At 49.6% G+C, this 143097-nt stretch overlaps 5 long non-coding RNA genes across 6 annotated transcripts in view; 1 reads left to right on the top strand and 4 right to left on the bottom strand.

Moving 5' to 3' along the window:
* Positions 1-66549: 66549 nt before the first annotated feature.
* LOC121027192 (uncharacterized) lies at positions 66550-78287 on the bottom strand. Of its 2 annotated transcripts, XR_005788596.1 has the most exons (5): positions 78142-78287; positions 77367-77829; positions 74617-74752; positions 68210-68310; positions 66550-66857 (listed from the first exon to the last, which is right to left on the bottom strand). It is a non-coding gene; the product is annotated as an uncharacterized LOC121027192 (long non-coding RNA). The 2 variants fall into 2 exon arrangements; XR_005788595.1 differs by having other exon boundaries at positions 77367-78285.
* A 22133-nt stretch (positions 78288-100420) lies between these two features.
* Positions 100421-122288, top strand: LOC121027191 (uncharacterized). Its single transcript, XR_005788594.1, has 3 exons — positions 100421-101117; positions 106507-106508; positions 122177-122288. It is a non-coding gene; the product is annotated as an uncharacterized LOC121027191 (long non-coding RNA).
* On the bottom strand, positions 111316-112478 carry LOC121027190 (uncharacterized). Its single transcript, XR_005788593.1, has 2 exons — positions 111818-112478; positions 111316-111719 (listed from the first exon to the last, which is right to left on the bottom strand). It is a non-coding gene; the product is annotated as an uncharacterized LOC121027190 (long non-coding RNA).
* On the bottom strand, positions 116635-118435 carry LOC121027189 (uncharacterized). Its single transcript, XR_005788592.1, has 3 exons — positions 118086-118435; positions 117470-117646; positions 116635-116980 (listed from the first exon to the last, which is right to left on the bottom strand). It is a non-coding gene; the product is annotated as an uncharacterized LOC121027189 (long non-coding RNA).
* A 16137-nt stretch (positions 122289-138425) lies between the features above and the next one.
* Positions 138426-143097, bottom strand: part of LOC121027188 (uncharacterized) — a 7015-nt gene continuing 2343 nt past the window's right edge. The window contains exons 2-3 of the long non-coding RNA XR_005788590.1: positions 138987-139089; positions 138426-138685 (exon numbers count right to left, since the gene is read on the bottom strand). This is a non-coding gene — a long non-coding RNA (uncharacterized LOC121027188). The remainder of the gene's footprint in view (positions 138686-138986; positions 139090-143097) is intronic.

Here is a 143097-nt window from a genome sequence, read left to right as displayed (position 1 = left end):
GCTTCCCAAGACACACAGCCCCAGTCTGGTCTCCATCACCCCGCAAACCAACATTTCACAAATACTGAGTCACGGCTTCCCCTCCTCTTAGGCTGCACAGGAATCGCAACACACTCCAAATCACGGGATTGGCAGACCCTACCCTCTTCTGGGGCCCCTGCTGGGAATGCACGAGGCTGGGACTGCCAGGAACCGAGAGGGTAGGTAAGGCGTCTGCTCCCATGGAGTGACCCGACCTTCGCGAGCCGGAGGGATCCACGCCGCTGCCAAGGATCACATCAGAAAGATAATATTTGAAGAGTGAAAGGTTCTCTGAAGTATGCAAAACCCTTCAAGTGAGTAAGCGCCTGAAGCTCTGGAGGCATGACTCACGCCGGAAGGGCCAGAACGTGAGCTGCAGAGAGCGGGTAAAATAGGTCACAGGATGGCAGAGCGTCAGAGATGGAAGGGATCGGGGAGCTTATCTATCGCTTTGGCAATGACCAAAGTGTGCTTCCAAGTGGAAGACTGACTCTTCTGAGACCACATACTAAGGCGAAGCGCTAGGACCTGAACCCAGGTTTTCTCGTTCATTCGTTTATGCATGCGTGCATGCATGCGTTCATTCATTCAGTATTTTTTTGAGCACGTACTATGGGCTGCGTGGGGAAGGTTAAGTACTGAGAATATAGCCGTGAAAACAAGCAGTTTTCTGTCTTCCCAAAGCTGACTTTCTAGAGGGAAGGAGAGACAATTCAGCATTCAACTGTGGGCAATGATGAGCAGGGCTGTGATGAGGAGGGAGGCACAGGGAGCTCTGGAGGCATAGAGGAGGGTGGTCTCATCCTGTCTGCAGGGTCAAGAAAGGCCTCCCGGGGCGCCTGGGTGGCTCATTCGGTTAAGCATCCCACTCTTGATTTCGACTCAGGTCATCATCTCACAGTTCGTGAGATCGAGCCCGGCATCAGGCTCCTCGCGGACAATGCGGGGCCTGCTTGGAATTCTCTCTCTCCCCCTGAAGACCAAAGATGCATTCATTAAGTGAAAGGGGATTAGCTGGAAGGAAGGGGAACATTCTAGGCAGGGGGAGATCTCTACATACCAGACACAGTACTAGACCCTTGTTTTAAAGCAGCGCATGTGATACAGGTGCTCCCACACTCAACAACAGCCTGGAGTGCTAGGCGGGCACAAAAAGGGACCATCTACCGGCAAGAGGAGGTGACATCTGATCTCGATCTTTTAAAAAAAAATTTTGAGGGGGGGCGCCTGGGTGGCTCAGTCGGTTGAGCATCCGACTTCGGCTCAGGTCATGATCTCGTGGTTCATGAGTTCGAGCCCCGCGTCGGGCTCTGGGCTGACGGCTCAGAGCCTGGAGCCTGCTTCGGATTCTGTGTCTCCCTCTCTCTGTGCCCGTCCCCGCTCATGCTCTGTCTCTCTCTCCCTCAAGAATAAATAAAACATTTAAAAAAATTAAACAAAAAATTTTTAATGGTTATTTCTTTTTGAAGGAGAGAGAGAAAGAGAGAGCCAGAGCACGAGCAGGGAAGGGGCAGGAGCAGAGAGAGAGACCTAGAATCTGAAGCAGGCTCCAGGCTCTGGGCCGTCATCGTAGATAGAGCCTGACGCGGGGCTCAAGCTCACGAACCGTGCGATCATGACCTGAGCCGAAGCCGGACGCTCAACCAACTGAGCCACCCAGGCGCCCCACCTGGTCTGGATCGTAAAGGAGGAACAGGACTTCAAGTCCAAGGCTATGGAGACTGTGTGGGGAAAGGCATAGAAGAAGAGCCTGCGACCGTTAGTTCCTGCATTGGAAATGACCGTTCCGGACAAGGTCAGTTAATGTTTGTCAAACGCTAGACCCCAGGACTAATTTGAATCAGTGGGGTTCAGAGAAGCACAGGGGGCTTTCCTGGTTTCCAGCGGCTGTCAGTGACAGAGCAGGTGCAGAGGCCAAGTGGCCGGTGGCCGCGAGTTCCCGGCGGCCCCCCAAACCTGAGGACCCTAAGTGGGTGACGAAATAGTCTGAAGGAGCCCAGTCTCTCAGCTCATTAATTTTACTCTGGTAACAGCACAAACAGAGCAGGCAAACTTGATGCCCGATAGAAGAGCAAGAATTCCTAACGTCCCATCCCGGTGCACAGATTAAACAGACACACGAAAGAAAGCAGTGCTAAAAATAACAGCCTCCATGGCGAAAATCATCAGGGTGGAGCCTTGGTCAAAGGGATCAGAGACACCTCGCTCCTCGTTTATCACGTCTCCGCTGACCGCAAGGACTGAAATGAGAGGGCTCAACTGATCCCCACCTTCCCCTTTGGGGTTGGGGACTGTGAGCCTGGGCAGCCCCTAAACCCCCCGCCTCCAGAAGGAGTTTCCAGAAGCAGGTCAGAGTGTCATCTTGCTGGCACATTCCTACGTGTCAACTTCAATGTCAGAACCTGTACGGGCTGCGCCCGGTCCCCGCCAGTAGTGGGATGCTGAAAATCTCGAACTTGAAAAGCTTCTCTGGATTTGTTGGCATGCTGAGATCGCAGTGTGTTTTTGAAGTTGAATGCAGTACTTATCACGCAGTACTTATCACACTGAAGGATTTAGTTTTAGTTTAGTTTAGTTCAGTTTTTTTTTTTTTTTTTAACTCAAGTTAGTTAACGAACAGTGTAGCCTTGGCTTCAGGAGTAGAACCCAGTGATTCAGCTCTTACCTATGACACCCAGGGCTCATCCCAACAAGTGCCCTTCTTAATGCCTGTCACCCATTTGCCCATCCACCCACCCACCTCCCTTCCAGCAACCCTCAGTTTGTTCTCTGTACTTAAGGGTCTGTTATGGTTTGCCTCCCTCTCTGTTTTTATTTTTACTTCCCTTCTTCCCTTAGGTCCATCTGCTGTGTTTCTCAAATTCCACATATGAGGGAAATCATAGGATATTCGTCTTTCTCTGACTGACTTATTTTGTGTAGCATAATGCCTTCCAGCTCCATCCGCGTTGTTGCAAATGGCAAGATTTCAGCCTTTTTCATCACTGAGTAGTATTCCATTGCATATATTATAAAAATTTTTTTTTCAACGTTTATTTATTTTTGGGACAGAGAGAGACAGAGCATGAACGGGGGAGGGGCAGAGAGAGAGGGAGACACAGAATCGGAAACAGGCTCCAGGCTCCGAGCCATCAGCCCAGAGCCTGACACGGGGCTCGAACTCACAGACCACGAGATCGTGACCTGGCTGAAGTCGGACGCTTAACCGACTGCGCCATCCAGGCGCCCCATTGCATACATTATATACACCACATCTTCTTGGTCTATTCATCAGTCGATGGGCATTCAGGATCTTTCCATAATTTGGCTACTGTTGATAGCGCTGCTGTAAACATTGGGGTGCAGGCACCCCTTCCAATCAGCATTCCTATATCCCTTGGATAGATACCTAGGAGTGCAATTGCTGGGCCGTAAGGCAGTTCTGTTCTTAATTTCTTGAGGAACCTCCATGCTCTTTTCCAGTTTGCGTTCCCACCAACAGTGCAAAAGTGTTTCCCTGTCTTCACATCCTCGCTGTTGTTTCCTGAGTTGTTCATTTTAGCCATTTTGCCAGCTGTGAGGTGATATCTCACCGCGGTTTTGATTTGTATTTCCCTGATGATGAGTGGTGTTGAGCATCTTTTCATGTGTCTGTTGGTCATCTGGATGTCTTCTTTGGAAAAGGGTCTATTCGTGTCTTCACTGGATTATTTGTTTTTTCGGTGTTGACTTTGGCCAGTTCTTCATAGATTTTGGATACTACCCCTTTAACTGACAGGTCGTTTGCAAGTATCTTCTCCCATCCCGTCAGTGCCTTTTAGTTTTGTTGATTGTTTCCTTGACTGTGCAAAAGCTTTTTATCTTGATGAAGTCCCAATGGTTCATTTTTGCTTTTGTTTCCCTTGCCTCTGGAGACATGTCTAGTAAGAAGTTGCTGTGGCCAACGTCAAAGGGGTTGTTGCCTGTTTTCTCGTCTAGGATTTTGATGGTTTCCTGTCTTGCATTTAGGTCTTTCATCCATTTTGAGTTTATTTTTGTGTATGGTGTAAGAAAGTGGCCCAGGTTCATTCTCCTGCACATCGCTGTCCAGTTTTCCCAGCACCGTTTGCTGAAGAGACTGTCTTTTTTCCATCGGATACTCTTTCCTGCTTTGTCAAAGATTAGTTGGCCGTTTATTTGTGGGTCCGTTTCTGGGTCCTCTATTTCTGGGTTCCACTGATTGATGTGCCTTTTCTTGTGCCAGTACCATACTGTCTTGATGATTACAGCTTTGTAATACACTTTGAAGTCCAGAATTGCGATGCCTCCAGCTTTGATTTCCTTTGTCAACGTTACTTTGGTCATTTGGGGTCTTTTCCGGTTCCGTACAAATTTTAAAATTGCTTTAGTTTTAAATAAAAATGTGTATTTAATAACTACTATGACTTGTTGAACACTGAATTCAGTTGGTGTAGACACAGCATTGCCAATGTTTGTAACGACCCTGCAAGTTTTACACATAGGCCTAGAGAGGCGTAGTAAGGGGTCCAAAAGCCTGTGGTCCTTCCAGCAGGCAGTGCCAGCCAAGGGAACGGGCAGACGGACTGCAGCCTGAGACATGAGGGGTTGTCTGGGCAGTTGGCATAAGAGGTACTGAATGGAGAGCAGTAAGGGATGTACCCGGAGAGATGGGGACCTACTCTCAGGCTACATGCCCTGCAGCAGATGTTACAGGGACCACAAAGGAGCTCACAGACTCCAAGGAGAGAGGCAAGGAGCCAAGGAAGCCAGCCTCGAGGTTGAGGCTAAGGGGGGCCTTCGGGGAAGAACAAGCAAGCCCTTCTTTCCGAGCCCGGCAGATCCCACGGCACCGATGACTGGCGGAAGTAGCATCGCCTGATCAGACTGTGTCATAACCCTGTCTTCTCGTCCCACGGGTCATCGCTCTTTTACCCTCTCGGGGGAGAGGTCCCAAACTTAAACAGCCTGATACCAGGAAAGCGGGTTTGTGGTCCTGCAGCTCTGACCACAGCCTCCAGGTCAGTGGGGACTTGCGTCCGCTCCCTGGTTCTGCAGTCACCACTTCGGCGTACTCAGCCTCTGGGTTTACATTTCTGCGTCGGTAGCTGAGTAGACAGAACCTCTCAGTCTGGGAAGTCGGGGGAAGGGCAGAGCGGCTTGTCCCCGGGGCCGGCAGCCAGTGCTCGCTAACCCGTGGAAAGTGACCATTAAAACTGTAGAACTCAGGGGCGCCTGGGTGGCTCAGTCAGTTAAGCGTCTAGCTTTGGCTCAGGTCATGATCTCGCAGTTTGTGAGTTCAAGCCCTGCGTCGGGCTCTGTGCTGGCAGCTCAGAGCCTGGAGCCTGTTTCAGATTCTGTGTCTCCCTCTCTCTCTGCCCCTCCCCTGCTCATGCTATCTCTCTGTCTCTCAAAAATAAATAAACGTTAAAAAAACAAAAAACTGTAGAACTCAGAGTCTGCCCAGAGCCCTGTGTGAGAATCACAGTTTGCTCCTGAAGAAGATTAATCCATTCACTTGCATATTCCGTCCCCTATGGTTCTTCAAGCCCCCTGTTGACCTGGGGACAAGGCAAGTGACAAGGCAAGCATTGGTCACAGTCCCTGTCCTCACGTTTTTCTCAGCTCCCTCCTTCCCTTCGAGCAGAGGTTAGCGGCTTCCCGCCTCCTGCCCCACGAACCCCCCGCTTCCCCTGGCTCACCTCAACTGAGAACTTCCCATGTACGAGGTGCAGCGATCTATGCTGAGAGCCTTCCGCCGTTTATCCTAATTCTCCTTCACTACAACCGTGAGGTAGATGTTATTGTTAGCCCATTTTACAGATAAGAAAACGGAGGCACACCTTTTCATTCGTTGGGTAAATACAAACAGGAAACGGGTTCAAAGCACAGAAGAGTCTTCTGAGGAAACAAGAAAAGGGAATGAATGAACATTTATCGAATGTCTACTACATGTCAAGAACCGGATGTTTCCCAAATGTTACCTCATGCAATCCTTCCAACAAAGCTGGGAAGTGGGTTTTGATTTCTCAGTTTTTCCAAATGTGCCAGAGATTCCGCGACGAATAAGCCTCCTCCCCATGGTATTGACAAGTCTAGTTGTGGAGAAAAACAATCAATCCATCAGGCAATTCATTAATTAGACCTGAGCAAGCCCAGAGAAGAAGTATGCAGGAGATGGGGACAGAGAGTGGCAGTGGGGTAGTCAGGGAAGCCTTCTCTGAGGCGGCGACCCTCGATGAGCTCAGACCTGAATGCAGCGAGACAGCAAGTCATCTAGTGTCTAGGTGGAGAGCTGTCCTCACCAGGACACTTGTCATTACATTTCCATCTCCCACACAACAGGACCTTCGTAATCCAGCCCCGCTCAGGGATCTATTCTACAGCAGGATTGGCTCTCAGATTATTCTCAACCCCAGGCTCGCTGCCTCAGGCTGCTTAAAACAGATTGTCTAAAGGCTTCTGGAACCTTCTAGACTATCAGAAGTGCACGTCACGGTCACTGCAGGGGTGTGTGTGTGTGTGTGTGTGTGTGTGTGTGTGTGTGTGTAGGCTGCAGTATTTCATGGCGGGAGCTCCAAAGATCTTTGGTGCCTGCCTTATTAGGGTCTCTGACAGCCAACTGGCTACCCAACCACTGCAGAACCCCCTCCAGGACCCTGGAAACCATCTCCCCCAGCCACCCCACTAAGGTCCTCGAACAGGGTGAGAAACATTCTACAAGGCGTCTGATGGACAGCCTGCAGCGGGTTGGATGCTCCTTGAGGTTAGGGTCCACGTCTTACTTATTTCTGCATCCCGCTGTGCCCAGTTCCAAGCCTGGCATCCAGTAGGTATCTAATAAGCGTCTGTTGAATGGAATTGAAAACGCACCCTGACACAAACCAAACTTAGCCTCTCTAGAAACCCGTCCTTTTTAGTCTGTTGAGGACCATATAACAAAAGTCTTCTTCCACACACCAACTCTTTGGGGAAAAAGAACAGGGATGGGGTGGAAATTAAATATTTATTGAGCACTTATTAAGTGTCAGGCCTAAATGGTTTCCAAATGTGGCTTCATCTAATCCTCCTGACAACTCTGTGAAGTAGCTGTTGTTTTTCCTTTTCACGGATGCAGAAATAAATGTCAAAAGCCCCTAGTCACATTTATGAGCTGTGTGCCTTTGGGGATGCTTCTAGTCTCTCCAGCCCTGCAATCTTTTCCATTCATCACTCTGCCTCATAGGGATTTGAAGAGAGCAACTGTGCCCCTCTGAGTCTTTTCTTTCTCATCCCCAGGCTATACCTCGCCCGTTACTGTCAGTGTCTCTCCTGGTCAAGAGCACAGGCTCTGGAACTGGAACAACCCGGATGTGTCCCCAGCTGTGACACCTGGTGCGCAAGTGACTTACCCTCACTGAGTGTTGCTTTTCTATCCGTGTGACACAGGAATGCTCGCAGCACCACCCCTCGGAGTTGTTGTAGATGAAATAAAATAGTAAAGGCAAACACGTGTCTCATAGTACACAGTAGGTCCTCAAAAGATGCTCTTGTGATGGTTTTGAGCTCCCCCCTCCACCTTTCACCGGAACTCATGCCAGTGTGCTAATGTCCCGACTCACATTCTGTGACATTCAGAGCGGGACATTATCTTTGTTTTCCAGGGAACACCGTCATCTGCCCCGCCAGCCCGGATCCTGCCTCTCGGGGTTAAGTAAGGACCTGGAGCGTGTGAACATGACCAAGGCCATGCCATTTCCAGGAACCCAGGCAGGCTGTGCCGATAAGTAACTTAGGAGCTGATGATAAATAAACTGTTTACTCTGAGTGAAGGAAGAAAGGCAATCATCAGAGCTAAGCAGTGGGATTTTGATTACATTAACTGTTTCAGAGCAACTGTCAGGAAAACCTTCTTCATCCCCGGGGAGGGGGGGGGGGGAGTTGGGGGGGGCGGTTAGTGGCTACAGCACCCAGGAACAGATCACTGTCCCTGGCGTACTTTCTTAAAGTCCCAGAGGCACATGTTTTTCACATAAAATGTTTCTAAAACCGGAATTCATCTGCTAATCAATGCGCAATAATAATTCATTAAAATGGTGTCTAAGGTTCCTTCCTCTGAAGAGCTATAGTTACGTCAGTGGTGAACATCAGGACAGAGGGGGCCAGGGGTGCCTGGGTGGCTCGGTCGGCGAAGCGTCCGGCTTCGACTCAGGTCATGATTTCGCGGTTCGTGAGTTCAAGCCGCACGTCGGGCTCTGTGCTGACGGCTCAGAGCCTGGAGCCTGCTTCATATTCTATGTCTCCTCCTCTCTCTGCCCCTCCCCTGCTCATGCTCTGTCTCTCTCTGTCTCCCAATAACAAATAAACGTTAAAAAAAAAAAAAAGTATAGAGGAGGCCACCATGGAAGGAGCACCTATCGTGTGCTAGACCCAAACCTAGATGCTAGATACGTCCATTTTCATTTCTTTCATTTCTATTCTTTTAGCATTTTTTTTCACTCTATAAAAAATAATCACCATTGAAGAAAACTTTAAAAATACAAGCAGCTCAGGTATCCCCAAGTTCCCCAGCCTAAAGGGTAGTCTAAAGAGCCCCTTCAGGACCTACCGGGCCATAACACAACAGAAACTTCAATTTGCATAATTATAGGAGCAAAAGCAAAGTCCGCTCACGTCACTAGGAGGTGCTTCCGAGGATCCCAGGTTAGCTTATGTTCTCTGGGTAGCCGCTCTCCCTACCCACGTCTGCTCCCAGCTTCTCTGCCCTTCATTTCTGTCCATCCCAACTTCCCCAAGGTGCCATCACATCTTCCCACGTATAGACACCTAGACATCGACTTTTCCTGAATTCTCCAAAGCACGGGTGACACTAGACCCCAGTGCTTAGCCAACAGTCTCAAGTCCTAAGCGCATTGCAAGGGTGCTACAACACAGGAAAGTAAATGAACGAACAGATACCAGCTAACGCCAACCCCAAAGACCAACAGTCCCTGTGCAAGGGACCGCCAAAGCAGTCCGAGCTCACCTCATAACAGAGAACTCCCTGTCGGCTCCCCTCCCCCAGATTTCAGGACCCAGGCCTCACCCCCCAGGCTCTGCCGACCAAGCCCAAAACTTGCTATTAGGTTAATTAAGGTAACACTAGCTGCTGTAAGAGCAAAATCTGGAAACTTGGGAGGCCTAAACGAATAGTGGAGTCCACTCTTCTAAGCTCCAGTCAGTGGGAGGGCAGAGCCCCCGGAACTCCGCTCCTCGTGGTCATTCAAGGATCCAGACTCACAAAGGAACTGCCATTCTCTACACGTGGCTGCCATTTTGCCCTGGTTCCAACATCCAGCCCACCAACAGGGGAAGAGAGGGAATCATAGAAGGTTTTTGTGGGCCAAGCCTACAAGCGGCAAGTGAAATTTCCACCCACGGCCCATTGGCTAGAACATATGGCTGTATACCTCATGGCAAGTAAGGCTGAGAAATGGGCTCGCTAGCGTGTGCCCACCAGTGAAAGGAAGCAGAATTTGTTACATAAGTAGTCACGCCCTGCCACAGGCACCAACATGATTTACTCTGTGCCCAAGGAGATAACATCTCCCAGTCGGTCATGCAGAACAATTTAGCACCTACTGCCTTTGCTTCAGCCTCTCCCTGCACACTAGCTCCAGGCTAGGCCTCCCCATAACCCATGAACATAACCCATGAACAATGCTGTTCAAATGTCTTTCCTAAACAATAAAGAGATCTCCCTCAAAAACCTCCATTCGAGCGTCAACCCTAAAATTCGTATGTTTTGCCCCCTTACATAGAAAAAAATACTTAAAGAAACCACTCTTAATGCTGTAATCAATTTTCATATGTTTCTCTCTTCTATATTTCCATATGTTCAGCCCTTGTACAGCCTTGAAGGTCCTCTTTAAATGATCTACCTTCCTTGAGCTGGAGACTCAGAGACGTTAAGTAGCTTGACTGAGGTCACACAGCTAGGGAACGGGAGAGTCAGACTCCTAACCACGATCTAACCCCAGAGCCAAGGCCTTTGCCAATGCATGATCCTGCCCCTTAATAGACCTTAGAGTTGTCCCAGGCCTTTTATTCACCCCTGTCTGCTGGATGGTAATTATCTCTGTCTAAAGAATACAGTGACCCGCCCGTGCCATACCTTATCTTCCTTATTAGAGTGTCAGCTCCCGGGAAGCAGGAGCTATGTTCGATTCCTCTTGAGAACTGCAAGGCCTGGCCCAGAATAGCTGTTTCATTCTCTCCCACCCAAAGAGGCCAACATTTCTTGGACAGTCATATTGGAAGCTACCTACAAGGCTTCCGGTCCAATTCACAGCCCCCATTCCTATTTCGCACGGTGACCAAAGCACAGACCTTGGGGCCTAACAGATTCAAATTCAGTTTTGCCTCCACGGCCATGTGACTGTGGACAAGTCACGGACCTTCTCTTTTTGCGAAGCCCAAGTGAACGAAGGCACCACACATTCGATAAACAGTATTGTTTACACTATGAGCGATAATATGAATAAACATGAAAACAATAACCATTATTGTTCTTATTGGCTGTCCAGCTCTCCCACATTATTTACCATAGACAGAAGCAAACAGACCCTTTAAGGCCTGGCAACAAAAGAGAGGTGGGATTTTGAGTGGCTTCTTGTGACCCTCAGAGAGCAGAGTGGAGTAAGTACTCTTTGGGGGACTTCTTGACCCTTCTAAAATCCCATTAAACCTAAACACACATCTGTTAGCACACACCAAGCACGCAGTGTCTGTTTTCACCCAGCACTGAGGAGTGCAAGGAGGAATATTATACCCCGTAACTCATATGGAACTATTTATTGCCAATCACTTTGTGCTTTTCCTTAAGCTTTTCCATAGTCTTTGGTTTCAAAGGCCATTTCGGAATGACTGAATTTCCTTGCAAAGTAAGTCAGAGCCACCCCTGGCACCCCCCCCCCCCGCCGCCCCCAAAAAAGAGACTGTTTTAGGAAAATCTCCTTGGGGCATAGAGGCCTTAAGTTTCCTAACTTGCTTTCTCCCGCTCTCCTTTTTCCTTTCACATAACAATTGGCCAGGAAAACAAGATTCATTAAAGAGATGGGGGGAGAAATAGGACAGAGTTGAAAGGAGTCTGTGGCTGACTGCTTAGCAGGGAACTCACAGAGGTGTTTCACTAGAAGATCAGAGGAACGGAGAGATCGGATGCTTCCACTTTCTCATCTGGAGGTGGGAAGACCGAGGCCCCGGAGAGGAAAATCACTGTACCCAAAGTGACACGGCCAGGCAGCCAAAGAACTGAGACTTGAACACGGGTCTCCTAAATCCCAGCCAAATCAGGCCAACTCCTCTAGAAAGCAGAGCCTGAGGCAAGGATCGCTGCCTTGATGCTTTACTTGGGAAGTGCAAGCCCAGGCCGTGAGAGTGAAGAGAAGAGGACGGGAGGCAAGGAAAGGTGCGAGGCGAGGGGATACAGAGGGGCACACCCTGGTGCTCGCGCCTGTTGCAGAGACAGGCTGGCTTACTCGGCACTCAGGGCTTCTTCAGAACCGCAAGCTGAAACTGCCTCTCCAGGGGGATTTAGAAGCCGCATCCTTTCTGACCAATCCGATGGTGAGTTGGTGGATAAAGAACCCGGTTTCTTCACCCCTAGTTGGGATAACTGTAGGTATATATACCGACTCCCAAGTTGGGTGACCGGTGCGTCTGGATTTGCCGGAGACAAACACCTTGATCGGCCAATTGGGCCAGTTGATCCCCTACCCCAGAGGATCCCAGTGTGACTGAGCATTAGGTGTTCACCAGAACTTTGTACTGGCTTCCTTTCCTTTCCTGTCTCACTTCCGTTTGGGTGTTGCCTACACTCACCCCACGTTACACTACTTGCCTTTCAGCCTTTGTCTCCGGGCCTGCTTCTGGGGAAACCAAGCTCTTGGCACATCGTGTGCTCTTGATACATGTGGTGAGCAATCATATTAAAATGACATAACAAAGCCTTCTCCCTCTTCCTTCCAGTTGAACTTGAGCGAAGTTGTCATTAACCGCTCAGCCTGCTCTCCAGACACCCCGTAAGTCAGCGGTCCGAACGGTTTTGCCCACGCCGGGCAGCAGAATGGTGACCGAGATGGTCAGGCAGAACCTGCCCGGTCCAGATGTATACGTATCAACGTCTGCACAGCTGCTCAAACTAGAGACTTTTGTGACCCAAAAGAATGGGTCAAAAATGACTATGCTATACAGAACAGAATGCTATGCATGAGTTACCATCGGGTTGATTTAAGTCGTATTTGTATTTAGCAATGAGGAATTCCCTGAAGCGTGATCAGCAATGTACCCACCTGCAACCTAAACATGGGGGGAGGGGGGTGTTTTCAGAATGCTGGTTCCAGGGTCCCATCACAGACTCCCCTTACCAAGTGCTTCCTGCCAGGTGAGGCCCCAGCTTCTGCAAGAAATTCTTAGGCACATGTAACTTTGAGAGCCGTTGCCCTGAACAATCAACAAAGGCTTGGCTTCTCCTTGAGGAGCAAGTGAGAGTTCCCCGGACACTCTCGGTTTCACCCAGGTGGGTTTCTCCCCTCTGCTGCCCAATTTCTAAAGACCCCGTTCAGAGAGCCCCTTCCTGCTCTTGTCCTACTGGTCTGGGCCGACACGGCCACTTTCCAGGGGGGCCTGTGTTTTCAGTCTCTGCTTCAGAACTTGCTCCAGGTTCACGGTGAGTACAAGGCTTCATCCACCGCGGTGCCCGCAATCCACGCCTACTGCTAGTGATGGGTGAACCCAGCCGGCACTCAACCAGTCTTCCCTGATCTGGGCCTCTGGGTCTACCTGGCCTCAGGTGCACAGAGGGTCTGTGCCTGGGCTGCCATCATCAAAGAACGTTTTATCCTGCCCTTTGGTGGCAAAAGAATTTCATCTCTGGGACCCAAGACGGAAACGGGTTTTCCCCGTTGGGGTAGAACCCGGTCTGGGGTACTTTGTTACGGCAGCAGGTAGCAAACTAACACGGCGAGAAAGAAATACATCTGTCTCGGTTGCTCCCATATCCCGGCACCTGAATCGTTCCTGCCCCAGAGTAGGTAGGGGATAAATAACTGTTTTATGAACACTCTGAAAATACGAACTACAGTACTCAAAGCTCCCCCAAAACGGACCCGCTCTTTCATCCCTCTGAGGCTTTACGGACGCTCTTTTTCAGCCTAAAACACCCCTTCCCCATCTAGCCCAAGAAATCCTGTTTGTCCTTCAAAACTCAGCTCTGACTCCTATTGCCCGAGTATGTCCTTGAGCCTGCTGGGCAGAGTTGACCGTCAGCCTCTTCTCCGTGCTATCCTGAACTTTATACCCATGCTTCTACATTACTGTAACTGTCAGGCTAGGAGGTCGACCTCGGAAACCACATTCGGCTCTGATCCCTGCCATCTGGCACTGGGCCTGGTGCAGAAGGGCTGATCAATCTTTCAAACACCATCCTCTTTGAATCTTCATGATCTAGCCGCGAAGCAGACGGCGTGACTTATGCCTCGTGCGGGACAGATCCATAAACACACGTATCTGGCTCAAACCACCATTGAAATAACTTTCTAGGCCCAAGGTGCTGCTTCCACCAAGGCTGCCACGCCAGCAAAGAGAAACTTGGAGACCCTTCGGACCCCTGTAAATGCTCCTCTCGACCGGAAACAGAAACGGCCCATCCCCAAACACCGCGCCAGCCCCGGTGTCTGTACCTACTTCCTTGTTCCTTCTCACCCCAAACCAGGTTGACTGTGTGGACCCAGCCGATCAGTATGTTCTACTTGTCTCTTCCTTGTTCTTTATTCTTTCCCCTATAAAAGCTTCCTGGCTTCTGGCCCGCTTTGCCATTCTCCAAATGGAGCTGATCGGCTTCATGAAGTGTTAAATAACGTTTGGGGCGCCCGGGAGGCTCAGTCGGTTAAGCGTCCGACTTCGGCTCAGGTCATGATCTCACGGTTCGTGGGTTTGAGCCCCGCATAGGGCTCTGTGCTGACAGCTCCGAGCCTGGAGCCTGCTTCGAATTCTGTGTCACCCTCTCTCTCTGCCCCTCCCTTGCTCATGGTCTGTCTCTCAAAAATAAATAAATGCAAAAAAAATTTTTTTTAATAAAGAAATAAATAAATAACGTTTGCATCACCTACGTTATCATCTTTAATCATTTTTTAACACTAGCTACTCAATAAATATTTACTGGATTGAAATTAATTTACCAAACTGTCACCACCATAAGCACATTATTTTGCGGGGCTTAGAATGTTCACCTCTGTCTGTCCTCTCCCTCCCAATAAACCACCCCCCTTTTGGGGCGCCTGGGTGGCGCAGTCGGTTAAGCGGCCGACTTCAGCCAGGTCACGATCTCGCGGTCCGGGAGTTCGAGCCCCGCGTCGGGCTCTGGGCTGATGGCTCAGAGCCTGGAGCCTGTTTCCGATTCTGTGTCTCTCTCTCTGCCCCTCCCCCGTTCATGCTCTGTCTCTCTCTGTCCCCAAAATAAATAAACGTTGAAAAAAAAATTTTTTTTTAAACAAAAAAAAACCACCCCCCTTTTAAAAGGCAAAACTTAAATCCTAATTCTTCTGCGGTGCCCTACCTGGCTATTCCAGAACTTACGGAGCTCCTAGAGTGACTCACCCTAAGAAACAAGAACTCAGCCCAGACAGGAGGCTGGGCATACGTTTTCCATCCTGGCACATTTTTTGAACATTCAGGTCTCTCCCGACCATGGACTGACTCCACCTGGGGAGGACCAGTCCCCCACCAGGGCTGGATACAAAGCCAGCCGGGGTATTCACAGGCTGCATTTTGCCTTAAGGAAGAAAATCTGCATGTAAAGAAAACACTGACAGGAACCATCTGCCGTCCCCCAAAGCTTGAAAGAAGCTGCCTGTGGACTCCCTAATCCTTCCTCTCTCCCCTCCCCAGGAATGAATTTCATTTGGAGGGAAAATTAGGGGGGCTGTGAGGGAGAGGTAGGCCAGACACATCTGGACAGCTTTTCTTTGTAAATTCACAAGACTGCAGGGAATCACTTTCTCCCCTTGACAAAGGAAATGGCCCATGGTCAGGAATTGATGACTAGTAAATCTCACGCAGGAGAAGAGGTTATTGTGCCTCAGAGGTCTTTGGGGCTTAGAAGAAAATAATAGTAAAGAGCAAATAATTTAAACGGGGCAGCTGTTTATGGGACCAGAAACACCAGCACCAGCACAGTCAGCAGAGAATGAAGTTCTAGAGGCTTGGCATTCAACACAACGCTGGGTCCCAATGGCGCATCCCCCCCCCCCCATCCATTCATTCAGTTACTTAGCAACAATGTCTTTAGATGTGCTTGAGAGTCTTTGCCAGGCAGGGTGCCCTGTGCTAGGGAAATAGTCGTGGGCTTAGATTCGTACCCATCTCGAACGACCTCACGGTCACGTAAACAATCACATACTGGCCAACAGTCACAAGCGATCATCTAGAAACAAGGACGGGTTGGGTGTTATGTATTATAAGTGAGGTATTTGAAAAAACTATTCACTTGACTAGGACCTTGACTTTGGGGGAGGGGGCGGTATGAGACAAAGCTTTGGAGAACGGGGCACAAAGCTGGATCCTGAATATTATCCATCCTGCCTAAGGGGCGCCTGGATGGCTCAGCAGGTTAACCTTCAGACTTAGGCTCCAGTCGTGATCTCCTGGTTCACGAGTTCAAGCCCCACATCCAGCTCTGTGCGGACAGCTCGGAGCCTGGAGCCGGCTTCGGATTTCTGTGTCTGCCTCTCTTCTTTCTCTCTCTCTCAAAAATAAATAAACATTAAAAAAAAAAAATTAAAGGTCTTCTGCCTGAAAGAAAAAGACCTCTAAAAGAGCGTGCAAAAGCAGAGCAGTGTGAAAGTCAGTGGTGCACTTGGGGAAAGGAAGCAGTTGTGTGACCTAAGCTCAGGAAATGTGGGACGTATCGGGGGAGAAGCCTGCAGAGATAGGCCATGCCTCAGTATCGTACATCGACACTGTGCAACCCTTTCCATGAAAGTTTTCCAAATGATAGGCCAGCGTATAGATGGGCTCACGGGGAAGCCGAGGGAAGAACTAAAGTCCAAAGCAGCCTCCTCCAAACACAAAATCATTTGAAATTTCATCTTTTCTGCTTTAAGAAAAAAAAAAAACCACGCGGGCTTTGCATTCTCCTTCATTCTATAATTTTGGCTCTCCTATTTTTTAAAATAATACTCTTTTCCCCAACTCTTTAAGCGGAATGAATACCCAGCAGATGGCCTTATGTCTTCCAGCATATGACCACGTGTGGCCTGGGAGCATATAAACCCCAGTCTGGGGGCGCCTGGGTGGTTCAGTCGGTTAAGCGTCAGACTTCGGCTCAGGTCATGATGTCGCGGTTTGTGGGTTCGAGCCCCGCGTCGGGCTCTGTGCTGACAGCTCAGAGCCCGGAGCCTGCTTTGGATTCTGTGTCTCCCTCTCTGTCTGCCCCTCCCCTGCTCACTCTCTATCTCTGTCTCTCAAAAATAAATAAAAATGTTAAAAACAAAAATTTTTTTAAACCCCAGTCTGAGGAGCGGAACTTGTGGGAAGTGGAGACCCGAAGAAGACAAAGGAACAAAAAGAGGAAGGCTTCACTCCCACCCCCACCCTACTCAGTCCCAGAGAGCCCCCTTCCCCACGGAGCCAGAAAAGGGAGGTAAGGAACACAGTTCCTCTTACACGAGTGGGTACGGATCCAGAGCTCACACAATGAGGTCTCCCGTCGTCCACAATGCGATACACATTTCCCCGGCCTTCTGCCAGGACCACAACGTGCCAGGGGTCTTCTCCAATGAGGTGACCCCACGCTTCACATTCCAGCACATCTCAGGCCTTCATTGTCTGACAGCGTTTTGTAAACCTTGCTGCCGGAACATAGTAATATGACGAGACCAGGGCAATGGTTTCCTACTCCTCACTGTCCTCGCCGTGAGCCAGAACCCTTCTCCTCAATGGTTAGAATCAAACACGCAAGCCAAACTGTTTTCCTTTGTTTGCCTCAGGGTTCCAGAAATCCAAGGTGGCCAGGGAGTCCCCCATAATTTCCAGTTCGGCAGGAGAATGACTGTCTTCCCTGGTGAGATCGTTGTTCCCTCGGGCGCTTGCTGGGGTTCAGCAACCACAGAGCCACAAGTGAAGGGGCAGTATTTTGAGCATCTATGGTTTGGGTCCAGTCATAAGAGGCCCCACCCCGCCTCTGCCTCTTCGTTCCTAAATCTAGAGTCGCCGGCTCAGAATACGTACCACATCCTGGAAGATAACCCCCCAAATCTGCAATCTGTTACCTCTCACCTGTTGCCATATCCAAATCTTCAGTATGGCATGTCCCTGCCCTTTAAGGTCCCCTGGAGAATGGAGGGCATGACAGAAAACCAGCGACTGTCCTAATAATTTGTCCACTGCTTGCTTGCTTTCACTGTACCTTGGGGTTCGGTGGGGGGCAGGGGGGAGGCAGACGATAGCAGTGACAGGAACCTCGGAACGGAACAGTCCACGAGCCGTGTGCGGTGTGCCCAGGACCTCTTGTGCTTACCCCACACCCTCTCCTCCAGTCCACCTGTGACTGTGGCAATGCACCCGCAGGTGTGTGCAGCCCGACAGCCGATTGCCTCAGCTGCACCATCTATCTTGGGCTTTTCCTTTTGCCCCGAGGATTCTCGGTATAGGAGACGCCCACAGGGGCCCACGCAGTTGTCAGTCACAGGCGCACCCCTGAAATAAGAGGGGATCAGCACTCCATGGGGCAACCCATGGAGACAATAGGCAGTGCCTTCCTCTTCCCTCCGTTGGGTGGACCATTCGGAAGTCCTCGGAGGGCCCCCGTGGGAGAGCCCCAGCCCCCCACAGTAGTGATCAACTCGACAAGGCAACCTAATATTGGCTTTCTCTCCTTCCCTGTTTTCCTCCTCCCAGATCCCCACCCATTTCCCCCTGGGATCACACCCCAAGATCAGCAACCTGCCCACAGGCTCTTGTCTCTGCACCCATTTGTGGGGTAACCTAATCCGATAGGGTTGCTGTAAGAAGCCGTCCTGGAAAGCAGACTTTCCAGATGGGATTCTGGAACCAAATGCACTCACGGGTCAAATGGTGATAAGGAACCCATTGCTGGTGGCAAAGGGGGGAAGTGGTAGCTCCCAGCAGTACTAAGACTGAGGTGTATTGGGAGGAAGTGAAGCATTGAGTGGTAGGAGGGCAGCAATGATTAGAGGAATTATAGATTTGGCTAGCTGTGGTTACCAGGTTTGGAAGTCAGATGAAAAGAAGATGAGAGCTCGGTTAACCAACTGTCTAGTCAAGATGTGCTGTGCAAGGCAGGAAGCCTCCATGGCAGTTGGAATGGCCCTTTGAAACTTGGACACAAACTTGGTCTATAGTAAATGAGGAAGAGGTATTAAAACTGCTTGAGTGGAGTACTGAGGAGGGGTCAGAAGGCTCAAGAAGGTAAGAGTGTTGGGATGGTGTTCTCACGTGACCAGACCATGCAGCATCTAAAATTACCGCAGATGCATCAAGCCCTGTGGTATCTGTACATCAGAAGGGTTGAGTGAAGAGCCACTCTGACTGCTTTTAATCTGGGTCTCCCCTAAAGCCGCCATTTTTTCAGGACACCCGACAAATGGGGGAGAGCCATACACCCAAATGTAGTATCAACCGATTGAAATTTTTAAGAGACTCACTTAACATCATGCCTCCTTCGTAGTGGAAGGGAAAACAACACAGTCCGTCGTGGCTTCGGAGGAGATATCAGATATGCTCCAGATCAGGGGTCAGTACACTGAGGCGTGTAGGCCAAGTCAAGTCCATAGCCTATGTTTATAAGTAAAATTTGGGGGATGCCTGGGTGGCTCAGTCGGTTGAGTGTCTGACTTCAGCTCGGGTCACAGTCTCACAGTTCGTGGGTTCGAGCCCTGCATTGGGCTCTGTGCTGACGGCTCAGAGCCTGGAGCCTGCCTCAGATCCTGTGTCTCCCTCTCTCTCTCTCTGCCCCTCCCCCACTCACGCTCTGTCTCTCTCTCCTTCAAAAGTAAATATTAAAAGAAATTTTTTTAAATAATAACATTTTGTTGGAGCACAGCCACACTCACCAGTTTGTGTGCAGTCTACAGCTGTTTTCTCACCTCACCCACAGGTTTGAGTAGCTGCAAGAGAGACCACAGACCCAGAGCATGGTCTAAAATTGTTTCCTACCTCACCCTTAACAGAGAAAGTTTGCTAACTCCAGATCACTGGGACTACACAGGAACTCCATTTCACAGGATGTATAACTTACCTTCTGCACACAGGCATCTTGCCATACATCTAGGGAATCTTCTATGCCTAGGTCCAATTTACTGTATGGGCGGGGGGGAATTTTCCTCAGCCTTCTGCAGAGGGCTCTTCCTCAGTAGAGAAGTAGAGCTTCTCTACTTCTTAGACAAAAGTAAAAACCAATAAATTTGTGAAGAAATGACAAGACAAGGGGGTTTAGTTTAAGAGTAGTAAATGGTATGGGGCGCCTGGGTGGCGCAGTCGGTTAAGCGGCCGACTTCAGCCAGGTCACGAGCTCACGGTCCGGGAGTTCGAGCCCCGCGTCGGGCTCTGGGCTGATGGCTCAGAGCCTGGAGCCTGTTTCCGATTCTGTGTCTCCCTCTCTCTCTCTGCCTCTCGCCCGTTCATGCTCTGTCTCTCTCTGTCCCAAAAATAAATAAACGTTGGAAAAAAAAAAATTTAAAAAAAAAAAAAAGAGTAGTAAATGGTGGAGAGGTAACTAGGAAGATCAAGATTAGTTCAATAAGGGTTAATTGTACAAATTTCTTAGCTCCCAATTCCCCGTCCCTGGTAATAGGAATGTCTTCCTTCTTCCTGGTACAGGGAGAATACCTTTCACATGGGAGTTGTATGATCTGTTTCAGAGAAGAAGGGTGATGGGGAAAATCAGAGTGACCCCCCCTCTTTCTGCTGTTTTCCCAAACTCCTTCAGCTCAAGAGAGTCGATATGTCAAGGTGCCGTATTTTGGGGTAGTATGTCTTGAACGCCATCACGGCATGGTGTCATGAAGCTACTGAACAAGCATGATATCCTCTAAGATGGTGAGGCCATTAAGATCCTGTAGAACAGGGGCAGCTGGGTGGCTCCATTGGTTGAGCGTCCGACTTGAGCTCAGGTCATGATCTCACAGCTCGTGTGTTCGAGCCCCGCGTGGGGCTCTGGGCTGACACCTCGGAGCCTGGAGCCTGCTTTGGATTCTGGGTCTCCCTCTTTCTCTGCCCCTAACCCACTCACATGCTATCTCTGTCTCTCTCAAAAATAAATCAACGTTAAAAAATTAAAAAAAGAAAAAGATCCTGTAGAGTAGACTATAGCACAGATCTACAGTTACAAATCCCTGAATTAGGATAGTAATTATAATACTGCTCTCCCTACTAGATGAGAGCAAATTGCCTCTAATGTTCACTGTGACTCCAGATGGAAGAAAATTCATTTGCCCTCTCAGTAGCTATATAGCCAAAGTCAGGGGCCATATTGCTTATTTCCAAAAGGAGACACATCTGAAACCGCGGCCACAGTTGGTGTCTCCACCTAATCGAATTTAAAATAAACCGTGATCACTTCGAGGATACTTTGACTCTGGCAAGTGAAAAAATTAAGTGGGGAGGCGCCAGGAAGCCCCTGCCTGTACTTTTTCAAGTCTTTGATGGTTGTGATAGGGTCTCTAGCTGTCCTCGAAAATGTAGTATTGCTTTTGATTTTTTCTTGTTTTTGTGTGACTGGTGAATATTAATAGCTTCTGTGCCGTGTGTGATTTCCATCAGTTACCAAAGATACCCATCCCAGCGAGGCATCCAGACTGGGAGAATAATAACAAGGAGATTTTGTGCCCCGTTGTCCTTCTGTGGAGGGTACTCAGGGGAGATCTCTACTATCTGACCTACAGAAGACCTCCCCCTACCCTATTTTAAATGGTGAGTGAGACACAGTGCAGTTCTGAATCTCTAGCTCTAGCTTGAGCCAGTATCAAATAGAATTCCAAAAGGTTTGCCGCTTCTCTCTCCTTTGGGATACGATTGCTAGGTTTAAGTGGCAGCAGATTCCTTTGGGATAGACTAAGATATTCACAAGGATGCTTAGGTGTGAATGGAGCAAGGTCCATTTTGAAGGGCTCCAGGCTTTGCCTCCACCCCAGGAATTCAGGGACCGCGGACTGAGCCAGGGGTAGGATTGGAGAGGAATGGTGGGCAATGTCATGGCTCAAGGTAGTCCCTGCTTCACCCTTGATCAAGTCACAGTCTGTCTGGGAGACAGAAATGATACATGGAGATGTTTAGGTCTAACTGCATCACGATACATCATGATATGAATGCAGGGTACTGTGGCAATGGGGAGTAGGGGACCCGGCCTAGATCAGTCAAGAAAGCTTCCAAGGAAATGACATTGAAACTAAAAATCTGAAGGATAAGTGGCCACACACTCAGGGTGGGAAAAGCATGACATTCTGGTCCCAATTTTGTTCCGATTTCATTTTAAAAGTCAGATGTTTATACATATAATTAGAGTAGCCCTCTACTCAGTTCGGGGCACATCATTTATATTCCAGGAACTGACCAGCGCACAATACGATCGCTCATATGCAATATGTACATTTACATACACAGAAAAATGTCTGGAGGGTATTTAATAAAGGGCTAATGATGGGTATCTCTGCAAAGACGAGTTGTAAGTGAGCTTTTTTCCCCTTATGAATAGTTCTCTATATGATTATTTTACACACACACACACACACACACACACACACACACAAGCAGTTATTATTTTTGCAATAAGGAATAAAAAGTGACTCGTTGGTTTGCTTGGAGAGAGGCCACGCATCAATTTTTCAGTCATTTGACCTCTTGACTCTCACCTCCAGCAAGGCCTCGCTGTTCAACAGTCTCTGCATCACACCTGTCATCATGGCCTTCCAGAACTGAAACTTAAAGCCCTAGGAGCAGAGGGCGGTGTCAGACTTGCCCAGGGCTACAGCATTTAGGACCCAGTCCTGAGCCAAGGGAGCAGCTCTGACATCAGGCAGACTCTCAGTGCTCTTTCTGGTACATCTGGTACCGGCTGTGGCCCGGGCAGCATGCATCCTGGGGCCAAGTATCCCTGGGGGTGCGGAGGGGTGGGGGGCTGCATCTCCAGCCTTCACCCTGAAGGCCAACACAGGCTGCCGTTAGTCAAACCTACACTGGCCTCAAATAGAACAAATGGTTGAGCCAATGGCCTCCCCACCTTTGCACTGAGGACCATCAAAACATCTTGAACTCTTTCCCTAATATTTTGGGTTTGTCAAAACTCTCAGTCATGCTTGGCTGATTAATTCTAAATGCATGAGGCTTAAAAAGAAGCGGGGGGGGGGAGGCGGGAAGCAAATGGGATCCTTATGTTTTTGATTCATTCACACCTAATTCAGCCAGATGCGCGGGAAGGGCAGGGGGAGGGGTACAAGATGGCCCTGCATTTGATCGCGGAGCATCCCGTCGAGACAAGAGGTGACGGGGACTGGGTGCCAACAGGGAGCCAGAAAACCAGGATTCTTGTCCAATCTTTACTAAGTGCCTTCTCCTGCCAGGCCCTGTGCTGGGCACTGGAGGTGCAAATACGAGCCAGACAGGTTCTTGCCCTCAAAGGATTCAAAGTACAATGGCAGAGATAAATCTATAAGCAAATCACTCCCCTAAAGAGTGTCAGCAATGGACTGGCCGTGCCGGGGCATCAAGATGGAAAAAGTCGGGGGCGCCTGGGTGGCTCAGCCATTTGAGTGACTCACTGTTGATTTCAGCTCAGGTCATGATCTCACGGTGAGTTTGAGCCCCAAATGGGGCTCTGAGCTGACAGCGCAGAGCCTGCTTGGGATTCTCTCTCTCCTTCTCTCTCTGCCTCTCTCCTACTCACTCTCGCTCTCACTCTGTCTCACACACACACACACACACACACACACAAATAAATAGACATTTTTTTAAAAAAAGAGGGAGGGAGTCAATTCTGCCCAGAGTATAAAGAAAGCCTTCAAGGCTCCATAGATAATAAGAATGCTAATGCTCCCCATTTACTGAGCCTTGTGAGTTAGTTTCGGGGGGGGGGGCTGCCTTAACGAATTGCCCCAAACCGAGTAGCTTCAAACAGAAACTTATTCTCCCACAGTTCGGGGTGTCAGCAGGGTTCTGTCTGCAGGCTCCCAGAGAGAATCTGTTCCATGCCTCTCTCCTTGCTTATGGCAGCTCCCAGGAATCTGTGGCATTCCTGGCCTTGGAGCTGTATCCCTCCCAATCTCTGCCTCTGTCTTCACACGGCCTCCTTCTCTGTCTCGGTGTGTCTCTTCTTCTCGTAAAGGTACCCGTCATTGGATTTAGGACACGCCCTAAATGTCAAGGTCCTATTCCCAAATACATACACGTAAGTTCACAGTTAGGGAGGTTAGGACTTGAACGTAAGTTTTGGAGGACACAATTAACAAAGCACGTCCCCGTTTCAGCCCCTTCCATACATGATATGATGTAATTCTCACAATAGCCCTCAGAGGTAGGTACTGTCGTCATTCGCCCTATTTTAGAGGCCAGAAAAGGTATACAGTTCACCAAAGGCCACGGAGCCAGTAAGGCGGAAAGCTTGCTTTGACCACAGAGCAGTCCAACTCCAAAGCCCTGTTCTCAGCCAGCAGCTTAACTCTCCTGAGCTGAGTCTTGAATGGTGGGTAGCTGGTTAGCAGGCACATGACAAAGTACCAGGGAGAGAGTCATTTCAAGAAGTTGCTGCAGGGACAAAGGCGTGGAGGAAAGAGTCCTCGTCTTAGGTCACTCGCTGATTCACTGTGTGATTTAGTGCCAGTCGATCTCCCTCCCCGAACGAGACGTTCTGCCTGCCTCCTGTTCCTTGCACGCCACTGCCGGAGGCCCATTATGCACCTGTAAAGACAAGGCTGCAGCCCAGGTTCTAGAACCTATCCTGCCCCTCGCCCTGGGGACACCCCACACTAAAGCAGCCTGCCTCCTAGTCCCCTGCCAGCTGTGAGCCCCTGCACGGCAGGCCCTCTTCCTTATAGTACTGATAAGTAAAATGTCATGACAGGTTTCTATCCACCAGGGCCGTGCTAAGTGCTCTACATGCATTGTCTTATTTAATACAACAATCTTAGGAGAATCTACGGCTGAGCCCAGTCCACAATTAGAGTACATGAGGCTTGGAAAATTTGCCATGTGCCCATGGCCGTACAGCTATTAAGTGATGGAATTGAAATCCAAGCTCATGATATGTGACCCCCATAATGTACACTCCTGATTACTAAACAGCATCACCTTATGCACTGGTCTTATTCTTCTGTCCCTTCCGCATTCAGCACAAAACCTGGCATGTAGCCCGTGTGCCGTGGCCAGACCTTCTTGCCCCGGGACCCATTTGTTTCCACTTCACCAATTGCCCATCACCACGCTCTGCGGAGACCATTCTTCCTTGTGGGCCTGGGCTGCACGCATCCTGCGTTTGAACTCCCTCTGAAAGCTTGCAACACCCACGCGTGGTCTGCTCTCCAGTTCCAGGACGCTACGTCTCAGGCCACTCATCTACACACCCAGTAATAGTGCCCCAATAAAAGACGTAGCCTCGGGGCGCCTGGGTGGCTCCTTCGGTTAAGCGTCCGACTTCAGCTCAGGTCACGATCTCACCGTCTATGGGTTCGAGCCCCACATCGAGCTAGCTCTGTGCTGACGGCTCAGAGCCTGGATCCTGCTTCAGATTCTGTGTCTCCCTCTCTCTCTGCCCTTCTCCCCCTTGTGCTCTGTCTCTCTCTCTCAAAAATAAACAAGAATGTTAAAAAAATCTTTACAATAATTTTTTTTTTAATGTTTTATTTAATTTTGAGAGGGAGAGAGAGAGCGCGCGCGAGCAGGGGAGGGACAGAGAGAGGGGGAGACGCAGAATCGGAAGCAGGCTCCAGGCTCTGAGCTGTCGGGACAGAGCCCGACACGGAGCTCGAAGTCACAAATGGGGAGATCATGACCTGAGCCGAAGTCGGATGCTTAACCGACAGAGCCCCCCCGGGCGCCCCCCACCAACAAAGAATTTTTTTCAGATTCTTCACTTGGGAAAAATAGGTGCTGAATCAGGTGGGCTTCCAGTTTGCATTTTGATCACAGTCATGGTTTATCCACGCCAAAGTGAGTCCCTTCTCCTGCCATTTGGATGGGTTTTATAGATCCCTTTTAACCGGAAGATTTTCCTTGTCCCAAGGTTACACGGTGCAGGGACAGGTAGCATTATGGCATGCTGTCTCTCTTGCGTGTTTAATGTGCAACGAAGCCTGAAGAAGTAAATCGGAGCAGCGAACTTGGAGTCGGGCCCATCTGGGTTCCAACAAAGGAACCGTCGCTCAGCAGCAGGACCTCAGCCAAGTCATCTCCGTGGTTTTTAATGTTTACGTGTATGAAACGAAGACACAAACACCCTGTGAAGGGTGCCTGACGGACAGCAGATACCTAACCCCGGGGCCTCAGAGGCGACAGTAAAAAAAGAGGAAGACCCCCACACACCTGTTAGAATGGCCCGGATCCTGACCCTGACAGCGCCAAAGGCTGATGAAAAGAAATAAGCCATCAAGCCACAAAACGATGTGGAGGAAACTGAGATGCCTATTGCCAAGAGAAAGAAGCCAGTCCGAAAAGGCCATAGGCTCCGTGATCCCAATTATAAGGCAATCTGGAAAAGGCTAACGTATAGAGACGGGAAGCAGCTCGGTGATTGCCAAGGGCTTGGGGAAGGATGGGCTGGGGGAGCACGGGGGATTGGCAAGTCAGTGAAGATACTCTGTAGGATATTATAATGGTGCTTACATGACGTCTCGTCAAAACGTACAAAAATCACCGAGCTGTACAACACAAAGTGTGGGCTCCGACATCGCCCGTGGACTTGAGTTAATATGAACGGACCGTTGTTGGTTCATCAGTTGTAACAAACGTACCACGCCAGTGCCAGATGGCAATAACACGGGAAAGTGTGTGGGGGTCGGGGGGGGGGGGGCGTGGTGGTCCAGGGGAACTGTCTCCGTCTTCCTGCCCAAGCTTTCTGTAAACCCGCAACGGCCATAACCAAACCTGTAATTAATGGAGCAAGTGGGAAAGGAACATCGTCGCGCCTACACACTTGCCCGCAGCCAGCCCGGGAGCATCCCGAGAAGGCTGAAGAAGACGTCTGCTGAGAAATGGAGGGACCGAAAATCCCTCAGGAAAAGAATGGGTGGTTGGCTGCTCCCCGCCACACCCTCCGGCGGATCCTCCGATGTGTCCTGTTTTCAGAGAGGTGAACATATCGCTGTCTGTTTCTCATCTCCGGCACTGGCCCCGTGCTGGAGGCCAGGCACGCAGATATACACAAGCCGCGGTCTGGATCCCCTTGCCTGCTCGCGTCACCGAGAGGGCCTCAGACACACAGCAACCTCGGGCTTCCAAACGCGGGGCCGGATGCAGGGTGGGGGTCATGAAGAAACCCACAGCCTGAGCTCCAAATCCAGAGGGAGCCCTCCTCCCGGCACGCAGCGCAGGGGAGAGGATTTGCAAGGGAAGGGGGACTTGGGGTTTGGGACAAGTGCCAGATGCGAACGGGGACGATGTCTCTGCGGCCTGGGTGTTGCTGACGGTGCCTCTCGGAGAGCCAAGGCCGCCGAAGCTCTGCTCCCGGTGGCCCCCAACGATTCTCGGAGCCGGGACAATGGGCCGCAGGCCCACAGAGCCTCCCACCCCGCTGGTGCCCTTCTCCCTGCCCTGGCCTCCCTGCCCCCTCTTTCCCTAGTCTACCCTCCTGAGAACACGTTTTACCGCTTCTCACTCGGAGGAGGCAGGGGCAGCACCGAGGGGAGATGTGGCGCTTGGCTCTCGTTCTAATTGGATCGCATGCCACCCCGCCTAGAGAGGAGCCCGGTCACCCCCAGTACGCAGCCCTGCATGCTCCTGCGGTGCCCTGGCCACATTGTCCATGCCTACACCGACCCAGGGACTTCCCCTCCCTGCCCACTGGGCTCTCTCGTGCTTGGCTGATGCATCGACTGACTGTGGGAAGAATTAGCAAATGCCACCTGCCCCCACAGCAGTCAGTGTCCCCTGCCCGCTGTTTCAGACACTGTGCTTGTGACTCCACGGAGGCCAAACCCAGGTGCTGGCTCACCGGCCTCCTTCCTTCCACCCCCACCCCCAAGAGCACCCTAGGTTCTTGCCACACCAACCAACTTGGCCCTGCCCCTAGACGGGGCACACCCTCGCATCCCTCTGGGCCTTTGCTTCTGTGCCTTCTCCTTCTGGGAAGGCCTTGCTTCACCTTCCGGCCCCTACTTATCTTCTAAGACTCGGCTTAAATGGCATCTCTTCTACAAATCCCTCCACTTCTGCCCCGTCCCCATGCTCCCAAAGGGACTCACCCTCAATTCGAGGTTTCTGAAGACCTTCCCTCTCCTGTAAAGCATTTTGCCTCCCATCTGTTTTCGTGCCTGTCTCCCCCCAAATAGACTCCTCGCTGCATTTCTCCTTCCCCGGCCTAGAGCAGAGTAACTGGCGCATAGTGGGTGCACAGCGCCTGTTTCTGGCATGAATGCGTGGGCAGGAAGGGGTTAAGTGTGATTTTCGTCCCCTGGCACGGAGCAGATGGGAACCATTTGGGAATGCACCTCCGCCTCCCCAGCTCCAGCCCCTCCTGCCTGGGCTCCACCTCCCCGTGTGTCGTGTCCTGTCGTGTTGTGCGGGAGGCTGAACCCCTCCACGTGGGCAACATCGCCCACCTGCAAGCAGGTGTGGTGGCTTCTTTCCTAGAAACCAAAGCCTGTTCTATGAACAGTTCTGCGTGTTCCCCACAGCTGATCCGATCTCCAGCGCTGACCACCCTGAGGCTAATGCCTCCAGTTAGCTTGTGAATTCCTGGAGGTGGCCCTCCCTCCGACAGAGACCGAAAATGGAGGGTTCGTGCAGCAGCAGCCAGCATCGGGGAGCCATCAGCCGGGCCGGGACACGGAGACAAATCAGGCCGAAGCTCTACCCTCCAAAGAGTTCGAGTGTGGTTGGCAGACCAGTGAGTGGCTATGCATAATACAGTGTGGCTCAAGGTGAAAAATAATGCCCACGGCAGGGAGCAGAGAAGGGTGGGTGCACGTGTGAGGACAAACGAAAGGACGTCAAACCCAGCTTGGAGTGCTCCGGGAAGGCTTCCCGGCAGAGGCAATGCCTAATTAGGCTGAGTTTTCAGCATGTACAACCACAGGACCTTAGACAATTTCAGATCCAGACTCCCAGGGTGTCTGGAGCCTCCCCAGGGCAGTGTCAGGAACGGGGATGGGATCTTGTCATCTATAGCCACCCAGAACCTTCCATTGCCCTATACAGGAGAGGCCCATGGCCGGAAGCCCTTCAACCATTGCTTGGGCTTCTGCTGTCCCTGCTGGCGCGGCTGAGGCCCCACAGCTCAGAGCCTCAGGATTCTAAGATGCCTCATTCTTTGTCACACTTCCCACTTTTGTAGCCTTTTCCAAAGGCTAGACCACAGGGGCCTTAGAATACCACGTGTCTTAGAATCAAACTAAGTGCGGGATGAGGGGTCAATCCAATGGGTTTCAATTCATTCCGATACTGGGCAAGTCACTTAATCTGTTTTCTGATCTATTCAAAAAAGGTAATACTACCGTCTTCGGGGTTGTTGAGGGGATGAAGTGAAATCAAGGATGGAAACTCATCTTCCAAGCCTCTTTTGCTCCCTTGAGCACACCATGCTCCTTTCTGCCTTCGGCAGATCTTCTCTTCGCTGGAAGGTCCTACCCCAACTTGCCCGGGGTAACTCGTACTCATGTTTCAGGCCTTCCCCTGAAGTCACCCCCCCCCCCAGAAGAGCTTCCCCTAAGCTTCCCCTAATGCCTCAGACCCAAAGGGCTCGCGGAATCTGGACTTTCTTCTATGTCGTACTCAATGAACCGGAACATCGTACAGGTCACATCTTTGCCAGCCAACTGTAAGGAGAGAAATCTTATGTCTCTTGTGCAATGCCCTATCCCCAACTAACCCTCAATGTCCCGCACACAGCCGGTGCTCAGTAAGCATCTATTGAATGGACGCACGGTAAGCAAATAAATGGGAAATCAACATTGGACGGCTATTATTAATACTTTATTCTCAGTCCCCCGTTTACCAGCGAGGTGACTCTGTTGCCTCATCTGCAAAATGGGAAGAAACGAATACCCCAAAGGACCCTGCAAAACAGCTATTGACCTAATGTCGCTATCACGCTTATCTCAGAGTAGTGTTACAAACAAGACAACAGGCCCAAAATGAAGTCACTTATGCTCAGCCCCCTGTCACCAAACCTAGGCTTAGTTACAGATTTGGCTCCCCCAGAAATGGAATCTGAAGCCAGTCGATCAGGAACCACCTGCTCAGCACTAGCTGGGTGACCCTCCTGATAGACCCCAGCCGGCCCCTAAGGGAAATCACCCTGCTAACAACCAGTCCACGTGTGGCCTGTTACAACATCCCCGTTCCGTTCCTTTCCGCCTACAAAAGGCTTTCATTTTGCCCAGCTCCTCGGAGCTCCTTTCCATCTGCTAGATTGGATGCTGCCTGATTCAAATCGATTTTTGCTGAAATAAACTCTTAAAATGTTTAATATGCCTAAGCTTATCTTTTAACGGGAGCAAATCAACAAGTGACAGCGACCGTTCTTCAAGGCAGAGAAGAGCAAAGGCGCCTGTTTCAGAGCCCAAAGGAGATCCCTTCCCCAGAACCCAAACAAGATCCCTTCCCCACGTTCCCAAAGGCCAGGAAAGCATTATGTGATCCTCACGCTGCCTGTATCACCCAGTGCCCTCCAGGTGATGCTTGCAGGGGCAAAACACGCCCAAGGCTGTGCCGGGCCTGTTGCCTTGACAACCGAGGCTGCCCCTGTTCGGTTCGGGCTGCTGCAGATCGGCTCACTCCCGCTTCCGACCAGGACAGAAAGGGGATCGCCGCCAGTCGCCTTGTGCGGACTCATCATTTCGAAGCCTCACTCTTCACATGTGTTTTCAATCTCGCACCAAACATGGCTTTCTGGTTTCCATTACCTTTGTTTCGTTTCAGAAAAGAAATGTTTTACGGCCTGGGGAAGGGAGAGCGATGCCTGCGAGCCAGCGAGAGTGAGGGATGAGAAAGCCGAGAAATCGGCGATGGCAGGCTTGCCTCAGACTCCTTCAAGTCAATCCCCGACTCCCCACGCACCTCTCGAGAACCTACCCCATGCATGCAGATAGGCAGGATGAGAAGATGACCCACACGTGGTCCCCGCAGGCGAGTAATTGCAATCGAACGAAGCAGATAAACTGACAGCGTTATAATACAAGACAGATTTTTCTTCTGGAAGGGCAGAGGAGAACGTAGGGCGGGAACCGAGGAAGAGAATAAAGGAAACGCAGGAAGAAAGAACGGAGGGGGGGAGGCTAAGGGAGGCAGGAAGGAAGGCAGGCGTAGTGGGAATAAGGGAAGGAAGGAGGCTCGTTGATGACTTCCTATGTGCCAGGCACTGTGCTAAGTACCTCCCATCTCGCATTTTATTTAATCCTCGAACAGCCCTTGAAGGAAAGCCCATTTTACAGGTGAGAAAGCAGAGACATAGGTGACGCCCAAGGTCTCAGGGCAGGTGCCAGCTTGGCTGTGCTGTACAAACAGGACCCTCCTTCCTGCACGCACGAGGGGTGCAGAGCCCGGTTAGTCCTCTCGCTCCTTGAAAGCCGTGCACGACCACAGGAGGTTAAAACCAATGGACCTTAGGTATATTTAATCCGACGCCCTCGAGGAGAAACTGAGATCCAGAAGCAGGTAGAGACCTAGCTGGGGTCTTGTGGAGGGTTCATGAGAGACCTGGGCTCCAGTCCTTCCCACCGGAGCCCATAAGAAGGTCAGCTGGCCAATTGCCGTGGCATGTAATTGTTTCCAGACCATGGAAGCCGGCGGTCCACCCTCCTAGCTCTGTCCCATTCTGGCGGAGGCATTCCCAGGTCGGCTGAGCAGAAAGGTTTGTTTTGGCAGAAAGCTGGGTGCTGTCTAGCTCGATAATCACCCGTGTTAACACACCATTATGTGTGTCGTTAACAGACTTGGCAACTGGGACTTCGCTTTTCTTTTTCTTCACATTCTCTTTTTATTTTCAAAAAATAGAAAAATAAAATGCAACCCCCATGTGTGAATCAGAAAGCCCAGCCACACAGGTGCATGCTGACTCTGCCGGGAAAAAGAGGCTTTTACCGAAAGCACGTCGTTTCTGCCCGGGAAGTATCTCCCAACCTTGTTCTTGAAAGGAGCCCTGTCTGTCACGCAGGTGGGGTTCGCTGCTCGTGACCGGGGCCCACATCCAGCCTCTTTCTCCCGTGGCTCCCCAGCACCCCTCCCCCATACCAGCCTAGTTCATGGAATGCAGAAGGTAAGGGCTATGGGGTCGAGCAGACTTAGATTAAAGACTGGCTTCATCACTCTGTGGCTTGTGACACCTTAATGAGGAGATTCAACCTCTCTGAACCTCGGTTTCCTCATCTGGAAAAAATCATCCTCTGCTCCATTTATGCCACACTCTGCAGCTCATGTATTTAAAGAGAAGAAAGAAAAAGATTTTAAAAATAATATCGTACTCCGATTATTTAGCGGACCTGGTTCTGAATACTCAGACTATAAAGATAAATCAGACACGGGCCTTGCCTTCCAAAAGCTTACGGCCTCGCAGGGGAGTCAGGTATAAAGAAATTTCATGCGATCCTTACCCCACAAAGAGACAGTAAGCAGTTCTGTCCAATTCCAGTGCTCACACACCATTGCAAGCCCCATGTTCTCTTGCCCTGGCCACTGAGCTGCCTCCTAGCTGGTCTCCCAGGTCCCTCTCTGCCCCTCCTGCAGCGTATTCTCGACAAAGCAGCCAGCATGAGTCTTTCAAAACATCAGCCACCTGGCGGCTTTCTGAGGTGCCTGGGTGGCTGAGTCAGTTAGGTGTCCGACCTCGGCTCAGGTCATGATCTCGCAGTGTTTGAGTTCGAGCCCCGCATCGGGCTCTGTGCTGACAGCTCAAAGCCTGGAGCCTGCTTTGGATTCCGTGTCCCTTTCTCTCTTCGGCCCACCCCTGCTTGTGCTCTGTCTCTGTGTCTTTCAAAAATGAATAAAGGTTAAAAAAAAAAAAAAAAACACAGCAAAAACCCCGGTGGCTTTCCTACCCTTGGCTGGGGTGGGAAGGATCTAAAGCTCTTGCACTGGCCTAGAAGGTCCTCTGGCCTGGGACCTCACCTGCCTCGCTCCCTCCTTCTTGCTTGCTCTGCTCCAGCCACCCCAGTCTGCCTGCCATTCTTCGAGCACCCCTAGAAAACTCCCACTCCCCATTCTTCCTTCTCTCTACTAGAACAGTGTTTCACTAGGTATCTGCATAGCCCTTCCTCACTTCATTCAGGCCTCTGCTCAAACATCGTCACCTCATCAGAGAGACATTCCATCCAAACCGGCAGCCCCATTGCTTGCTTGGTTCTTCCTTTGCTTTATGTTTCCTTCTTCTTTTTTTTAAAGGTTTATTTATATTTGAGAGAGAGTGTGTGAGCAGCAGAAGGGCAAAGAGAGAGATGGAGAAAGAATCTGCAGCAGGCTCCAGGCTCCGAGCCGTCCGCACAGAGCCTGGCACGGGGCTCGAACTCACGAACCGTGAGATCGTGACCGGAGCTGAAGTCGGACACTCAAGTGACTGAGCCACCCAGACGCCCCTATTGTTTTCTCCATAGACTTTTCCCTTCCTAAATTATATTATCTATTTGTTTTCCTTCCTCACTAGAATACAAACTCCCAAAGGGCAGAGATTTTGGAACAGGGCCCTGCCCATACTAGGTGCTCAATGATTGCCTTTATTGGATAGATAAATGGAAGCACAAATTAACGCAAACGAAGTGCCAGGTTCTAAGCTGAGCAATGGTGAGACCAAACGGACAGCGTCCTACTCTCGTAGTCTGTGTGGGTAGGCGGAAAAAAGGGAGCTCGGTAGGAGCCCTGAGGAGGCAGCTGACCCAGCTACAGAAGGGCAGAACCGGTGAATCGTTTCAGAAGGAAATTATTTCTGAACCCAGTCTTAATAAATGAGAGTAGCCAGGTAAAGATGGGGAAGTTGGGAGTGAGGGGGGCATCCCAGAGGGACCAGCGTGAGAAAAGGAACAGAGAAAAAGAATCATCTTGGTATGTGTTTTGAGACCCACAGACATCCCGGTTTTACAGGACACTCGTGTACGTGCGTGTGGGGGGTGGGGGGCAGGTGCAGAATAATAAGAGACAAAGCTCTTATCTTCAGGGACGTGGGAAGAAACAGCTTGTGAAAGGACTTCTGTGGCGATTGAGGACGTGGGGTCTCGCATGCTAGGGAAAGCCATTAGAGAAGTGATCAGACCATGACCAGGTTTGTGCTTTAGAAAGATCCTCCTGAGCCAACAGGCAGAGACAGGATTTGAGGGAGGTCAGGGTGAAAAGCATGGAGACGAGTTAGCTGCAAATACAATAAGAACAATAAAAATTAGAACAGGAAAAAAACTGTTTTGCTTCCTATGACGGCAACTACCTTTTTAAAAAAAATTTTTTTTAATCTTTATTTATTTTGAGAGAGAGAGACACAGAGTGTGAACAGGGGAGGAGCTGCGGAGAGGGAGACACAGGATCCGAAGCAGGCTCCAGGCCCTGAGCTGTCAGCACAGAGCCCGAAGTGGGGCTCGAACCCACGAACCATGAGATCGTGACCTGAGCCGAGGTAGGACGCTTAACTGACTGAGCCACCCAGGCGCCCCTGCAACCACGTTTTGTTTTTTTTTTTAAGTTTATTTATTTACTTTGAGAGAGAGAGAGAATGCACTAGGGAGGGAGAGAGAGAGAGAATCCCAAGCATGCTCTGCATGGTCAGCACGGAGCCCAATGTGGGGCCTGAAGCCACGAACCATGAGATCATGACCTAAGCCGAAATCAGGAGTCAGACACTTAACGGACTGAGCCCCCCTAGCTCCCCATAATCGATTACCTTTTAAAGAGAACAGATTCCATTAAATGGAAGAGGAACCCTTTTATCCTCTAAGAATTTCTATGACTTTGAGGACAAGAGCTATAGAGACCCGAATTCTCTGCATGATTCTCTGGATCTTCCTAGAGAATCTCAATGGGGGAAAAAAAAATAAGAATAAAGGCAAGAGGAACCGGCAAGACCCTGTGATGCCAGCTGCTGAGCAGGTCGCTACTGAATTTTCGATAAGAAAACCCCAGTAGCAAAGAAGCTACTATGACTTTACATTGCTTGCTAATGAACGGGACTCCCGCTCCAGGAGACGTTGGACTCACTGGGATGAATGTGCCCTCCCACCGTCAAAACAACATCAACATAAAACTGGACAAAATACAGAAGGGCACCAGTGTTCTGGCATTGACTGGACAACAGACAACATAAAACTGAGATCCCCGTTAGAAGGGGAGTTCACAAGGTAAGCCCCACTGTTGCCCTGGCTGGGAATAATCCACCACCTCCCCCACCCCCCCCACCCCCGTCACCTCCCTGCCGAGCGGAGAGAGAGCTGAGCAGAGCAGGGTAGCTCTGAGGAGCTAGGAAAGTAGAAATCAGAGTTTAGGGAAGCTCGGGCAACTGCACTTGTGAGGTGGGGCACCAGAAAGGGGTGAACTGCACAGACGGGGTCCACAGAATCTTGCGCAGGGGTGCCCTGGGCGGTCCTTGGCTGTGAGCGAGGCCATCCAGGGTGCAGCTACGCCAGGCTAGAGAACAGAACAGGGAAACTTGACAGCACTTTCGTCTGGGATTTCCAGCCTCCGGAACTGGAAGAAAAGTATTTTCTTTGTTCGAGCCACTTAGCCTGTGATATTTTGTTACGGCAGCCTGAGCAGATGAATGTATAAAGAATAAATAGGAGAAAGGCGGTGTAGCTACATTGATACAAAGTCGTTTGCTGTTTGTGCTGTTTGACCCCAGTGAGTGACAGCCAAGTCTTCTGTGAAATCTACACTCATGTAGCCTGGTGCAAGCAGGCTCCTTTATGGACATCAAGAAAGGTCTTGAATCCGGGGCACCTGGGTGGCTCAGTCGGTTAAGCGTCTGGCTTCAGCTCAGGTTGCGATCTCACGGTTCATGGGGTCCAGCCCCGCGTCCAGCTCTGTGCTGACAGCTCAGGGCTTGGAGCCTGCTTCGGGTTCTGTGTCTCCCTCTCTCTCTGCTCCTCCCCCCGCTCATGCTCTGTCTCTCCCTCAAATATAAATAAACATTTTTAAAAAGTGTTTTTTTGGTTTTTTTTTTTTTGAAGAAAGGTCTTGAATCTGGTGCCTGGGTCTAGACACTGGAGGGTAGAGGGAGCATATGCTAACATAGAAACCTAAGACGGAGATGGTCGTGAAAACCTCCGCCCCCTTGAAAATCTGCAAAACCATAAGGACAGTAGATGTCCACAGGCCATGAAATAATGGTTTGAGATCCTATCTTGGGAGATTTGAGACTCCAGATGTTATCTGGGTTTCATCATTTGTAAAAGCTTCGTAATCATATGGATGATGATGGTGACGATGACAAGGATGATGATGATAGAAATTAAAAAGCCCTGGTTTCTTATTTCCAAGTCCAGGACCCTTTCCCCTGAGACACAGCACTTTCTGCTTTCCACAAGCCATAACGGACCTTAAAATTAAATGATGCAGGAGTTCAGGACCCTAGAGGGGTGGGCACGGGCTTCTCAGAGGAGGGAACTTTTACCCTGGATCTCCAAGAAAGGGTACACTTAGGGAATCTGGAGATGTGCCGTGCCAGGTAAGGCACGGCTCTGGAGAGCTGTCACAGACAGTAACGAACAGTGTCTCGTGTGGCCCGAGGGACAGAGCTATCCCAACGAATGAGCACCGCTGAGGATGGGAAGACCATTTGGCCCGGGAGCACTTGCCAGCTCAATTTTCACCATTTTTATCCTGATGTAGAAAAGAAAAAACAACTGCTTAATCAGGGATTATAACCCCCTACCTCCCAGAGTGCCTGGGAAGATTGCGTGACGTCACAGAGCGATTCTTCTATAAAATATATGACGCGGTCTTACCACTGGTCTGCTCGAAACCCTGGCACTGGCGCCCGGGGCAGAACCCAGGGCAGGGTTTCACCCCCAGAGCTTCCCGGGAGAGGAACAGGACCGCTTCTTGAAAGAGGTCACAAGAAGAAGGTTTTTGTGAAATCAAAATCTGGCTACTGTGTTAAAAAGGAAAAATAGGGGCGCCTGGGTGGCACAGTCGGTTAAGCATCCGACTTCAGCCAGGTCACGATCTCGCGGTCCGTGAGTTCGAGCCCCGCGTCGGGCTCTGGGCTCATGGCTCAGAGCCTGGAGCCTGTTTCCAATTCTGTGTCTCCCTCTCTCTCTGCCCCTCCCCCGTTCATGCTCTGTCTCTCTCTGTCCCAAAAATAAACAAACGTTGAAAAAAATAAAAATAAAAGTAAAAAAAAATAAAAAGGAAAAATAAAGGGGGGGGTGCTTCTGGGTGGCTTTCTCGATTGAGTGTCTGACTTCGGCTCAGGTCATGATCTCATGGTTCGTGAGTTGGAGCCCCACTTCTGCTCTCGGCGTAGAGGCTGCTTCGGATCCTCTGTCTCCCCCTCTCTGCCCCTCCCCTGCTCACATGCATGCTCTCTCTCTCTCTCTCTCTCTCAACTCTAAACATTAAAAAATTAAAAAAAACAAAAACACTTCGCTGACACACTCCCATCTCAGAGGGAAAGCACACCTTGAATTGACCAAGCAGGTGTCATATTACCAAGCCTCGCCCCAGTCCCAGCTGGCTTTCCTACCTCGGCTCCCTGCTGCTTGTGCACAGGGGCTCCTGGCTGGGCCCCCGAACCCCTCAGGCACACTCCTGCTTCAGGACCTTTGTATTTGCTCTTCCCCCCAGATGGGGATGCCTGCTTCCCCACCTCCTTCCCCTCTGGCCTTAATGTCCCCCTCTTGGGAGGTCTCACCTGACCTCTACTGAGAATCCGCACACAGGCCTGTCCCCTTCCAGGCTTCCTTTTTCCCAAGGGATGCAACATCTGATGCACCACCTGTATTATTCATTGATTGATCTTGTGTTATTTCCTGGATCCACTGCTAGAAGGTGAGTACAGGGCATCAGATTTTGTCCACGCCGTTCACTGCCGTATGCTGGTGCCTGGATCAGTCCTAGCACATAGCTGGTGCTTGGCATGTATTTATAGAAGAAAGGGGGTGGGGGGGGGGGGGGGGGGAGAGAAAGAGAGGAAGCGGGGACAGGGGGAGGAAGGAAGAAAGAAGGAAGAGAGAAAAGAGGGCTGGGGAGGGAGGGAGACATAAAGCATTCTCCACAGCTCCCAGCACGAAGTAAACCTTCAATAAATGGTGAAATGTATTACTAGAAGTGAGAAATAAAGCCTAGAAAGAAAAAAAAAAAAATGACTTGCTAAGGGCCTCAGAAAGTTGTGTTTTTTTAATGTTTATTTATTTTTGAGAGAGCACAAGCAGGGGAGGGGCAGAAAGAGGGGGACAGATGATCTGAAGCGGGCTCTGTGCTGACGGCAGGGACCTGAGCCGAAGTCGGATGCTCAACCTACTGAGCTACCCAGGTGCCCCAAAGGCTTCAGAAAGTTTCTGATGAGACCACGGCTAGGCCCTAACTTGTAACATTAATTAATGTGAATTAATTTTAATATTAACTATCAATTTTAAAAATTGTTTTTCCTATTATGTGTCTGGCACTTTTCATATTAACTCTGCATGTTAGTCATGGGACGTGAGGGTGTTGTTTTCATTTTAACCCTGAGAACGTTGATTGGTCAGAGAGGTCAAGTGACCACGCAAGGTCGCACAGCAGGTAAAGGATTGAATCAGGATCCTGACCCAGACCTGTGCTTTCAAGCCCCGTGGTCTTTTCCCAATGAAGCAGGAGAGGGGTGTGGCAAAAGGTGCCAACAGCTTGGAATGAAATCCATCCCACAACAGGTCCCAATTCAAACCTCCCTCATTCAGCCTCAGGCAGGTTTTCATCTCTGCCTTGACCTTCACAGAAAGCCTGCTGACACGTTGGCGTCTGCCTTTGAAAGTCAGCTGCCTGTTTTTCAGACTCATAAATTGCCTGCAAAAAGTGTTTCATTATTCCATCCAAGCGACATCAAATATCTGGGCCGTATTTCATGAACGTTCCCCCTTCAGGCCCAGGCCGCAGGGCAGGTAGCATTTCTGTCTCCAGGAAACCCCCGAAATCCACCTTCTGGATTATTCCATCGGAGACAAATTAGAAGCGAAAGCGGCGGCCTGCACGCTTTCATGTTCACGGGGCAGTCGGGGGGGGCGGGGGTGGTGTGGGTTGCCAGGCACCAAAGAATTCTTTATTCTTTTGTCACCGGGGAAATTGAGGGCAGGAAGCAAGCATAGCACCTCCCACCCACACATCAGTCACGGGCACTGAGTGGGAGGGGGCCCCAAAGGTGTCGTGCCAGAGGCACAAAGCCACTGAAGGCCTGGGACTCCCACCCCCAGGGCCGGGCCCTACTCACAAGTATAAATATGACAGAGATACGTGTGTCTTGTTGTGATCTGAAAGTCAGGGGGCCTCAGTGTGGCCATCACGTGGTGCCTCTTTAAACACATCACGACCCTTCTCGACCTATTGACGAGGGGCTCCGTGAATCTTTGCTCCTTCCATCATTCTGTGATTTCTGTATTGCTCAACACAGCCAGGTCAGTTAAACTAGTAACATATCTGCTATGTAAAGGAAAGATGAAGAAATGTAACAACCAATTGACAAGCTTGAAAAGTCAAAAGCTTGTCAAGTCTCTTTGATTTTTCAATATGACACTGGGTCTTTCTTTTTTTTTTTTTTTTTTTTAATGTTTATTTTTGAGACAGTGAGACAGAGCACGGTGGAGGAGGGGCAGAGAGAGAGAGGGAGACACAGAATCCGGAGCAGGTTCCAGGCTCTGAGCTGTCGGCACGGAGCCTGACGTGGGGCTCGAACCCACGAACCACGGGATCATGCTCTGAACCGAAGTCGGACACTCAACAGATTGAGCCACCCAGGCGCCCCTACACGGGTCTTTCTTGATGCCTACAGTGAGTTAAGCACATACCAGTCTCCCCAAGGGCTTATGTTCCCTTCCCCGAGGAGGCACTGAAGCCAACAGAGCCCAGAGGTGACGGAGAAAAGATGTGCGTGCTGCTCTCACAAAGCTGGCAACAGTACGGAGGCCCTTCTCTCTGCCAGGCACACGCGTGTTATTTCATTAACGCCCCAGGACACCCCTGATAGATGGGGTTGTTACTCCTACTCTCAAGTAAGGGAACCGGGGCTCAGAGCGAAGAAATGAATTGCTCGAGGTCATCAGCTCTGAAATCAGGACACTGGGATTCACATTCAGTCCCGTGTGGCTCTGGTCACACTTTTGCGAGGCCTCCTGGAATCCTGGGTCCAAATAGGGACCAAATGAGTGCCATTACTTCCAGCTGAGGGGCTCTGAGCAAGCTTCCTGGAGGAGGAATTGGGCCCGAAGCCAGTCAAGGTTGGCCATTCCGTCCCTCCCCTCCACTCCCCACCCCCCATACGTACAGTAAGTACACTCGCTCACTCGCTCGCACTAACGCACTTCTGCACGGACCCAGGGTGGCCTCAGTCACTGACCAGGCTGAGAGAATGTGTGTGCACACTCAAAAGAGAGCTGTTGATTTAGCGCTGGCGCCCCTCCAGCCGTGGAAGTGGGGGGTCCCAACACAGTTATTATTTCTTTTTCCACCAGCAGAAAACATCTGTCCTGTGAAAATTATATTCGCTAGGAGACCACAGCATACCTGCCAGGAGCCCCACACCCTCCCTTTCAAGACTTCCTGTCAGCAGAGGCTGCAGCTTGTGTTCTGAGGGATTGCCCGTGCCCCCCCCCCCGAAGGCCCTGGGCACCCTGAGCTGACCGGAAGGTCCTCTGATGGGCGTCCCTAGGAACCCCCAAAATGGAGCTCAGGACTGTCACGAACAGAACTTTGGTCCGCCTGAACTTGCCTCCGCGTCTCGCTTCGCTGACGCTTATAAGTCGGCTAAACAGAATTCATTTAACAGAATTCAAAACACGGTGAGAGGGAAGCGGACAAAATTTTCAAAGATCCTAATATGTCCCAGCGCTGGGCAACTTTCTCTCTCTCTCCACCTCCCTCCCCCCACCCCCACCAGCAGACCATGACCCTCTTCATACCTTTCTACCACCTTTGGTGGGTGGGGGAATAGGGGAGATCAGAGTGGCAGGATATTGTCCGGGAAATAGCTTGGGTTGGGGGATAATGGACCCAAGGTCACATGGGTAAGCAGGTAAGCCTGACGTGGGATGCAGGTCTTGACGTGGAACCTCATGATCTTACCTAGTACTTTCCCCAGGCAAGTAGCCCCAGCCAATTGTGATATCAAGGAGGCTTATGGGTCTGGTGGGGAGATAAGTGGCAACCAGATTGGAAAAGGTCTTGAAAGCCCAGATAAGGAGTTTGAGCTCAATTTGGAAGGTACTGGGGAGCCAGTGAAGGTTCTTGAGAGAGAGGGATTGTTTATCAGGTTTGCGTTTAGGAATTCCAGATATGATCCACTATAAAGGATACACACGTGGGATCTATGGCACATAAAATCATTTCCGACTCTGGGGACCTCCCGGACGCTAGCTTACAGAGAGGACCCCAGGGACCAACCCCATCAGTAGACACCGTCAACCACCTTTGTGAGGATGGTAAAAAGGCAGTATCTAGCCCACAGGTGTCACCAGTGGAGGCTGAAAGGATGAATGAGGGAACTGCCATGTGCCCCTGTCTCAGAAGCAAGGTCCCCTTGTCACCCTGGAACAGATTTCTCCAACACAAGGGGAAAAAGGCACCAGGACCCTAGAATGAGCTTGCTGGGTGACCAGGAGTCACTTGTTCATCCCCAACCCCTCCCGGGACCTGCTTCACCCCCCCTGGTGGGCCAGGCAGTCTGCGCATGAGTCGAATTCGCTCAGCTACTCAGTTGTGAGCGAGCCGGTGCCGAGCCCTGCTCCACGCCAGGCTGTGTTAACGACAGCGCCTGTGCACCCGCCTCGCTGTTGCTTTCACGGGCCGTTTTCTCATGGCTGGACCGTGCCCAGTATGGCTTCAAGGCCGCAGTGCAGCAGGCCAGGCCTCTGCGGTTGGCCTCGGGGCTTGAGTCCCAGCTCCCCCACTCACCAGCCACGCAGCTGTAGGCGAGTTCCTTCACGGGGCTTGCCTGTCTACACAGCCCTATGAGAAGGGCTCCTTGCAGGGTGGCTGTGAGCAACCGAATTAGTCCCTCGAGCGCTTCGCAGCCACGGGCCTCGCAGCCACGGGGGGAGGGAAGGAGCGAAGATCAAGGATGGTCTCACAGGACAGCTGGCATTCCATCCAGCCAGGCGCAGAGGCTGTGGAAAGGAACCCACGGAGAGCGGTGGGACAACAGAGGGAGTCGAGGGACGGGCGGGTGGAGCGATCCCAGGCTGTGGGCAGCTCCACAGACAGAACCACGGATTTAGACTTCAGGGCAGCGAGGGCCCGGGGAAGGGTAGGGTCAGCCGTAAGAGCAGGCGCTGGCCTGATCGGACACAAAAAACACCTTTTTTTGTCGTTGTTAAGTTTATTTGTTTATTTTGAGAGAGAGGAGGACAGAGGATCCGAAGCGGGCTCTGTGCTGACTGCGGAAAGCCCGTGCCAGGCTGGAACTCACGAACCATGAGATGGTGACCTGAGCCAAAGTCGGACGCTTAGCTGACTGAGCCACCCAGGTGGCCCTGGCCTGATCAGACCTAGCGGGGACTCTCGCAGCGGGCAGAGAAGGCCCTGGAGGCTTCATCGCAGCCACAGAGACCAGCTCCCTTTAGCTGTGACGTTCCAGGATCGGGGGATTCCTCCGATGCCCTCCATGTGGCTGCAGCTGGGTGGTGGGCACACGTCAGGGATGGGTCCACTCCCTTGGAGCGGCGGGACGAGGAGCGTGGCGCTGTTCCCTCCTCCCCGCTCCCAAGGGGCCATCACAGAGCTGACGCCACGCCTGGCCAGTGGCGGGGAAGGGGGGAGGCCACCCTCTAAATGCAAGGGGACCTGCACACCCGCGGGGACAGCGCCATCCTCTCAGCTGCCATCAGTCACCCCGGTGGCCCTCGTCTGAGCTTCAAGACCTTTGTCACACTTGGAGAGGCCCTGTCACGAGGCAGGCTGAGGGAGGTGGAAGAGGATGAGGGAGTGGGGACATCGCAGGCTGGGGACTGGAGGACCAAAGGGGCCGGAGGTGCCGTCCCTGCTGGGGAAGGCCCGCCAGCGGAGCCAGGCAGAAGGGGGCGCGTGTCTGGTGACACTGTCCTCCCGGCCGGGTGCCTTGTACACGTCCTCCCGAGAGTCACCCGGACGATGCCGCAACGGGGCTTTTGTGACCATCCTGTTACCAAGAAGAAAACAGAGTGAGAACGTTAAATGATTTGCCTAAGCTCACAGAGCCGCTCAAAGGCAGATGGGGACTCAGACCGAAATTCATCGCCCCTGAAACCTATTCATTCATTCACTCTTTCACCCAACGCTAATATACGGAGGGCGTACTATGCATCAGGCACTGTATCAGACACCAGAGATGGGCGTCACCCCATTTTCTACCCTCTCGTGGGAGAGGCCAACCACATCAAGTTCATAAATATGTCAGATAATTCCAGATGCTGATAAATTCCGAAGCAAATAAAACCGGGAGATGCTCTAGAGCAGGGGTCACTGAAATGCAGCCCAGAGCGCACATCTCACCCGCCGTCCGTCTTTGCCGGAACCACAAGCCGAGAGCGTTTTGACTTTTTTTACGGAGTTGTGAAGAAAACAAAGGAAAATACGCAACAGAGACGGTGTGTGTCTCGCAAAGCCTGAAACATTTACTATCCAGCTTCCTGCAAATTCGGCGACCCCCGGTCCCAAAAGACCCTGGAGAAGCATCCTTGGCGGTGGTCAGGCAAGGCGTCTCTGTGGTGGTGCCTTTGAACTGAGAACCGCCAGGTGAAGAGACCCAGGCAGAGGGGAGTAGCAAGTGAATGCAAAGGCCCTGGGGTAGAAACCAGCTCAGCAGATTCAAGAAACAGAAAGCCAACGTCTCTGGAGTACGGGAAATGAAAGAGAGAATGGCACCGGGTAACCGAGCAGGGCAAACAGGGGACCGACCGTTAGGGCTTTGGGGGCCAACTGTAGAAATGTCCTTGCCACTAGACCCTGTCTATGGTGTCACAAAAGCAGATGAGAATCCAGCAAGTGTCAGGGCAGGTGAGGTCCAATCCGGTGTTCCAAGTACCGAATAACCAGGTACCCTGGTTACCCAGACTTCACCACTTCACCACTGTGCACCAGAAATTGGGCCCATGGCCACCTGACTTACGCTGGCCGCCACCCACCTTTGTCCTCCCCATCTGGTCGGGCTAAGTGCAGGAAGTGGGCAGGGCTGACCCAGAGAGAGGAGAGCATTAGCGACTCCTGGAAGCAGCTCGCCAGGCGGATGCTGGAAGAACTACAGGCCGCGAGCGCACAGGCTTAGTGACTGCGGCGTGTGTGGCACAGCCATCCGTGCAAGCACACTCCTGGGGGCTTAACCACACTCACAGAGCAAGATGGAGGGTATCACCCCTGCGGATCGGCTGTAACACTTTGCACTTTGGCGACCGCTTAGTTTAAAATGGCTGTGCGCCTAAGCACGTCCCCAGGCAACGTGTGTTCTGTAGTTTGACTTTTTTAATTTTTTTTTTTAACGTTCATTTATTTTTGAGACAGAGAGAGACAGAGCACGAATGGGGGAGGGGCAGAGAGAGAGGGAGACACAGAATCGGCAGCAGGCTCCAGGCTCCGAGCCGTCAGCCCAGAGCCTGACGCGGAGCTCGAACTCACGGACCGCGAGATCGTGACCTGGCTGAAGTCGGACGCTTAACCGACTGAGCCACCCAGGCGCAGTAAAAACAACTTTTACTGTTCTTTTTTTTTTTTTCTTATGAGAGCAACACGTGTTCCTTTCAGGAAGATCAGAAAATACTGAGATAGCAAAAAAAGATGAAGATAAAAATTATTCATCCCTCTAACCCAGAGACAGCCATTGTTCTACAGCCTTGATGTCTATTTTTCTAGGCTTTTCCTTGTGCACATAGGATTTATTAAACAAATGTAACCCAGATAGCCTCCAGGCCTCACCAGGTGGGCTCAGCTGAGGTATGATCAACCACTGACCTGATGCTCCTACCTGCCTGGCCCCCGGTCCCTGGCCCCTGTTTCAAGGTCCCTCCCTGCAACATCACCAGACATCTTTGGAGGTGTCCCACGCATGCACCCAAGTCATTTCAAGCCTCTGCCCATGCCTCTGTCCCTGCTCAACTCCCCGGGACCCTGTCGCTGCCCTGTGGCTCCTCTCGGGCCACTGCCCCTTGCTGTCCTGTCATCAGCCTCCTAGCTAACAGGCCACCCATGGCCTCAGAGCTCCTCTGGCTTGGACCACCCTAACTCCCTTGGGACGATTCTGCTTCGTCACTCCCGAGGCAACCACTCCTCTTCCCTGGGCCACATGGACGCCTCCTTGTAGGAGAAATGCCTTCCCCGTCTCTGCTCTTTCAGTGGGATTCCTCCAGGGTTTAAACGCACAGTCCTTTCCACCCCTGCAGTGATGGAATCTTCCAGTGGCTGGATCAGGCACAAGTAAGAGACCTATCCTATATCTGGAACCATTACTCTGCTCCTAATCTGAGAACGACCGTAAGGTCCTTTCCCCCATGAAAGGGTACCTCCCAGGGGCTCTGTCACCTCCTCTGTGACCTTTCACTCCCAGCCCCGCCCCTGCCTTCCTTCTCCAGATGGGCCCCGTATGCATCACATTACCTGAAGGAGAGAAAGGAATGGAGACACCCACGTTCATGCACCTGTCACCAGAGTCCCTCAACACTGTGTCACAAGTTAAAGGGGACATAACATGCATATAATCTGATCCATTTTTTTTTCATTTGCCAATATCTGGTGGGCATCTTTATCAATAAGTGTGTTTCTACATCACGATGAATGGTTGCATAGCCTTCCACTATATACGTTTCGCTTACTTTATGTAAACAAACCCCTATTGTAGACATCTAGGTTGTGGCCAACATTTTCCACTACGAATAAAATCAAGAAATCTTACTCTTAAGTGAACAACATGCATGAGCAGAAATTCCTTACCAACCCTACAACTTGAGAGGGGTTTTCCATAGCCATCTATGGAAATCAGTCGGGATGAAGCATTTACGTAACGTGATGTGTGTCACAGTGAGCTCTGCACTGTGCTGTCTTGAAGGGAGGTGGCAAGATCAAGTTACCGCCGTCGGTGTCCTGAGAGAGCTCATGGTCTATTGAGAGACGGGCATGGACAGAAATGACCGGATGTGGGCAGAGCACGTGCTCGTGACGATGACATGGCCAAAGGGAGTGCGCCTGGGGAGCCTCACAGCGGGGCCATGCCCCCTGGGCTTCAAGAAGGAGGTGGTGTTTCAGGAGGGCCTGAAGGATGGCCAAGCTTTTATTCGGGAGGGAGGAGAAAGACAGACAAGCGAGCTAGGAGAATGGTCAGAGCCAAAGTGGGGGAGTGGGGGAGGTGCAGAGCTTGGGGGGAACACGGAGGAGCTTGAATGTGTAGAACAGAGAACAGTGAAAGAGAGAGAGGAGTGGAAGTATGTCTAGAAAAATATCCCGGGACCAGGTCATGAAAGAACACAAGGCCCCTGATGATATCAAGGTCAGGAGAGGCAGAATGGAAGATTAAAGAGGAAAACCCCATGTTGAGGGTACAGCCCTTTAAATAATTATTCCTGAAAGTTATTTTTTTCCTACTATCTCATTATCCTTATGCCAAATATTATCATCACGCAAGCACAGAAAACTACACCAAATGTATTTTTATAATCCTAAAGCTGACAATGTTCATTTTGATGTAGACTGAGTACTCAAAAAAATTCTATACTTTCAATCTACTCAATATTTCCAGTAGTCATATCTCCTTATAGACAGAAAAGTCATGAATATTCCATGTCTATGTTTAGGCTAGGAGTGCCATTCCAGGTACCCTGACCTTCCATTGTTACCCTCACACCTCAGGGCCTTTGCACCTGCTAGTCCCAATTCGTGAAATCGTTTTTCCTCTTCCACTTCACCTACCTAACCCCCACATGTCTTTCAGATTTCATCTCAGACGTCACTTTCTGTAACCCTCCAAACCTGGGTAGATTTCCCTCTCCTACGGTCTTGGGGTAGTTAGTTCTTTTTTAGCATGTATCATAATTATATATTTTTCATCTTGATAAGCCCAAGGTGAAAAAAGAAATGTGTTTCTCAGAACCACTGTCAGGAAATATTTCGTAACAATCATCTCTTGTATCCGTATTTGCTGTTTCAGAGCTTACCTACTTCTAGAAAGTAATTAAAGGAAATTTTCATAGAAGACAATAGACCTAAGACATTAAAACCCAAGGGGACCCATACTTGACTGGTAAAGCACTTTGAGTCCACAATCTCGTCACCTTTTCTCAAAAGCCGTGTGAGGAATTTCTATGGGGTGGGAATGATCACCCCCAACTAGATGAGGAAACAAAGGCACAGAGAGGTGAATGAATTCAACCAATCCGCAAAACCAAGAAGGGGGCTTTCCATGGGCAAGAAGACTAGACATTTGCTGTTCTCGGCTGCCTCTGGTTTGTGTGAGAAAGAAAGGGCAAGCCTCTTGGTTTTCGGAAGAAAGAAGCCCTTCACTCCCGCCCTGGGCCAGCGGCACCAAGCAACGAGTGAGCCCCCCCTTCCAGCCCGCTGGCCCTTCATCATCCCCCACCCGACCTCCTGCCCGGCCAGATCCTCGGGATGCCGAATCGCTCTGGTTTACAGCCCAATAACCAGAATCTGAGACTTGGAGTGATGGCGTCGGGATGAGCAGTGGTTTCAAGCTGGCTGGACAGTCTACGTGGCCTCCTCATTTTAGCCCGGTGCCCTGGGTTTTAGGTGCAGCCCTGGGAGATGACCAGGGGCAGGTGGACCTCAGAACCTACCAGCTGTGGGTCTTCACACCGGGCCTCCACCCCTCCGGCCTCGGTTTCCCTCTTGTCAAATAGAACCCAGAGATGCGTGGCCTCCCTGGGACTTTGCGCAACAGAATCAGGATTCAGAGTTAGGCCCTCGGAAAACATCCACTTCCCTCGTGCCCCTTTCTGGTTTTGCCAACAGCTTCAACAGAGGCTGAAATATCTATTGCTCTCCTGCCCCCTTGCTTGGGCCAGGGCCTCGGGCCGATTTCTCAGCCGGGAAGTCCCGGAGCGCTGAACCAGGTGGACGAGTAACCACCTTCCTCTCCGGTTGAACTCTGTCTTCTACAGGTGTCGGGCGGGGGGTGCGGGGCGGCTCAGTCTCCTCTTCCCAATCCTGAATCAGGCCATTACACCCGGCACGTGCTCTGAGCTAACAAAGCAAGCCCGGCCAATCGTGGCTATAAATCCAGGGTGTTTATAAAGTCTTTGTGCACCTCTAAACCCGAATAACCCCAAGTCCCACGGGACCGGAGCAAACAAGCCGCCATTGTTATTTACCCATCATAACCGCATTCTTCAGAGGAATGGGGAGCCAAAGCACAGACGTCACTCAGTAAATCACCCAGCAGCAACGGGGGGGGGGGGGGGGGGGGGGGGTGCTGGCTGGGGAAAAAAAGTGAGCAAATAAGGGGATGAAGGAGAGAGCAGAGCTTGAAACAAAGCAGTCGGCCTCAACAGAGCCAGATCCCAGAAGACCCTTTCCCCGCCCCGTGCCATTGGCAAATGTGATTCTTTGGGGTTGATTCACGTGCAAGTTTTATGGGGAGGGGGCCGGGCTTCATTAACTCCAGGTCCAGTAGGTAATAAGAGCGTGCTATCTGTTCAGACCCCTATGATGAATTATTCTTTTGGTAAAGACAGAGAAAAACGGGGCTGGCATCCAGCTGACAGATGAGCCAAAACGACATAGACAGGAGCAGGCTGGAATTCAAACAGCTCACCCCCAGACCCCTTCCAGCCAAAGGCAGGAAGCCGACTCACTGAGAGACTGTCTCCTCTGAGTGGGCACAGGAGGCTGAGTCCGGCCGGCCCAGCCCAGGCTTGGCTCAGGGTCCAGGGGGTTAAAATTCCAGGGGGCTCTTGCTGGAAGGGATGGATGTCAGAGAAGAGGGCCACATGGAGAGGACATCTGGTGACAAGACCAACTCCTTCACTTTACAAAAAGAGGAAAGGAGGCCAAGAATGGAGAAGAGTGTTGGCCAGTCTTGGCCGTTCATCTGGTTGGTATAACTCATGCTGAAAGTTCCATGCAGCCCTTTGAATTTCAGTGCAGGACCCTTTATTCTGAACTATTGGCTCATGAGAATAGAATTTAAGAGTCGTAAGAGCCTTACCTAATCCTGTGATGGAGAGTGTGCACCTGTACCACACCAATCTGCCTCCCACGCGTAGAACTGCTGTTAATGCTTAGTTGCGGGGCTTATGCAGACCAAATGGTTTTCCCAAACCCCTTCTGCTGAGAGATACTCCTCGGTTTTCTTTTAAAAGAAAGAATGCACGCCCCCCGCCCCTACCCCCATCCGACGAGATCTAGGTAGAGCTGATAATCACATTGCTTCACTTCCTAGCCACAAGACTGAAGGCATGTGACCCAGAGCTAGCCAATGAAAATACCCTCTCTCTTAGCCATGCTGATTGGTCTAGATATGGACAAATTATCCAAACCTGGCCAATCAGAAACCACCCCAGGACTTGTCCACCAGAGAGAAATGGAAACAAAGCTCTTTATTGTTGAGCTTAGACATAGTCTCATACTTCTCAACATGACGCTTCATGTGGCTGACGGGTCTATGTGGTGAAACCAATTGGCCTTTCCCAGATTCTACTCTGATGCTTTCCTTTGGCAAATGAGGAGACAGAAGGCCCCAGGAGAAAAAGCAATTGTTCAAGGTCATGCCCAGCTAGTACTAGAACGTGGTTCATGCCCCAGCTGCCGTTCGATTTTCCTTGGTCGATGTGTTTTCTGGTAAAATAATATTAAAAATGTGGCCTGTGGCCAAAAGTTGAATGACAGCTCATGAAAAGTTCTGCATCTGTGCTCAGGACTTAGACTCTCCCTATCCCCCAGTCTCTCAGCTATTCCCCTATACAGGCTTGAAGCTGCCCAGGACTTCAAGGTGAGATTTCATGGGCCCTCTCAGAATACAGTTTTGAAAGAGACTCTGGAGAAAGCTCCCACTGTTGGCATTAAAGGAATAAAGACAGGTCCCTTCTATTTCTTCTTCCTCCATCAACAAGACCAGTCCCGTGGAAGATCCTTTCTTAATACACACTCATTCATCTGGTTCCCTGACACTTCATGGTCTCAGAGCTGAATCTTAGATTCCAGAGGGGCTCTGGCCAGAAGAAAAATTTCCCCTCCTGTATTTTTAAAATATTTATTTATTTATTGAGAGAGAGAGAGAGAGAGAGAGAGAGAGAATGAGCCGAGGGCGGAGGGTGGTCCAGAGAGAGAGGGAGAGAGAGAATCTCAAGCAGGCCCTGCAATGTCAGCATAGAGCCTGATGCAGGGCTCAATCTCACCAAACAGAAGATCAAGACCTGAGCAGAAATCAAGAGTCGGACCCTCAACCGACTGAGCCACTCAGGTGCCCCTCTCCTCCTTTAATTCAAGCACTATACTTCTTTTAATGTAACCTAAGATATCATTAGTTTTGGGGGCAACCACATGATTGACTGCAAAGAATCAAAAAGCAAGGGGGGGAAAGAGCAATTGAAAGAAGAATTTTAAGCCTGAAAAGGAGAATATTCAGGGAAAGCACACCATTTTCATGTTTTGAAAGGACTGTCATGACTCAGTAAAATTAGATTTCTGTAAGAATCCAAAGGAATAACAGGAGTGAATGAGAACCACCTACAAGAGGATAGATTTATAGATCCAGGAACTGAGGTGCAGAGAGAGTAAGTGGTTCGTTCTGTATCCACACAGGCACATTATTGACCAAACAAGAATGTCAACTAAGACCTCCTGCAAAGTCCAACAGCCTGAGACAACCGAGTGAGACAAATTCTGGTTCAAATCCAGCTTTTGCCACTTCCTTCCTTAGGCAGGAAGCCCCTTAACTTCTCTGAACCTTTTCGTGTCTAAATAAAAGTTCACACAGTTGAGGTTCCAAGATTCAAATGACGCGACGGGGCTAATGCATCCGCCGTGGGGCTCAGCTCATATCAGCGCCCAACAAATCGTACTTTTCTGACCTTTACCCTTTTCACCACATCACCTCCCTTCTTCGTTCCCTGCAATTCGAACAGCACAGGGTCTCTTTTCAACCCGTGTTGAAAAGATGCTCTTGTTTCATCAAAGGGCTGAAGATGAAACGAGATGCTCTTGTTTCATCAAGGGGCTGGTCCATTCCCTGGTCCCACACAAGAACCCAGTTACAACCATGTCAGCGGGAGGGTAGGTTCTGGGAAAGGATCTGGTAGAACTGGGACCATGAAAGATGCTCTGCTACACCCTGCACCTTGCTGGCTCCCTCCCTGAGCACCTCATCCTTCACCTGCCCCCCACAAAAGCAACTATCCGCTCCCTCCTCTTGCCAGAGCCGATGCTCCCTTTCACCTCCGCCAGGCCAAACTGAGTTCCAGAATCCACTTTGCTGGGCCCAGCTTCCAAAGCTCTGCCTGTGCTGCTGTCTCAGCCTGGAACTGTTTCTCTTTGTCTCCCTCATTCTTCGAAATGTGGATGGTGACACATCGTCTTCTCCAGAAAGCCCTCCCTCGTGCCTCTGGGTTTGTTCGCGTTAGGTTTGTTTGTTTAAAAGAAATTTTGGCGCCTCGGTGGCTCAATCGGTTGAGCATCTGACTCTTGATTTCGGCTCAGGTCGCAATCCCAGGGTTGTGGGATCAAGCCCTGCATCAGGCTCTGCGATCAGCACGGAGCCTGCTGAAGGTTCTCTCTCTCCCTCTGCCCCTGCTTACGTGCACATGCTCTTGCTCTCTCGCTCTCTCTCTCTCTCTCTCTCAAATAAAAAAAATAGAAAATAAAAAATAAAACAAAATAAAATACATTGAATTGCCAGGCGTGAAGGACTCAGTAAAACCTGCCTTTCATCATCATTATGGCATGGTTATCACTGGCTGGAGTGTAGTCTACATTTGGGGCATAGCTAGAGGAAGCTAGCTGGAACTGGAAAGGTAACTGAAGGAGTGAGCACAGTATGGCTTGCTCAATATTTTTTTAAGGACACTAACAGAGAAGGAAGACCGAGCATCCCAGTAGGTCTCACACGGTAGCATCCATTGCCTTGGTGAAGGTGCCAATCGGCGGGGAAAGATCTAGGCTAATCAAACCCATGGGACTGATGTAGAAACCCCAACACCCTTGAACTTCTTGACGATGAAAATGGAACTACTAGGCAGCCAAAAAGCCCTGTTTTCTCCCTCTGGCCCACCTCCAAATGATGCTTGATGAGCAGAGGGTCAGAACCACAGGGCATAGCAGCTGTATGATTTAAATGTCTCCTGTCATCAGTCTTCCCTCTAAAGAAATAGTCCCCTCAAAGACCAAACAGGCCATGCCCTTGAGCGGCTTGTTTCCTATTGTCTTAGTCTGCTCCAACTGCCATTAAAAAATACCACAGACTTCAACAACAAGCCTGTGTGGCTTCAACAACAGGAATTTATTTCTCACAGTTCTGGAAGCTAGGAAGTCCAAGATCAAGTTGCTGGCTGATTTGATTCCTCTCTTCCTGGCTTACAGATGGCTGGTCTTCTTGTGGTCTCACATGGCAGAGAGAGAGAGAGAGAGAGAGCAAGCTCTCTCGTGTCTCTTCTTGCAAGGCCACTAATGCCATCAGGGGACCCTATCCTCATGACCTCATCTAAACCTGATCACCTCCCAAAGACCCCCGCGTCCTAATACCATCACACTGGGGGTTAGGGCTTCAGCCTATGAACCTGGGGGTAACACTCCAATCTATTAGCACCTACTATTCACCAAGAAGCCATCTAGTTCTATGTTCTTGGGAGACTGGCCCAAAAGAGAGAGTGGATGGTCCTGTGGGAGGGCCAACAGGTGCTCACAGCAGTTCGGAGTGGAATCTCAGAAGCTGTATAGCCTGCATCTGGTTCCAGCTCCCGAACTCATCCATTCTGTGACCCTAAGCGGTCTGTGTACCCTTTCTGACCCTCAATTCAATTTCCTTACCCATAAAATGGCAGTAGTGATACCTGCTTCCTAGGGCTGTTTCAAATAGTAGATGAGATATTGTTTGAAAGGCACTGAACACTCTGCCAGCAGGGAACATGAGCTCAGGAAACAGGGACTGTCGCCTCACCGCGTCCACACCTGGCACTTGGTTTTGTAGATTTGGATGCCTCTCCTCCGAGTTTGAGCGTGTCCTGCCTCCGTGCCCAATTTTTATTTATATCCTTTGACTTGCCGACGTTCTTGCTGCTGCTTTAACTATGTCAGTGGTCATCTAGTCTTCGAGTTGCTCTACTTTCCAAAGGTGGGGCTTTTGCATGTTTGAGTCCACAGCGTTTTGATTCACAGTCAAACGCTCAGAAGTCAACCCTCCCTTTTTCATTTCCCGAGTCTCTGTGGGCACCTCTTTAGCAAAGTTTTTGGGGTTGCCCTGCAATTCTCAGGGGAGGAAATTCTACTGTTTCTATATCGAATGCCAGGGAAACTATTTCCTGATGGCTTGGACATCGCTGGAGCGAGCTGCGAGTTCAGTTTGGAGGTTGTAAGCTGCCACCCTCAGGGAGGCCAGGCTGCTCTTACAGGCTGACCAGTTCGTTTCCCTTGGGCACACGTCACGGTGGTGGTGGTGGTGGCAGTGGTGGCATAATAGTAGTGGCAATAGCCGCAGCAACGTAAGACCCCTCATGTCATTTCTACATGGTCTGTAGAAGAGTCCATGAGCTCTTTGATCTGGTAGAACACTCACAGTAGGTTCTCCTGACCAGCACGTCGTATTTGCAGGTGAAGACCCAGACAAGCCAAAATCGGGAAATAACTCTGACGAGCGATGACACGAGGGATGCGGATGTCCGACACTCAGCCTTCCACGTGACTGATGAAAAACAGGGCCAGAGAGGTGAATACCCAGTTGGAAAGCCACAAAGCCAATTAGGGCCAATCTGGAGAGCCTGTTGCCCTGGTCCTGATGTACAGCCACAGAAATACATTAACAGCATTGCGGAAGTTGCTTGCCACATTGCTCAAATTTGTGTCACCTTGCCAGTCACCTGTGGGCTATCATGAAATAGTATTTTTTTTTTAATCTGCAAAATGTCTTTCAATAGCACAGTTAGCGAGCCATAGCCATGCATCACTCACAATCCGTTTATTTATTTCTGTTTTCTCTGGCATAACGCCGTCTCCTTCAAAATTTTAAATGGCACTGTTTTGCACAATAACATCTAAGATTTCACATCTGCCAAAAATGCTTTAATTGTTATACTTTTTCAGGCTGAGAAACAGAACAAATTAACGAAATATGGTTTGGGTGTTAAAGGTGCTAACTTGTCAAATATAAGCCCTTAACATAGATGTTATTTTTGTCACCCGGCTTTGGTATTTCTTCGCTTCGAATACCCCACAACGCTCAGACCATGAAAGGGGTCTACATCTGTCCTTTGCTTCTGAAGCTCTTTGTTTCATAGAGGCAAGCGTGTTCACAGCCCAGCTCTTGCCTCCCACGTGGCTTTGTGATTTGAACACTGTCTTCGTTCAGGCTCCTAGAGCGAAATGCCATAGTCTGAGTGGTTTGAACAACCAACGTTTATTTCTCACTGCTCTGGAGGCTAAGTCCAAGATAAAGGCGTCTAGTTCTAGTGAAGGTCCCCTTCCTGGCTTGCAGGTGGCTGCTCCTCGCTGTGTCTTCACATGGCAGAGAGCAGGAGAGAGCTCTGGTGTCTCATCCTATAAGGACGCTATTCTCATCACGGGTCCCTACCCCTGTGACCTCATCTACATCTAAATACTTCCCAAAAGGCCCCTCGTCCAATACATTGGGGGTTAGGGCTTCAGTATGTGAATTGGGGTGAAGGCACACACCTCAGGCCATAACAACTGCTCCGTTCCACTTCCCTCATTTACAAATCAGGATCTTGTTTCTAATGTTTATTTACTTATTTTTGAGGGGTGGGGAGGGGCAGAGAGAGAGGAGACAGAGAATCCCCAGAAGGCTCCATGCCATCAGCACAGAGCCTGACTCACAGCTCGAACTCAAGAACTGTGAGATCGTGACCTGAGCCAAAATTGAAAGTCGGGCCCTTCACCAACTGAGCCATCCAGGCACCCCTACAAAGCAGGACCTTTAAGAGTCCTTATCTCCACACGGTGGTTGGCAGGATGATGGTTCTGTAGGGTCAAGAGATGGGGTAATGAGAACTCCATAAATATGGGTTTGTTGGTGTGGAAATGGTGGCAGCAAAAGTGGGGAGGGGGTTGAAATAGTCTGTGGCACTATTCTTCAAGTTGTAGAAGACGATAAAAATAATAGCTATCAGTGTTATACTCAGATACCCACCTCCCTTTCCTCTATAGTTAGATGCCAACGCTAAACAATATTAGCTCTTTCAGTCGTAAATGAAAATAATACAAAGAGAAACATTCGTAAAAATTCAAATGTCCAATCTCAATTAAGCATTTTTCCCCAGAGCATTGTGCTCCTGACGCCCTCCCTCCTGTGCCCCTCCCACTGCCAATTTGCCTTCCCAGGATGGTGCGTGATTGGGAGTAATCATTACCAAATGGCTGGAGAAATCGAGCCACGAGTGGACAGTGGGAACAGTGGGAAGTGAGCCTGCCTACTCTGTTTAGAAGACTGTTCCCAAGCAATGGGAGGTCAGACAGTCTGGTACACAGGTGTACATTCTTGCCTAGCGCTGTGGTTCTGTTTCTGAGGTCAAAGCGAGTTGTTTCTCAATCTCATCCCTTCAACGCTGTGGTCAGAGAAAAATCTCTCCCAGAGACCTGTAAAATTATTCATGGAAGTCATCCTTTCCAGACTGTTGCAACACTATATCTTATTGCGTATTTGGGAGTATTTCCATGGGAAGGGGGGGTGGTTAAATCAGGCAGTGCTGGAAAGCCACCATCATAACCCCCAAACCCCTAATTCTTAACCATTAAAAATATTGCTGAGCCTTTCCTTGGTTTTAAACCAGCTGGTGATACGGGTGTGGCATGTTTCTGGTCAGCTCGATGTCAAAACTCTTTCAGGAAGTCTTGTTTTATATTTTTCCACCAACATTCTTTCAAGCCCAATACATGAGGTGGGATTGGTGAGGATTTTTCCAGTCATGGGATTTCTCCAGAGCCCATCCAATCATCCAGCAAACCCTGCTGAAAACCTGCCATGTTCCAGGTCTTGGGCTGGCCCTGAGATTCAAAGATAATCAAGCACAACCATCCACATTTCTCCTCAAGTAGCTTGTTTATGGCATCCGTCTTATTCTGTCTCCAGTGATGAACACCTGGCCAGCAGCATCTATGTGACGATTCATCATTCCCTTCTTTTGTGCACAAAAGCCCATCCCTAGATGGTCCCCAGGGACAGAACTACTGGGATGCAGGCCAATATTCAGATGCATTAAGGACATTTAGAAGGGTCACCAGACCCTTTGGAACCAAACTCACTTTAACTCCATTCAACTACAGAAGGCTTTCTTAGACCCTGTTCAGGTTTAATATTGCTTTCCTGAGGTTTGTCCGTCCTCCGGTGCCTCTTATCTTTGGTTCTTCTAAGCCACCTGCTTCAGCTGACCCAGTTTCACTACCCCAGGGCCGGGGAGTCATTTCCTGTTTCGCATATTGAGTTTTCACTGAGACAATCCAGAGCAGCTGTTTCCTCAAGCCACAGAAGGTGGAACGAAAGGAAGAGCCCTGGCGTGGAATGAAGAGACGGGTTCTCGTCCACCCAGTCTCTGACCTGCTGAGTGGTGACGGGGGAGGTTCTTAGGTCTGGGCGCACGGTTGTGGTCTCCTTCTGAAGCTCACTCCTCCCCACCACCCCAGCCTACCCCTTTCCAAGGTCTCGGCCAAGCCTTCCAAAGGCTGAAATGCCGCTGTATGACCACGTGAGCCATTATTGAACACCCGTAGTGCCTTGAGGTCCTTGAGCAAACACCCAGTTTACACTCTCTTGCTCAAACAGCATTTCCCTTTCCTAAACACTACGACCCAGCGACTCCCCTGGGGTGCTGGAAAGACAAAGATTAGATATGGCTATGGCACAAAATCAAAGGATCTCGGGGAGTTCAGAGGGGACCCTAACTCATCCCGAGGGAACAAGGGCATCCTCTTAAGAGAGAGCACTGCCTTAGCGGGCTCTGGAAGGAAGATCAGCCAGAAAGAAAGTGGGAGGAAGAATGTTCCAGGCAGAGGAAACCATGAGCAATTGCACCGAGCTGTGAAGTGGCATGATGTAACTGGGAACCTACCAGAAGTGTGAAGTAACTGGAGGAAAACTAAGGCTGGGATGGGCAGATGCGGATGGAAATGGGGGAAGGGGACAAGTCCCCAAAGCCCTTGCCAGCCAAGACTGGGAGCACTCCTCAACTAACAGCCTTTCAGTGGCTTCCTCTGCCCTTAAATGATCATCCAATTTCCAGTGAATAGTGCTCACTGCACTGATTCTCCCAAGGACCAACCCATTGCATTTGTTTATTAGGGTTTTTTTAAGAAGTTCTTTAGAGCAATGCAACTTTTTCTAACTACGCGTGGAAAAGCGTTATTTTCTGGACTTTTAAACCAAAGGGAAATGAAATACAAACTTATTATGTAAGTATTACAGGTGCAGTTGAGGCCACCCTCCCTCATCTCATTCCCTTCCCTGCATCCCAGAGGAAACCGCTGTCCTGAAGCTTGCGGGTAACATTCCCTTTCGTACTCTTACACTCCTATCACACAGGTGCTAGTAAGACAGGAATCCTGGTCTAGTAGGTTTTAACATTTTCGTGAATTACATTGGTTCTTCTACAACCTGCTCCTTACACTCAACATGGTTTTTGAGATTTATCCTCATTTGATGTGTGTAACTCAACTTCATTTTAAGGCAGTGTGTATTCCATTGTATGAATACAGAAACACAACACGACTTGTTTTATCCATCCTCCTGAGGATGGACATTTAGGTCATTCCCAATGACTTGTCATTACCGATAAGGCTGCCACAACCATTGTTGCATGTGTCTATCTATGTACATGTCTGGGAATATCTCCGGGAAATGTACTACAAGTAGATTCTCTTCTCATAGGGCGTACACATCTTCAACTTTATTAGCTATATTGCTGACTTTTTTTTTTTTCCAAAGTGATTTTACCAATTTAAACTCTTATCACGTAAGAATGACCGGGACTCTGTATTCTCGCTGATGCTTGGGGTTTTTTTTTTTAATTTTTTAAAATGTTTATTCGTTTTTGAGAGACAGAGTGCAAGTGGGAAGGGGCAGAGAGAGAAGGAGACATAGAATCCGAAGCAGGCTCCAGGTTCTGAGCTGTCAGCACAGAGCCTGACTCGGGGCTCAAACCCACGAACCGTGAGATCATGACCTGAGCTGAAGTCAAATACTTAACCAACTGAGCCACCCAGGTGCCCCTTTAATGCTTGACTTTTAAATTTTTACCAATTTTATCTGAGTGGGCATGCAAGAGTATCTTATTATAGTTTTAATTTGCATTTGTTTGATTACTAATGAGGCTAAGCATCTTTTCATTTTTATTGGCTATGTTATAAACTGAATGTTTAACTTCCTTTGCCCATTTTTCTTTGGGGTCAGCTGTCTCTTAGTAATTTATAGGACTTCTGTATATCTCATGGATAGAAACCCTTTTGCTTTACACACATTAAAAGGAAAAAAAGTATCAAGAAATTCTTTCCAAGACTGGAAATGGGCAAAAGAGATTACTGGGTATTGTTACATTTGAATCTGAGCATCGTCTAGTGGTCCAAGAACTACCAGATTCTATACACCTTTGATTGTTTTTTATTGATTCAGCTACTTTACAACTCTTATCAGGGAGATAAAACTTAACTTCTAAAAAACTAAAAGTAATGTAAATGTTCCCTGGTCCATGGCAATGCAAATAATCCCTGGTCCTAGTGATCAAAACAGATTTTGTCTGAAAGAGACTATACATTTCTGGAAGTCAAATTCTCATATAATCTCTCATTAGTTCCATCATTAATTAGTAAGCGAAAACAACATCTTTCACACATATTCCCGTTATATTTGTAGGCAAGTCATGATTTCACCATGCTCAATATTATATTTTAACAAGAGAGATATTTTCAAAGAATAAAACACTAATCGAGGAAAGCTGACATTTCCAGGCAGAACCTGTGGTTGGCCGGACAGTACATCTGAGTCAGAAAATTGAAGGCCTAAGGCCGTCCTGGAGTGAGTGGCTGATGCTGAGGCCCAAAGCTGAGTCTGAACGAAAATAGCTGAAAGGAGCCCTGAGGGGTCAACAAGAGGCTGCGTGGCTGGTTTGTGGGCCAGAGCCGCCATCTTCCTGTTTCTGTGATTTGGCCAATCATTCAACCTTCAGCCTCCTATCAGCAAAACTGGACTAGGAACATTTACCTCAAGACCTACGGTAAGAATTAACTGAAATCATGCATGTGAGCCACTTAACGTATGACACAAGACGATGACAACGATAACAGTGACAGTAGTAGCCAACATTTATTGAATGCTTATTTTTAGACTAGGCGAAAAACCACCAGGGAGAAACCTGAGGCAGAGAGACTCCAAAGCCCAGGCTCACAACCAGGGAACTCGCTCGTACCTATCGTTATTGTTCTGGTGGAGCAAGCAGTTGGCGAGGCATCGAGATACAAGTTCAAGCGCAGACTGCCTTCAGCAGCTGTGGGACTGCTCCCAGCCATAGCCATCCATTTTCCCACTGCTCTGATGCGTGTGCTACCTCTATTATGTCCTACACTATATTGTTGGTGCTGGAAAAATGAGGAAGTTTGGGGGTTCCATTTCTGAACTTTGAAGATACGGAGGGAATATCTACTCATTTAATACCTTACTAGTTTCCTAGGGACCACCATAACAAAGCACCACTAACTGGGTGACTTGAAACAACAGATATGTATTGTGTCACAGTTCTGCAGGTTAGAAGTCCACAATCAGACATCCACAGCCCCATTCGCCCTCTGAAACCTGTAGAATCCTTTTGTGCCTCTTCCCAGCTTCTGGTGGTGGCCATCCCTCCATGGCCTTCTTTGGCTTATAAACATAAGGCTCTCCAATCTCTGCCTCTGTTGTCATATGGCATTCTCTTCACCTGGTCTTCTTATAACAACATCAGCCACATTATATTAAGGGCCAACCCTGCTCTACGGTGGCCTCATCTTAACTAATTACGTCTGCAATGACCCTCTTTATAAATAAGGCCACATTACGAGATACTTGGAGTTATGACTTCAACACATCCTCAAGAAAGGGCACAACTCAGCCCATTATAATGCCCCAGGTGAGAACTCTAAGGAAGGTAGGCATGTGGGGCCCAAGGCCAATCTGGCCTGATCTTCCACAGCTTTGGCCTTCCAGCTCCAGAGAAAACAGAAGTCCAAATCCCAAGAGAGGACAGCCACACTTCCCAGGGCAGAGTTTTCTTTAATGTAGCCTTATGAATTAAGTCCAGCTACAGTGGGACGTACTTTAATAATATGGAAGGGAAAGAGGCCATCCCATGCTTTCATCCTGAAAGATGAGGTAAGCAAAGCGTCAAGAGGGTTATGCTAGATTAGTACTCACTTTTCAGAAAATACAGCCCAATTCTAGAAGCCATGATAGGCCATTATTCATCTCTAAAAAAAAGTTCTCTACGATACAGAAAGGGAAGAGAGCCAGCATTTTTATTTAACGCCTCCTCTGTGCCAAGCCATATGTGGAATAATTTACAAACATCATCTCTTTCAACTCTCATGGCAATTCTGTGATTATTAACCCCATTTGACAGATAAGGAAGCAGGCGAAGAGAAGTTAACTGATTTTTTTCTTAAGTTCCACGGCTTAAAAATGTGGTAGTACCAGGATTTAAACCCAGATTTGTCTGACAGTCTAGTTTGGAATCTTTCCACTATGTTAGATTGTCTCTTTATTGTTTTATATCAGATCTGTGAAAACTTGAAGCATTATGTCTACAAGAGTAATCAATATGTATTTATATCCTTTCTTCCTCCAGAGACAGTTCCTAGAACGAGGGAGTGAATGAATGAACCTGGATGACTACACAGCAACTCTGAGTCTCCTGTCCTCACGTGAACTCTCCCCACTCTGAGGTCAAGACCTTGTTCTTCTCTCTCAAGTGGAACTTATTCCCTCCCACCCCCTCCAACCATCACCCCCTGGCTTATCCCTCAGAAAGAGGATGAGGTCTAGCCATCATTGAATCCCTACCCCTACCCTTCTGCACTGGCCTGATACACAGCAGTGTTCAGTATGTCTGCAGAGGGAACGGGTCAGAACAAACTCCTGTAAGGCACATAGCTCAGTATTGGTTAGAGCAGTAGGCTTAACCTGGCAGCATTCCTAGGAAGTTTAGAGAGAAACCAGGGCTCCAGGCCCAGCATTGTCACTAATTTGTTGTGCGGATTTGGGCTGTTCTTGGCCCTGTCACTCCACACATCTAAGGAGGGGCTTTAACGAATGATCTCGGTGTCTCCAAAGGTCAGTAGGGGTCCAGATGCTATTGGAGCCTGCACTGTCCAGGGATGGACAATCCTCTCCCAGATTCTAGTTTTCCTGAACCAGGAAGATTAGCATTTGGGTGCCTTGCCAACTTCCTTGTGTGAGTTTCCAAGAGAGAACTTCTCAAGGACAGCAGGAATGAAGATTCCTTCCACCTCGCCAAGAGCACTCTTAAGGCCAGAGAGGATACCCAAACCTGAGTGAGATTCCTTGAGACAGTTCCTCCCAATAAGGAACTATAATGATGATAGTTCATGCTTACCATGCACAAGTGACTTGTCCTGCTTTGTGTAGGCCCTTCACGGCCATTACCGCATTTGATCCTCATGTGAGGCAGATCTGCATTGTGATTCTTATTCCCCATTTGACCAATCAAAAAACCAGAGCGCCAAAGAGGTTGAGGCACATCCCCAGGGTCATCTAGTTATCTCCCCATACCCCAAACTCTGGTTTTTATTTTTTATTTATTTTTTTTAATGTTTATTTATTTTGAGACAGAGCGCGCAGGGGAGGAGCAGAGAGAGAGACACACACTCAGAATCCGAAGCAGGCTCCAGGCTCTGAGCCATCAGCACAGAGCCCAATGCAGAGCTCGAACTCACAAACCGTGAGATCATGGCCCGAACAGAAGTCGGACGCTCAACTGACTGAGCCACGCAGGCGCCCCTGGTTTTTATTTTTGTTTTTACCTTTTTTAAAAACAGGAAATATGTTCGCATGGTACCACATTCAACAGGTACAAAGATATGTACAGAATGGGTACGTTTGTCTTGCTCCTGGTCTTTCTGCATCTCGTTCCCTGTTATCATTTGTTTCAGATCTTCCAAGAGGTTTTTTCCTCTAACAGAGACAAATAGGTGATGCTTGCCCACCTGTAGCACACTGTAGATGGTGTTCTGTACCTTTCATTTTCCACTGACCGATACGGCTGGGCAATCCTTCGGCAGGTCAGTATATAAACATATATATACTGACGGCAGGTCAGTATATAAACATCTGCCCTGTTCTTTGCAACGGCTGGACGATTGTCTATCCGTTTTGAAAGTACCGTACTTTATTTTGAAGGGAATATGTGGACCCCAACCTCTTAAGCCCCGAGCTATACAGGGACGAGCTGGGAAGCTGAAATGTCAGACCCTCACACCCAGGGCCACTGAGCATGTCAGATCAACCGACCCCTTGCAACATTTCTACACACAGACTTTCAGTCTGATTGAAGACTAATTGAAACAACGTGTGAAAGCAACGTGTGCTTGCAAACGGCAGGTGCCTGCCTATCATGCCAACGTTGGCAGGTGTCTGACTAAATGGGCCAAGATGGTTAGAATACTAGAGAGTAGCAGACGTCCAGGGAAGGAAGCCGCCCCGTTCCCCAAGGGCCGGAGAGAGATGGAAAGAGCAGACAGATGTGTGTTCCAAACCCAGCCCTGCCACTCACTGTTGGCACCAGGGAGGGCTAGACAGGTATGAATATGACACCTCCACTCTCTGAGTTTGGGCTGGGCGAACAGTCACCAGGCTGGTGACTACATTTCCCAGGCTCCTTTGCAGCCAGCTGTGCCTCACCAATAAAGCGGAGCTGGCTGCAAGGGAGCCTGGGAAATGTAGTCGCTTCTCTCTACTTCCTTTCTCTCCACCTTCCCGTGGACCGGAGCGCAGATGTGGTGGTGGCGGTGAAAGATCTTCAAATGAAGGAACAAAGTGACACCCCAACAGCGAGACTGGAAGGCACTCTGGCTCCCCTGGCCCACCTCTGGAGCACACTGCTGTGTGAGAGGCCAGTCCACTTTGATCCTGCTTCGGCGACCGCATTCTGAGGTCTCCCTTGGGGCACCTTAACTTTTAGTAACTAGCACACAGCGTGACCTCTGAACAAATCACCTGGTATCCTGGATCAGTTTCTGCATCTCCGTATCCCTCATAACACCTAGCATGGTACTTGCCACATGATACAAGCTCAATAAATGGCTCTCTGGGCCTGTTTCCCCATCTGTAAAATGGGTACACTAATCATTCCTTTGTGAACCCCATTTGACACAGAGGACCATACCGTTTGTACACCCGGTACCTAGCTGCCAGCCGCCCGAGGTATCAGGGTACTTTGCACCGAGAATGAGCAGAGGTTTCACCTTCCTCTGTCCGGGTGAGTTTGGGCAAGTCCCCTGTTTTGGACGCCGTGTGGGAGCTCCCCTGCATTAGAGGCAAAGGACACCTCTGTCTCTACAGGCCAAGGAGGGCGAGGCCATGGAGGAGGCAGCCTAGCGAAGGCGTCTGACCGCACAACGCCTGCTGACTTAGGCGTGAATGAATCAGAGGCACGTGGGTCCCCTCACCTCTTCTGCACGCGTGGATTTTAAAACTAAATGTGTGCCAGGGAAAAGGGGAGCAGTTAAAGTGAGTTCTCAAGATCACCCTTCATTTGTCCCACGCAAGTGAAAGAGTTAAAAGGCCAGTCTTTTAAGCTTTTGTCAATCACAGAGCCCTGTGTTAATTAGATACCTAATATGCGTCAGCCCCAGTACTCAGCACACTGTGTATGCTCTCTCCACCGATGCAACAGCCCAGCCCGATGCTCACCACCTTGCAGATGTGAAGACCAGAGAACAAAGTGCCTTGCCCAAGATGACACAGCTAACAAGTTGCTGAGCGGTATGTGAATACAGATCTGCCTGAGGCCAAAAGCCACGTTCTTCGAGGCCACAATTCTAACACTGAATACCTATTATGCTCTCAACGAAGGCTAAGTTCCTTGGAGAACAGCAAGACGAATCAGGTACAAGACTTTCTGTTCCCCGGGTGATTTGAAGAACGTTTTCTTCATGGAAAGTAAAAGGATGGGGTAGGTGTCAGACCTAGGATCAGAGAGCATGGGGTGCTCTGCCCCCTAACTACCCCATATCCTTCCGCACATTTCTGTGCCTCTCTGGGCTTCATTCTCCTCACCTATAAAATAGGAACGGCACCAACGTCCCAGAATCACTCAGAAGATTAAAAGAAGGAGAGGGGCGCCTGGGTGCCTCGGTCGGTTGAGCGTCTGACTCTTGATTTCAGCTCAGGTCATGATGCCAGGGTCGTGGGATCGAGCCCTGCATCAGGCTCTGTGCTGAACATGAAGCCTGCTTAAGATTCTCTCTTTCCCCTTCTGACCCTCTCCCCCACTCATGCTCCCTCTCGCTCTCTCTCTCTCTCACTCTCTCTCTCTCTCAAATAAAAAATAAAGATAAGAAGGAGATAACAGGTGTAAAGATGCTACGAAAACTCTCCAGTACAGGACAAAAGTCAACATTGTTTTCGGATACTCTGGAAGCCTTGTTTGTGTTGTTCAAATGCTCCACTAACATCCATGGGGACAGTGAGCCAAGCACATTTGCTCCCCTGGGACAAAGGGAGCGCAAATGGTGTCTCCCGACGATGTTCCCCGCACGTGAAATCCCAGAAGCTCACACGCCCGAGTGCTGGGCCATCTGACCTTCCAACGCCAGATGGCAGATGTCAACGGCTTCGTGGCGCTCTGTAGGCACACTTCTGGCAACAACAATTTCCGTGTGGATGGCATTTCAGAGTTGACAGAGTACTTTCACACTCGCAAATTCTTTGGAGCGCCTTGGAACCCAGCAACGCAGGGAAGATAATTTGCATATGAGGCAACTGGGGTCCCAGGGTACCAGGAGGTACCACAACTTGCCCAAGGACTTCCATATTAATAGGGAGAATCCATACTATATACGCCATGTCTCAGGCCTGTACCTGGGTCTAAAGTTCTTTCCGTTTCCTGGCTATTCAGCACCTGCTACAGAGGAAACTATGTTTGTTTGAGGCCCAGGTTACAAAACACGGCACATGAAACCTACTCAGTCATTCAGTAAATGCTCACTGAGGATCTTCCCCTGCCCAGTCCCGTGCTGGGCCCTGCAGAGACCAGTGGGCCAGATGCAAGGCCTGCTCTCCAGGGACTCAGTCTGCTGGATCACAGGACCATGGAGTGAGGCTCTGCTGTGCCTCTGCAATCTCTAATTCTTACAACAACACTGCAAAGTGTACATTTGCCCCAAATTTAATAATGGGCAATGGAGGCTCAGAGACACTGACTGATTGGTTCAAAGTCGCTCAGCCCATAAGTGGCAGGTGTAGGATTAGATTTACGAAGTCTTTTGGATGCCCAATCTCAGGCTCTTCCTCAAGAACACACAGGACACCTTGACATGTCTTCAACACATAATGTCCGGAGAGGGGCCAAGATGGCGGAACAGCATGGAAGTCTTCTGCTTCTCTCATCCCCAAAATGCAGCTAAATCAACGCCAAACCATCTTACCCACCTAGAAAATCGATCCGAGGATTACCACAACAATCTGCACAACTTGAACCACAGAACTCGGCAGGTACGCTGTGCAGAGGGGTGAACTAGGGGAGAGAGAAGCCGCGGGGGGCAGGGAGCTGTTTTTGCTGGACAAGACAGAGGGGAAGAGTACAGGAAAAGCATTCCCCCCGAAAGCAGCTGGAGAGAAAGAGAGTGGAAACACCCATAAAGGGCTGAACAATAAAGGGAGAAAGGGGAAAGAAGGAAAGAGAGAGTTAGGACTCTATAAACAGGGGAGGGCAGAGTCTGAAACTCCACAGCTCGGTACCAAGCTGGACCCAATGTCCGGAATAGAACTAGAAGTGCCACGGCACCCACTGGGCTTAGTTACATGACATCAAGTGACGATTCAACTACTTTATTTCTTCTTTTGCCCTCTAGGCTGGTGATTTCACGCGATCATAGAGCGTCAGAGACAAAAAGGGCATCTAGTTAAGCCTCCTCACTGTACAGATGGGCTAGCTGAGGACGAGAAAGCACATCTTGCCCAACGTCACAGAGCAACTTAACATCAGAGCTGGAAAGCAGCATACGTACGTCTGCATTAAAGCCCCAGTTATTTTCACTCCTTCGTGTTGTGGCTGCCCAGCCTAAGGCCTGGCATTTCCTTTCACATTCTTTTTTTATCTGGAGAATACCGCCTGCTTCAGGCAGAAACCAACTGCAGTTCGTCTTGGTGTGTACCTGGAGTGCAGAGTGATGCCCCTCCATGAGTGTGTGATCACTGAACGACAGACGAAATGACCGTAATTATCCCCATTATGCAGATGAAGAAACTCAAGGTTCAAAGAGATTGGGGTACCTGTCCAAGATGACACGGCCAAGCCATGATTCACACCTGGTCTTTCTGGCTCTGGAGGCCCTACATGGCCGCTGGCCGGAGGGCGTACGAAAGGCACCAGCCCCCCCAGCAACCTGAAGAGCAGGCACAGCATAGGGACCCTGACCTGCGCCCTCTTCGTGTTGAGCCTCGAGTGTGGGGGTCCTGCAGAAGGACCAGGTGCTGTGACAAGCGTGCAGGGTGGAAAAAGATCCGTCCCAGCGAGGCCCCCCTTGCAGAGGGGCCTCGGGCTCACGTGGCCAAACCAGTCCCACATGTTTGGAAGTGAAGAGCCTTGCTGGAGGCCAGGAGAAAGATCCGTTCTGGGGGTTCTGCCAGCCCTGGAGATGAGGCTGCCAGAGGGAGGTCAGGACAGGGGAAGGACAGATGTGTCCAAGCCCCTGCCAGAGGCCACGCTGGCCCCAGTGAATCCATTCTCTAACCAGAGCCGTAACTCTATTCCAAGCTCAGGCGTTCCGGTTCCCAGATTAGACCATGGAAAAGTGGTTCCATGTGGACTCTTTAGCTCGGCTGCTTCCTCAGGCCCCGCCCCTGCCCCCCACCTCCAGCCCAGAATCGCAGGGAGGCCATTTCGTGTCAACACGAGGATGTTGCTCTCTATTTTCTTCTCTCTTGAACCCACAAAAATAACTCTGCCAGACCCAAGTATCCGTGTGAGCTCCCAAGAAGCCGGACTGAAACGTGTTTGCACGTCGGGACCAAAGCAATCCCACATGTGGCTGCTGAAACGGAGTGCCCTCTACGTGGCAGGTGGCTGCCTTCTTGAATCTCACGGACGACCACGGAAGGAGGAAGGGACCACATCTGCACCCCGTCCTCTGCTCTTCAAATGGCCCTTCCGTTTCATTTGTCGTCTTAGTTTTGCAGATGGAAAAACCTAAGGCTCGGAGAGATGGGAACGGTTCAATCATTCGATCACTCCCCACTCTGCAAATGCGTATCATTTCCACCAATGTGCTCGGTGCGGATTTTGGTAGGGAAAACCCTTTCTTTTCTGCTTTATGAAAGGATTCACTAGTGGATTCCCTGGGGTGTTCCATGCAAAGTTTCCCAAAGCGTATAAGGTAAAAGACTAATTCTGTGAGGGCTTAATAGGCATTTGGGGAAGTCTATGCACAAATTAACCTGGAAATCACTGATTAAACAACACTTCCTTAGGAGATCACTGATTAAAGAAACTCAACAATGCAGGATTTTCTTAAGTATGGGCGTTTTCAAAGTCTGTAATTGGCTAAAGTATATTTGAGTCTCCCAGCAGAGTATAAAGCATGCAGTCTTTTCCCAAAGTTATGAGCGAGAGTTCTAAGAAAAACTGTCTTGGAAACACTTCCCCAGTATATTTGGTTGACTCATATGAAATTGCCAACCCACAGCTGTTTTTTTATCTACAAAACGGCATTCCCATATGGTTGAACCTGACGTGCACAACAGGGTTTTTCTCAAGTGTTTTGTGACTCCTTTATCTGATTTCATAATGTGATGGGGTTCATAGGCCCCGCACCCCTTAAAGGTTGTTTGTAAGTGACCCTCCCTTAAAGGGTACTTGACGTGTTGCCTTTTGTGTGCTCACTGTTAGAGCTGGAAATTGTCCTGGGGAGGGGTGGCCCAGATGGCTACTCTCTGCCCAAACCTGTGCCTGTCCTTCCGTACTGTGGAGTCAACTGAAGCAGCCACGTAAGTAGAGACTGTCTTGCCAGAGCTCGAGCACCCAGGTGGGTGTGGGGGCCGGGGGCCGCTATGGAGAATGAGCACAAGGATACGCGTGACCGCCAAGCGGTGGGAAGAGTCAGGTGTCTTCTCCATCCTCTCCTTGCCCATCTTCTGGCCGAACACATAGATCTCCAGAGTCCCAGAGGCTGGCAGACCCACAAGAGGGAAGGGAACTTAGTCCTGATTCACCGCCTGGTGGAAAGCCACCCACCAACTAAGCACACCTATGTTGAACTTTTAGGTGAGGGAGAAAGCCACGGAAGCTTGGGAGGTGTTGTTGACATCGCGGAAGGAAGTGTCAACGTAACCAACACAGTAAAGTTGGGAGCAGGTGGTGAGAGCGGCCGTCCAGGGCCCTGAAGGTGGGTAAGAGGATAGAGCAAAAGAGGACCACCCTCAGCAAGGCTCACACGACAAAAGGGTCACCAGTCAGGATGGGCGGACCGGGCTCACGCGCGCAGAAGCTCTCTTAGTCAATGGGGGCTGCTACAACAAAATGCCATCAGTGGAGTCACTTACAAACAACAGGCATTTCTCTCTCATAGTTCCAGAGGCTGGGAAGTCCAAGATCAAGGCCCTGGCAGATTTGGTGTCTGATGAGAGCCCATTCTTTGGTTCACCTGGTAGAAGGGACAAGACATCTCTTTGGACTCCCTCTTAAAAGGGCACTAATCCCGTTTATGAAGACTCTGCTCTCATGACCCTAATCCCCTCCCTAAGGCCCCAGCTCCAAATACTGTCACAGTGGGGATGTGTGATGAATGGGGTGGGGGGAGAGCGGACAGGGGAGACATGACATTCAGTGCCTAGCAAAAGCCAATGTCATTTGTAGGAAGCATAATATGAATGGAATGCTGGGCTGATCATAGAGCTATTATTCAAAACACTAAGCATCGGTTGAGACCCTGACACCTTCCTCCCACTCATAACCCCGTGTCCAATCAGGCCCCACAGAGTTCTGGGGATTCTATGTCCTCCGTCCTATGACCCTGTCTCCTCCTCATCCCTTGTGCCCTAAATACACGGCCTCCTTCAGATCTCCCAAACACCAGCCGCACACCAGCCCCTCTAAAGCTGCACATAGGAAGATTTCCAAGGGGTTTCCTTGGCATTGAAAACCTAACCATGGCTCTCCCTGTCTAAACCCTTAGGCACATCCCAGTATCCTCAAAATAAGTCTAAGCTTATGGAGTAAAGGCAGAAGAGGGTGAGCTTTGGAGGCAGACTCCTCTGGGTCTGACCCCTGACCTCCCCACCTCCCCACCTGCATGACCCTGCACGCGGACCTTATGCTTTTGATTTTCCTTTTCTTGACCAATAAAGTAGATCACACCACAAGGCCTTGCATGTAGAATGTCCTCCTCCTTAATCAGCTTTCTTGCTTTCCCGTGCATGGAGCAAAGGACCCTAAACATGGAGGTTCGGAAGCCTGATTCGAGGCTGACCACTAGCACAGCACTTGCACGGAGTAGGTGCTCCAGACATGCACCTGCCAGATGGGTCAATGCCAAAGCCCTGACTCCCTGTCATGCCTGGCTCTACTCCAGCTGCTACACTTGGGTTCCTTTCCAGACATGAGAAGGCGGTCGTTACCGGAGAGTGTGCTACACTTTGCTGTCTCTGCCATGTCCACGAGGTGTCCCCTAAAGAAACTTCTCTGCCCATCAGAGAAGCAGACTGGGTAGCACTGGGCACGCAGCCCTGGGGTCTACCAGCTAACTGACCTCTAAATCAGGCAGGCAAGATCTTACGGTCCTGTCTGCTAATCTTTGAAAATAAGACACAAGGGGAAACATTTACCTCCCCAAAGCACACGTCTGCTCGGCAGTTTCTGAGGATGAGCCCGCGGAGAGACGCCTCCCTCTACGAGGGCTCCCAGGAGAGGCCAACAATGTGTGCGGCCTTTTCCCATGACGGAAGGGCCAAGTTCCCAGAGATGGCCCCCAGTCACCCCTCCCTCAAGGATCATGCTAAGATCCTCCTAACACACCTGCTTTTCCTTCCTCGGGCCTGGGACAAGTCCTGTCTCCGAGGTGGTTCATCCCATCCTGATCCTAATGTTCTAAAATAACATTGTATCCATTTCAGCCTCAGGGTTCTTAGGGTGCATCACAGCGGCCCCTTTATGCTACTTATGCTCTTCCACTAACAAAAACTACGGGACAAGGACAGGGGAAGAAGTGGTTCTCACACTCATACGAAAACCCCACTGGGCAGGTGGTTGTTGCATATAGCAGGAAGCGTCCTCATTCACCATGCATTTTCAAACCACGGGATGACGCCATCGCGAAGTTCCAAGTAACCATATTTAGACGTCGAACTTCTCCACATAACTCGACAGCTTCCTAAGTTGGTTACAGTAATTAAATAACTGAAGTGTCCTACATTACCAACTGGAGACCAGAGCTACCGGGTCCCTTCCTTGCAACTGGGAGTGGCCATGTGACTGAGTGCAACAAAAAGATACATAACACAGAAATTTATTGGAGGGTTTCTGGGGGAAGATGTTCTCTCCTGATAGAGAGACGCTGCTCTGGAATCTCTGGGTGCCCCTTGGCCTCCTGTCTTTTTAAAATTTTTTTTTTAATATTTATTCATCTTTGAGACAGAGACAGAGCATGAATGGGAGAGGGTCAGAGAGAGAGGGAGACACAGAATCCGAAACAGGCTCCAGGCGGTCAGCACAGAGCCCGACGCAGGGCTCGAACTCACGGACCGCGAGATCATGACCTGAGCCGAAGTCGGACGCCCAACCAACTGAGCCGCCCAGGCGCCCCCTGGCCTCCTGTCTTTGAAAAGAGCCCTTTGAGGACTATTTAAGGTGAGGTGGTCCTATTTAAACCGTGAGGCAACAAGCCTAAAGACAAAAGCCAGCTTTCTGAGAAAGAGACACAGAAGGGTGGGATGAGGCTGGTTTGGGTTATTTGTTTTGTTTTGTTTTGTTTCGTGGGTGTGTGTGTGTGTGTGTGTGTGTGTGCTTTTGTTCTGTTTTGTTTGTTTGCCACTGAACCAGACCAGAACCACCTACTTCGCAAGCCATTGTTAGGCAGGTACACTCAAAGTCTCTTAACGAATGCCTCATGCGTTATCAGCCCACCGTATTTTAATAATACCTTGGGACATGAGAGGACCACAAGGTGAGCAGACAATTCAGGGGCTAAAAGTAGAAAATAAACCTTTACAAAAACGGGACGATATGTAAGTGAATGTTTCATATTATCAATACGGGCCCTTGTGAAAGCCTCTGTTTGTAGAACAGGAATAATAATATCTGGTGTGGGTCTGTTCCAAGGATTCCGCGAGTTAATACAGGCAGAATAAAGTTAAAAGTGCCAGGCACAGAGCAAGTACTATCTAATAATAGCTATCAAGTTAATCAGTAAAAAACGTAACTTTCTTTAGTAAAGAGTATAGGGGCGCCTGGGTGGCGCAGTCCGTTAAGCGTCCGACTTCAACCAGGTCACGATCTCGCGGTCCGGGAGTTCGAGCCCCGCGTCGGGCTCTGGGCTGATGGCTCAGAGCCTGGAGCCTGTTTCCGATTCTGTGTCTCCCTCTCTCTCTGCCCCTCCCCCGTTCATGCTCTGTCTCTCTCTGTCCCCAAAATAAATAAACGTTGAAAAAAAAAAGAGTATAAGTCTGGGTACTGGATTTGGAGTCAGAAAACCTGGCTTCTGGAGGGACACTTCTCCTGTCTGATCACAGATCAACGTTCGTGGCTATTTCAGGACAATGAAATCTCAATACAATAGAGGCCCCTTGTCAAAGCGTGTTGAAAGTTTGATAAATCATATGAATTCTGAGCTGTCACATGTTGCCAATTCAGTAATGAAATAAATGTATCACTGGAAGTCTAAAAAGGCTTTAAAAATACGCCTGTAAATAAAATGGAACATTTGGTTGTGCAACTAAGGAAGAGCCTGGAAGTTTTTAAGTAATTTCATATGAAATTGATTTTCCTTTCCTAAAACAATAGCTGGACAATGACAGTGTGAGCACAAATGTAAAGTAGAAGAAGACAGAGAAGATGGACAGTGCCTAGGCGGGTCCCCCCACTACCCTGCTGATGTGCCTCTAGGTAAGTCCTTTCCCATCCCCGGGCCTCAGTTTCCTCGTTTGTAAATTGAGTAGTGTAGGACACAACAGCCCTTATCCCGTCTCCAGTCCTCAGCTGTGGGACCAGAAACAAGGGACTTACTTTCTCTGAGCCCCACGAAATGGGAATGAAAATTGGGAATGAAAAAAAGAGCAACTTCACAGGAAAGCTGTGAAGATCAAATGTCAGAGCACGTGAAAACATTCCAGGCACAGGGTAGATGCTTAATAAATGTTGGTGGGAGCCTAGTACGTTGTCTATCCCAGTCCCAACATTCTGTGGTTCTGTATAAAGTGGGGCCCGTAGAGGCAATGGCAAAAAAGAGAGGACATGTTCTTTGTCCCACAAAAGCATGCCCCAGACAGGATGGCTTGGGCCTTCCCAGGTGGCCAGGGCTCCCTTGTGAATGGTCCAAAGGCCCTTGGCCAACCTTTAGCACGAGGGACATTTATTAGACCCAGGAGACAAAGATGGTCCATAAGGTCCCCTGGGTTCTGGTATAAGGAACGTTAGACAATAGACACGGGGAAGGTATAAGCTATGAGAAACAGACTTCTACAGGACGTCATCAGTGCCTGTGGGTCTATGACCAGAATTCCCACAGTTACGGGGTCAGGTCGAGAAGAAAAGATTGGACATGAAAACATTCACTAACGGACTCACCACCTAGAAAGTACCCTCATTCATGCAGCACCACACACACTCACACACACTGACTCTCACTGTTTGACACTAACAATTACGACCCACAAAGAAGTGGATGGGATGGGCAGAGCGCTTCTCCTTTACGGTCAAATGTGCCACCTCTAACAACACAAGGAACGTGCCATGCAAATGGCCTTCAAAGGCATACTGAAATGTACAAAAGACGTCAGATGTCACGAAGTCAGTGAAAGCGATCTAAGGATCTGCGTGAATCACAGGCAGAGTCCGTGATAAATGACCAGTTAGCCACCAAAGCCAAGAAAATCAAAAAGGATGATCTCACAATAGATGTCTCGAAGGAGAGTGTTTCTTACATAAGTGAAGATCAAGGAAAAATTAATGCGCCTTTTACTCTATTTACACAAATCACCCTTTTGATCACGTTGCAAAAGTCAGAAGTAAACAACACATTTTGTGCTCGCATACAATGGTATCAGGAAAACCGTACCAAAGGAACCAACATTCACTTTGTTCTTGACTCACCGTAAGCCTCTCACATGTGATGGCAACGCAATCTAAACTTTGTTAAATGCAAAACAAAATAAACATGATGATAATTTTTGTTCGTTCTTCAGAATAATTTCCAATCACACTTTTCATCCTTTTCTACCATTCACTATGAAACCAGAGTCCTTATTTTTAAGTTTACTAATTGTATGTGACTAATTTCAAACATGAGGACCTCTTCTATATGGTCAGACGAACAAGAACCAAGTCTACACTGAATCTAGCCCTGGCTGGGCTCCGGGCTCTGAGGATCTGGGGATGAGTACATCGGACAGAGGAAACAGCTTGTACCAAGGCTCTGGAGCAGGAAAGCCTTCGATGCACTTGAAGCGGGGAGGAAATGAGTAAAAGGAAGAGCGGGACAATACGAGTGACAGGGGTCAGCAGGGATCAGCTCAAGCAGGGCTGTAGTCCCTGACAGGGAGTTAGAATAAAAACTCGAAGTGCCCTGGGAGGTGACCAAAGAGTATGAAGCGGATGCTCTGCCTGGAGCATCTGGTGGATAGAGATGCCCCTCCAGGAGACCAGGCGGCAGCAGCAGATCTGGAAGGTGATGCTGAGCTCGTGATGGGAGGGACAGTTTGAGCTGCCTGGAGCCTTGCCCGTGGACACGCCCAGCGGGCATTAGATCCAGGATTCCGAAGGTGGTCAGAGACGTATGACCTTCCACTGTGCCCCGAGGATGAGGACTTGGGAATTTTCAGTCTGGAGGACACAGCCGAAACCATGCTTATGAGTGCCCCCCCCCATACGCGCACACACACACAAAGAGAACATGTAAACCCACAAACGGAAACTCCCGAAGGAGCTGAGAAAGACTGCCCCCTCCTCAGATGACTCAGGCTGCCTGTTGTTCCCAGATCTCCAAGCAAAACAGGAGACTGTGGATGGACATGAGAGAACACTTTTATGGCAATGGAATATATCTGTGTGCCCTCTCCACGTCAGAAGGCTAACGTGTTAATCAGCTTGGCTTGTCACGTGTCGCCGATTCCCCAACGAAATAAAAGCTCTGACTTTGATCTTTCAGGAAAAACTTGAATGAGTCAAAATAAGCTTTTTCTCCTTGTAAACAAAAGAAAGTTCTCTGATTGTGCAACTGGGTACAAGGCCAGCCAATGTTAAAGAATCTCATACGAAACCACCCTCCCCCCCCCACCCCCTCTCCACCACCCAGACTTCAGCCCTAAAATAATACATCACATGTTAGGTGGCAAAGTTGAGTAAGAAAAGGAATAAAATGGGTGTCGGGAGGCCCAGGACCTCACTTTTGCTCTGCCATTGACAGGTGGCATTTCTCTCAATACCTCAGTTTTGTCATCTGCAAAATTAGGAGGAAAAAGGGGGGGGGTTATGTTTTAAGTCTCTTAACCGTGTTAAGGGCATGCAATTCTATAAATAGGCAGGCTAGTGGGCCTCTAAGTCTCAGCGAACTGCTATAATATCCCAGGCCCATATGTACCTTTTCTCATTTTAATGCGCACGGCATCCCTACGAGGCAAGCATTGTTGATGCCAATTTGGGGATGGAAAGACTTAAGGTCCCCAAACAGCCAGTGTTAGTGTGGACAGAATTCTGGCTTTGGTGTCAGAGAAACCTGGGTTTTAATCGATTGTAATACTGTGCCACTAGTCAATGTGTTGCCTCTCAGCCCAGGACTCCCCCTCATTGGCCAGCTTCGTGATGGCGGTGCGGGACCCTGGGAGCAGTTCTCCTCTGCCAGCAGGTGGAATGCTAGGCTTTGTCAGTAGAGGGCGCTAGACGGAGAGAGAGAGAGAGAGAGAGAGAGAGAGAGAGAGAGAGAGACACACACACACACACACACACACACACACGAAGATGGCTCTGGTGTTTCCGGGTGTATTTTTTTTTTCTTTTTTTTTTTTTTTTTTTTTTTTTGCTCCTGGGGTGAAGAGCAGCCAGCATGGAAAGAACACCCAGTCCCACTGGTGCCCACACCTCAGCAAGTTTCACTGGCACCCCAAAAGGCAGCTCCTCAGCAAATAGCAGCCCTCTGGGGAGCAGCTTCCAGGAGTCTCAGTCACACGCCAGAAGACAGATCCCCAGAGAGTGTTGTCTGCACCCCAGGGACTGGTGTCATTGGAGGCGCCTCAGTAGACCTCTCCACCATCCAGCGGAGTACAGCCACACCCGCTCCAGAGAGGTCTGAATCTCAGCCGGGGGGACCGGGGTCCTGTCCCAAATCTGTTCCTTCCTTGCATAACTGTGTTCATCTATTCACAACACTTCTGACACCAAGCGTGTAGGGGTTTTCCCACACCAGCCAATTCTCCCACAAGACTGCCTGTGACCAGATGCCAGCCGTAAGTCCCAAGTTGTCGCCCATACGTCTGAGTAACTGGCTATAAATGGGGGACTCCCAAAACCCCTTGTGCAGGTTTGATCATGTGCTATGAGGGCTCACAGAGCTCAGGGAAACCCTTACTTATATTTACTGGTTTGTTATAAAAGATATCATGAGGGACACAGATGAACAGCCAGATGAAGAGGTGAGATCTGGGTGAGATCTGGAAGGGTCTCGAGCACAACATCTTTTGTCCCAGTGGGGTTGGGGTATGCCACCGTCTTCTCACGTGGATGTGTTCACCAACCAGGAAGTTCTCCAAACCCCATAGTTTAGGAATTCTTAGGGAGGCTTCAGCCCATAGGCATGATCAAGCTTTACTCAATCTCCAACCCTTTGACCCTCCCTGGCGCGTAGGGCGAGGGGCTGAGAATTCCAAGCTTCTAATCATGCTTGGTCTTTCTGGGGACCGGGACCCATGCAGGAGCCCACCAAGGACTGTATCATTAGAACAAAACACACTCCTGTCACCCGGAAAATCCGAAGGATTTAGTAGTTGTGTGGCAGTGGCTCCTATCGCCTCCATTTCTCAGGAAATTGCAAGAGTTTTTAGGAGTTCGGTGTCAGGATCTGGGGGCAAAGAGCAATATATCTATTATTATTTCACAGGTACCCTGCCTCAAGCCTAGAGGTAGAGACTCCGTTTCTGCCTTCTTTAGTGTTATCTTTACCCCTTAGTAGTTAAGATTTCCTGTCACTTTGCAATTCTTTATATAAGACTTTCCCTATTCCAATTCCTGTGTGGCTTCTGCCTTCGGACTGGACTCTGATACGCTCGGAGAAAGTTGCTTAACGTCTCTGAGTTTTGATTCTATCTTATGGAAAATGGAAATAATAACAATCCTTCTCTGATAAATTGTCATAGAAAATTAGAGCTGTTGTAATGTTCACCAGTTGGAAGGTGTTAGTACAAGTACTCAGTGGTTGAAGCTTTTTTTTTTTTTTTTCATTAATTTATCCAAGGTCTGGATAAATTGTCAGCAGTAGGTGAGCAGAGAGGCTGGTGCCCACCCCCCACCCTACCAGAGGCAGCCCATGACTGGGCGTTGCAGGGGTGCTAGAGCCCGCCCACCCAACCAGAGGCAGCCATGACTGGGCGTTGCAGGGGTGATAGAGCCCGCCCACCCTACCAGAGGCAGCCCATGACTGGGCGTTGCAGGGGTGCTAGAGCCCGCCCACCCTACCAGAGGCAGCCAATAATTGGGCGTTGCAGGGGTGCTAGTGCCCAGCGACCCCAAATTCAGGGCTCCCCCAGGAGTGACTTGGCTCCGGAACTGCTACACCAGCCTGGCCAAAACTTTCTTAGAAGTGAGGTGCGGTCTGAAACCTTCTTGCCACCCTTCACCTTCCTCCCCCTCTGTTTTCCCAAGTGACAGAACTGAGTCACGTCTGCAGGCTCCCCGTGCCTAGTAGGCTGCTCTCTCCCCTGTATCCTTCACAAGCCTTTCCCCAATAAGGCTCTTGAACTTGGCATCCGCCTCTCAGAGGATCTGAACTGACATTTCCTCTTAGCTGATGATGTGTTCGCAGATGATCCCCAAGTAAGACGCCTGTTTTACTTCTCACTGCAAAGGACCCATCTGGGAGGACCAGCATGTGTATACTGAAGCCTCAACTTCCCTGTTTTCTCTCTCTCTCTCTCTCAGACCTCACCTGGCTCTCTCGACTTCTGTCATGCTGACCGCTCCCCGCGTCTAATCGGACACACACACGGGCAAGCGCACACACATGTGCACACACGAGCCACGCACACTGCCGTCTCCCTCCCGGGACTCGTCATCCTCCCCCACCTCTTGCAACAGGCGGGGCATGGCCCCTCAGACCTATCCCGAGAGTCTCTCTCCCACCCCGAACTGCCTGCAGACAGCTCCCCGCAGCCTGCACCCCCCACTCTGGGCAGGACCGGAGCTCCAAAACGCAGCTTCCGTTGAGCTTACCTCCCTCGAGGCAAGGCCAGAAGGGGCCCAACAAGGCACCCTCTGAGGGACCGTTGCAGAAATCCCTACCTTAAACAGTGACGGGGACCAGGGTGGGAGAAATCCACATAGCTGAGAACAAGCACCAAATCCAGGAGTGGCAGAGGCATGTCCCAAATGAGTCAGGGAGTCAGGAGCCTCAGGATCTAGAATGAGCAGCTCAAACGCAAGAGCAGAGCTTTCCGAAAGATTGTCTCAGGCACAAATAGGACCAGCGAAGGGTCTGGTGAGGGTCTCGGGGATGAGGCCAGCCTGACCTAGAGGGAAGCTGGGGTGGATAATTAGTCACCGGGCCGCACTGCTCAAGCCTCAGCCCTCGGGTGGCTCTGGAGGGCAGGTGGCTACCCAGTGTCCCCTCAGGTGAAGCCCCACGTGGACCTTCCTCTGCTACTTTGGCCTCATTTGCTCTACTAGGCTGTCACTTCAATGTCCCGTTTGTCCTCTGTTCCCTGCCACAAGCTTCTCTCCGACTCCTTCCGGATGCTGCAGAGGGCTGGACACGGACGCACAGCTCCAGCCACTAATGGGTTAAGTGCTGGTCTTTTTCTCCCAGACCTTTTAACAACCCCGCCCCCAAAACACCAGAGGGGTGGGGGGGACGTGGGACCACATCTAGGCCCTTCACCATTGCCTCCCTGGCCACCTCCACCCTTTCTACTCACACAGCCACTCAATCCTTAACCAGCCATGGCTTTCTCCCTTTTTCTAGTCCAAGCCCCTGAGGCCCCTGTAGGGCTCAAGGTCAAGTCTATGTGATCGGAGGTAAATGACTTTCCCCGCTCCGGACCTCAGATCTGCCTCTTACATGGATGAAGTGTATCCTCTCTAGATCATCCCCCAGGGCCGTCCCAAGTGGGGAATCCCATAGCCACTTGGCTCTATAATCCCATGGCCACTTGGTCCCACGATCCCGTAGCCACTTGGGTCCCAGTATCCCTCGTGCAAACACTGCTTCTGTTTTCCCTTTCTTGTTCTCACAATGGGAAAGGGGCCATGAGGCCAGGCCACATCACCCACCTCCCGGTGCCCATGGCTACCTACAATCTCTCTGTAAAGAGACTTCCTGTCCCGATATAAAGAGGACTTCCTCCTCCCCCCACTGCTCTGTTCTACATTCCGGTGGCTGGGACAGCGGCCTCCCCACCAGATTCACAGGAGATGAAAGACATCCTGCCCCATCATCCCTACTCAGATGCAGACCTCAGCACACACTGACAGCGACACATGGGTCGCACGGCTGCTCGGTCGCTCACAGACACACACGCTCTCCCTCCCTGCCTAATATCCAGTCCTTTCCTGTCTTCAGACACACACAAGCCCTCAGTGCTCTGGCTCACATTCCTTCTCTCTCTCTCTCTCTCTCACACACACACACACACACACACACACCCAGACCCAGCCCTCCCCGTCATGCCCAGGCCCTAGGGCACTACAGCCGAAAGAACGAAGACAACCTAGGCACTGGCTAATGTTCTCAGGTGATAGAACACGTGAAGAATGCCCGCCAGCGCCCGGTCTGGAACAGAGCTGGCAAGGTGCTCCGAGGGAGAAGGGGGGTGTGGGAGACGCCAAGCCAGCAGGAGCAGCACTGTCTTCCTCCGGCGCGGGTGGGAGAGGCTGGATCCCCGGATCACTTCTGTAGCCCTCAGAAAACGTATGTACCCCCTCCACTAAGGGGGCATTTCCTTAGCCACCTTCCTCATCCTAGCATAGTAACCCAGATTGCTGCGTCCTTATTCTGAGTTAGGGGCTGTGAGAAGCACGGGAGTGAGCGAGTGAGTGTTCACTTTGACCTCACGAGGTAAATGTTGCCATCACTGTTTCCACAGAAGAAAAAAACCGAGGATTGACTAAGAGTAGTTCGTTTATTTAAGGATTAATGTTTTATTTTAAATTTTTTTTTATTTTTCAGAGAGAGAGAGAGAGGGAGCGTGCGCACGGGGGTGGGGAGGGGCAGAGAGAGAGAGAGAGAGAGAGAGAGACACGGAATCCGAAGCAGGCTCCAAGTTCTGAGCTGTCAGCACAGAGCCCGACACGCGGCTCGAACTCCCGGACCGAGAGCTCATAACCCGAGCGGAAGTCAGACGCTTAAGCGACTGAGCCACCCAGGCACCCCAAGGATTAATTTTTTCAATTAACCAAGAATTTAGAGGAGCTTGCCCAAATTCACCCAACAGGTCAGGAAGGAGCTGGTATTCAACCTGTGGGAGCCCCAAGCCCACAAGATTAACCCCCAGGCTCCCTCACTCCGGGACATGACCGGAGCCAAGTGCAAACTTAGCCCTCCCGTCGACTGACCGTGTGACACCAAGCAGGCTCCGTCACCTCTCTCGGCCCCCATTTCCACGCTGGTGCGCTGAAGATAACAGCATCTGTTTTGCAGATTTGTAAGGATTACGAAGGGTTTATCAAAAGCGCTCAGCACACTGCCTGGCCCAGAGTAGGTCTTCAACCGTGTCTCATCTCTGCCTTCCTGTAAAATTACGATAGGCTCTTCAAAGACCAAAATGAGCCCACGCGGTAACAGCCTAAGCCTGGGATGCCAGATTTGGAGAAGGCCAGGGGTGAGAGTTTTTCAAATGTCGCTTTTAGGATAAATAAAACACAGCGTGTTCCTTCCTACCCCAGGGTTTAGCCACATGGAACTCATTTCTCTGAGGGGGGGGTACGGTCTGAAGCCATGCGCGGGTCCAAGTTCAGGTGCGACCTCTCGATGAATGACAGAGACAGAAGGGGGCATTCGAATGAACGCTAACACCTCCTGATCGTCTCGCACTTTACCGTTTTGCAGCGGCCTGTGCACCCATTCTCTGTTGCGGGCTCAGAACCACCCTCCGGGGCTGGTGGCGAGGTCACGGATGTCTAGGCTGATGTCATCTCCAGCTGACCGATGAAAGAATGAGACCCAGGAGGGGGCACGCCATGCCCGTGGTGAGACCCAGGCCCACTGACAGTGGCCTCTCCCAGGGGACGGGGAGGACAGGAGGAGCAAGGGACTTCCTGTTGGTAATAGCAGTGGCCAATACCCATTTGCCAGCAGGGCTGGGGACAAGGCTGAAATGAGAAAGACAGCTCGGGTACAAAATCGAAAGAGAAAATAAATAAATAAATAATTAATTAATTAAAACAAAATAAAAACAAAAAATCGAAAGAGGCCAGCAAGTACGGGGTGAACGCGTCCTTGACTTTGGCCCCCGAAGCCCCTCCCCCTAGTCCTGGCCCTGTTTACCAGGCTCTGTTCTAAATGCCTTATACGCATCAACGCATTTAGTCTTCACCACAAACCACAGGGTAGATGCCGTGTCATTACCTCTCACACGCACCCCTTTTTAGGCGGGGGGAGAAAGAGGGTGCAGCGTATGCTCAGGGTCTCGTGAGAAGAGTCCACACGCACACATTTAACTCTGCTGTCTGCTCCTCCCCGCTGCCTCTGGCCATGGCTGTAGTCTCACCAGCGTGGCCCTTCTCCGAAAAGATCAGTGAGTGCGACCAGGAAAGAAAGGGACTGACATGCAACATGACCCTGAAACATCTAGAGTTGCTTGTCGTTATTCAAGGTGATTATGTTCTATAAAGTCACCGTGAACACTGAGTTAGCAAATACTGAACCCTTGCTCGTAGGGAAATGTAGGGTTAGGTTCCTATGAACCCCTGGTCACAATGTTCTTATCAACCCATCAGTACATAACCTTGTTCTATTGTTTCATATGTGTTTCTGTTTAAAGACGTCTGGGGGCGCCAGGGTGGCTCAGTCGGTTGAGCGTCCGACTCTTGGTTTCAGCTCAGGTCATGATCTCACAGCTCGTGAATTCAAGACCCACGCTGGGAGTGCGGAGCCTGCTTGGGATTCTCTCTTTCCCTCTCTCTCTGCCCCTCCCCTGCTCTCGCTTTCTCTCTCTCTAAATAAGTAATTAATATATACTATTGATTTATTAACATTGAACTCCAAGCCAACAGCACAATAACTCAACACTGAACTCACGAAAGAAGGCTACCTAACACGTGTGTTTTCTCCACAAGGCGCATAGGACCACTAGACAGCACTTTGGCACTGGGGCGCCCGTGACCCCATGGGCATCTGCATGGTGTAGACATGCCACACAACAGCTGTTTCCTTTTAAACAGGGAGGTCATGGGCAAAACCCACAAAAATGTGAAGAACGTGGCACACAGTTGATTGCATAAAGGACACCTGTTTAGAGTATGGGCCGAAACGGGAAGGCAGAGGGTCACCTGCTCTGGCCTTGGCTGGGAACAGGTGCAACGGGTGACCCCTCACTCTGCGGCGTCCACAAATGGCAGCAAAAGCACCGTGACTACTGATTTGGGGGTCACAAATAAATTTCGGCAAGAGGCAAGTTTACAAATCTGGAATCCGTGAACAATGAGGACCACCTGTGTATGCATAACTATTACCTCTGCTTTCTAGAAAAGGACACAGAGTCTCAGACAGGTGGTCCGGTGGCCTGCTCACAGCCACGCAGCTCTTACGTGGCAAGATTTGGGCCTAAACGAGCCCAGGTTCGTTTCTCGCCATGTCACCCTCCCTCATAGAGGAGTATGTTTGGATGTCTCCCACCGTTCCGGACCTTCCTTGCATGAACCCCAAGGGACTCAGCGAAGTGCCCCACAGGCTTTGGAAGACCCAGAAGACCCCGGCGTGAAAGCCAGCTCCGCCCCTCCACGTTCCCATCTGTGAAGTGGCCATGACAGCTCCCGCCTCCCAGGAGGCTGTCAGGATAAGCAGGTGAATCGGTGTGAGCGATTGTCCGGTTTCCCCCTGGAAACAGGCCTTTCCCAGTAAGCAGGGCGAATGCTCCCACTCCGGGCTATCCCGCTGAGCGGACTGGGCGGGTCTGGCCTCCCCAGACTGGAGCCGACAACCCTTCCGTGGCCGGCGGGGTCCACAAAAGGAGCCGTGGGCACACTTCAGGACAGGATGCACGCTCTCGAGTGGACGGTAATCCCCAGACCCTGGCCTTTCCCCAGAGCCAAAGCATGGCCCAAGGTTTAATTTTAGAAACACCAATGACCCTCTCGCCCTTTCCTTTCCAGGGTCCAACAGTGCAAAGACAGCTCCTAAAGGAGCCCGCTTGGCAAGCTGAGCATGCAGAACTTTGGAAAGATCCCATATTAAAGTTAGATAGCACTGGGGCACCGGGGTGGCTCAGTCGGTTAAGCGTCTGACTTCGGCTCAGGTCATGATCTCACAGTCCATGAGTTCGAGCCCCGTGTCAGGCTCTGTGCTGACAACTCAGAGCCTGGAGCCTGCTTCAGATTCTGTGTCTTTCTCTCTCTCTGCCCCTCCCCTGCTTGCACTCTGTCTCTCCCTCTCTCTCAAAAACCCAATAAACAATTTAAGAAATTTATTGCCAAATGCAGTGAATAGTAGCAAATGCTCCTAGAACTAATGTAAGAATCAAACGAGTTCAATCCCTCGGCATTTTACTACTCCAAGCATGTCCTTGCACCAGGAGCATAGGCATCGCCTTTTAGAAATGCGGTACCTCTGGCCCACCCCAGACCTGCAGGATCGGGATCTGCGTGTTAACAAGGTCCCCGGGGTGTGCACCAGAGTGTGGCGCCCTACCGTGGCGCCCTGTCCAGCTTGCAGCAGGTGCACGGTTGCTGTGATTGTTCGGAGTGTACGGGTCCGACCCTCAAATGGTTCACAGGTAACTGATATGAGCACGCGGATGACTAACGTAAGGCTGGGGCATCTTGGAGACGCAAGAACACGTCGTGGGGCAGAGAGGAGACAGTGACTGCCACAAGTTGGGGCATTCAGACCAAGCATTAGACCTGGGCTTCCTCCCTTCATTTTTTGTCCTAATAATGCCCCTCCGTTCTTTAATAAACGTGTACCTTTATCCTGTGTGGATTGTGGTCTAGGCTCCGTCCTGGGTCCTGGGGAAAGAAGGGGAGACATGGACCTTCCCCTCGAGGCGTTTACGGTCCAATCAGAGACACCTAAACCAATAATCACAGACCACGTTATGGCGGGATATGAAAGCCAACAGAGCACGGAACAGGTGGAGAGGAAGGACGGCCACAGAGCCCAGAGGAAAAGAGGAGCAAGGACCAATCGAAGACAGAGGACAGCGCTTTGAACATTTTGCTATTTCTTACCATGCTCTTCTCTCTTTCCCCTTCTCCCCCCCGTTCCCCTCTCCCCCCCCTCCTCTGTCCCTTTCTCCCCCCTTCCCCTCTCCCTCTCTCTCTCTCTCTTTCCCCCTCTCCCCCCTTCCTCTCTCATTGTGTGTATGTTTTCACATAGTTGGGTCATATTATATAGAAATCTGCATATTGCCTTTTCAGTTAGCATTACTACGTAAGAATTGCCCGACATGTAACTGGTGTATGGTAAACGGATAGGACTCAGAGAAAGTAGTGCCTCTACTTTTTTTGTCCCCTCTAAGCCCTGAAATGTACTCCCTGGGGAAAATTCCTCTCCGTCCTCTGAATGACACCTACCAGAGTCATGAATCTTCTGCTGACACTTACGCGATTTGTGTAAATCACGCAAGTCTTTAAGTCTGTGTAAGTCTTTTTAAATAACAAATTTAGTCTCGGTTCGGCCATTAAAAGTCCCAGGGGAGAGGGCACCTGGGTGGCTCAGTCAGTTAAGGGTCCCACTCTTGACTTCGGCTCAGCTCACGATCTCATGGTTGGCGGGTTCGAGCCCCACATCTGGCTCTGTGTTGCCCGTGCGGAGCCTGCTGGGGACGTTCCTCTCCCTCTAAATAAATAAATAAACAAACAAGCGAACAAACATTACCAAAAAAAAAAAAAGAGAGGGGGGTAATCAAAGCTCCAAGCTTGGCTCAAAGGGTCAGTTACACCCCTGTCGCCGTGGCTGCAGGTCTGTGTGAGCAAGAAGCTGGCTTGAGGGGTGGGGAGAGGGAGAGGGAAAGATAGGGTCCGTCTTCCGCCCTCCTCCTCCATGATTACTTCCACGTCTCCTCGCTCCTCTCGATGATAACTGTGCTTCCTGCCCCCCCTCCCCCCCGGCGGAAGAGAGAGGCAAGGAAGACAAGATAAGAAAGGCAGGGAAGTTCTTAATGGACTGACACTGTCAGAGGATGGCTTTATCACACTCTCTCTGCTCAGCGGTGTTTGAAACTCATTCCTGAAACCGTTTCTCGGCCTCTCACCGACCCCACCCTGCAGGTCCCTTGACCGTGACAATGGATCCACCTCCAGCTTGTCCCTCTCAGCTTCTGCGGCCCCAGGAACCCAGAAATGCCCCTCTTGCCTTTTCCACCCATCCTGTCCCCCACTCTGGGTGGTCACCCGCCCGCTGCTTCACCGTGGTCCACTGGAAAAGCTCCTACACGATTTGCCCCAACAAACCCTGGGAACGTAGGCATCTTTTCTCTGAGCCAAGAAGCCAGTAGATTGCAGCTGCCACAGTAAATTTTAGGACAGGACACACTACAGGTCTTCGTATTCATAATTTTAGTAACTATGGGTCTCTCTCGACATTTATTCTCCTTTTCTTCTACAGTTACAGTACCCAACTTTGTAGCTAGATACACGGCTGGGCTGACATTTTTCCTGTTGACGTAGAAACAAAGTGTTGGGTGAGGAAGTCGGAGGAGGCTCCTTAAAGTAAGAGCCTGCACAGGTCTCTGCTACTTTTCTCGTCGCCTGGAATGTGGATGTGATGGCTGGTGCTGCAGCATTGGCCTTCAACTGTGAAGACAGCTGATGAAGCAGAAAGCTGGACAGCAACGATACCCACTTAGCCGTCAGACCAATCGTTGGACTGCCTTCCCCCAGACGTCATTTACTGAGACGATCGGTTTCAATCTGGCTCAAATCACCATGTGATCGTGATGCCAGTGTTGTTTTTTTAAAACTGTTCTTCAATTTCCGCCATTAGAAAGAACACCATGATGAAGTTTGTCCATATTGCTGCTTGTTTTCTAAGGTAGAAATTAAAACTCTTGATAGAGCTATAGCTATAGTTCCGTATCATTTTCCTGAAGTGATAACTCATTTACCTTCTCAGGTCACATCATTCACATATTTAACATGCATGTGGACTTTAGAATATATCGTCCCAGGGGCGCCTGGGTGGCGCAGTCAGTTAAGCGTCCGACTTCAGCCAGGTCACGATCTCGCGGTCCATGAGTTCGAGCCCCACGTCAGGCTCTGGGCTGATGGCTCGGAGCCTGGAGCCTGTTTCCGATTCTGTGTCTCCCTCTCTCTCTGCCCTTCCCCCGTTCATGCTCTGTCTCTCTCTGTCCCAAAAATAAATAAAAAACATTGAAAAAAAAATAGAATATATCGTCCTGTATTTGTCAGCTCTTGGTATCATAATGCCCCGTAACAATCATCCCACACCTCGATAGCTTTCAACAACAAGTTCACAATTGCAAGCTCTGGTTCGGCTGATCTAGGCTGGCCGGGCCGGGAAGCTCTGTTTCAGCTTGCTGGGCAGTTGCATTTGGCTACACTGTGGTTGGGTCAGGTCAGTTCCATGTGTATTTATTCTAGAACCCAGGCTGAAAGGGCAGTGGCTACCCAGGAGCACTCAGAAGGTGAGATAAATAATCCAGGGCAGGAGGAGGATACCGTTCAGGGAAGCCACAGCAAGAAAGGCCACCTTGCAAAGATAGAAAGAAACTGCTGAAGTTCTGCGCTAGACATTTTCAAAGAGCCGTGTGTGTGAACGAGTTGATTAAACAAGATTTGGATTCAAAGAGTTACACCGGCTGAGCACCTACCCTGGCTAAGCCCGTGCTAGGGCCTCTCAGAAATATACCAACCCTTGCAACAAACAAATCGATCCACACGCATTAAAACTATAGAGGCTCAATGTTAACATAGACCAGAGACAAGAAGAAATACTCTGAAGTTCCCCACCTACCCCTCGTCAATGCTGAAGATCTAGTCACCACACAGGCAGAAAGGTTTGAGTGCCCAAAACCGGGTAGGCAGGGTTAAGGTGAATGGACCTCACATCTGATTTTCTGGATTCAATCCTGGGTCTATTTTCTACCTGCAACCTTAGCAAGGTATTTAACCCTTCTGTGGCTCAGTTGCCCCATCTGCAAAGTGGAACAATGAGAATACATATATTCCATAGAGTCATTGTGAAGATTTAGTGAAATAACACACCGAAATCTCTTAAAATAGCACCAGCCAGGCACAGGGAAAGTGTTTGGTAAATATTAGTGTTGTGCCAGGGTGCAGCATTTAACTCCTATCAAAACTCAAACTGCCCAAGAATGTGTGGCTCCTTTGTTTTGTCTATCACGTTTTTCCTTCTGATTAATAGATTCTGTGTGTTTTTTCCAATGTTTACTGACGTTAAAGAAAAAAAAAAGTATGGTTTTAGTTTACATTTGGGCAGATAATTAATGAGGTTAACTTTTTTTGTCTTCCATTTTTTATCAGTTAGAGTATTTTTAGAAGCCTTTCAATAATGGCTAATCTTTATCCTCTGAGAGTGGGTTTGATTTTTGGAAATAGCCAAAAGCCATTCAAAAGTATGACCTGATTGCTCGCATGTCTAATCAGGTTTGAACCTTAGTATAACACAAAAAATGTAACCGGTCCCTTCAAAGGATGTTTGCTCCCTAGGGGGAAATAAAGTCTTAGTCTCTCAGACAAAAGTCTTTTGGCTTCTCTCCAAGAGGACATCTGGGTGTAAGTGGGGAGAGTGGGGCTTAAATTATATCATGGAAGAGTCGTATTCACGTGGTTGCTCTAGCTCTTTTGGCCCAGATTGGGTGAGGGTTCCTGACCCACCTGCTGGGATACACAGCGGAAGTTTGCATCTGTAACGCAGTAACTTGTGGCCCAGGCTTTTCCTCCGCTGGTCAGAGCCCAGGGGCCTGCCTGGCTGACTCTGCCTCAGACCAGCTCTCCCTGGCAAGTTAGACTCCTCTGTTGGCCCTCGACACCCTCTCATTTGCCATGCCTCCAATTTGGCTTGACCCAGGTGGTCCACTGTGCAGTCCTTGCCCCGGGGCACCTTGACCCTCTACCAGTCGTGATGGCTCCCACTGGCGGTGCTCCCCAGCAAACGTGCACCGTGATCTGGCTCCTTCCGTGCCTCAGTGAAAATAAGGGTGGCTCAGGAAAGCTAAACTTGAGCCTCCCCTCTGCCGGGTCACACTGCACTGCCATGTGGATGCGGTCACACCCCAAGATGACACTATTCAGTAGAGCCTCCAGCGTCAAGGACAAGAGCCTCCTCTGCCCTTGGTGAGAGCCCCACCTGTCCAGTGTGCCTTCCGCGTTCTGGGCCAAAGCTGGGAGAATACACAATCTGAATCGGTCTCTCGCCTGCTCATACCTCTTTTCTCCTTCTCTCTCTTTCTCAGTATCTCACGGGGCCCCAAAAGGTCAGATTTCCCACACACACACACGTCATGCCCTCCATCTTTCACTTCAGCCTCTTGGAGAGGCCTTAATGGAGCACAGGGGTACGTTTGGTCCACACTGGGGGAACACCATAAGCTGGGTCGATCAGGCTGTGCTGTTGAAAGCTAGTGAGATTTGGGGCGCCTGGGTGGCGCAGTCGGTTAAGCGTCCGACTTCAGCCAGGTCACGATCTCGCGGTCCGTGAGTTCGAGCCCCGCGTCGGGCTCTGGGCTGATGGCTCAGAGCCTGGAGCCTGTTTCCGATTCTGTGTCTCCCTCTCTCTCTGCCCCTCCCCCATTCATGCTCTGTCTCTCTCTGTCCCAAAAATAAATAAATGTTGAAAAAAAAAATTAAAAAAAAAAAAAGAAAGCTAGAGAGATTAGAGGATCTTCGAAATCCCCTCTCAAGGTAACACCTGGCACTTGTGGTAACACCTTGCAAAGTCACTTTTCTGTTGGATAATTCTATTCTACACTAAGTTAGAGGAGGGATTTTAACTTGCTCCTTCCTTTGCCATTCCTTCTGTTACAAATCATGACCTTCCCCTAGGATGATGGATGTTTCAAGCCAGCTAGAGCGAAGGTCAAGGAAGGAAGGAAGGAAGCAAAATAGAAAAGCACACAATGGTCCTCACCGCATTACCTCCAACCGGCCATTATGATTAGCGATAATTATGAGGCTCCTTTCCTTTCTTTCTCTAATTTGACCTAGAGTTTCCCAACTCTCTGTTATGCTTAAGAATTGGTGTGAACGTGTGGGCCTTGTTGGAGTTTTGATTCAAACAACTATAAAAAGATGCTTTTTAGACCAAAAAAAAAACACCTGGTATTCGGCAATATAAATCAATTGTTCATTTTGATGGGTATGATAATGTCACTATGCTTAGGTCAAAAAAAAATATTCACTAGTTTTTAATGTAGACTTAAATATCTGGGGCATAATGACATGATGTTTCTGATTTGCTTTTTATTTTTATTTTTTTTTTTTAATTTTTTTTTTCAACGTTTATTTATTTTTGGGATAGAGAGAGACAGAGCATGAACGGGGGAGGGGCAGAGAGAGAGGGAGACACAGAATCCGACGCAGGCTCCAGGCTCCGAGCCATCAGCCCAGAGCCCGACGCGGGGCTCGAACCCACGGACCGCAAGATCGTGACCTGGCTGAAGTCGGACGCTTAACCGACTGCGCCACCCAGGCGCCCCACTGATTTGCTTTTTAAAATGCTGTAACACAGGGCGTCTGGCTGGCCCAATTAGTAGAGCATGAAATTCCTGATTTAAAATAAATAAAATAAAATAAGGAAAGAAGAAAGAAAGAAAGAAAGAAAGAAAGAAAGAAAGAAAGAAAGAAAAAGAAAGGCTGCAGCAAAATTATAGGTGGGAGGGTAAGTGATGGACAGATCAAAACACTGATGGTTATTGTAGCTGAGTGACAGCTACAGGGAGAACTTTTCCTCACACAATTTATTTCTGTGTGTGAGAGACTCTTTAAAATAAAAGGTTTTCAAATAAATTTACATGGGGAATGATAAAACACAAATCATGTATGCTGTATTTAAAGGTCAGTTCAAGGGCAATATTAATTACATGCCATTTTCACTTCACAGGATCAGATGTAACTCAATCCCGTGGCGATGCCCATCTCCCCGTCCCATTGGCAGCCCTGAATTTTATGTCGATTTGGATTTATCAGCTGAATGATATCAAAAAAGAAAACAGGGTCGAGTCATTTTCATTTATATTTGGGAAGTTTTTTTTTTCCCCTCAAATGTTTATTTTGAAAGAGAAGCGGGGGGAGGGGGGGTGGGAGGCGGAGAGAGAGAGAGGGAGATGGAATCCCCAAGCAGGCTTGGCTTTCTTAGAGCAGAGCCCAACACGGGATTTGAACTCATGAACCGTGAGATCATGACCCGAGCCCAAATCAAGACGCTGAACTGACTGAGCCACCCAGGCACCCCTGAGAAGTTTTAATAAGGTTCAAATCATTTCAAATATTTCCTACCCAACAAAGTTTTAGCAGCTCTTTCCAAATGGCTAGTCTTTGTCCTCCCAAGAATAGATTTGATATTTAGAAACCACCAAGTGCTGTTTCTAAGCAGGTGGATAAGCAGGTGATGCGTAGGGAGAACGGTCAAACTTCATTTTATCCCCCAAATCTTAAAAAGAATTAGGTCTGGTTTTCTCCGAGGCCCTACAAACAGCCTGTGAAGGTCTTGCTCAACCAGAAGATGCGACAAGTATCTCCCGGTAACAATGTCAGCTCTTTAAAACAAGGGACCGCCTTCCCAAGTTTGGAGGATAAAACACTCCTTGGGATGATACGAACAACGTCGGTGATGACAGCTGTAATGTGTCTTGCACCGACCATATACACGTGGTGGATAGATTAGCTAATTACCGCTAATCTATCGCCTCTCAACATTTTCCATAAACGTGCCCCTAAATGCACAGAAGGAATATGAGAACCCAACCTGCTGTAAAACACAGAGAGGGAGGCAAACCGTAAGAGACTCTTAAATACAGAGAACACACTGAGGGTTGCTGGAGGGGAGGGGGGGGCGGGCCGGGGCCCCCCAAATGGACAATGGGCATCAAGGAGGGCACTTGTTGGGATGAGCACTGGGTGTCGTATGGAAGTGATGAATCACTAAATTCTACTCCTGAAACCCAATACTGCACTGTATGTTAACTGACTTGAATTTAAAGAAATTAATTAAAAAATAAAACTTCTGCTCAGATGTGGAGGGGAGGGAAACACAGCCCAAGGGCTAACATTCAGTGAAATCCCCTGGTTTATCTTTTAAAGGGACGTGGTGTTTCCATTCTGTCCCCACCCCACCCCCACCCCCACTAGTAGTTGCTAACGTTCATAGAGCACTTAAAAGAGAGTCTGCCTTAAGCTTTCTATCTGTGTTAATTCTTCGCCCTTTATGGCGACCTTTATGCTGTTACCTCCGTTCCGTAGGCGAGAGAGCTGACCCACAAAGAAGTTAAGCCATCTGCCTGAGGTTGCACAGCCTAGTGTCAGAGCCCAACAGTCTGTAACCAGCGATCGTGGCCTTAGCCTTTCACCATAAACATGTTTCTGCTCTCTTGAAATTAACAAATCAATCCTATCTTCTAAGTTACCGCACGCCCCTCGTTGAGAACATCACAGCCACCCCATGCCTTCTTCAGGACATGTACGACTGCATCATCTTGAGTTACGACTACCCAGTTGGAGAAGCACAAACACGTACTATTATCTCCAGTCCTTGTGATGACAGCAACGTAAAGATTCTTATCCTGTTTCAGAGCTCTCCCAAAATCAGAGGTGACATCTGTCTGGCACAGGGGTGTGGGGTCAGGCAAACGTTTATTCCATCATCCCCTCTGTCTTTACCAATGGCAAACGTACAACGGCCCTGCTTCTCAGGCCCGTGACTCAACTGCCACACACACATGTCCGCACCCATGCACGCATACAGGAAACCTAGGTCGGCGGGACCTAAGAGCAAACCCCAGCCACGTTCCGTGGGGACCAGCACGACTTCTACACGTGATAATTAATAAACGGACACCGGATCCGTGAACGAGCCGTGAGCCCCAAGGAAGAAACCCTGCCCTGGATTTTCCCTTGAGACTCTAATCATGGCTTTTCACATCGGAAGACCATTGTCGACCTTCCGAAGCCGATTAGGAAATCCACAGAAAGCATTTTCCTGGTAAGCACAGAAGAGGTGACAGGAAGGAGTGGTAGGGCACATACTTTGACGTCAATCAGACCCAATTTGATCTGCAGCTCCTCTCCGTGTTCAGTTCTGTGGCTGTGGGCACATGGCGTACCTGCCTTCACCAAGCCCCCTTTCCCTCATCTTTACAGCTGTCGAAGTGACCGGCACCGCATGAGGTCATCGCAGGACTAAATGAGACGCCACACGTGAAGGTACTAGCTTTGTGCCTGGTAAATCATAAGGACTTAATAAATGTTCGTAAAACGGCACTAATTTAGAGGGCATAATAGTGTGCATATTGTGCACACACATATACACACACATATTCACACGCCACAGGTGCACAAACTATTTCAGGAAATGATCCCCCTGAGGGAGAAGGACTGGAAAAGGTTCTGGGGTCGGAGGGCAACGTGGGTTTCCATTTCTTTGTGTCCTTTCCAGTTTATTTCATAAATGTTCTTTTTTTTTTAAATTTTTTTTCAACTTTTATTTATTTTTGGGACAGAGAGAGACAGAGCATGAACGGGGGAGGGGCAGAGAGAGAGGGAGACACAGAATCGGAAACAGGCTCCAGGCTCCGAGCCATCAGCCCAGAGCCTGACGCGGGGCTCGAACTCACGGACCGCGAGATCGTGACCTGGCTGAAGTCGGACGCTTAACCGTCTGCGCCACCCAGGAGCCCCTATTTCATAAATGTTCTATAGTTTTCAGAGTACAGATCTTTTGCCTCTTTGGTTAGGTTTATTCCTACGTATCTTATTTTTGGTGCAATTGCAAATGGGATCAATTCCTTGATTAATTTTTCTGCTGCTTCATTATTGGCGTATAGAAAGGCAACAGATTTCTGCACATTGATTTTATATCCTCCGACTTTGCTGAATTCATGCATTAGCTCTAGCAATTTTTTGGTGGAGTCTTTCGGGTTTTCTCCATAGAGTATCATGTCATCTGCAAATAGCAGAAGTTTGACTTCTTCCTTGCCGAATTGTAGGCCTTTTATTTCTTTTTGTTGTCTGATTGCTGAGGCTAAGACTTCCGGGACTATGTTAGATAGTAACAGTGAGAGTGGACATCCTTATCTTGTTCCTGATCGTAGGGGAAAGGCTCTCAGTTTTTCCCCATTAAGGACGAAATTAGCTGTGAGTCTTTTGTATATGGCCTTTGTGTCAAGGTATGTTCCATCTATCCCTACTTTGTGGAGGGTTTTTATCAAGAATGGGTGCCGTATTTTGTCAAATGCTTTTCCTGCAACTATTGACAGGATCGTATAGTTCTTATTCTTTCTTTTATTAATGTGGTGTATCACGTTGATTGATTTCCCAATATTGAACCAGCGCTGCAGCCCAGGAATAAATCCCACTTGACCATGGGGAATAATTCTTTTAATGTACTGTTGAGTGCAATTTGCTGGGATCTCGTTGAGAATTTTTGCATCCAGGTTCATCAGAGATATTGGCCTGTAATCCTCCTTTTTAGTGGGATCTGTCTTAGTTTTGGAATCAAAGTAATGCTGGCCTCACAGAATGAGTTGGGAAGTTTTCCTTCCGTTTCTATTTTTTTTTTAACAGTTTGAGAGAATAGGTATTAACTCTTCTTGAAATGTCTGCAGAATTCTCCTGGGATGCCATCTGGCCCAGGACTCTTGTTTAGTGAGAGATTTTCAATGACTGATTCAATTTCTTCAGTGGTCCTGCACCCCGAGCATCACTGGCGAAGGGGCTCTCCCCTAGACCTGCGCCTCGCTCTGCCAGCTGGCCTCAAAGCCGTCCTGCCTGGAATGCGGATCTCATAATGAGCTTTTACAAAACAAACCTGTAGCCGCTAGACCCCTCTATGCAGAAGACTAGGACCTACACCTTGGATTTGGATGAGGAAAGCAAAGTAGCAATGTGGTTCGGTCCACTTCTCCCTCCCACACCCTTCCTCTCCTGGCTCACCTCTGACTGCGAACAAAATTTCCTCCTCAGCAGCTACCATCCCACACACGCTGTGGAGCAGTGGCCAGTGCCTCCGCTGGCCTGTGCCCTCTCTAGGGCTCTACGGGGCTCAGCTAGATAGATCCGTGTAGAGCATTCGGTGTCTGATAATAGCAGGCATTTTTAAGTGCTGGACACTGGGCTGGATAATTTACAGACAACATGTCACTTAACCCCCATCTGCCAATTAAGTAACGCTACTCCCAATTGTGAATAAAAACCAGGCCCAGGGGCGCCTGGGTGGCGCAGTCGGTTAAGCGTCCGACTTCAGCCAGGTCACGATCTCGCGGTCCGTGAGTTCAAGCCCCGCATCGGGCTCTGGGCTGATGGCTCAGAGCCTGGAGCCTGTTTCCAATTCTGTGTCTCCCTCTCTCTCTGCCCCTCCCCCATTCATGCTCTGTCTCTCTCTGTCCCAAAAATAAATAAAAGTTGAAAAAAAAATTAAAAAAAAAAAAAAAAACCAGGCACAGAGAGATTTGGTGACAACCCCAAGGCCTTGTGGTCAGAAGGTGAAATTGAGACTCAAACCCAGCGGCCAACCAACTCCGCCCCTACGTCCCCGCTCACCTCTCCCGTCCATCCTGAGGTCTCTCTCTGAGAGTGTCTCCTCAGCCCCCATTCAGTTTTCGGGAGCCGGGATAGGGACGGGGGACAGAGAGGGAAGAGCAAGAAAGCTTCAGGCCACGGGCCCCCGGAGCGGGCACACTTCTTGAATTGGAATTCTTAAGAAATTCAACATGGCCCCTCTCCCTAGGGACGGAGGAAGCCTTTGGCTTTCAAGACCCCAAGGGTCCCATTTGATGCTGAGCGAGTTTTGATGTGCACGGTTTATTTTCGTCAAGGAGCAGGAAAGGAAGAGGGAGGCGTGAGGGGGTCGTAGGAAACCTACTACCGTTGCATGTCTTGTTGGGGAAGAATATTTTGGACTCTTGCCACCCACTAGAATACCAGGCAGGCATGTCCCACAGAAGCTTTTGCCAGTGTCAGAACGTGGCGGCGAAAAGCTCTGCTCTCCCACCTAGGATTTCAGGGTGGAGGGAGGCACTCGGCACGCCAGGAAGGCTCAGACTGAATTCGTCCACTCCTCAAACACTGATCACACACGTGCTGGGCGCTTTGATAGCAGCGTGAATCCGAGGGCCACGGTCATGTAACAACCCAGGGCGTGGTTACCCCTATTTTTCAAAGGAGAAAACCAAGCTTTAGAGAAATGAAGCGTCGAGGACACATGACCAGGAAATGTCAATGCTCTGGTTCCAGCCGCTTTCCTGTGGCACCAAATCCAGCGTCTCCCGCCACCCAGGGGTCCTCCCCTCGGAGACCTCGTGTTCCAGCGAGGACTCAGACCTGTGCACGGACACATGTCACACCAAGGGGCAAGGGGGCCGGGAAAGCGGAGCAGTTCAGGGAGTAGACTTTGAACTTGGACAGACCGGGAGGCATCACTCAACTCTGCGGCCTACAGTTGCGCGGTTTGTTAGTGAAGCTTTCCACAGATGAGTTTTGTCATCCGCGACAAGGACGCGTCGAGTCCGGCCTCACGGAGGTGGGAGAGGATTAAGCAAATGTGAAAGTCACTTAGCCCAGTGCCTTGGCACAGAGGGGCAGCTCTGGAGGTGGGAGCCGCTGTATTTAGCACTGAAATGGAGCGTGTGCAGAGGGAGACCTAAGAGAGATGTGCTGGCCCCAAAGGCAGACCCAGTATAGTCATTCCTATGCGGCTGGAGTGGGAGTGGGATGAAGGTCCTCGCCTGGGGGGGGGGGGGGGGGGCGGTTAGCAGGTGTATAAACACCTGAGACAAAAGATAACCATTGCTCTTTCTAGCTCCACCTTCTGGCTGGGAAGAGGGGACTCCAGGAGCCTAAGCCTAACCAGGGCCTGGAGCTGAGCAGTAGGAAGGTTGGAGCGAGCCCCACACGAGGGTCTGTGCAGACAGCACAGAGCCTGCTTGGGACTCTCTCTCCCTCTCTCTCTCTGAGCCCCGCCCCCTGCGTTCATGCTCTCTCTCTAAATAAATAAATATGTTTTAAAAATAAACAAAGGTGCCTGGGTGGCTCAGTCGGCTAAGCATCTGACTTCAGCTCAGGTCATGATCTCGCGGTCCGTGAGTTCGAGCCCCGCGTCGGGCTCTGGGCTGATGGCTCGGAGCCTGGAGCCTGTTTCCGATTCTGTGTCTCCCTCTCTCTCTGCCCCTCCCCCATTCATGCTCTCTCTCTGTCTCAAAAATAAATAAACATTAAAAAAATTTTTTTAATAAAAAATAAAAATAAAAATAAATAAAATACAATGTTAAAAAAAAAAAAAGGAAGGATAGAGCGAAGTTTCTCCGTGCACTCTCACACCCAGGCACACTGGAGTTATGTCCTCCTCCACTCCATTACCAGCTGTGTGGCCCTGGGGAAAAATTTAACCTCTCTGAGCCTCAGTCCCCACATTTCCAAATGGTGAAGGGTAATGCTATCTCATTATTAAAGGAAATAATGTATATAAACCGCCCAGGGCAGCGCCTGGCGCACAGACATGCCGGAGAGACAGCAGGTGTATTAGCCTCCCCCTTCACACCCTCTTGGCAAGCTCTGACCTCCCAGCGACAGGTGAAGCCCTTCAGCAGCCACCCCTCCCTGCCCCCCACACCTGCAGGTGCACATGGGCACACACACATGCGCACAACACAAGGGAGGGTCAGGTCGGAAAGAGTCTTGGCTCTGCGAGGCAATCACCGCCCTCAAAAGAACGTTTGCCTCTGACTTCGGCTCAGGTCATGTTCTCGCGGTTCGTGAGTTCAAGCCCCACAGCAGGCTCACGGCTATCAACACAGAGCCCGCTTCAGATCCCCTGCCTCCCCCCCCCTCTCTCTTCTGCCCCCCCCCCCGTTGGCCCCCCCCAAAAAAAAAAAAACATAAAAAAAAGAAGAAGAAGAAGAATGTTTGCCTAAAACCTGAACAGCTCTGGGGTCTGTCTCCTCCAGGGCTGTGAGCAGCTTTGCTGCATAGTTATCTTCACACTGTCCCCCCTGCCCCCATCCAATCCCCATTCCAGAAAGGAAATTCTTCCTCACAGCCCTGGACACTGTCCAGGTTGGACAGCCCCGTGAAAGGTTTCCATTTTGGCCAGTGAAAGCACTTCCTACCTAAGGGTCCCTTCTAATCTGTGGGAGAGGCCAGGTTCCACAGCAGTGGTGCTTGGTGAGAGCCTGAGTAGGGAAGCGAGTCAGGAAGAGGGTTCAAGATGTCAGATAAAAGGGGGTGACAGGAGGGCCATCAGCCAGGAACCATTGGCGGCCGGAGGCAAGGCCTTCCCACGCTCACCTAACATCAGCAGGGTGGGCGACTTCCTTTCCTTTCCTTGTGGTTACAGGGCCATGAGGACAGGCCATGCAGGTTCCCATCTCCTCTCTAGCCTTTGAGCCAGGCATTATGTTCCCTGTCGCGCCGAAGGAGTCACTAAGTTTAGAGAAGGGAAATCGTTGTCCCAAACCATGTAAATGATGAGAAACTCTGTCACAGGCTCAAATCTCCTGGTTCCTAATCCAGAGCTCTTGGACCAGGATGCTTCTCTCACACTGCTACAAAATTAACACTAATAATAATAATAGCAACAATGTCGCAGGGCTGGCACAGAGTAAGAGCTCAGGAAAATTTAGCTAAGGGCTATTAACTATCATACTCACTCCTGCAATGACCCAGAGAGGAACGTAGTAGTACCTTCATTTGCGAATGAGGAAACCGAAGCTCAGGGGTCGGCAAACTGGCCCATGGCCTGTTTTCGTAAATAAAGTTTTATTGGAATACAGCCCTGCTCATCCATCCCTGTATTGCCCACAGCAGGTTTTGCACAGTAACACCAGAGGTGAGTGGTTACAACAGGGAATACAGAACCCAAAATGCCTCAAACATTTACTAGCCGGCTCTTCAAAGAAAAAAAAAAAAAAAAACAAAGGCATCCACCCCTGGTCTAAGTGATTTGGAAAAGCTCCCACCGTTCTAGAGGGCAAAACCACGACTTGAGCCCAGACCTAATTCTAGAGCCTGAACCTGTAATTCCCTTGCCTTCCCACACCCCATTATTGAGTTTTTCAGAAACCCTCTTTTCATTACTGTTAGGGGCTGAATTGTGTCCCCCGCCAAATGTATGTGTTGCAGTCACCTCAGAATGTGACTATATTTGGAAATGGGGTCTCCATGGGGATAAGTCAAAGCAAGGTCATTAGGGTGGCCCTGATTAATATGACTGGTGTCCTTCCAAGAAGAGGAAATTTGGACCCTGACACATATAAAGAGAGGACCGCGCGAAGACACGGGGAGAAGACCGCCATCTAGAAGCCAAGGAGAGGGCCCTCAGAAGGGACCAACACCTTGACCTTGGACTTCCGGCCTCCTGGACTCTGAGAAGACAAGTTCCTCTAGATGAAGCCAACCAGTCTGTGGTGCTTGGTTCCAGCAGCCCTGGCATATTAATACCATTGCCCATTCAGAGCCAGACACGGTTCTCGGGGAGAGCAAACAGGGCCTGGAACATGGGCCTCCATCAACATTCGTTACTGGGGTCATTATCCGAGCAGTCTGCTTGCATTGACGTTTCATCCTCACAGAACACCTATTCCCTGAATACTCTTTTATCCCCATTTTACAGGTGAAACGTATGAAGGCCAGAGAGGGTGTGTACTTACCCAAGGTCACACAGCTAAGAGGAGAAGAAGATGTGGGCCAGTGTCCAGTGGGGTTGGGTATACTGGGCAGCAAATGAACGGTCAGACCACAGGCAACAGCCACTGCCTCCTCGGCTGGTTCAAGGAAGCCTCTCTATGCAGCAGACCAAGCAGCGGATGGAACCCACGAGATATGCCCTGTGCCTGGGCCCCTGCCGTCGACACCCCACCATGCCCTGCCCACACGGGTTTTTGGTGACATGAGATCTATGGGACTCAGAATTACCTGCTCCCCTGGGAAGGCTCTGGGTGACTTGAAGTGTCATCATCGCCCATTGCCCTGCCTCTTGGCTTCTAAGAAAAAAATCATTAAAAATTTCATTTAGACTCGAGTTAAATCTTCTGGACTCTGTCTCCTTCTGCAGCACCGTCAGGTGGCGGGGTGCTAGAAAGTCTAGTGAGGTCCTCCGTGACAACCGCCTCGTTCAGAGCTTGGTGCAAGGGGACTCTGAATGACACCCCTTCCTCCGCCCTCGCTCCTCACTTCCTATGGGGCTCTTTTTAATAACGCCGAGGAGAAGAGCCAGGAGAAAGCCCTGATGCGTCCCGAGGACAAGAGGCAGGGGCCCTTGAGAGGGTGAGGAAAGACATTTCTCAGGAAAGGTCGTTTACACAGGACCAGAAGTAGGAATGAGCCAAAGGAGAGGGGTATCTGAGATGTGCGCCGTGCTCCTGAGCCGACCAACGCATAGCGGTATGATCTTACACATTTCCTTCTCAGTCTGGGCCTCTGCTTTTCCACTCACACAATATAGGGGTGGCTGGGGTCATATTAAAGTCCCTCCAAGTTCTACAAGCCTATGGCAGCTTTGGCATCGAATGCACACGAGAGAAAATTTGCTCCCATAGCTCTTTCGCATCCTGGAAAAGTACACATCACTCTGTCCAAAAATTGAACTGGGAGCGTCTCTGTCCTCCGTGAGACTGAGCTCTCCGGGGTCAGGGATGGGGTCCATCCAACGTGTGTGCCTCCCATGCCCAGGACAGAGCCTAGCACACGGTGGGAACCGAAATTTTGGCCTGTGTCTTTTAGAGACTTGAGGTTACCACCTAAAGTGAGAGGCATCAGTAGAGACCATTTGGGGGTCCCAATGCAATGAAATGATTTTTGTTTATTTTAAATGTTTTTCTTTATTTTTGAGAGAGAGAGAGACAGGGCATGAGTGGGGCTGGGGCAGAGAGAGAGAGGGAGAGACAGAATCCGAAGCAGGCTCCAGGCTCTGAGCTGCCAGCACAGAGCCCGGCCCCGGGCTCGAACTCACAAACCGCGAGATCATGACCTGAGCCGAAGTCGGAGGCTTAACCGACTGAGCCACCCAGGCACCCCTGAAATGATTTTTATTCAGATCCCCCATTCCCACGTTATCAGATGGAGTTGTGAGCACAGCCCCATGGGACATGCGTTACCACCCCTCCCCCAGTCCCAGATGCGGGAGAGGAATTCACATTGACAGAGCAGCAATTATGCACTCGCTGCTTAGAGTTGTCATCTCCCTTCATATCTGCTTTCACCCCAACCTGCCACGTAGAGATTATCGGCCCCACGTTAGAGATAAAGGAAGCGAGGCTTACAGAAGGCAGATAACTCGCCCGAGGTGCTGAGTAAGAGTCAATGCTAATCCCCAAACTGGGACTAATTCCAAAGTCCATGGCCCTCGTTCACTCAGTTCAAATATCAGCACATAATAGGTGCTGCTGCCCCACCCTGCCCCGTGGCATCCCTGACCCTGAGAGACCCAGAAGCAGAAAGCTGAGGAGTGAGGGGGGGGTAAGAGGGCAGGTACCTCCCTTCCCCACTGGAGGTCCCTCAGGCCAAAGCCTGGCCTAAAACAGGGAGAAAATGAGGGGCGCCTGGGTGGCTCAGTGGGTTGAGTGCCCGACTTCGGCTCAAATCATGATCTCGCAGTTCACGAGTTTGAGCCCCGTTGTCGGGCTCTGTGCTGACGGCTCGGAGCCTGGAGCCTGCTTCGGATTCTGTGTCTCCCTCTGTCTCTCTCTCTCTCTCTCTCTCTCTCTCTCTGCCCCTCCCCCACTCACCCTCTGTCTCTCTCTCTCTCTCCCTCCCTCAAAACTAAACATTAAAAAAATTTTTAAACAGGGAGAAAATGAATTCTAAACTGGAAACGAGGTTGGCGTTGGAGAAGACTCAGGCCAGCAAACGTTCAGCTCTGCCACAAAGGGACGTTCCATCAAGCCCATCTGAAGGCAATGATTAGAGGAAAGCAAAGCTGTCTTGTGCTTACCTCTCATCGAGATCCACCTGTTCCAGGCCCTCGTTATAAAAGCCCGGGCTCATGGGCGTAGAGAGGCGCGGGGCTCCAGGGAGGGACGGGGCAGAGGGTCAAGGCCCGGCTGTGTGGGCTGAGGCCGTCCCTAGGAGGCTTGCGGCAGGAGCCGTGGGGGAGAGCCTTCGGGCGGAGACCCGGTGTGCAAACAGAGGGACATCCAGCTCGACTGCAGAAGGGAAGTGGACATGAAAAGGAAGAAGTGGGGGTCGGAAGGGAGGGGTTCACAGGGCCCCTGTAGGTCCAGGAGAGGATTCTGGGCTTTGTTGCAGTACGGGGTGGAGGTTGGAAGAGTGAAGATGCCGGTTCTAGAAGCTCAAAAGGAAACCCAAGAGAGGACGGTGGCTTGGGTTGGGGACGATGGAGATGGGGGAGGGGAGGTGTACAAAGGATTTCAAGGAGCTCAGCAGTCATCTGTGGTGAAAGAGTCATTTCTATAATTTCTCCAGAGGAAATGCAGGACATCAGGACGAATCTGTGCTACTTTTGATCAAAAGATGTGCTTGACTAAGGGGGCCCTGGGCAGGCAGCCAGGCCTTGCCCCTGAGCTGTGATGCCGGGGGCATTGGAGCCGAGAGGGAAGGGAAGCAGCCCAGTGGTGGGGTAGAGCGGCCTCCAGCAGAGGCATGATCGAGTGATAGATGTACTGAAACGGAAAGAATGCTTAGCAGGGCGCCTGGGTGGCCCAGTCGGTTAAGCGTCCGACTTCGGCTCGGGTCGTGATCTCGGGGTTTGTGAGTTCGAGCCCCGTGTCAGGCTCTGCGCTGACAGCTCAGAGCCTGGAGCCTGCTTCCGATTCTGTGTCTCCCCCTTCTCCGCCCCTCCCCGCTCCCGCTCTGTCTCTGTCTCTCAAATAAACGTTAAAAAGAAAAAAATGCTTAGCAAAATCCCTCATTTCACAGCTAAGGCACAGTCTCCATTATCCGACAGGCCTGGGTTCATCCTGACCTTGCCACTGACTGGCTGGGGAAGCCACTTGACCGTGGCAGCCTAGATCTTTCTATCTGCAAAGCAGGTGTGGTAAGCCCTCTCTCTCATGAGTCTTGCAGGGGGGCTGGGAAAGTTACGTAAACTTGGTGAATCACCAAGCACAGTCCTTTACTGAGGCTCCGGAGGTAGAGATCAGCTGGAAGATAGTCGGAAGTGAGGAAGACGAGGAATTGGCGATTGACCGGATGTGGGGAGTGAGAAAAAGGGCAGAGGCCAAGAGGGCACTCAGATTTCTGCTCCAGTGCACCGTGGATGTCGGGATGTAGGATCCCTCCCACGGTTACCCCAGCCTGCCAGCCCCACGTGTAGGAGGCTGAGAAATACTCCACTCCTCTCTCTTCCGTCCCGCGTTGCCAAGAAATTCCCTAGAAGACCGGGTACCCATAAAAGTGAAAAGGAAAGTGACCATCCATCAAGCTTTTGCTACGTGCCAGCTGAGGGCTTTACTCTCACTGCGTCATGTAAGCTCCCGACGGCCTGTGTGAGGAGGCAAATCCCGTCTCATCTCACCGGTGAGGAAACTGAGGCCCAGAGTGGGGACACCGCTCCCCCCAGGCGGCCCGGTGAATGAGGAGCAAGCAGGTCCCAGCCCCAAACCTGGGCCTGGCTCCCGCCCACCCGAGAGCAGCCAGGGCTGCGGACACCCTTGCTGGGGCCCCGCTGTTGCGAGCCCCCCACGCGGGCGGTCCACGCCCATTCTGTCAGATGACTGATTTAGTGGGGAGCCTCGTCAGGAACAGGCAGGCTCCTGAGCAAATTTGTGACCCCCACAACCAGGTGTTCCTGCCGCCTGGTGACGGCACCTGGTTTACGCGTGGCTGGAAGAGGAGCCGGCCCCGGCCTTTCGACACCGGGTTGTGGCAGCAACCTTTGCTTCTCGGGGACCTCCTACTCTCCAAAGTCTGTGGTCCCCGACAGCTGTGCGCCTCAAAGGCTGATCCCTTGTAGCCCCTTACACATTCATGAACCTCGGGCCCCACTGGACCTTGGGAATCTGAATCTCCATTTGAAGAAGCTTGACAGGTGCCTGGCCTGCACGGGGACACAGCAGAAAGAGCGTTAGCCCCCAAGTCCAAAGACCCCTTTTTTTTTTTAAGTTTATCTATTTGAGAGCATGAGAAAGCGTGAGCAGGGGAGGGGCGGAGCGAGAGGGAGAGAGAGAATCCCCAGGAGGCTCTGTTCTGTCAGCGCAGAGCCCAGTGTGGGGCTCGATCCCATGAACTGTGAGATCATAACCCGAGCCGAAATCAAGAGTCGGACACGTGACAGACTGAGCCACTACAGGTGCCCCCAGGGACCTTGATAAGAGTCCTGACCGGCCGCTGAGATGAGGCTCTGTGACCCCCGGCGAGTCTGAGTCTCAGTTTCACCATTTATAAAATGAGGGTGTTAACACCAGATCCTCTCTAAAGCGATATCAGCAGGTGGAGGGAACGGAGGCCTAGGAAGTCAGACCGGCCTCCCTGCTTCTGGTAAGGACCGGCCAGCGCAGGGCAGAGCAACCCCCCGCACACAGCCCCTCCACCTCTGGTGACCCATCCGAGACCGTGGTGAACGTGAGTGGACGAGTGAGTGAGTGAACTACGTCGTCCCATGCCACGGGACAGGACCGTGCACGCGACGGTGAGGAGACCATGGAGAACCCTGTTGAAGACGTGACCTTTATCACGTGGAGGTCTTCCTGAGAAGGTTTCCAGAAGAGCGCTACGACGGAGAGAAGACAGCTTGCACAAATCACCGCCCCTCTCTGGGCTTCCTGTCCTCCTCGCTGCATCACCTCTAGGCTCTCCTCTAGCCCGTTCATTCGGAAAGGGCCCCTCCACAAGAATACCTGTCCTATGTCCGCAACGATTGTTTGCGGAGCAAAGAAAGGTGATCAGACTGGCCCGGGATAATATTTGCAACAGGTGTGGTATGAGGGCGGCGAAAAGAGGGACTTGAAGTCTTTTTCCTTTGGGCCTGACTCCGTGACTAAGATTCAGGCGGGCAGAGCACCTGGGTGGCTCGGTCAGTTAAGCGACCAACTCTCGGTTTTGGCTCAGGTCATGATCTTGAGGTTCGTGAGTTTGAGCCCCACATAGGGCTGTGCGCTGACCGTGCAGAGCCTGCTTGGGATTCTCTCTCTGTCCGCCCCTCCTTGCCTTTCGCTCTCTCTCTCTCTCTCTCTCTCTGTCAAAAATAAAAATTAAAAAAAAAATTTTTTTAACGTGTGGGAATTGTACAATGGGTCTGTGCGCTCTATGGCTGTATGCACAGAACACATCTCTAGGTAGAGAAACGACATGAGCAAGACACGGCAGCTGGCTGGGAGGACTGGCGGGCAACTGGCAGGTGGGAGAGGGGGCTGGAGGGGAAATTTTCCCCTTATGTCACTCTGGGCTTTTTTTCCCGTTTCTTTAGAAGCCGATTTCTGGTGAATTAGAAAAAACAATTTATGTGCCCGGATCAATCTAGTGAAGACATTTTGACACGGGTAGAGCTTCATATATTCCTGTTGCTTCTGGATTTTGCAGCTTGTGGGAGAGTAGTTCAGATAGAGCCAGCCTCCTGCTTTGGTGGAACCTAATTCAAGAGTTTTTGATGTGTAAGCCTCTTACCTGGTCAAAAAATAAAGGAGGAAGAGGAAAAAAAAAAGAACAAGCTATTTTGAACGTGTTTATCTCATCCAGCCCCCAAATGGGGGCTACTGCCGACCCCTTCTTCCATTTGCATAGATCGGCCCTCATTCCAAGTAAATTCACTTCTTTTATAAGATGCTGATGCATGGATGTGCAGAAAGACTGGGCATCTTTTTTTATGGATAAAAAAAGCCAACACTTAGCAGGAATAAGTGACTGGCTCATGCACACACAGGCAGTAAACCGGTTAAAATGTTTTCAGCTTAAGAGTAACAGAAGACTTGATTTATTTTTTTTTTCCAACGTTTATTTATTTTTGGGACAGAGAGACACAGAGCATGAACAGGGGAGGGGCAGAGAGAGAGGGAGACACAGGATCGGAAACAGGCTCCAGGCTCCAAGCCATCAGCCCAGAGCCTGACGCGGGGCTCGAACTCATGGACCGCGAGATCGTGACCTGGCTGAAGTCGGACGCTTAACCGACTGTGCCACCCAGGCGCCCCAGAAGACTTGATTTAAAATGGCTTAAGCAGTAAAGGGCTTAGGAACCGGAAACGAGGGGAGATTCTGTTTGCTTAACTCGAGGGCAGGAAGATATCAAAGGCTCAGCACGTTGCTGGTTTCTCTCCTCGTGGTCACAAGATGGCTGCAGCAAGGGTCACTTAAGGACACATTATCCAAACAAAGAGGACACTTTTTTTGCTGTGGATTTCTTTTATCAGCAATGAAATCCTTTCCCAGAAGCCCCAAGTGGGTTTCTGCTCAGGTCCTATCTCCCATATGACTGATTCATATGTCCGTACCCAAACCAATCCTAAGAAAGAGTTTGAGACCACCAAGGATGGCTTAAACCAGTCATGATTCATCCTCCTGGCGCTGAGGATAGTCTCCCATTAGCACAGGATGTCCCCAAATTGAGTGTCCTCGGCAAGGGTAAAATAGCTGTTATGTACCCAGCCAACAATGTCATCCGGGTAGTAAATGATAAGTCCTCTCCTACAAAGCTGGATGTGACCTGGTTAACTAAGATCATTAACAAAACCCATCATTCAGTAAACTTTGCTGGGTACTTGCTACGTGCAAGGCAATCCATATAAGGTAGCAGGGATTCTGAAGTGAAAGGCATAGTCCTTTAGGGTCCTTCCCACTGCAGGGAGGAATGCAGACCAGCAAAGACACAAGTCCAGCTAAGCACGGTCAGAACCCCAAGGAAAGGAGGCTCAGGGGACTTCGGGAGATGGAAGAGGAAACTGGCTGGCCCAGAAGGTTATGGGCAGATCTCCAAGAGAAGGGAACCTTGAGAGGTGCCTGGGTGGCTCAGTCAGTTAAGCGTCTGACTCTTGATTTTGGCTCAGGTCATGATCTCACGGTTCATGAGACAGGCGCTGCACTGATGGTTCAGAGCCTGCTTGGGATTCTCTCTCTCCCTCTCTGCCTCTCCCCCCCATTCATGCTCTCTCTCTCTCTCTCTCTCAAAAAATGAATAAACTTTAAAAAGAGAGAGGAGGAAGCCTTGAGCTGTGAACCAAAAGAACTGGAGATAACCAGGTAACGGCCAGTGAGGGTGATGGAGCAGAGAATAGCCTGCACAAAGCCTGGAGCCGGGGAAGCACAGTGTGCACATGAGGGACCACGCGGTGGGCACAGGTGCAGCGGGCAGGGCAGCTGTCCTTGCTGAGCCTCATGGGGCAAACCTTTAGCCAGGAAGGTGAGAAAGTCAGACCGTCTTTAGTAGGGGTCTGACATCCCCAGGTTTACATGGTAGACGAGGAAATGGGAAGGAAAAAAACAAGAAGGAGGACTAAGCGAAGAAGCAACGAATGGAGAAGGACCGAGTCATTGCAGACAGCGACTGGGGCCAGACTCCGTCCTAGGCGCGGGGGGTCCGGCGTGAACTGGGCAGAAACGGCCCTGCCCTCACCATCGCCATCACCATGCAGATAGATGCTGACCACACGCTCTAAACCACTGGTCATCTCGGGTGTCAGGGGAGGCTCCAGGGAGGAAATGGGCTTCAGGCTGAGATCCAAAGGATGAGTAGGAGTGAGCTAACGAGGGATTGGAGAGGCGTTCCAGGCAGGAGAGCAGCATGTGCGGAGTCCCTGAAGTGCAGAACACGTGGCACGATCCAGGCACGGGGAGGCCGCCAGAGTAGCTGGAGCTCAGAGAACAGGAGAGCTGGAAGATACCTCTGGGCCGACGCCCTGGGCCGTGTTTAAGGGGCTTGCGACTTATGGAGAGAAAGAAACAGAAGAAACACGAGGAGGAAACAGGAAGAGAGAGGGCTAGAAGGCAAATTTCCTGAGTTCGAGCCATCGGAGATCCCATTGGCAGTTGAAAACCCCAGGATGGGATTTCAGAGTATGCAATGGCCTTGGGCCACGCTACCCAGCCAGGGATGGCGTGACAGCCTCCTGGCAGTCCTGCACATTCCCCCCCCGCCAGCTCAGGGCCCTCCGCAAGCAAGGCGGGCCTCGGGCCTCTAGGGGGAGACCTTCAGAAGTGAGTGATTTGCCCCAAGGACCAGCAGCAGAGGGCCTGTCCTTTCCCCTGGCAGCTTCCAGACCTACTGCAGGTGGAGGCCATCAAAAAGAGATTAGCACGCAGCCCCGAGACACCTGCAGGGAGGAGCCTTACCGACCCTCTTGCTGGAAACTCCTCCAGCTGATGCTAAGGGAAGAAACCTGAGCTCTCTTTTGGCAGGAGTCAGAGAAGCCTTGGAAACACATTTCCCCAGGGCGGGGGGGGGCTTTGCAAAATCCGCGATGGACTTGGGACTTGCAGCATTTGGAACTTTTTTTTTTTTAGCCAAAAGGTGTGCTCAGGAACTTTAGGGAAGAGAAAGCCAAAGCCGAAGTGGGAATATGACTTGCCCAAGGTCACAAAGGAAGTCATGGGAGAGCAAAGACTGGTATATGAGTCTAAAGACTGTGTTCAGCACTCTTACCGGTAACAATAATAGTAGCTAACAAGTATTGAACACTTACTATATACTAGCCTCTGTCCTAAGTGCTTTGAATATTTTAACTCATTTAATCTGCACCCCTACCCCATCAGACTGGTAATGGCATGATTCCCATTTTACGGATGAAGAAAATGAGGCACAGAGAGGTTAAGTAACTCTCCCAAGCTTGCATAGCTGGCACAGTTAGAATCTGAACTCAGGCAGCCTGTGCTTTTAAAGACCACTCAGAATTGGAGGTGGATGTTCGACCTCTCGGTTTCAGCCCCACCTCCTCCGAAAGTCAGAATCTATTCACTAAAGTGGGCCCCGCCCTTTAAACTGTGGTTTGTCTTGGGTTCATCTCTCTTCTCCCACCCAGAGCCCTCCCTTGGTCTGAAACAGCCCGTGGTCCGCACTGACAATAGACCAGGTCAGCATAGCACTTTTTCCTCTGTGTAAATAAACACATCTCCGCTAACCCCAAGGCAGAAACAACAAGGTCACCTGCCAATATGTCCGCTAAGCCCCACGCCCCTCCCACCACTGACCACGTTTCTCTTCTTGCTGGCTAACTTGTATAGATTATATGGCTGGGCGTCCTTGCCCTCTGGACAATGGGAACAATGGAAAAGACAATCAGGAGATTAGAGGAATAGAAAATAGAGGCTGGTGTACTTATTCCTTCCCCCGCCCAGTTCCCTGTTTTTCTGGTCGCCATAGGCTGGTTGAATCTCTCACCTGCTACCCGGGTCTAGCTGCTACCCCGGGCAGGGGCTTTCACACAGCCTTCTCTTCCGTGGCTCCTTCAGAGCTGGGGATGGTAAAGGAGCCTCTCTGTTGCTTATTCCAGGGTTCAACCACATCCCTTGTGGGTTCCCTACACCCTGCCACGGCGCCATGGAGAGCCCCCACATGAACTTCTCGCTGGGTCCTCATTTGAGTGTGCCTGCCATTTTCTGAGTGATGCATAAGCCACTTCTTGATCTTCTGGATTGTGTGCTCTGCCATCGCCCAAGTGAGCTGAGACTGACACACAGCAGCTGGTCACTCACGGGTGGCGCCCATCCTAAAAAGCCCCCCAGGCTCGTCATGTTCACCAGCTAACGCGTCAGGATCCACGAGCTAACGTTGGGGTCCTCATTACGGATGGTTCTCGAGTCCAAAGCCTGATCTCCAGAGCCATGAGCCTCAGTCACAAACATGGCCCGAGTGAGTTCCCAGGCACCGAAGCTGGGCGGTGCACACACACAGGCTCTCTAATCCCAACAGCAGCCCTCCAAGCTTTGAGGCATCACCCTATGTTCTAGGCCAGAAACTGGGGTCCAAAGAGGTGGACATCACAGCTCTGGTTGCTGAGGCTCGGCTATTGCTTGGCTGTGGAGGGGTGCCCGACGTGCCTCAGTTTCCTCATCTGCATGCTACAGATATTCAAAACAGCACCTTCCTCCGAGGGCTGTCAGGAGGACTGAACACTCAGAGTAACAGCACTTAGAGCAGCACTTACAGTCACGCCTGGCGGATTGTGACGTCTCAGTAAGCGTTAGGTCTTGCCATCCTCCTAAGGCACGCGGGCCACCCCAGCCTCATTCCGAGCCGCGAGACCACTCCACACCCACTAAGGGAGAGACGGCTGAGGCCAAACAGCTAGACCTGCCCCCCCGTCAGAGTGCCTCGGGGACTCAGAGCCTGTAGGAGAGGCATCCACGGGCTTAGGGCAAAGCAGGCCTCCAGGCAGGCGAGTTCAGGGTGTCCCTGGACGGTCCAGTGCATGCCAAGACCTGGTTATTCTTACAGGCCTGCTGGGAGGCCCCTCCCACACCCCTCCGTGACCACCACCCGACTGTTGGGCTGACCTTTTCCTAACCATCAGCGGCCCCAGAGACGCAGGCACCAGGCCAGGGCCCAGCTCACACCCCGCCTGCAAGAGCACACTGCCAGGCTGCCAATTGGTTTCTAGTTGTGCTGCTACACCCAAAGACAGAATGGGATGTCTTCGGTTAGAAAGGAAATTGTGGGTTTTGTTTTTTATTGAATTAAGAGTGTCCCTGACCAAGAACCAGAAAAAAATGCATAGGGAGAAAAAAATGCCTGGAGCCAGTCAGGAGGCCCAGACTCCAGTCCAGGCCTGTCGCTGGCTCGCTGTGACACCTTGGCTGGTCCCTTCTCCTCCCTGGACCCCGGTTCCCTTGACTGTGGAGTCCTGGGTGGGAAGGAGACAGAGCAGCAGAGGGAAGGCAAGTGGGTTAAGCAATCCCGGTGGCCTCCTTCCCGTCCAACACTTCAGAAGCTCCCTTTCACCACAAAGACCTGTTACTCTGCACTTTAGAAAAATGAACCTTCTGCAATCGTAGCACCGGTAATCCTGCACCGTGCTTCCTCCCTGCTCGCTGCTCACCGACCAGGGGGGTGTCTCTCATGAACCCGCAGCTGAAGCCCTCGCCTCCCCTCCCTTTCCTGTCTTCTGAGAGTGTAGGGTCTCAGAACTCACTGGAAATGGTAACAAATGACCAACGTTTGCATCAGCCCTTTGCAGTCTAAAACTAACTTCACGGTGATAGCTTTGTTTAGCCTGAGATTGACAGAGGCCTATCAGATCCAGTCCAAACCTAAGGCTTGCCCCTCTCTACTGGAGTGGCAGATTGCATTGTCTTCCTTGTGGAGTCTCTAGCCTCCAGGGTGGCTGGAGGATCCTCTCTTAACAAATGAGACCACTCCCCACCTGGTGGTTTCTGGAAAAGCAGACTTAGATATAGGAGGGGAATCCCAGTGGTTAAGGGATTCAATCAAGGACCAAGGTGGCATCTCCAGACTGAGGATGTCAAGAGCAGTGCCCAATAACGCTTCTGTGAGGTCTGCAAGAAGTCCTTTGAGTGGTTTTTACCAAACCTGATCATTCTACAGCCTGTAACACCAAAGCAGATAGACCTACACTATTGCGTTGCCAGAAAGTCATCTGCGACAACTTAGCAGGTTAGAGGAATATTTGGGCTCAAATCAACCTGGAAGGGAGAAAGAAAGAAAGAGAGGAAAAGAGAAAAAGAAACAAAGAAAAGAAAGAAACAAAAGAAAGAAAAAAGTTTCAAGAAGGAAAAAAAAAAAATGAGCCCCTTGAGGCAAATGTATCTGACCCAGGTCAGACTCTGTAAACAGAACCACATGAATGTTCAGACATGTTGGTCAATTAGCTTAATGGAACATTCACCACACCTTGCAAGTGCTTTCTTCTTTTTGGGGGGACTTTAATTAAGTGGCCAGAAGAGGTCTGGTACAGAGGATGACAGATGGGAAGGGATCACCTTAGAGAAGACATTGGCACAGAAACAGAGAAATCTGGGCTGGCTGGGATGCTCAGCATTCATTAAAATTCCCAAAGTGTGAACTCACGCCTGAGTCAGACTGTCAGTGGGGAGGAGAGCGGGGCCCATAATGAATTCTGCAGCCAGAGGCCTATGCCACCGACTCCAAATCCAGCACCAGGGCTGAGGCAAGGAAGGTAGAAAACCAAAGTATGGAGAAGGAGCCTTAGGAGAGCAGGGGCCCAATCCAGAATGGGACTTGCCTTGGTGGCTGGGGTCCACCAAGGGGGCATGTTTGGGCCTCGGCTGACAGCTGGTCTAAGGAGGATGCTGCTGAGGCTGAAGAAACCATCCAGGCATTGCATGGTTGTGTTCTCAGCAGGAAAGGAGGCTTGGTGCTTGGAGCCAGGCGGCCTGTAGGACCTTCCCCAGCCCTCCTTTGTCCATCAGTCCCGCAAAGGTCCGTCTTGACCTGCTCCTCTCATTACTCCCCTCCAGCTCCCACCTTACCCACGAGTCCCAGACTCCTATGAACTTCTCTTACCAGATGTCTCAGAGGCCTGGATCCCAAGCCCACCATCCCTCGCCACCCTCTACCCAGAATACCTCGGATGCACATCGGCACGTCCCTGCAGAACCTGCCTAGGTCCAGCCAGTCTCCAGCAGTGCAGAGACTTCGGATGGCTTCCCCTCCTGTTGAATCGCAAGCTCCCTTCCCCAGGCTTGCGTCCCAAAGGCAAGCCAACACTGCCAGTTCTCACAGGACTCAAGATCTTAACTTGTTGCCCTAGGGCTCCTTGTTTCTCCTTCATCTGGGACTCCTGACTCGGCCCTGGCCAGGAACCCGGACCCCCCCCCCCCCCCCACCACCGTGCAGGCGCTCAGAGATCTCTCCGTGCAGCAGGTGAGCAAAGGGAGAGAATAAGGATCGAAAGCAGAAGAGGTGGAACGACCTCCACTCCCATTTCCCCTGGCCAGAGCCCAGTCACAGGGCCACACCCAGCTGCAAGGGAGTCTGGAAATGTCGTCCGAGCTCCACGCCCGGAAAGAAGGAAAAAGAACATGAATGTTGGTGAGTAAAGCATTTACGGCCATACCTGGCAAGGTTTATCGGGCAAGATTCTGTCTGTTTGGTTAGTTACCAAGTTTAGCCTTGGGAAGGAGATTGACTGGAATTTAAGTAAATTGACTGAAAACAAAAACCAGACAGAAACCACCTCGGGCAGGAGAAACCTGATGGATAGCAGCAAGAAAAATAAAGGGGAAAGGCCCCTTCAGACTCCCTCTCCTGCTGCCACGGTGCCAGCTGCCTCCTCCAGGCAGCCACCCAGCACCAGCTATCTCCTATGGAAGGTGGGGATTTCCTGCCTCAGAGAGGGTGGTTTAACTCCTGGTTTCTTGCGATGACCCAAGAGACCACAGGACCGGGCCTCCTCACATACTCGTAAGTGCCCAGGGCATCTCACTGGGTTACTGGAGGAGTAATAAGAACAGGAAACAGAAGATCCCAGGACACCCCTGGGGAGAACCATACCTGCAGCCCAAGCTACAAGGTCAGGCCCTTTACTTACATCAGTGGGTCTCTTTTGCTAAGCTCTGAGCTACTCAGAGGCAGAATTTCTCTGTAGTCCCAGGGCCCGGGGCAGCATCTGGCACGCAGTGGCCATGAATCCAACTCCTCCCTGAACCACAGCCTTCCAGAACCTGGTCTGGGAAAACTGGATCCCGTTAGCTAGGACCCCCAGACCTCAAGGACAGGCCAACAGAACACTGGCTCAATAACCTGGCTCTATTTTCCAGATGAGTCACCAGAGGACACAACCCAAGGGGCATTACTAAACTCAGTCCCTTCGGTTTTTTTGCCTGCTAAGCGTATGTACAAACCAGAGTTATTGGCCAAAACACAAGTTGGAACGTGGGAGGGGATTACATATTCCTGGAGGAAAGGAAGAGATACTTAGTAGCCCCCCGGATCGGATGTGTTTCCTTCGTGAGGTCGTTTCATCTCCTAAGGACTGCATAAAGGTGGTATTTGGGTGCCCATTTTGCAAATGAGATAACAGGAGCTCGGGAAGCAGAAGGAATTTCCGCAAGGCCGCCCGGGCAGTGAGCGGTTGCCTCCGGATTTGAACTCCAATCCTTCTTCAAACCTGCTGTCTTCTCACATACCGTGATGCTGGCCTCCTCCCACCGACGAGCCTGCTTCGGATTCCGTGTCCCTGCTCTCTGCCTGCCCCTCCCCTGCTCATGCTCTGTCTCTCTCTCTCTGTCGATAAATAAACATTAAAAGTAAAAAAAAAAAAAAAGAAAGAAAGAAAGAAAGAAAAGAAAAAAAGCTGTAAAGACAAACAAGGAATAAAACTCAACAACACATAAAACCCCAGGGGACAAGAATTGCTGTCATTAAGGAGATTGCCTGTCATCTAGGACACTGGCTTGCTACGATCTTAAGTCTTTTGCATGTCCTGGTTTGTTTGGTGTTTTATTAAATTTTTTTAATGTTCATTTATTTGTGAGAGAGAGAGAGACAGAACATGAGCAGGGGGAGGGGTGGAGAGAGAGGGAGACACAGAATCCAAAGCAGTTTCCAGGCCCTGAGCTGTCAGCACAGGACCCAACATGGGCTTGAACCCACAAACCGTGAGATCATGACCTGAGCCCAAGTCGGACGCTTAACCGACTGAGCCACCCAGGCACCCCTGCATGTCCTGGTTTAAATGCCACCTCCTCTAAGGAGCCACTCCCCGGAAGGAATCCCTCTCTCCTTTGCCTGTACTGTTGGGCGGTTGGTCTAGAATTTATCATCTTCATTCCCTAAAGTCACTAAATTGTAATCCTACCGGAAGCAAGCAACCCACCTTCTTTGCAGTAACAAAAGTAAACTAATAGCCATCATTTGTCGGGTGCTCCTTATGTCCCATACGCTTTATTTTGTTATCTCCTGTAATACTCATGATACTCTTCCTTCGTTTCACCGATGTGGAAACTCACGGTCAGAAAGATCACTCACGGGGGCCAGGATCCAAACCCAGATCCAAGACCGGCCTCTCTCCAATATATGACAACGCACAAAGTATTTACTAAAAAAAACATTTGTTTCATATTTGTAAGTTTGGGGGTTCCAACCCCATCACCCTGGGTGCCACTTGAAAGTGAACGTGATCAGGGGCGCCTGGGTGGCACAGTCGGTTAAGCGTCCGACTTCAGCCGGGTCACGATCTCGCGGCCCGGGAGTTCGAGCCCCGAGTCGGGCTCTGGGCTGATGGCTCCGAGCCTGGAGCCTGTTTCCGATTCTGTGTCTCCCTCTCTCTCTGCCCCTCCCCCGTTCATGCTCTGTCTCTCTCTGTCCCAAAAATAAATAAACGTTGAAAAAAAAAATTAAAAAAAATTTTTTTTAATTTAAAAAAAAAATAAAATAAATTAAAATAAAATAAAAAATAAAAATAAAAAAATTAAAAAAAAATTTTTTTTCAACGTTTATTTATTTTTGGGACAGAGAGAGACAGAGCATGAACGGGGGAGGGGCAGAGAGAGAGGGAGACACAGAATCGGAAACAGGCTCCAGGCTCCGAGCCATCAGCCCAGAGCCCGACTCGGGGCTCGAACTCCCGGGCCGCGAGATCGTGACCCGGCTGAAGTCGGACGCTTAACCGACTGCGCCACCCAGGCGCCCCATAAAAAAATAAAATAAAAATAAAAATAAAAAAAAAAGAAAGTGAACGTGATCGTGTATCCATTTTTGACTGCTGCCTAATAAATCGCCCCAAATCTTAGTGGCAGAAAAAGACAATCATTCCACTTGCTCCTGATACTAAAGATCAGAAATTCTGGCAGGGCTCGTTAGGGACCACTCCTCTCTGCTCCCCGAAATCGCTTTTTTTCTTCCTTGTGACCTCTCTCGCTACGGATACTCTGGGCTGTTTACACGGCAAGTATGTTTCTCTCCAAGTTGAAGGCAAAAGCTCTCTTAAAAAGCTTCTTAAATTTCAGAATGTCAGTTCTGCCCCATTCTACCGGCCAAAGCAACTCACAGGTCCCACCTAGATTCCAGAGGGTGGAGAAATGAACCCCCACCAGTGGGTGGGAGGAGCAGCGAGGACCCAGCACAGAGGGACGTGGACCTAGGAGAAATCAACCCACAGGGGGCCTTGTGTAGCCATCGGCCAGATACAAATGACAGATTCTGGTCATAGCACAGAGCTGCAGGATTAACCGTCCACTCCCTTCAAGTGCCACTCCTGACCTGGAAATCAGAGCACAGCTGCATCAGACCCACAACTCTTCCTGGATTTTTCTCCTTTCTCTGCTTTGGTCAGGGTTTGCTATGATAATCCTCACACGTACTTTACAAAGTTATCAACGAACAGTAGCACTTGTACAGAATTGAATGGGCTCTAAGTTAAGCCTTCTCGCCAACCAGGAGTTTTGTTGTGGCAGGGACCATGTGGACCCTTCTGGACCCCGGAAACCATCACTGGCACTGGCACCCCACTGGACACAAGGCACAAAACGGCCCCCGCCGGCACCAGGAGACACCCAACTTGCCCCTGAGCCACTCTGTCAGAGTCAGAGCCTCTCAAGTGGACATTTCATTATCTGGAAACCCTACCATGTGGAAAATTCCTGACGGGGCAGGAACTGGAGGAAAAGAAGCTATCTGTCAGGAGAGATGATTCAAGTCCACCAATTAGTGCCGGGAGAGACACAGCCGGTCCTTACTCAGCCTGCCGATCAAGAGCAGATGCCTACACTCAATACTCTCTTCAAGGCATGTGACAAACTGCTTTTTCAAGTCCGCTCACTACCTGCATAGTCAATTGTATGAGCTCCCAGCAGATTCAGGTCGTACATGATATCTGCAACAGGGGCGGGGAGTGCAAAAAGGGGCTCTTCTTAAAGATGCGAGCCCAGTGTAAGGAAACCAACAAGGAGTATTGCAATGCCCTGGGGTCCACAGGAGCAAGGCTCCCTGAACTTAGCCATGGTCTCCTGGCTGGGAGAATACCCTGCGATGCCCCCCTCCTGCCACCCCAATCTCCTACCGGTGCTGGCCATTGTCTGATTCCAACCAGAAGAAGCCACAGGGCAATGGAACCCATAGAAGCAGTCTTTCAGGATCAACTTCCCAGGGCACAGGGCAAAGAAGAGAAGAGAATGGGGCTGGAAGGACAAATGGCAGATGATCCAGCATACAGCCCCTCGGCTAAGCAGCACACCCTGGGGTGTTCCTAAAGATCGCTCCCTGTCGTGCCTGACTCAACAGCCTTTAAAATCCAGTTTTACCCGATCCCACGTTTGCAGGGAAGAAGGATAGCACACTGGGATTTGTCCAAGAGATACCCTCCAGGGCTCAGTGCTCTGACGTATACATTTCAGATAAGAGCGTGGGTTTCCTGGAGTTGCTGTGTGAAAATCCAGTGAGCTCGTGAATGCGTTGCATCCTTCTCAAGTATAAAGCAATCCACAGATATGCTCCATCACATGTGATGGGGGCAGGAGGGCACAGATACGAAGCCACACCTCCAGTGAAGGACACGTCTCGGCCAGTTCTGTCACACCCATGACCGCGCGCACATCACACCTCGACCACAGGTCCAGGCAAGCTCCCAGATCCCTCACGGCCACCTCTGCTCTGACGCATGAGGCCAGCGAGGAGTCCGGCCGACCCTGCAGCATCAGTGATGACCACCTGGGAGGACGTTGGGGAGTCAGTCCCTCGGCGGCATGCCTGATGAGCTGGACATCCGTGAATGTCATCCGAGGTTTTGTTTTAGGAACACTCTTCTCTCCAGAGAGGCCCTGTGAGAGCACTGAAACCCACAAGGTCTATTTAGGGGCCTGTGAAGTAAGTTGGGGCCGCCAAAGTGCGCAGTCCCCGGGGAACAGCCTTACACGGGCTGCTGGCCAGAGGGATTCAAAAGTCGGCCGAGCCCAAGGCCGTCCCTCTGCACCCTCACAGGAGCCTTGCCAAACTCTCGGCAAAAATGGCTCCAGAATTTATGAGGCCAAAAGAGGCTTTTAAATAATTTTTATTTTATTTTTAAAAGAAATTGGAAGAGTGCAGTGGGAACAGCGATATCCCTCTCAGAGGGGGTGAAGCGGCACGAGAGCCCGTGGAAATGGGGCGGAAGCAATTACCATGTGTGTGCCCACTTGACTTACAAGTAAAATATCCATTTTAGGGGCCCCTGGGTGGCTCAGTCGGTTGGGCGGCCGACTTCGGCTCAGGTCACGATCCCACGGTTTGTGGGTTCGAGCCTCGCGTCGGGCTCTGGGCCGACAGCTCGGAGCCTGGAGCCTGCGTCGGATTCTGTGTCTCCCTTTCTCTCTGTTCCTCCCCAGCTCATGTTCTGTCTCTCTCTCAGGGACAAATGAAGATTTAAAAAAAAAATTTTTTTTTAATAAAAAAACAAGTAAAACTTCATTGGAGGGGGGAAGGAGGGGCAGACTCTGCCTGTCTTTCCCATCTAGTGGCTCCCTGCTGCCCAGAAGACAACAATGCCCCAAGTTCCTTAATCTGGCCTCTCAGAGCCTCCCCAACTGGCCCCGGCCGATTTTTATAAATTTATTTCCCAACACTGCACCTTTACAGGCTCACAATTCTGGTGTTACCTGGTGGTCAGATGCACAGGCTTCAGAGCTGACACGGCAGCTTTGCAATCGGGACTCCGTCCCTTGCTCTGTCGTGCGACTTTGGCCAAGGTATTCAGCCTCCCTGACTCAGGTTTCACACCCTAAAAATAATGGCGTTTGCCCACAAATTAACACATTGGCTGACCAACCCCCTCCCTACCCGCCCCCCCACCCCCCTGCCAAAGAAACAACTCAGTAAATAGCAGCTGACAGCAAACCTGGCTATCAGCTCCTGATAGTGCCATGTCCTGGCTCCCAGGCTGTGCCATGTCCTTTGCTCCCAGAATCCTGGCCGCCCCGCCCTCCACCGATACAAGCCCACCCCAAGTTCAACATCTCCAGCTGCTCTAACCACACAGGCCTCTCCCCTGGCCTTGACCTCCGATCCACCAGAACGCCAGATAAACCAGCCACCCTGCAAAGGTCACCACCACGAGATAAGAAACACTGCTGGGTTCAGCACCCAAAAAGCCAAGTTCACATCACAGCCTCTCCGATGATTGGCCACCTGACCTGCTCCCCAGTCACTCAGCCTCCCTGGACTTCCATTCCTCTTCTCTAAAATAGGGAGAATGACCCCTTCCACTCACTGTGGAAAGTCAACAGGATGATAACATGGGAGGACTGTGTAGTTCGGAAATATCTGAAAAACCCCAGTATCTGCTGAAAAACCCAGGGTGCTGATTCAAATATCCAGGCCACTCCAGTTCACCATCACTAACAAGCAGAATTTCCATGGACTCCTTGCTCTTCCCGCATGCCCATCTCTGAAAAGTGAAAAAAAAAATTATGTTCAGTTTATGTTGTTGCTCAGACTACAGGAGTTCTAGTTCTCATCTGAAGGTGCTTCACAGTTTACAAGCCACTCATACATCCCCGTGCTAAGGAGTCTACAGTTGACCGGAATGGCCAGCCAGAGTTTCCCACGTCAGCCTGGGTCACTGCTCTCCCTCCAAACCCCAGGGGCCCAGGGCTTATAAAATTACTTGAAAACCAGAGAGCAACCCATCCCACCTGCAAAGGGCATGGGAAAACGGGATTCTTTGGAATGCCCAGTCACATGTAATAGAATCAAGCCAGAGTTCTGTACCCCGAGAAATAAAAGGATTGCTTCTTTTGTTTTATTTCTTGCAAAGGGCAAATCTAGCCCTTTGTCCTTCCCCTGAAGTTTACGGCCCCGGAAGAGACAAGGAGAGCCCGATTTACCAACTCTGGCTGCCTGTCGAGGCTATGCTAAGCCACCATGTTTCTTTCATTTTGACCTTCTTGGCTGACATTTCTTAGTCTAGTTGATAACGCACAAAGTGTGCATTTTCTTTGAGATAAAGGAAGCTATCTAGGGGAAGCAGATTTATCTGTTAGCACAAAAAGATTAGTCAACTTGTTTAATGCTACACAGCGCCACAGCTGGGGTTAGAACCTACGGCCTCTAATGGTCTAGGTTACCTCGGTGAGGTAAACAGTGGAAATCCTGAGGTGGGAAGAACATACTTAAGTCTGATTGGCAGTCTTGGCAGCTGGATTGTCAATGAGAAAACCCACTGGTCCCAGTTCTGCCCCTAGTTCACTGTATAACCTTGAGTAAGTCAGTTCCCTTCTCTGAGGTTCATTTCTTTGTTGTTTAAATGAAAGGTTAGATTAGGTGAATTACAGCAAGTATGTGTCTGTGCCCCATGAGCTCACTCACCAAAGCCCATGAAGACATTACTAATCAATCTCAGCACCCTTTCCCAGGAAGTAGGACACAATCCAGTGCTTCAGGCCATTGTCACCAGAGGCCAGAACTGGCACATAAAATAAGTAAAACCTACTTGCCATCCCTGAGCTAGATAATTTCTAAGGATTTTTACCAGTCTTGACATTGTGTGATCTATGAGGGGTTAAAAAAAAAAAAAAAGCAGAAATCAGGAAACCTGGGGCCATGGCAGCACCCTGCCTCTTTCAGTGCCCCTGAGGAAGGATCTCAAAATCTGGGTCTCTGCTGCCTCCCCTGCAAATTGAGAACAACAATGTTATTCTTCTTCATTTTTTTAATGTTTATTTATTTATTTATTTATTTATTTATTTATTTATTTGAAGGAGAGAGCACAAGCAGGGGAGGGGCAGAGAGAGGGGGAGACATAGAATCTGAAGCCGGCTCCAGGCTCCGAGCTGTCAGCACGGACCCCAACACGGGGCTCGAACCCACAAACCGTGAGATCATGACCTGAGCCCAAGTCGGACGCTTAACCGACTGAGCTATCCAGGTGCCCTGCACAATTCTATTCTTCTTATCTTCAAGATCTTTGTGCAGGTGGAAACAGAGATGAGAAGCGTGTGAAAGAGCTTTCTAAACTGAAGTCCTCACTATGAGAAGAACACTGATACTTCTTAAGCACCAGACTGGGTCCTCAGGTTTATGTCCTGCCTCATTTTCCTGCCCTCACCACTGCAAAGCTGGGTTTCTGGCACTTGCAACCAAAGGAAATCTGATTGACAGAGACTGCAAACTCCTCCAGAACAGGCCTGTTTCCTCTGTGCCTTTGTCCCAGCCCAGAGCCTGGGGCATTCAATTAAGTATTTATTGGTTTTCTATGATTTTCTGTAAGAAATGGTGGCTCCTGAAACAGTAATTGAAGGCCTATTCGGGAAGGTGAAGTGTAACTGCAGGACTGAGCTAACAGGGGTCTCGAATCCCAAGGACAGGTCAGGGTGTCCTGCATGGATTTTTTTTTCACCTCATGGTCCCAAAATGGCTGCTGTATCCCTAGACCTCACATTCTCACAGCGTGTTTCCGAAGTCAAACATCAAGGAGGTGACCAAGGCAGTAAAAGAGAGCTCTTGTGGAATACTTACCTCCTTTTATCCGAAAGAGACTCAAAACGGGCTTCAGCAGGCTAAAGCCAAGGTGTCGGCAGGGCTGAGTTCCTTTGCAAAGCTCTAGAGGAAAACTCTTTTCCAGTTTCTACAGCCTGCCCTCAGCCGGGGCTTGTGGCCCCTCCTCCTCAGCAGCCTAGGGTCTTAGAGTGCCCCCTGACTCTGCCTCCTTCCTCTATCTCCCTCTCTGATCCAACCCTCTGCTCCCTCTTCTGGCTTTTAAGGCTTGTGGCTTGTGAGAACCCTGGTTATCCCACCAGGATAGCCTCCCATCTCAAGATGGTTAACTTAATCACATCTGCAAATCTCCCTTCGCAATGTAAGGTCATACAGTCTCGGGTCCTGGGGATTAGACAGGGACACCTTCCGGGTGGCTGTCCAGCCTGCCACACCTCAAGTGATTCCTTGCAAACCTCTTCGTCCTGAGCACAGACCAACTGCTCCTGAAGGAAGGCTGAAAACAAAACGAACTGCAGACTGCAGAAATTTTCTAGGTCTGCCTGCTTAGATTTCAGTGGTCCACCTTCAAAAGAGCCACAAAGAGGCTAGTTCAGGCCATTACCTGTCTTGACAAGCTTTCTACCAAGCCCCTGAGAGGAGATACACAAAACAAATTTGCAAACAAAAAGAAATGTGTTCCTTGGGTTAAAGGAAATACTTTTTTTTTTTTTAGACTATCCCACAGCACCCCCCAGTGCCAAGAGGCGGGAAGAAAGGCTTGCAGTTTGACAAAGAATTTTATTTAGCCCAACGTTTCTCAGCTTTGTTGAGACTCCCTAGGCACAGATGCCCAGGCCCTAACCTCAGAGACCCAGATGCAAGTAATGTGAGGTTGGGCCCAGATGCGAGAAGCTTTTGAAACATCCCAGGCGACCGTGTGTCCAGCGAGAACCACTGAGTTCAGTGTAGCAATGAAAACCATCCAAACACCTACGAGGCCACGGAGGGTCCAAAATAGATACAATCGTGCCCCTCCTTTCAAAGCGCTTCCAGTCTCAATAGACTGTGAAACGTGGTGGAGACGAGCCACAACCAATGACTGTGAGACAGAAGGCAAGTTACTTACCCTCTCTGTGCCAGATTCCGCATCTGTAAAATAAGACGAGTAAGAGTCCCTGCCTTATAGGGTTAAGAGCGTTAAACCATACAAGCCGCGTAAAGAACTTAGCGTGGGGGGCGCCTGGGTGGTGCAGTCGGTTAAGCGTCCGACTTCAGCCAGGTCACGATCTCGCCGTCCGTGAGTTCGAGCCCCGCGTCGGGCTCTGGGCTGATGGCTCGGAGCCTGGAGCCCGTTTCCGATTCTGTGTCTCCCTCTCTCTCTGCCCCTCCCCCGTTCATACTCTGTCTCTCTCTGTCCCAAAAAATAAATAAATGTTGAAAAAAAAATTAAAAAAAAAAAAAAACTTAGCATGGTGTGTGGTAAAAAAAATAAGCATGCAACAAGTATTAGGTGTTCCTGCCAAGTTCCAGGGGTAGAAAATACATGACCCACATGCCACCCTCCCCTGTCACTCAGGGCAGACAGCACTGATCTGAATGCTCTTTCCTGCCGAATCTGGACAAGCTTCTAGGCCATTCTTCCAGGCCAGGTGCTCTGCACATGTGGCTTTTCAGCACTCACCAGCTTGGACGGCTCTGCCTTGGCCACAGCACACCGTATTCGTGGGCTCCTTCCGGTCGGGGCTCCTGGGTGTTCTTGTCCTCTCCACCGCTGCCTCCTGGGTATTCTGCAGTGACAGAGGGACCTCAGAGTTCCTCTGAGGGCCAGGCACCCAGAGTGACATCATAAGAACTCACACCCAGGGATTAAAACCACTCCCGCTCACAGAGCCCTGACACCAGCCTTTTGCTAATTGCTTGATTGTATCTGATGAATCTCAGATACATCCTGTCGATCCCGCCAGGCGGGGATATTTGTACCCCCGGTGCATCGATGAGGAAACTGAGGCTTTAAGAATTTTAATATCTAGACGGTGGTAAAATTATTCAGAGGCAAAAGAGTATCCGAACCCAGGGCTGACCCCAACAAACTTGACCATACCTTTTAGCTTTACCTATCCGTAACTTCATGAAACAGAACCGCTATACTTTGCCACAATCCCAGTTTCAAGGCTTCCCTCGGTCATGACATTTACTACATTACATTGAACCTGTCCTGTCCAAGTAAGGGTCTCCCCCATAAGACTGAGGTCCCTCTGCTGCTATATTCCCAGCACACACATAAGCATACATATACGCCTTTTCTACCAGGGCCCTACTCATCCTTCAGTGTTGTGCCTAATAGTCACTCCTCCTCCAGGTAGCCTGCCTAGACTGTCAGGTGTCCCTGCTCTACGCTCCAGTATCAACCTGTATTTCCCTTGTCTCAGCACTTGCCAGACTATGTGGAATATGTTCTCTGACTACAGTGCAATTAATCTAGAAGTCCCCATAATGTCAGGATCTCACCATTCCTGTTTGAGCTCTACGTCGGGCTCTGTGCTGACAGCTCAGAGCCTGGAGCCTGCTTTGGATTCTGTCTCTCTGCCCCTCCCCTGCTCTCTCTCTCTCTCTCTCTCTCTCTCTCTCTCTCTCTCCTTCAAAAATAAACATTAAAAAAATTTTTTTTGAAATCTGCCAAGAGAGTAGATCTCAAGTGTTCTTATCACACACACACACACACACACACACACACACACTAGCAATTACGTGAGATAGTGGATGTGTTAATTAGCTTAGTTGTAGCAATCATTGAACCATGTGTATGCATACCAAAACATCATGTTGTACGTCTTCAATATATCCAGTTTTTATTGGTTAATCATACCTCAGTAAATGTGGTAGGGAGGAAGAAACACTAAATTATACTTAGTAGTGACAGCTATCATATTGAGTTTTGTTCCAGACACTCGCTGCACTAAGCACTACATAAATATACACACACACACACACACACATATATATATAATCTCACCTGATGATCACTCCAAGAGCCACTTAGGTAGATTATTATCACTTTTCTCCTCTGTGGGAGGTAGGGTTGGGAGCCGGCAGAGAATGAGCCTCAGAAAGGTTGTGAACGGCCCAAAGTCATGCAGTTACACATACATATGTGGCAAAACCAGAATTTGGGGCCAGATCTGTGTCTGCAGGGCCCAAGGTGTGCACCGCCGTGCTCCATGCAGCCCGACTCACACCCACAGCAGTGGCCCCGTGAAAACTCGTCCAACCCTTTCTCCTCTTCCTACTGCGATCTCAGCTACTAGAAAAATTACTAGATTGTGAACAGTTCATCGAATTCCATCGCCAGAAGTTGCCAATGAAGAGCAAAGTATTCCCAAAAATTGACACCCACCCCCCCCCCAAAAAGGAGCTTGAGGGATTGGTCCTAGTTCCAAAACTTGAGAAGGAACTGTTGAAGCAAATATATATATACATTAACTTCCCATCAGAATCTGAGAACAGAGACGGTTTTGTTCCTTGCTCCCTCCCTGGAACCTACAACAGTGCCCGGCACAGGGTCAGTGCTCAAAAAACACTACTGAACAAGTGAGCGGGCTCACATTAACCCAGATAATGGTAGCACACGAGTGACGGCAGACAGCAAGGATAACCCAAAATCATGATAAGAGTTCTCCAAATATGGCACAAAAATTTGTTTCACGTAAATTTATAAATATTTCAGTGTTTGTTTATTTTTGAGAGCGAGAGAGAGAAACAGAGCATAAGCAGGGGAGGGGCAGGGAGCAAGGGAGACACAGAATTTGAAGCAGGCTCCAGGCTCTAGGCCGTCAGCATGGAGCCTGATGCGGGGCTCGAACTCACGAGCTTTGAGATGACAGACTGAGCCAAAGTCGGCTGCTTGACCAACTGAGCCACCCAGGCGCCCCTGTTTAATGTAAGTTTAAATGGTCAAAATTACATCTACTTCTTAAGAGCACAGTTATCCTTTTTTTCTTAGATCTGCCCTCAAGAAATTAATAAAAATTATTTGATACAAAATAGACTAATCACTAATGCATATTTCCTCTTACATCACTGCTAACAATGATAATATGATCTAAAACATTCTAGTAATTAATGCACAATATATCACATGAATTGTTTGATGGAAAACAGTTAATGGATTGCTACCAACTCTCTTATGAAGGGGCCAGTGGACGTCTACTGGATGGAAGGGGACAGAGGGACAGGTGTGTGGCAGAAAACAGGCCAGGAGCAGCGCTTAGAGGCAGGAACTGACAAGTTCAGGAGACCCGGGCAAGAGGAGGCTGAAGCCAGAGGAGGGAATTTCCAGGTGATAGTTAGACAAGGCACAGGAAGAGGCTCCAGGGAGGAGAGCGGGTACGGCATTTCAGCAGCTTGGCCAGTCACAGCAAACTCCCTTGTCCCAGGACTCATTCACTCTGATCTGCAGACTCTGCCTCCCAGAGGCTCATTTGTGGCCCTTTTCAATTGTCTCCTAAACGCTCTACCTTTCTGCACGGCAATTAATCCACCCCACCCCTCCTCAGGGAGAGCTAACCCTAAACAAATTAAGAAACTGTTAAAAGAAGAATGCACAGGAATTAAGAGGAGCTCTTTACCAAAGGCTGTTAGAGAACAGGACATAGTCTCTTCTGGGAGTGGTTATGGGCAGCCTCCTCCTACTCTTGACTGAACTGCATCTTGAAACCCTATTCCGTCCTGACGTGGGTGGCAAGAAGATAATACTACAGGCGGCCACTTCGGCCCGCCGACACAGCTGTGCCCATGTCCACAAGAGGGCAGCGGTGTGTGTGGTCTGAACCAAAGTTTCAGACCATCAGCTGCTGCAATCAGCATTAGAAAAAGCAATATAAGATCCAGGGTCAGAGAGTGGAGGTGCCAACACACACACACACACACACACACACACACACACACACACACACACGGCACTAAGACCCAGCGAGCAGACCTGGCAGAAACAAATTACAGAGCCAGACTTCCTTCCCTACGTCCGTGGGTCCCACACAGAGATAGAGATCCTGGTAACGGGACACTGGGTCCCCATCCAGACCCAGTGATCAGAATCTCTGGGGGAGGCTCAGGCATCAGTGATTTTGAAAGCACCCCAGGGTGATGTCCTGCTTACTGCTGCCTCTCAACACAAAGGATACACAAGAAAGAAAAATTTGAGTCTTCTATACTTTCGCACATTTTGTGACACTGAACAGAAAAAGGCAAGAAAATGTGAAACACGAGAACGTGTATATGAAACAACGTGAAAGTCAAAGTCTCGGCAGAAAATAGACGTCTCACTCAAATTGGGTCAGTTGGAGAGAGTTAATAAAGGAATTTCAGAAGTATAATCAGAGTGGAATAGAGGATCAGTCTATGGGACATTTACCCCAGGCCAGACCCAGAGGAGGGAGCAGGTAATAGACCCTACACAGCAGGGAGCTGTGACCCTCAGTACAAGGAAGCAGCCAAGGAACAAATACCCCAGACCCACTCTCCTCTGCCCTCTGAGCTCCTGCCAGGCTTCCATTAGGCCGACCTCAACCAGGTGCCAAAGGCAGGAAAACCATTGATGGAGTCCCTTGAAAATAGCTTCCAGGGACAAGGAGCAGGGTGGCAGGGGACAGAGAGACGATCGGAAGTACAAGCAATCACACACAATGCAAACATATATCTGTCTAACAAAAGCTGAATGAACAGCACTGTTGAAAGACGCTATTGGAGGGGCGCCTGGGTGGCGCAGTCGGTTAAGCGTCCTACTTCAGCCAGGTCACGATCTCGCGGTCCGTGAGTTCGAGCCCCGCGTCAGGCTCTGGGCTGATGGCTCAGAGCCTGGAGCCTGTTTCCCATTCTGTGTCTCCCTCTCTCTCTGCCCCTCCCCCGTTCATGCTCTGTCTCTCTCTGTCCCAAAAATAAAAAAATAAACGTTGAAAAAAAAAAATTAAAAAAAAAAAAAAAAAAGACGCTATTGGATGTAAACCAACTTCACTTTAAACCCCCGTGGACAAGGAGTAGGCATTCTTTGCTAGTTTGAATACAATCTAGGCAAAGTCACCTCTGGGAAAACAATAATTGAGTTTTATTTGGACAAAAGAGGAGTTTCTAAACATCCTTATTTTTTTAACATAGTAATGAGCAACTTTTCTTAGAACTGGACAACAAAGTTTTCATCAAGTTACAGTACAATGAGGCTACAAACTTCCTGGTTAGTACTATAGAATTTCCTTTCTGAGGCTTAGAAAAAATAAATAATTTCCTTGTATTTATTATACAATACCTGTCTTTTCAAAGTGCCACAAATTATCTCATTTTTAAGGTAGTATCCTTACTCACCATCTTACAGACGGAGAAGTCAAACCATTCTCAAAAGGTCAGCAACAGAGCAAGGGAAGAGGGACAAGGCCAGGCCCTCTGATGCCCGCCCCCCCACTGCCCCCAGACTCTAGACCTCCAGCCCCCCTGCACCAGTGTTTACCTCACCCTGGAGGTAGAGTCAGAAAGTTTACAGTTAAGAACTCAGCAGGGGCTCCTGGGCGGCTCAGTTGGTTAAGGGTCCAACTTTGCCTCTGGTCATGATCTCACGGTTTGTGGGTTCAAGCCCCACGTTGGGCTCTGTACTGACAGCTCAGAGCCTGGAGCCTGCTTCAAATTCTATGTGTGTGTCTCTCTCTGCCCCTCCCCTGCTCCTGCTCCGTCTCTCTCTCCCTCTCAAAAATAAATAAAACATGGGGCGCCTGGGTGGCGCAGTCGGTTAAGCGTCCTACTTCAGCCAGGTCACGATCTCGCCGTCCGTGAGTTCGAGCCCCGCGTCAGGCTCTGGGCTGATGGCTCAGAGCCTGGAGCCTGTTTCCGATTCTGTGTCTCCCTCCCTCTCTGCCCCTCCCCCGTTCATGCTCTGTCTCTCTCTGTCCCAAAAATAAATAAAAAACGTTGAAAAAAAAATTTTTTTTAATAAATAAATAAATAAATAAAACATTAAAAAAAAAAGAACTCAGTAAACGGGGTCCCAACTCTAACAGGACCCCCCCAGGTGGCCTGCTCTAGTCACTTCCCTTCTTTAGGCCTCCGTTTCCCATGAGAGATTTGGACTAGACTTGTAGTTCTTAAACATTTTCGGCAAGAGGACTTTTTCAAGCAAAATCTTACTTGGAAACCGATGATCTGACTTACCAGCTCTGTTCTTGCTGAGGCAGACGCCCTCTTACCCTGTCACTAACACCCCTGAGGAAATTCTAGAGGACTCTTCAAATTCCTTCCAGGCCTACGTTCTGTGAAATACTGGTTCCGTGAGATAGTAGCGTAAACATTCAGGGAAAGGAGGGAGACAATTCATGCACTTGGTCAGCAAAGCCAACAAATCTCTTTCCTGCAGGAATCTCCAGGGTCTTTAATATGCTAACATGTTTCGTCACTCTCCGAGCTGGCGGTTTAATATAGAGTTGGGGAAAGCGTGATCTACACAAGTGTTTCTTGGTCTTTTCTTAACACCATCCACAGCCAGAAATACGATTTCTATCGCGACCACACACGCACGTGCGCACAGAAACAAGATGCACAAAATAAAATCCGTCTTTCCTGCACTATTGTCTAAACTCTGTGTGAGAACGTACATGAACGTGCATGCCTGTGTGTCCCTGGGTCATGACGCGAAGTTCAGTTCTCACCGTGGGCTACAGTCAGAAATGTTCGAGAACTGCTGTCTTGGAACTGTCGGCTCTGTGACTCCAGCCACGCAGGCTGCAGGCTGCTTGCGGGTCTCCGAGGCGCAAATTAACGGATTCTTTTGGGGGCCTAAAACATGGGAGCCTCTGTGCCTCTCCTCACAGCTGAGTTGGGCCAAAGAATGTGGACAGGATGGAGTGAAGAAAGTTGGCATTGCCCTCGTCTGGGAGGTACAGCTCAGGGACAAAGAGGGAGTTTGTCTCAAGGGCTGCCAATCCCGCCTCATTCACAGGCACTAAATTCATTCAGCCTCCACCAGCCCGCAGGCATCCCCTCTCACCCCTTGGGGCCTGCCAGCCGCTGCTACAAGGGGATAGTGTCAGATCTGGGCAGCTCTCCCTGCCTGATGTGACGGGCATTCAGGTCGCCTGTGAGAATCGGAAATGGAGTCACTCTTGTCTGTTGAAAAACAACATCCTTCCCCCATAACCCCATGTGCTCCCTGCTCCCACCCCCACCCTCTGGGGACCCGGGAAACAAACCTATCTTGAGATGGGCGTCCGTTGTGGGGAAGGGTGCTGGTTGCCCGGCGGCTGCTTGCAGGTCCCAGAGGGTCCCCATTCCTCACTCTCTCCCTCACTGGGTGTCCCTCCTTCTTACTCTGAAAGGGCTGCCTTTCCACAGCACCCTCAGCAGCGGCATGGAGAGGGGAGGAAGGAAAGGGAAGAAATCCTACCTTGTTCCCGGCAGCACCCTGGGTACCTCGCATCCTCATCTCAGGTATCCCCCGTCGTATACAGAGGAGGAAATGGGGCTTAGGGAGGTTGTCACTCAAGCCGGTGGATCCCCAGGCTCAAGACCTGCTAAGTCACAGGGAAGAGGGAGATGGCAGGAATAGCAGGTCAGAGGAGTCAGCGGAGGGCAGCCCCAGGCTTAGGCAAAATGGCCTACAGAAAGAAGACCCAAGGAGTCTATGTGTGGGCAGCTGAATACAGGTACAACAGGCGTCACAGGCTGAATGGCGATGGGGACAATGGCGGATAAGGAACCCATTTTGTAACCACACAGACTCGGGGGGGTTTTAAATTAAGAGTCTATTCTTGAGAGCAGTTTCAGCTTCACAACAAAACTGAGCAGGATGTAGAGTTCCCACATACTCCTGCCACACACATCCAAGCCTAGCCCACCACCCTCATCAACATCGCCCACCAGAGTGGTACCTGTGTTACAGTGATGAGCCTACGTGGGGACATGACCACCACCCAAAGTGAGTGGTTTGCATCAGAGTTCACTTCCTGTGTTGTACATGCTTTGACAAATGGATGACGACACGTATCCACCATGATAGTTTCACATAGAATGGCTTCACTGCACTAAAATTCCTACCTGCTCCCCCTAACCACCCCTCCCTTTCTCCTCTCACATCTCTGACCCTCGGCAATCTTTGCACTTCCTCTATAATCCTGTCTATTCATGAACTTGGATCCATTTAAACTCTTCAAAAGCAAATATCTAGCCTCGGATGCTTTCATTGGACAATTCTACTAAAGGTCTAATTTAGAATTAACACTAGTACTACATAAACTCTTTCAGAAAATAGAAGAGGATAGAGTTCCTCTCGGTTCATTTTCTGAAGCTAATATTACCCTGATACCAAAACCAGACAAAGACAATCCTAAAAAAAGAAAACCACAGATCGATATGCCTTAGGAATATAGATGTAAAATCCTTAACAAAATATCAGCAAATAGAATCCAGGACATATAAAGAAAGAATTATACACCATGACCAAGTAACATGTATTCCAGGGATGCAAAAATGGTTCAGTGTTCAAAAATCTACTGTGTTAGGCTAAAGAAGGACAATCATATGATCGTATCAATCAATGGGGAAAGTCTTTTGACAAAATTCAACACTCACTTATGATAAAACTCTCAGAAAAAAAATAGGAGTAGAAGGAAACGTCTTAATTGGTCAAAGATCATCTACAAAAAAATCCGACAGCTACCATTATACTTAATGAGGAAAGATTGAGTGCTTTCTCCCTAAGGTCAGAACCAAGGCAAGGATGCGTGTTCTCTTGTTCTTTCCATTCCTAATCAGTAGCTTGCTGGGACTTTTAGTTAGGGCAATAAGGCAAGAAAAGGAAATAAAAAGTATATTGATAGAAAAGGAGGAAGTAAAACTATCCCTACTCTCAGATGATGTAACTGTCTATGTAGAAAATCCCCAAAATCCTCAAAAAAAATTTTTTTTAACTCCTAAAATAACTGAGTTCAGAAAGGTCATCAAATATAAACATACTTAAATCAATTATATTTGTATACGCTAACAAATGAAAAATACCATTTACTCAAAAAGTAAATGCCTAGGTGGAAATCTAACAAAACATGTAGAAGACTTGTATGCTAAAAATTACAAAATGATTGGGGCGCCTGGGTGGCTCAGTCAGTTAAGCCTCTGGCTTCAGCTCAGGTCATGATCTCAGGTTCATGGGTTCGAGCCCCGTGTCGGGCTCTGTGCCAACAGCTGAGAACCTGGACCTGCTTTAGATTCTGTGTCTCCCTCTCTCTCTGCTCCTCCCCCACTCACACACTCTCTCTCTCTCTCTCTCTCTCTCTCAAAAATAAACATTTAAAAAAAGTTTTTAGGGGCACCTGGGTGGCTCAGTTGGTTAAGCGTCCGACTTCAGCTCAGGTCACGGTCTCACAGTCTGTGAGTTCGAGCCCCATGTCAGGCTCTGTGCTGACAGCTCAGAGCCTGGAGCCTGTTTCAGATTCTGTGTCTCCCTCTCTCTCTCTGCCCCTTCCCTGCTCATGCTCTGTCTCTCTCTGTCTCACAAATAAATAAAAAAAAAAAACATTAAAAAAAATTTTTTTAATAAAAAAATAAAAATTACAAAATGATGATGAAAGAACTCAAAGAAGAACAATGAGAGACATATGGAGTTCATGGATTGAAAGATTTGACACAGTAAAGATGTCAGTTCTTCACGAATTAATCTATACGTGTAATGGGATTCTTGTCTAAGTTCCAGCTAGACTTTTTGTAGATATAGAGAAGCTTATTCTAAAATGTATACGGAAACAAAGGAACTAGAATAGCTGAGACAATTTCAAAAAAGAAGAATGTGGGAGGAATCAGACTACCTGCTTTTGAGACTTATTCTGTAGCTACAGTAATCATGACCGTGTGACATTGGTGGAGGGACAAACACATAAATCAGTGGAACAGAAGAGGGAGCTCAGAAATAGACCCACACAAATACACCCAAATACAACAGCCACCCAATGGAAGAAAAATAGCCCTTTCAACAAATGGTGCTGGCGTAATTAAACATCCAAAGTAGCAGAAAAAAATGGACCTCAACCTAAGTCTCACACCTTCTACAAAAATTAACTCAAATGGATTACACACTTTAATATAAAATGTAAAGCTATAAATCTTGGGGGAAAAACATAGGGGTAAAAAAAACATTCAAGATCTATAAAGGGAAAAATGGAAAGAATATATTTTATAGATATTAAATTTTTTTTGGCTCCATGAAAGACCCTGTGAAGAGAAGAAAAAGACTGACTACGGTCTGGGAGAAAATGTTTGCGAACCACGTATCTGACAAAGGGCTAGATACATATCGCTGGAAATTTGAAAGTCAAAATAAAAACCAATCTAACTAGAAAGTAGCAAAAATGTGTGTAGAGACATTTCACCGAAGACGATCTATAGATGGTAAATAAGCATATGAAAAGATTTTTAACATTGTCAGCCATTAGGGAGATGCAAATTAAAACCACGGGGAGATACCACTACAAATCTACTCCAATGTGCTGAAATAGAACACAGACAAGACCAACTGCTGGGAAGGATTCTGAGAAACTGATCACTCGTGCATTGTTGGTCAGAATGTACAATAGCACATCCACTCTGGAAAACGGGATGGCAGTTTAAAAAAAAAAAAAAAAAATTAACCAGGCAACTACCATACAAACCAGCAATAGCACTCCCAGGCATTTATTCCAGAAAAACAAAAACTTATGTCCATTATGTAAAAACCTGCCCATAGATGTTTACAGCAGCGTGTTTGTAAACGGTCAAAAACTAGAAACAATCCAGATGTCCTTGCAAATGTTTTACAAATGCCAACAATGCCACTTAATAACCATTCTTGTGACAGGTCTTCTTATACACACGAGAGCTTAGCAAACACCGCAGGAAGCTCTCCCACAGTCCATTTTCACCTTCAAGCTTATTCTAATGACTGAGACAGACTCGATCCCTGCTTTCAGAGAGCTCACACTTTCGGGGGAGACACTGGCAACCAAGTGAGTATAAACAATTGATTGCTGCAGCAACGGCCTGTTGTTACAAACCTCTGTTAGCTCACGGCTCTCCCGACCTAAAAAGGTGCCAAATCCAGTAGCTGACTTCACCATTCTACACAGGAACCTAGGACTGGTTGATACTTTTATGTAAAACTCATCACAAAACTTTCCAAAGGACTAGGTGACAGGCCCAGGAACCCTAATTAAATCTCTCTGGTTTAATTAGAAACACGGAGGTTCTCTGATCAATGGAGCAAGGAACAATTTGCCTGACTTAATTATTTTGTAAAAAAGATAGTCTTTCACCCTCTTCCTGGACCTGTGTATTAATGAGTCCCTAGAGGAAGTGAAGGTATTAAGAGCTCATACACCAGACTCAGATCATCCCAGCTTCCCTCCTTCTTCGCAGTTAACCTTTACTTAACTTCCTTAGGCTTTAGTTTCCTCTCCTGTAAAGGAAGACTTCGTGAAAGTACCTACCTGATTGATAAGGCAATTGTATCGATTAAATAAAATAATTCATATTGATAACGCAGTATGACTAATGCGAATAATTCATAAATAATGCATATTCACGCACAATGCCTAACATATAGCAATTTCTCTATCCCATGACAGTAGTCCTCCCTCATCCATGGGGGGTACGTTCCAAGATCCCCAGAGGGTGCCTGAAACCACAGCTAGTACTGAACCATATATATAAATATACAAACCTGTATATTTAAACCTATGTTTATAGGTTTTTTTCCTGTATATACACACCTATGATGTTGTTTAATTTATAAATTAGGCACAGTACAAGATTAGCAACAACTAATAAAATAGAGCATCTATAACAACATATTGTTATAAAAGTCACGTGAATGTGGCTTCTCTCTCTCAAGATAATATTGTGCTAAGGGGGATGATGAAGGCATAGTGACGCTGCACAAGGCTACTCTTGACCTTCTGAAGACACATCAGAAGGAGGACCATCCTCTTTCAGACTGTGGTTGATCATGGGTAACGGAAACTGTGGAAAGTAAAACCATGGATAAGGGGGGACTACTGTGTATAACAGTGAAACATTCGGCTTATTTCCTTAGAATGACTCTAAGGAGGAGTAGAAGGGCAAATCAAAGAATTTAAACATTTTTAGGGGCACCTGGGTGGCTCAGTCAGTTAAGCGGCCAACTTGGGCTCAGGTCATGATCTCACGGTTCGTGGGTTTCAGCCCCACGTCAGACTCTGGGCTGACAGCTCAGAGCCTGGAGCCTGCTTTGGATTCTGTGTCTCCCTCTTTCTCTGCCCCTCCCCAGCTTGCACTCTGTCTCTCTCTCTCTCTCTCTGTCTCTCAAAAATAAATAAACATTGGAAAAAAATAAACATTATTATATCTCATGAAACACATTATCAAAATATTTTCTGAGAATGGCTAGATTGATCTACGTTCCCACCTGCTGTGTAGAGAGCACCCGTCTCTCCTTATCCTTGCCAGCTGTATGTGCTTTTATGGTAAAGTCTTTGTAATTTGATAGGTGAAAATTTGTATATTCCTTTCCTTTGTGTTTCTTTATCAGCAAGGTTGAAAAAAATTTTAAATATCTGTTAGCTATTTGTATTCCCCCCTTGGTAGATCATTGATTAATATCTTCTACCTACATAATTATGAGGGTCTTCACTTTTATTGACTTGTAGGAGTTCTTTATATATTAAGGATATTAATTCTTTGATGGCAGTGTGAAATGTACGATATATGTGTGGAAAGGCTGAGAGCGGTTCTAGTGCTTTGTCGCTGGAATGGTGAGTAATGTTTATGAGATGTATGTGACCTTTACGACTTTTAATTCTGCACAAATGGTAAGGCTACCATTGTTCTTTTTTTAAACTACCTATGCATCATTTTCCATCCTGCACAGATCTGAAGATACAGCTTCTGCTTATTATTTCTAGGGAAAGAGTGGATTATAGTGGGTCCCACTGGTGCCCCCTTCCCTACCCGGTGTGAATATTGCTGACAAAATTCTGCTGCCGTCTTCTGCACAGAATTGCCCTGAAGCAACAGGAGAGCCCTCACCAGAGAGGCTATACCACTCCTTCCTCCTTCTTGCTTTCCACCTGTCCGCAGACCTCAACCAATAACGGAGGTTATGGCTTTGTTCCCCAGCCATGCTGAGACACGCTTCTTCGTGGCCACCCTGAGCGTACAACTACTCCTTTATGGTTGAGTAAACCAAGCGGTGAATTGTTCAGTGGCTTGTCCGAGGTCAGCTGGTATGTAGTTAATGTTTACTGAGACCCCTGAGGCAAACTAACCTGAGTATGAACTTTTGGCCAATGGCAGCTAGAGCTTGGCCCAGGCCCTGATGAACTGAGATCTCACATCACGTTCCCAACTCCAGGGTTGGCTCCTTCTGGGCAGAAAATGATTCACACTGGCTCGGCGGCTCCAGGAGAAGGTATAGAAAAAGACTCACCCTGAGGCCCAAGAGATTGGAACATGCTGGTTTGCACAACCATACATGGTTGGAGCTAGAGAACACCATACTGAGTATATAATCTTACGGATAGGGAAGCCAAGGCCCAGAAAGGTGAAATTACTCATTCAAGGCCAAGCAGCAAGGTTGCACAGCCAACAAACAGCAGGCCATGCCAGCACAGGGCGAAACTACGGGCCTAGCTATAACTTCTTCGCCTTCGATGCCCCTTTTTTATCTCCTGTCCCTTCCTTGCTGCTCAAGCTCAGCCCGTGGTTGGTTTGCCTGAAAGCAGCCCTCCTCCACCTCCTCATCAACCTTGCGCTCCTGCCTCGTCTTTCTCGGTTGCTCTTCCCAGCTCCTGCTCCCAGCTCCCCAGGTGCTGCTGGAGAAAATGGCACTGGCAGACGGGTTCCTGGCTTCCCTATCAGCTGACCCTCGCCTCTGACAGCCTTAGCTACGGGGGTGGTTTGCTCTCCGTCTCGCTCTGTTATTGCCCACCCCTTAAAACACATACACTCTGAACAGCTTCTTCGAGAAGAGACATGACCTTGCATGTGCCCCTGAGCCTTCTGTCCTGCTGCAGGAGAATTGACCTCTGCACCCCGATCCCCATCTTCCCTCTGCCCCTTCCACTGCTACCACAATGCCTCCTGCTCCCTAAGGGCCCTGCCCCTTAACGCAGACTCTCCTCTCTCCGGTATCCAACCTTGCCGTCTCACCTCCACCAATAAGCCCGCAGACTTGCTCAAGTCTCTCCCACCCTAAATGCAAGCCAACCAACAAAATGCCCCTTGCTTTAAACCCTGCAGTCAAGAGCCAGTGGCCCAGATGCCTGCAGAGGCCACGGTGGCCCGGACCCGGTCCCAGTCTCCTCCTCAGCCCCAGCGGCATCCACTCCCCACCTCTGACTCGCTTCTCTGGTGACAGTGAGGTGCTTCTATTTCCCCTGAGCGCATAAGGCTCTTTCTTGCCTTACTATCTTTGCCCATACAAGCCCCTCCTCCTGGAACATCTTCCCGCTTCTCTCTTTTCCCGAGACTTGGTTCAGCTGCTATTTCCTCTAGGAAGCCTTATTCGCTGCCAAGCGAAGCAGAGCTCCTCTCTGCCTGTGCACCCTGCCACGTAGACCACCACCAGGCCACTGACTGCCCTATGGCAAAAACGTGCGGGTCTGTGTCTGCATCTTGCAGTAAGCCAGAAGCTCCAGAAAGCCCAGGGCTGTGGCATATCCCTGCTCGAATGGGGTTCCGGCACTGGCACCTGGGAATTTCTCCGTACCTGCCTATTCAACCCGGCCCTTCCTGTGCAGGTGGTGTCGAGGCCCTCTGCCCGGCAGCGTCAGCCCTTGACGTTGCGACAATGCCGTGTCAGTACAGGTAAAACCATTCCCCTGGCCCTGCTGCAAAGAGCCTCCACTGCCAAAGAAGCTGAGCTCAGCCACCAGGAAGCGCTTGCTGGAGAACGCCAGCCCCTTGTGTTTTCCAACACCCAGGAAGGAGATGCATACGATAAGAATAGGTCTTTAAACGTTTTCCCGTTTTCTCTCTTCTATTCCCTGACCCGTCACAGTGCCTTCCAATCCAGTGTCTTCACCACACCCCCTCATCTTTGCTGTCACGTTGGTGTCCCTCTGACCTCACAGTGGCCAGAGTCTCTGCAGAGGATGGGGGCAAGGGACAACCTGAGCATACTCATTCCGTTTTAGGGGTGTATCCTAATTTACCTACCTGTCTGCCTCCAGTTTAGGGTGTTTCTGATGTTTTGCCACTGTGAGATAGGTCTCAAAGAATGTCTTTGGCTGGAGATATTTGCCCTGGCCCCTCCACTTACTGGTTGTTTAGCCTTTGACCTTGAACCAGTTTCTCATCGTCTCTCTGCCTCCATTTCCTCAAATGCAAAAGGATTTTTGCTGCGTAGGGTTGCTGTAAGGACCTACTGAGACAGACGCTCCAAGGTTCTTGGAACAATTGGCAAATGAGTCTTCTGATTTGCTTGAGGCAACAAAATTAGGGCTGAATTGATATAATTCCAGATCAAAGGAAAGAAGCTTTATAGTTTAAGAATCGTTTACTAAGGGGCGCCTGGCTGGCTCCATGAGTGGAGTGTGGGGCTCTTGATCTCAGGGTTGTGGGTTCAAGCCCCATGTTGGGTATAGAGATTGCTTAAAAATAAAAACCTTAAAAAAAAAAAAGAAAAAGAACGGTTTACAGAAAACTCACCCTGTGCCACGCAGTCACTCATCGAGGTAGGCACTATTATTGACCCTGTTTTACAGACAAGGAAACAGATTAACGTGCCAGCAGCCCTTAGCAAGCAGATAACAAAGCTGAGATCCAAACTCCAGTGATCTGATAACAGAACTCAGACTCTAGTGCCCTTAGCTATCGCCAAGATGATGAAACCAAACTATGAGATTTCCATTATGTTTTGTCAAATACAGCAAAAATCTGGAGCCCCTCTCTCGTTACCTTGACACATCTCGAAGAATCTTCAAATTCCAGATGAGGAAACATTGTCATAAATAAATCCCTCTCAAGATACTAATCACTTTCTGTTTGTGTTTAGTTTCACCACTTAAATCTAGATAGTTAAAAAAGCTACCTCATTTTTTAAAACACTTGGTTCTCTATGTATCCTTTCCCTCTCCATCATTGAATACATTTAAACTGCTCTGCCCAAGGGGCGCCTGGGTGGCTCAGTCAGTTTAGCATCCGACTCTTGATTTCAGCTCAAGTCATGATCTCACGGTTCATGAGTTCAAGCCCCCTGTCGGGCTCTGTGCTGATGGTGCAGAGCCTGCTTGGGATTCTCTCTCTCTCCTTCTCTCTCTGCTCTCTCTCTCTCTCAAAATAAACAAACTTAAAAAAATAAACTGCTCTGTCTGAAAATACCACAAAGAAGCTTCTTACACCAAGCATTCACATGAAGCTAAATACTCCCGGTCCATGTGGGTATACAGATGTCGATTTTCTCTAACTCGGAGAAGCGTGTATATACCCTTCGTGGCACCATTTTGCATTCCATCCTTTTTACCCGATATAAGTTTTACGCCTTCCCTGCTGACATGATCATGCATTTGTCTTTTGAAGTCTGCTACATTAAATGGTTCATGTGCACCAGTTCGCCTCTCCACCTGCCAACGTGGGGTCCGTGTGATGAATATGGGCTAGAAATGTCTGGGGAGTTTTGTTTTGTTTTAACAATTGACCTTCTTTTCTTTTTAAATTATTTACTTAAGATATTTTCCCGGGGCGCCTGAGTGGCTCCGTCGGTGAAGCATCCAACTTTGGCTCAGGTCATGATCTCCCGGTTCGTGCTGTGCTGACAGCTCAGAGCCTGGAGCCTGCTTCGGATTCTGTGTCTCCCTCTCTCTTTGCCCCTCCTCCCCTCTCAAAAATAAATAAACATTAAAAAAAATTTTTTTATAATAAATAAAAGACACTTTCCCCAAAGAGAGTCTACCCACCGCTGACTCTCAGGCGGCTTCATACACGTTGCTTAATCTCATCCTAAGCCTCATAAGTCAAATGGTAATAATACCATCCCCACAGGGGACTGGTATTATCATCAAGGATTAACAATAAAATAAAAGGCATCAAACTCGTAATAGACCCTAACTAAATGGAGGCAGGCATTTGTTGGCATTACTAACTTAAGGCTTTTTATTTTTCCTTTTTTTCCCAAGTTACTCTCTTACTTTCCAGCTTGCACAGTAAAGAGCTTAATTACTAATTAAGACTTAAATCGTTTAGCTTGATCTCAGCTCAACGGGTTTTCCCTTTACGGTATTTTCTTTTTAGTCAGGTATTCCACAGACAGCACACCTTGGTGCAAATATTAATGGTGGAATTTATCAGCTCGTCACAAACTATGGGAGGAGGAGGAGGAGGAAGAGGAGGACCATGATAATAAAAATACTTAGGGCTTCACATTAGTGTCATATTAATAGCTACCATTTATTACTCACTCTCTACATGCCAGGTCCAGTGCAAGAAGCTTGATTGTTTTTTCGGACTTCATCCTCACAGGCATGCAAGTTATGAATCACAATGACCATTTTAATTTTTTTTTCAACGTTTATTTATTTTTGGGACAGAGAGAGACAGAGCATGAACGGGGGAGGGGCAGAGAGAGAGGGAGACACAGAATCGGAAACAGGCTCCAGGCTCTGAGCCATCAGCCCAGAGCCCGACGCGGGGCTCGAACTCACGGACCGCGAGATCGTGACCTGGCTGAAGTCGGACGCTTAACCGACTGCACCACCCAGGCGCCCCCACAATGACCATTTTAAAGATGAGAACACTGAGTCACAATGATGTTGTGCCCTGGGCTGTACGGACAGAAGAGGCTGAGTTCACTTTCAAACCCAGGTCTGTGGGACTCCAAAGCTCACGTTCTCTCTTTGACATCGGACTGCTTCCCAGTGAACTGGAATCAGCATCTCAAAAGCAATCACGGCCAGTGGACAGACACCTGGGGGATGTCCTGGGTATGCGTGGATCTCTCCAGAATCTGCTCTTTTGATGATCATTCTTTGCTGGGTGCCTGCACCGGAAACCATGACTTAATTTGAGATTCTTAACCCCAAGGCCAACATTTCAGGAAGGGCTCGCCTACCTTCAGTTATAAGCCCACCTCTGCTACTTATTGACCTTGACCTCCTTAACTTTCTAATCCATAGGGTGAGAATAATAATAGAATCTAACTCAAAGGGTTAGAATTAGGAAAACTAAATGAGCTAACACATGTGCAAATTCTTAGTACGGTACTCGGGAACTTATTAGTTCTTAGTAAATATTTCCTAGTATTATAAAATTAACACATTATTACTAAACGAGAGACTAACCTACTTCCAGTCTAGATGTCCTTGCCCCGTCCTCTTTCCTTCCCTGCATGGCTCCCTCATCCTATCCCCCACGGTACAAAAGCTGTTTGGAGATTATTTCTGCCTGGGGATAGGAATTTGGGAAGAAAACAAAATTGAACCAATCAGGCTATAAAAATTCCTCTTTGCCAAGATGGCTTTGTGCCAGGCCTGCTGGCAGTCAGAACGTATGAACCAAGGGGAGATGAAGGGTACAAGTCCCTTCCGAAAACGCCACCGCCAGGATCAATCTGTGGCATGAAGGCAGACCGTGCCTCCTCTGTGACAGGCCAAGCTGGACTGGACAAGCAGGCCTCGGTGCCCCCAGAGGCCCCTGCAGAGGTCAGACCCCAATCCCCAAGTGTCACCCAGCCCGACTTTCCCAGCAAGAGAGTGAGGGCAGAGCCAGGGCCACCAGGGGGGGGTCCCCTCTCACGGGGAGGGGCAGACCTGGCCAGGACGTGACACATCTATCCCCGAGCAGGGGATGCTTCCTCCGGGTACCCAGTGGCGACATAACAAGCATAGGTCATGAGAGCAGACGTGACCAGAGACCAGGTCAAGGTGGGGGAAGAGGGCGCGGTCTTCCGGGGAGCAAGAAAGGAAGGGAAAGCCCTGAGGGAGTCAGGTGGATAGAAGAGTGGGCTGAAAGCCGTATGCAGCTGGGAGCAGTGAGCTAGGGGGGAGGGTTGTGCCGGCCAAGGCGATGGCATGGAGACTCATCACTTGGCACCCTCTGGCTCTGCTGGGGAATCTGGTTTTGACCCTGAAGTAAATGGAACGTTTTAAGCAAGGGAGACACATGACCAGAGTTGCGTTTTTAAACAACTCACTGAACGGATATTCTTGAGGACCTACAAAGATCATGCAAAACGCTAAGAAGAACACTATGGAAACAGAATAACCCTCGCTGAGCACTCAGTGTCGCAGGCAATGAGACTAGTTGCCAGATGATCACAATGTCACGTGGAAAGGGAATGTTTCATTAGGAAAGTTTTTTTGTTGTTGTTGTTTTTTTTTTAAGAAAAAACGGGGGGGGGGGGGGGGGGGCCTGGGTGCTTCAGTCAGTTAAGCAGTCGGACTTCAGCTCAGGTCATGATCGCACGGCTCATGAGTTCGAGCCCCGCGTCAGGCTCTGTGCTGACAGCTCGGAGCCCGGAGCCTGCTTCAGATGCTGTGTCTCCCTGTCTCTCTGCTCCTCCCCCACTCCTGCTCTCAATCTCTCTCTCTCTCTCTCTCTCTGTCTCTGTCTCTCAAAAATAAATAAAGATTAAAAAAAAAATTTTTTTTAATAATAAAAAAAAGTTGTGAGACTTCGGGCAAAGTGCTCAACCTCTCTGTTCACCAGTATTCCTTTTATTCAAAGCAGACGTTAAAGGAGACATGGGATTTGGACCTACGGAGCGCGTATGGGGGAAGGAGGCCTAGAGGTGGAGGACAGGACGGGAAAGAACATCGATAGAGACCCAGAGGCCTTGAACGCGGAAGAGCAAAGCAGCCCCATTTGGCTGGGACCAAGCGTGTCAGAAAAACCGTGGCGTAGAAAAGGCTATTAACGCTCTTTGGATTTTTACCAGGTGCTGGAGCCCCACACATGCGAACACGTTTATTCACAACCACCCCGCAAGGAAGGTGGGATTTCTCTCATTTTCCACTCCAAGCGGTTGAAATTCTAAGATGTTAAGCAGCTTGACGAAGCTCCTGAGGGGTAGAGAGTGGATTGGAACCCCCATCCTCTTACCCCAGAGCTCACACCCGCTCCACATGACCACAATCATGCCTCCCCACCCAACAACCCCCTGCAGCCACCAGGACAGGACAGCATCTTTTCCTGTGGTGGCCCCCCACACTCCCCGAGCACCCTGGGCTGCCGTCACCGAGGACATCCCAGAGCCTGAGCCGCACCTGGGAAGGCAGTTCAGAAAAGAGTACTCCAAAAATTGCTTTGAGCGAAACGATGACGTCAGACAGTGCCTCTCTCCCAAAGGAGGTTCTTTGAGGAGTTCTGCAGTCATTTGGAAGTGTAAGATCACTGGAGGTTTTTAAAGCCTCAGTCACATTACTTTATATTCACACCTCTATGTTACCTTGGAGTAGTAACAAATTAAGCCGGAATCAGCTATTCACACTGAATGATTTTATAACGCTTTCTCTGCTCCCACAGCCTGGCTGTTTTAAATGCAAGCGACTTGCCTAAGGAAGCAGATAGGGTGGAAATGGCATTAAAAGAAGGTTCATAAATCACTCCAAGATCCTGGACCCTTTACTTCCAGAATTCCTTCTTCATTGATTCTCCTAGGTCTCAGCTACAGAAAAAGAAGGAAGTATGGGCAAGAAAAAAAAAAAAAAATGTTACTTCTATCCACCCCCCAAAAACGTTACCAGTGTGTCTTTTGCATTGCACGGTAAATTCTGTCATAAAAACAAAAGGGGAACAAACCGGCAGGTCTTTGAGAATGGGATTGACAGTTGAAAGGGGATTGACATTTGGGGAGTTTAAAAATAGATACTCCAATAGAAAGAGCATCTGCCCGCTAAAAATATGAAGCAACACAGTCCTGCCGCACTCTGAGAGCACTGACCAGGTTATTAGGCTATTTAATAATGCCCTATTTTTAGGGCTGGGAGGCCAAGAAGAACAGGCTGGCTTCAGTGGCTCAAATAAACACATAATGCAAGGACACTCAGAGTATGTCTCCAAAGTATCTAGAACTAAGGGCTTTTAATAAAGCAGAACAAAGTTTTCTGTGGCAAAGCAATGATTTGGCAAAGTTTTCCGTAGCTTTCACAGGCTGCTCAGGTTAATGGGAAGGGGCGGGGGGCGGGGTGATGGCTGTATCCTTTCTCATTTTGCTGGGATTGTTAGCATGAAAGGGACCTTAGAGACTACCTAAGACTGGATATTTGATGCGGATTGCCTGCCCCCAGTCTGAACCCTCTGATTCCTACAGTGGGGAACCCCCGTCTGAGGAGGGTTGGTGATCAACAGAACTTGCCTCCCTCTCTAGGAAGCTGTCTTCTAGTGGCCCCAGAGCTACTGGAGCTGGGGCTCTAACATATGACCAAACTCAGGGTGTCAGATTCACCTGCTCAGGCTTTGGAGTCAAAAGGTAATGACTCAAAGAAGGAGGGAGGGCGAAGAATTCTTTCCAAGGGTAACGGCAAAGGCAGCGACATCTAGTTCCCAAGGGCAGTGTGGCCAATGGTGCCAATGGTCCAGTGCCCACTGCTGACAGGAGTGGCATGATCCTAAGCACTTAGTGGCACATGGGCTGCAGTGGCTTTATGGAGCCTGGTCCCTCACTGAGATTCTGGTCCTGGTTTGGCCTGTATAATCTTCCTTGTTCTTGCCAGTTCTCAGGGTCTGGTTCTTCAGGTTTCCTGGTAATCCTGTGAGCGGGCCAATGTCCTTTCAATCAGTTCCTTTTCTGTTTAAATTGCCCAGAGGCAATATTTGTTCTTTACAACTAAGAACCCTGAGTGCCTGAACAACCCAACCCTGTTTTTTACAGATACAATTAAGAAAGAGAAGACAGGAGTGCCTGGGTGGCCTGAGGGTCCGACTTCGGCCCAGGCCATGATCCCGCAGTTCGCGAGTTTGAGCCCCATGTTGGGCTCTGTGCTGACAGCTCAGAGCCTGGAGCCTGCTTCGGATTCTGTGTGTGTCTCTCTCTCTGCCCTTCCCCCACTCGCTCGCGCGCGCACGCACGCTCTCTCAAAAACAAACATTGAAAAAACAAGTGTTTAAAAAAAAAAAAAGAGAGAGAATGAGAGGGAAAAACACACAACTAGTTCGCATCAAATCCAGGCCTCAAAAGCAGGCCCCTGACACAGTTTAGGGTGCTTTCTCCCACATGGGTGCAGGCCTACAGAGGCACAGAAGATGTGTTCTGTCCCTGACATGTGCTCCATCTCGGATGCCTCCCCCACACCCACCACCAGAGCAGGACATGTCCGTACTTTCCTCCCCGGGGGTCACCACTGTCATGGCCTACCCACCAAATTGTTTATATATTTCCCGAGTCATTCCAAATGTCATAACCTACCTACCCTCAGTCACTTTCCCTCTGGGCCCTTCCAGGTTACAAAGTCT

The sequence above is a fragment of the Herpailurus yagouaroundi genome, unplaced genomic scaffold (genome assembly GCF_014898765.1).
Source record: "Herpailurus yagouaroundi ecotype Mexico unplaced genomic scaffold, PumYag 77, whole genome shotgun sequence".
In the NCBI taxonomy this organism is placed as follows: domain Eukaryota; kingdom Metazoa; phylum Chordata; class Mammalia; order Carnivora; family Felidae; genus Herpailurus; species Herpailurus yagouaroundi.
Note: the sequence above shows the minus strand (reverse complement) of the source record. Positions and strands in the feature narration are given on the sequence as shown.